Below are 144,179 nucleotides of genomic sequence, written 5' to 3'. Positions count from 1 at the left end.
TGCCCCTGAAGTACGGCAAGGAGATGCGTTACCTTCTCCCCAGACGTCCAGCCATTGTGGTTGGCCACAGCCTCAAACTGCCGATGAAATACTGTCCAAGACGTGGATCCGTCGAACTTAGGCGGTTTCACACGGTCCGTGCCACCCACGAACGTTCCGGCCCCTCCGTGCCTTGTTCGGGCCTCCACCGCCTGCAGCCGTGTCTCGAACTCGCGCCGCGTGGCCTCTAACTTTTGTCCGAGATCGTCGGTGATCCTTTCCTCTAATTCCACCTGACTGCAGCTCAGGGCGCTTATTTCTTCCGAAAAATGTGCGCCTAGATTTTCTTGTAGCTGTTCCTGGCTGACATCCATCTTGTCTTCAAGATTTTCCTGAAGCTGTTGCTGGATGCATGTAAACTGGTCTCGTAGCTGTTTCTGGCTGTCCTGAAGCTGTCTCCGGCATTCATCCAGCTTGTCTTCAAGATTGTCCTGAAGCTGTTGCTGGATGCATGTGAACTGGTCTCGTAGCTGTTTCTGGCTGTCCTGAAGCTGTTTCTGGCTGGCATCCATCTTGTCTTCAAGATTGTCCTGCAGATGTTGCTGGTCGTTGCTCAGACTCTGCAATCTTTCCAGTATTTCTTGCAGTACACAATCCATGGTTGACAATCCCACTTCTGACACCAATGTAGCGTGGGTCGCTATACAACCTTGATTGTCAAGCCTTGATTTCTTGCGGGGATTGTAAGAGACCACAAAGTCTTCCAACAATAATGAATTTAATCAACTAAAACGTCTTTACAGCACAAAATAATCTCGTCTACAACACACTTCTCCTACAAGCGATTCAAACTTCAGCTCTCTTCGCAGTATTTCTTCCACAATCTCACCTACTACACTACTCTCAAAGCCGATTGTCAATCGGCTTTTACACAAATACAACAATGCTAAACGCAACAATTCTAAACGCAATAATGCTAAACGCAACAATGCTAAACGCAACAATGTCAATAAGAATACAACAATGCACGAATACAACAATGTCTATAAACTAACAACAATGCCAACCCCAACACATCACAATACATTGACGTGACTCTGACATGAAGTTGACATATACGTTCCCTCAAAGTGACATAAGTTTTGTCTCTCCGATTTCTACGGATCGGGAGATATTTGCCTTTTCAAAAATTGAATTTCGTATAATCTCGAAAAATTTAAATGTCTCTATCCTCCAAACCCTTGGACATACCTTGACCTGACTCTGACATGAAGTTGACATATACGTTCCCTCAAAGTGACATAAGTTTTGTCTCTCAGATTCATACCGATCGGGAGATATTTGCCTTTTCAAAAATTGACTTTCGAATAATCTCGAAAAATTAAAATTCCTCTATCCTCCAAACACTTGGACATACATTGACGTGACTCTGACATGAAGTTGACATATACGTTCCCTCAAAGTGACATAAGTGTTGTCTCTCAGATTAATACAGATCGGGAGATATTTGCCTTTTCAAAAATTAACTTTCGAATAATCTCGAAAAATTAAAATGTCTCTATCCTCCAAACCCTTTTACATACATTGACATGACTCTGACATGAAGTTGACATATACGTTCCCTCAAAGTGACATAAGTGTTGTCTCTCAGATTCCTACAGATCGGCAGATATTTGCCTTCACAAAAATTTACTGTCGAATAATCTCAAAAAATTAAAATGCCTCTGTCCTCCAAACACATGGACATACATTGACGTGACTCTGACATGAAGTTGACATATACGTTCCCTCAAAGTGACATCAGGTTTAAATTTCAGATTCCTAGAGATCGGGAGATATTTGCTTTTTCAAAAATTGAATTTCGTATAATCTCGAAAAATTAAAATATCTCTATCCTCCAAACCTTTGGACATAAATTGACGTGACTCTGACATCAGTTGACATATATATTCCCTCAAAGTGACATAAGGTTTGTCTCTCAGATTCTTATAGATCGGGAGATATTTGTCTTTTCACAAATTGACTTTATAATAATCTCGAAAAATTTAAATGTCTCTATCCTTCAAACCCTTGGACATACATTGACGTGACTCTGACATGAAGTTGACATATACGTTCCCTCAAAGTGACATATGTGTTGTCTCTCAGATTCATACAGATCGGGAGATATTTGCCTTTTCAAAAATAAACTTTCGAATAATCTCGAAAAATTAAAATGTCTCTATCCTCCAAACCCTTTTACATACATTGACATGGCTCTGACATGAAGTTGACATATACGTTCCCTCAAAGTGACATAAGTGTAGTCTCTTAGATTCCTACTGATCGGGAGATATTTCCCTTTTCAGAAATTGACTTTGGAATAATCTCGAAAAATTTAAATGTCTCTATCCTCCAAACCCTTGGACATACATTGACGTGACTCTGACATGAAATTGACATATACGTTCCCTCATTGTGACATAAGTTTTGTCTCTTAGATTCCTACGGATCGGGAGATATTTGCCTTTTCAGAAATTAACTTTCGAATAATCTCGAAAAATTAAAATGTCTCTATCCTCCAAACCCTTGGACATACATTGACGTGACTCTGACATGAAGTTACATATACTTTCCCTCAAAGTGACATAAGTTTAGTCTCTCAGATTCCTACAGATCGGGAGATATTTGTCTTTTCAAAAATTGACTTTCGAATAATCTCGAATAATTAAAATGTCTCTATCCTCCAAACCCTTGGACATACGTTTACGTGACTCTGACATAAAGTTGACATATACGTTCCCTCAAAGTGACATAAGTGATGTCTCTCAGATTCCTACGGATCGGAAGATATTTGCCTTTTGAGAAATTGACTTTCGAATAATCTCGAAAAATTTAAATGTCTCTATTATGCAAACCCTTGGACATACCTTGACGTGACTCTGACATGAAGTTGACATATACGTTACCTCAAAGTGACATAAGTGTTGTCTCTCAGATTCATACCGATCGGGAGATATTTGCCTTTTCATAAATTGACTTTCGAATAATCTCGCAAAATTAAAATGCCTCTGTCCTCCAATCCCTTGGACATACATTGACGTGACACTGACATGAAGTTGACATATACGTTCCCTCAAAGTGACATAAGTGTTGTCTTTCAAATTCCTACGGATCTTGAGATATTTGCCATTTCAGAAATTGACTTTCGAATAAACTCGAATAATTAAAATATCTCTATCGTCCGAACCCTTGGACATACATTGAAGTGAACCTGACATGAAGTTGACATATACGTTACCTCAAAGTGACATAAGTTTTGTCTCTCAGATTTCTACAGATCGGGAGATATTTTCCTTTTCAAAAATTGACTTTCGAATAATCTCGAAAAATTTAAATGTCTCTATCCTCCAAACCCTTGGACATACATTGACGTGACTCTGACATGACGTTGACATATACGTTCCCTCAAAGTGACATAAGTTTTGTCTCTCAGATTGCTACAGATCGGGAGATATTTGCCTTTTCAAAAATTGACTTTCGAATAATCTCAAAAAATTAAAATGCCTCTGTCCTCCAAACACTTGGACATATATTGACGTGACTCTGACATCAAGTTGACATATACGTTCCCTCAAAGTGACATAAGTGTTGTATCTCAGATTCCTACAGATCGGGAGATATTTGCCTTCTCAAAAATTTACTTTCGAATAATCTCGAAGAATTGAAATGTCTCTATCCTCCAAACCCTTGGACATACATTGACCAGACTCTGACATCAAGTTGACATATACGTTCCCTCAAAGTGACATAAGTTTTGTCTCTCAGATTCCTACAGATCGGCAGATATTTGCCTTTTCAAAAATTGATTTTCGAATAATCTCGAAAAATTTAAATGTCTCCATCCTCCAAACGCTTTGACATACATTGACGTGACTCTGACGTGAAGTTGACATATACGTTCCCTCAAAGTGACATAATTTTTGTCTCTCAGATTCCAACAGATCGGGAGATATTTGCCTTTACATAAAAGGAATTTCGAATAATCTAGAAGAATTAAAATGTCTCTATCATCCAAACCTTTGGAGATACATTGACGTGACTCTGACATGAAGTTGACATATACGTTTCCTCAAAATGACATAAGTTTTGTCTCTCAGATTAAAGCAGATCGGGAGATATTTCCCATTTCAGAAATTGACTTTCGAATAATCTCGAAAAATTAAAATGTCTCTATCCTCCAAACCCTTTGACATACCTTGACGTGACTCTGACATGAAGTTGACATATACGTTTCCTCAAAATGACATAAGGTTTGTCTCTCAGATTCCTACAGATCGGGAGATATTTGCCTTTTCAAAAATTGACTTTCGAATAATCTCGAAGAATTAAAATGTCTCTATCCTCCAAAACCTTGGACATACTTTTACGTGACTCTGACATGAAGTTGACATATACGTTCCCTCAAAATTACATAAGTTTTGTCTCTCAGATTAAAACAGATCGGGAGATATTTTGCCTTTTCAAAAATTGACTTTCGAATAATCTCGAAAAATTTATGTCTTTATCCTCCAAACCCTTGGACATATATTGACGTGACTCTGACATGAAGTTGACATATACGTTCCCTCAAAGTGACATAAGTTTTGTGTCTCAGATTCCTACAGATCAGGAGATATTTGCCTTTTCAAAAATTGACTTTCGAATAATCTCGAAGAATTAAAATGTCTCTATCCTCCAAACCCTTGGACATACTTTTACGTGACTCTGACATGAAGTTGACATATACGTTCCCTCAAAATTACATAAGTTTTGTCTCTCAGATTAAAACAGATCGGGAGATATTTTGCCTTTTCAAAAATTGACTTTCGAATAATCTCGAAAAATTTATGTCTTTATCCTCCAAACCCTTGGACATACTTTTACGTGACTCTGACATGAAGTTGACATATACGTTCCCTCAAAGTAACATAAGTTTTGTCTCTCAGATTCCAACAGATCGGGAGATATTTGCCTTTTCAAAAATTGACTTTCGAATAATCTCGAAAAATTTTATTGTCTCTATCCTCCAAACCGTTGGACACACACTGACGTGACTCTGACATGAAGTTGACATATACGTTCCCTCAAAGTGACATAAGTTTTGTCTCTCAGATTAATACAGATCGGGAGATAATTGCCTTTTCATAAATTGACTTTCGAATTATCTCACAAAATTAAAATGCCTCTATCCTCCAAACTCTTGGACATACTTTTACGTGACTCTGACATGAAGTTGACATATACGTTCCCTCAAAGTGACATAATTTTTGTCTCTCAGATTCCAACAGATCGGGAGTTATTTGCCTTTTCATAAAAGGACTTTCGAATAAACTAGAAGAATTTAAATGTCTCTATCCTCCAAACCCTTGGACATACATTGACGTGACTCTGACATGAAGTTGACATATACGTTTCCTCAAAATGACATAAGTTTTGTCTCTCAGATTCCTACAGATCGGGAGATATTTGTCTTTTCAAAAATTGTCTTTCTAATAATCTCGAAAAATTTAAATGTCTCTATCCTCCAAACCCTTGGACATACATTGACGTGACTCTGACATGAAGTTGACATTTACGTTCCCTCAAAGTGACATAAGATTTGTCTCTTAGATTCCTACTGGTCGGGAGATATTTCCCTTTTCAGAAATTGACTTTCGAAAAATCTCGAAAAATTAAAATGTCTCTATCCTCCAAACCCTTGGACATACATTGACGTGACACTGACATGAAGTTGACATATACGTTTCCTTAATGTGACATAAGTTTTGTCTCTTAGATACCTACGGATCGGGAGATATTTGCCTTCACAAAAATTTACTGTCGAATAATCTAGAAGAATTAAAATGTCTCTATCCTCCAAACCCTTGGACATACATTGACGTGACTCTGACATGAAGTTGACATATACATTCCCTCAAAGTGACATAAGTTTTGTCTCTCACATTCCTACGGTTCGGGAGATATTTGCCTTTTCAGAAATTGACTTTCGAATAATCTCCAAAAATTAAAATGTCTCTATCCTCCAAACCCTTGGACATACATTGACGTGACTCTGACATGAAGTTGACATATACGTTCCCTCAAAGTGACATAAGTTTTGTCTCTCAGATTCCAACAGATCGGGGGAGATTTGATTTTTCAAAAATTGACTTTCGAATAATATCGAATAATTAAAATGTCTCTATAATCCAAACCCTTGGACATACATTGACGTGAATCTGACATGAAGTTGACATATACGTTCCCTCAAAATGACATAAGTTTTGTCTGTCAGATTTCTACAGATCGGGAGATATTTGCCTTTTCAGAAATTGACTTTCGAATAATCTCGAAAAATTAAAATGTCTCTATCCTCCAAACCCTTGGACATACATTGACGTGACTCTGACATGAAGTTGACATATACGTTCCCTCAAAGTGACATACGTTTTGTCTCTCAGATTGCTACAGATCGAGAGATATTTGTCTTTTCAAAAATTGACTTTCGAATAATCTCGAAAAATTAAGATGCCTCTGTCCTCCAAACCCTTGGACATACATTGACGTGGCTCTGACATGAAATTGATATATACGTTCCCTCAAAGTGACATAAGTTTTGTCTCTCAGATTCCTACAGATCGGGAGATATTTGCCTTTTCAAAAATATACTTTCGAATAATCTAGGATAATTAAAATGTCTCTATCCTCTAAAGCCTTGGACATACATTGACGTGACTCTGACATGAAGTTAACGTATACGTTCCCTCAAAGTGATATACGTTTTGTCTCTCACATTCCTTCGGATCGGGAGATATTTGCCTTTTCAAAAATTAACTTTCGAATAATCTCGAAAAATTAAAATGTCTCTATCCTACAAACCCTTTGACATACATTGACATGACTCTGACATGAAGTTGACATATACGTTCCCTCAAAGTGACATAAGTGTTGTCTCTTAGATTCCAACTGATCGTGAGATTTTTCCCTTTTCAGAAACTGACTTTCGAATAATCTCGAAAAATTAAAATGTCTCTATCCTCCAAACCCTTGGACATACATTGACGTGACTCTGACATGAAGTTGACATTTACGTTCCCTCAATGTGACATAAGTTTTGTCTCTTACATTCCTACGGATCGGGAGATATTTGCCTTTACAAATATTGACTTTCGAATAATCTCGATAAATTAAAATGTCTCTATCCTCCAAACCCTTGGACATACATTGACGAGACTCTGCATGAAGTTGACATATACGTTCCCTCAAAGTGACATAAGTTTTGTTTCTCAGATTCCTACATATCGGGAGATATTTGCCTTCTCAAAAATTTACTTTCGAATAATAAAGAAGAATTTAAATGTCTCTATCCTCCAAACCCTTGACATACATTGACGTGACTCTGACATGAAGTTGACATATACGTTCCCTCAAAGTGACATAAGTTTTGTCTCTCACATTCCTACGGATCGGGAGATATTTGCCTTTTCAGAAATTGACTTTCGAATAATCTCGAAAAATTTAAATGTCTCTATCCTCCGAACCCTTGGACATACATTGACGTGAATCTGACATGAAGTTGACATATACGTTCCCTCAAAGTGACATAAGTTTTGTCTCTCAGATTGCTACAGATCGGGAGATATTTGCCTTTTCAAAAATTGACTTTCGAATAATCTCGAAAAATTTAAATGTCTCTATCCTCCAAACTCTTGGACATACATTGACTTGACACTGACATGAAGTTGACATATACGTTCCCTCAAAGTGACATAAGTTTTGTCTCTCAGATTGCTACAGATCGGGAGATATTTGCCTTTTCAAAAATTGACTTTCGAATAATCTCGAATAATTTAAATGTCTCTATCCTCCAAACCCTTGGACATACTTTTGCGTGACTCAGACATGAAGTTGACATATACGTTCCCTCAAAGTGACATAAGTTTTGTCTCTCAGATTCCTACAGATCGGGAGATATTTGCCTTTTCAAAAATTGACTTTCGAATAATCTCGAAAAATTAAAATGTCTCTATCCTCCAAACCTTTTTACATACTTTTACGTGACTCTGACATGAAGTTGACACATACGTTCCCTCAAAATGACATAAGTTTTGTCTCTCAGATTCCTACAGATCGGGAGAAATTTGCCTTTTCAAAAATTGACTTTCGAATAATCTCGAAAAATTTATATGTCTCTATCCTCCAAACCCTTGGACATACATTGACGTGACTCTGACATGAAGTTGACATATCCGTTCCCTCAAAGTGACATAAGTTTTGTCGCTCAGATTAGTACGGATCGGGAGATATTTACATTTTCAGAAATTGACTTTCGAATAATCTCGAAAAATTTAAATGTGTCTATCCTCCAAACCCTTAGACATACATTGACGAGACTCCGACATGAAGTTGACATATACGTTCCCTCAAAGTGACATAAGTTTTGTCTCTCAGATTCCTACAGATCGGGAGATATTTGCCTTTTCAAAAATTTGTTTTCGAATAATCTCGAAAAATTCAAATGAGTCTATTCTCCAAACCCTTGGACTTACATTGACGTGGCTCTGACATGAAGTTGACATATACGTTCCCTCAAAGTGACATAAGTTTTGTCTCTCACATTCCTACGGATCGGGAGATATTTGCCTTTTCAAAAATTGACTTTCGAATAATCTCGAAAAATTAAAATGTCTCTATCCTCCAAACCCTTGGACATACATTGACATGACTCTGACATGAAGTTGACATATACGTTCCCTCAAAGTGACATAAGTTTTGTCTCTCAGATTCATACAGATCGGGAGATATTTGATTTTTCAAAAATTGACTTTCGAATAATCTCGAATAATTAAAATGTCTCTATCCTCCAAACCCTTGGACATACATTGACGTGAATCTGACATGAAGTTGACATATACGTTCCCTCAAAATGACATAAGTTTTGTCTCTCAGATTCCTACAGATCGGCAGATATTTGCCTTTTCAGAAATTGACTTTCGAATAATCTCGAAAAATTAAAATGTCTCTATCCCCCAAACCCTTGGACATACATTGACAAAACTCGGACATGAAGTTGACATATACGTTCTCTCAAAGTGACATACGTTTTGTCACTCAGATTGCTACAGATCGAGAGATATTTGTCTTTTCAGAAATTGACTTTCGAATAATCTCGAAAAATTAAAATGCCTCTGTCCTCCAAACACTTGGACATACATTGACGTGACCCTGACATGAAGTTGACATATACGTTCCCTCAAAGTGACATAAGTTTTGCCTTTCAGATTTCTACAGATCGGGAGATATTTGCCTTTTCATAAATTGAATTTCGAATAATCTCGAAAAATTAAAATATCTTTATCCTCCAAACCTTTGGACATACATTGACGTGGATCTGACATCAAGTTGACATATACGTTCCCTCAAAGAGACATAAGGTTTGTCTCTCAGATTCCAATAGGTCGGGAGAATTTATCTTTTCAAAAATTGACTTTCTAATAATCTCGAAAAATTTAAATGTCTCTATCCTCCAAACCCTTAGACATACATTGACGAGACTCCGACATGAAATTGACATATACGTTCCCTCAAAGTGACATAAGTTTTGTCTCTCAGATTCCTACGGATCGGGAGATATTTGCTTTTTCATAAATTGACTTTCGAATAATCTCGAAAAATTAAAATGTCTCTATCCTCCAAACCCTTAGACATACATTGACGGGACTCCGACATGAAATTGACATATACGTTCCCTCAAAGTGACATAAGTTTTGTCTCTCAGATTCCTACAGATCGGGAGATATTTGCCTTTTCAAAAATATACTTTCGAATAATCTAGGATAATTAAAATGTCTCTATCCTCTAAAGCCTTGGACATACATTGACGTGACTCTGACATGAAGTTAACGTATACGTTCCCTCAAAGTGATATACGTTTTGTCTCTCACATTCCTTCGGATCGGGAGATATTTGCCTTTTCAAAAATTGACTTTCGAATAATCTTGAAAAATTAAAATGTCTCTGTCCTCCAAACCCTTGGACATACATTGACGTGACTCTGACATGAAGTTGACATATACGTTCCCTCAAAAGGACATAAGTTTTGTCTCTCAGATTCCTACAGATCGGGAGATATTTGCCTTTTCAGAAATTGACTTTCGAATAATCTCGAAAAATTAAAATGTCTCTATCCTCCAAACCCTTTGACATACATTGACGTGACTCTGACATGAAGTTGACAAATACGTTCCCTCAAAGTGACATGAATTGTGTCTCTCAGATTCCTACAGATCGGGAGATATATGCCTTTTCAAAAATTGACTTTCGAATAATCTCGAAGAATTAAAATGTCTCTATCCTCCAAACCCTTGACATACATTGACGTGACTCTGACATGAAGTTGACATATACGTTCCCTCAAAGTGACATAAGTTTTGTCTCTCACATTCCTACGGATCGGGAGATATTTGCCTTTTCAGAAATTGACTTTCGAATAATCTCGAAAAATTTAAATGTCTCTATCCTCCGAACCCTTGGACATACATTGACGTGAATCTGACATGAAGTTGACATATACGTTCCCTCAAAGTGACATAAGTTTTGTCTCTCAGATTGCTACAGATCGGGAGATATTTGCCTTTTCAAAAATTGACTTTCGAATAATCTCGAAAAATTTAAATGTCTCTATCCTCCAAACCCTTGGACATACATTGACGTGACACTGACATGAAGTTGACATATACGTTCCCTCAAAGTGACATAAGTTTTGTCTCTCAGATTGCTACAGATCGGGAGATATTTGCCTTTTCAAAAATTGACTTTCGAATAATCTCGAAAAATTTAAATGTCTCTATCCTCCAAACCCTTGGACATACTTTTGCGTGACTCAGACATGAAGTTGACATATACGTTCCTTCAAAGTGACATAAGTTTTGTCTCTCAGATTCCTACAGATCGTGAGATATTTGCCTTTTCAAAAATTGACTTTCGAATAATCTCGAAAAATTTAAATGTCTCTATCCTCCAAACCCTTTTACATACATTGACGTGACTCTGACATGAAGTTGACATATACGTTCCTTCAAAGTGACATAAGTTTTGTCTCTCAGATTGCTACAGATCGGGAGATATTTGCCTTTTCAAAAATTGACTTTCGAATAATCTCGAAAAATTAAAATGTCTCTATCCTCCAAACCTTTTTACATACTTTTACGTGACTCTGACATGAAGTTGACACATACGTTCCCTCAAAATGACATAAGTTTTGTCTCTCAGATTCCTACAGATCGGGAGAAATTTGCCTTTTCAAAAATTGACTTTCGAATAATCTCGAAAAATTTATATGTCTCTATCCTCCAAACCCTTGGACATACATTGACGTGACTCTGACATGAAGTTGACATATCCGTTCCCTCAAAGTGACATAAGTTTTGTCGCTCAGATTAGTACGGATCGGGAGATATTTACATTTTCAGAAATTGACTTTCGAATAATCTCGAAAAATTTAAATGTGTCTATCCTCCAAACCCTTGGACATACATTGACGAGACTCCGACATGAAGTTGACATATACGTTCCCTCAAAGTGACATAAGTTTTGTCTCTCAGATTCCTACAGATCGGGAGATATTTGCCTTTTCAAAAATTTGTTTTCGAATAATCTCGAAAAATTCAAATGAGTCTATTCTCCAAACCCTTGGACTTACATTGACGTGGCTCTGACATGAAGTTGACATATACGTTCCCTCAAAGTGACATAAGTTTTGTCTCTCACATTCCTACGGATCGGGAGATATTTGCCTTTTCAAAAATTGACTTTCGAATAATCTCGAAAAATTAAAATGTCTCTATCCTCCGAACCCTTGGACATACATTGACGTGACTCTGACATGAAGTTGACATATACGTTCCCTCAAAGTGACATAAGTTTTGTCTCTCAGATTCCAACAGATCGGGAGTTATTTGCCTTTTCATAAAAGGACTTTCGAATAAACTAGAAGAATTTAAATGTCTCTATCCTCCAAACCCTTGGACATACATTGACGTGACTCTGACATGAAGTTGACATATACGTTTCCTCAAAATGACATAAGTTTTGTCTCTCAGATTCCTACAGATCGGGAGATATTTGTCTTTTCAAAAATTGTCTTTCTAAAAATCTCGAAAAATTTAAATGTCTCTATCCTCCAAACCCTTGGACATACATTGACGTGACTCTGACATGAAGTTGACATTTACGTTCCCTCAAAGTGACATAAGATTTGTCTCTTAGATTCCTACTGGTCGGGAGATATTTCCCTTTTCAGAAATTGACTTTCGAAAAATCTCGAAAAATTAAAATGTCTCTATCCTCCAAACCCTTGGACATACATTGACGTGACACTGACATGAAGTTGACATATACGTTTCCTTAATGTGACATAAGTTTTGTCTCTTAGATACCTACGTATCGGGAGATATTTGCCTTCACAAAAATTTACTGTCGAATAATCTAGAAGAATTAAAATGTCTCTATCCTCCAAACCCTTGGACATACATTGACGTGACTCTGACATGAAGTTGACATATACATTCCCTCAAAGTGACATAAGTTTTGTCTCTCACATTCCTACGGTTCGGGAGATATTTGCCTTTTCAGAAATTGACTTTCGAATAATCTCCAAAAATTAAAATGTCTCTATCCTCCAAACCCTTGGACATACATTGACGTGACTCTGACATGAAGTTGACATATACGTTCCCTCAAAGTGACATAAGTTTTGTCTCTCAGATTCCAACAGATCGGGGGAGATTTGATTTTTCAAAAATTGACTTTCGAATAATATCGAATAATTAAAATGTCTCTATAATCCAAACCCTTGGACATACATTGACGTGAATCTGACATGAAGTTGACATATACGTTCCCTCAAAATGACATAAGTTTTGTCTGTCAGATTTCTACAGATCGGGAGATATTTGCCTTTTCAGAAATTGACTTTCGAATAATCTCGAAAAATTAAAATGTCTCTATCCTCCAAACCCTTGGACATACATTGACGTGACTCTGACATGAAGTTGACATATACGTTCCCTCAAAGTGACATACGTTTTGTCTCTCAGATTGCTACAGATCGAGAGATATTTGTCTTTTCAAAAATTGACTTTCGAATAATCTCGAAAAATTAAGATGCCTCTGTCCTCCAAACCCTTGGACATACATTGACGTGGCTCTGACATCAAGTTGACATATACGTTCCCTCAAAGTGACATAACGTTTGTCTCTCAGATTCCAATAGGTCGGGTGATATTTGTCTTTTCAAAAATTGACTTTGTAATAATCTCGAAAAATTTAAATGTCTCTATCCTCCAAACCCTTGGACACACATTGACGTGACTCTGACATGAAGTTGACATATACGTTCCCTCAAAGTGACATGAGTTTTGTCTCTCAGATTCCTAAAGATCGGGAGATATTTGCCTTTTCAAAAATTAACTTTCGAATAATCTCGAAAAATTAAAATGTCTCTATCCTACAAACCCTTTGACATACATTGACATGACTCTGACATGAAGTTGACATATACGTTCCCTCAAAGTGACATAAGTGTTGTCTCTTAGATTCCAACTGATCGTGAGATTTTTCCCTTTTCAGAAACTGACTTTCGAATAATCTCGAAAAATTAAAATGTCTCTATCCTCCAAACCCTTGGACATACATTGACGTGACTCTGACATGAAGTTGACATTTACGTTCCCTCAATGTGACATAAGTTTTGTCTCTTACATTCCTACGGATCGGGAGATATTTGCCTTTACAAATATTGACTTTCGAATAATCTCGATAAATTAAAATGTCTCTATCCTCCAAACCCTTGGACATACATTGACGAGACTCTGCATGAAGTTGACATATACGTTCCCTCAAAGTGACATAAGTTTTGTTTCTCAGATTCCTACATATCGGGAGATATTTGCCTTCTCAAAAATTTACTTTCGAATAATAAAGAAGAATTTAAATGTCTCTATCCTCCAAACCCTTGACATACATTGACGTGACTCTGACATGAAGTTGACATATACGTTCCCTCAAAGTGACATAAGTTTTGTCTCTCACATTCCTACGGATCGGGAGATATTTACCTTTTCAGAAATTGACTTTCGAATAATCTCGAAAAATTTAAATGTCTCTATCCTCCGAACCCTTGGACATACATTGACGTGAATCTGACATGAAGTTGACATATACGTTCCCTCAAAGTGACATAAGTTTTGTCTCTCAGATTGCTACAGATCGGGAGATATTTGCCTTTTCAAAAATTGACTTTCGAATAATCTCGAAAAATTTAAATGTCTCTATCCTCCAAACCCTTGGACATACATTGACTTGACACTGACATGAAGTTGACATATACGTTCCCTCAAAGTGACATAAGTTTTGTCTCTCAGATTGCTACAGATCGGGAGATATTTGCCTTTTCAAAAATTGACTTTCGAATAATCTCGAATAATTTAAATGTCTCTATCCTCCAAACCCTTGGACATACTTTTGCGTGACTCAGACATGAAGTTGACATATACGTTCCCTCAAAGTGACATAAGTTTTGTCTCTCAGATTCCTACAGATCGGGAGATATTTGCCTTTTCAAAAATTGACTTTCGAATAATCTCGAAAAATTAAAATGTCTCTATCCTCCAAACCTTTTTACATACTTTTACGTGACTCTGACATGAAGTTGACACATACGTTCCCTCAAAATGACATAAGTTTTGTCTCTCAGATTCCTACAGATCGGGAGAAATTTGCCTTTTCAAAAATTGACTTTCGAATAATCTCGAAAAATTTATATGTCTCTATCCTCCAAACCCTTGGACATACATTGACGTGACTCTGACATGAAGTTGACATATCCGTTCCCTCAAAGTGACATAAGTTTTGTCGCTCAGATTAGTACGGATCGGGAGATATTTACATTTTCAGAAATTGACTTTCGAATAATCTCGAAAAATTTAAATGTGTCTATCCTCCAAACCCTTAGACATACATTGACGAGACTCCGACATGAAGTTGACATATACGTTCCCTCAAAGTGACATAAGTTTTGTCTCTCAGATTCCTACAGATCGGGAGATATTTGCCTTTTCAAAAATTTGTTTTCGAATAATCTCGAAAAATTCAAATGAGTCTATTCTCCAAACCCTTGGACTTACATTGACGTGGCTCTGACATGAAGTTGACATATACGTTCCCTCAAAGTGACATAAGTTTTGTCTCTCACATTCCTACGGATCGGGAGATATTTGCCTTTTCAAAAATTGACTTTCGAATATTCTCGAAAAATTAAAATGTCTCTATCCTCCAAACCCTTGGACATACATTGACGTGACTCTGACATGAAGTTGACATATACGTTCCCTCAAAGTGACATAAGTTTTGTCTCTCAGATTCATACAGATCGGGAGATATTTGATTTTTCAAAAATTGACTTCGAATAATCTCGAATAATTAAAATGTCTCTATCCTCCAAACCCTTGGACATACATTGACGTGAATCTGACATGAAGTTGACATATACGTTCCCTCAAAATGACATAAGTTTTGTCTCTCAGATTCCTACAGATCGGCAGATATTTGCCTTTTCAGAAATTGACTTTCGAATAATCTCGAAAAATTAAAATGTCTCTATCCCCCAAACCCTTGGACATACATTGACAAAACTCGGACATGAAGTTGACATATACGTTCTCTCAAAGTGACATACGTTTTGTCACTCAGATTGCTACAGATCGAGAGATATTTGTCTTTTCAGAAATTGACTTTCGAATAATCTCGAAAAATTAAAATGCCTCTGTCCTCCAAACACTTGGACATACATTGACGTGACCCTGACATGAAGTTGACATATACGTTCCCTCAAAGTGACATAAGTTTTGCCTTTCAGATTTCTACAGATCGGGAGATATTTGCCTTTTCATAAATTGAATTTCGAATAATCTCGAAAAATTAAAATATCTTTATCCTCCAAACCTTTGGACATACATTGACGTGGATCTGACATCAAGTTGACATATACGTTCCCTCAAAGAGACATAAGGTTTGTCTCTCAGATTCCAATAGGTCGGGAGAATTTATCTTTTCAAAAATTGACTTTCTAATAATCTCGAAAAATTTAAATGTCTCTATCCTCCAAACCCTTAGACATACATTGACGAGACTCCGACATGAAATTGACATATACGTTCCCTCAAAGTGACATAAGTTTTGTCTCTCAGATTCCTACGGATCGGGAGATATTTGCTTTTTCATAAATTGACTTTCGAATAATCTCGAAAAATTAAAATGTCTCTATCCTCCAAACCCTTAGACATACATTGACGAGACTCCGACATGAAATTGACATATACGTTCCCTCAAAGTGACATAAGTTTTGTCTCTCAGATTCCTACAGATCGGGAGATATTTGCCTTTTCAAAAATATACTTTCGAATAATCTAGGATAATTAAAATGTCTCTATCCTCTAAAGCCTTGGACATACATTGACGTGACTCTGACATGAAGTTAACGTATACGTTCCCTCAAAGTGATATACGTTTTGTCTCTCACATTCCTTCGGATCGGGAGATATTTGCCTTTTCAAAAATTGACTTTCGAATAATCTTGAAAAATTAAAATGTCTCTGTCCTCCAAACCCTTGGACATACATTGACGTGACTCTGACATGAAGTTGACATATACGTTCCCTCAAAAGGACATAAGTTTTGTCTCTCAGATTCCTACAGATCGGGAGATATTTGCCTTTTCAGAAATTGACTTTCGAATAATCTCGAAAAATTAAAATGTCTCTATCCTCCAAACCCTTTGACATACATTGACGTGACTCTGACATGAAGTTGACAAATACGTTCCCTCAAAGTGACATGAATTGTGTCTCTCAGATTCCTACAGATCGGGAGATATATGCCTTTTCAAAAATTGACTTTCGAATAATCTCGAAGAATTAAAATGTCTCTATCCTCCAAACCCTTGACATACATTGACGTGACTCTGACATGAAGTTGACATATACGTTCCCTCAAAGTGACATAAGTTTTGTCTCTCACATTCCTACGGATCGGGAGATATTTGCCTTTTCAGAAATTGACTTTCGAATAATCTCGAAAAATTTAAATGTCTCTATCCTCCGAACCCTTGGACATACATTGACGTGAATCTGACATGAAGTTCACATATACGTTCCCTCAAAGTGACATAAGTTTTGTCTCTCAGATTGCTACAGATCGGGAGATATTTGCCTTTTCAAAAATTGACTTTCGAATAATCTCGAAAAATTTAAATGTCTCTATCCTCCAAACCCTTGGACATACATTGACGTGACACTGACATGAAGTTGACATATACGTTCCCTCAAAGTGACATAAGTTTTGTCTCTCAGATTGCTACAGATCGGGAGATATTTGCCTTTTCAAAAATTGACTTTCGAATAATCTCGAAAAATTTAAATGTCTCTATCCTCCAAACCCTTGGACATACTTTTGCGTGACTCAGACATGAAGTTGACATATACGTTCCCTCAAAGTGACATAAGTTTTGTCTCTCAGATTCCTACAGATCGTGAGATATTTGCCTTTTCAAAAATTGACTTTCGAATAATCTCGAAGAATTAAAATGTCTCTATCCTCCAAACCCTTGACATACATTGACGTGACTCTGACATGAAGTTGACATATACGTTCCCTCAAAGTGACATAAGTTTTGTCTCTCACATTCCTACGGATCGGGAGATATTTGCCTTTTCAGAAATTGACTTTCGAATAATCTCGAAAAATTTAAATGTCTCTATCCTCCGAACCCTTGGACATACATTGACGTGAATCTGACATGAAGTTGACATATACGTTCCCTCAAAGTGACATAAGTTTTGTCTCTCAGATTGCTACAGATCGGGAGATATTTGCCTTTTCAAAAATTGACTTTCGAATAATCTCGAAAAATTAAAATGTCTCTATCCTCCAAACCTTTTTACATACTTTTACGTGACTCTGACATGAAGTTGACACATACGTTCCCTCAAAATGACATAAGTTTTGTCTCTCAGATTCCTACAGATCGGGAGAAATTTGCCTTTTCAAAAATTGACTTTCGAATAATCTCGAAAAATTTATATGTCTCTATCCTCCAAACCCTTGGACATACATTGACGTGACTCTGACATGAAGTTGACATATCCGTTCCCTCAAAGTGACATAAGTTTTGTCTCTCAGATTAGTACGGATCGGGAGATATTTACATTTTCAGAAATTGACTTTCGAATAATCTCGAAAAATTTAAATGTGTCTATCCTCCAAACCCTTGGACATACATTGACGAGACTCCGACATGAAGTTGACATATACGTTCCCTCAAAGTGACATAAGTTTTGTCTCTCAGATTCCTACAGATCGGGAGATATTTGCCTTTTCAAAAATTTGTTTTCGAATAATCTCGAAAAATTCAAATGAGTCTATTCTCCAAACACTTGGACTTACATTGACGTGGCTCTGACATGAAGTTGACATATACGTTCCCTCAAAGTGACATAAGTTTTGTCTCTCACATTCCTACGGATCGGGAGATATTTGCCTTTTCAAAAATTGACTTTCGAATAATCTCGAAAAATTAAAATGTCTCTATCCTCCGAACCCTTGGACATACATTGACGTGACTCTGACATGAAGTTGACATATACGTTCCCTCAAAGTGACATAAGTTTTGTCTCTCAGATTCCAACAGATCGGGAGTTATTTGCCTTTTCATAAAAGGACTTTCGAATAAACTAGAAGAATTTAAATGTCTCTATCCTCCAAACCCTTGGACATACATTGACGTGACTCTGACATGAAGTTGACATATACGTTTCCTCAAAATGACATAAGTTTTGTCTCTCAGATTCCTACAGATCGGGAGATATTTGTCTTTTCAAAAATTGTCTTTCTAATAATCTCGAAAAATTTAAATGTCTCTATCCTCCAAACCCTTGGACATACATTGACGTGACTCTGACATGAAGTTTACATTTACGTTCCCTCAAAGTGACATAAGATTTGTCTCTTAGATTCCTACTGGTCGGGAGATATTTCCCTTTTCAGAAATTGACTTTCGAAAAATCTCGAAAAATTAAAATGTCTCTATCCTCCAAACCCTTGGACATACATTGACGTGACACTGACATGAAGTTGACATATACGTTTCCTTAATGTGACATAAGTTTTGTCTCTTAGATACCTACGGATCGGGAGATATTTGCCTTCACAAAAATTTACTGTCGAATAATCTAGAAGAATTAAAATGTCTCTATCCTCCAAACCCTTGGACATACATTGACGTGACTCTGACATGAAGTTGACATATACATTCCCTCAAAGTGACATAAGTTTTGTCTCTCACATTCCTACGGTTCGGGAGATATTTGCCTTTTCAGAAATTGACTTTCGAATAATCTCCAAAAATTAAAATGTCTCTATCCTCCAAACCCTTGGACATACATTGACGTGACTCTGACATGAAGTTGACATATACGTTCCCTCAAAGTGACATAAGTTTTGTCTCTCAGATTCCAACAGATCGGGGGAGATTTGATTTTTCAAAAATTGACTTTCGAATAATATCGAATAATTAAAATGTCTCTATAATCCAAACCCTTGGACATACATTGACGTGAATCTGACATGAAGTTGACATATACGTTCCCTCAAAATGACATAAGTTTTGTCTGTCAGATTTCTACAGATCGGGAGATATTTGCCTTTTCAGAAATTGACTTTCGAATAATCTCGAAAAATTAAAATGTCTCTATCCTCCAAACCCTTGGACATACATTGACGTGACTCTGACATGAAGTTGACATATACGTTCCCTCAAAGTGACATACGTTTTGTCTCTCAGATTGCTACAGATCGAGAGATATTTGTCTTTTCAAAAATTGACTTTCGAATAATCTCGAAAAATTAAGATGCCTCTGTCCTCCAAACCCTTGGACATACATTGACGTGGCTCTGACATCAAGTTGACATATACGTTCCCTCAAAGTGACATAACGTTTGTCTCTCAGATTCCAATAGGTCGGGTGATATTTGTCTTTTCAAAAATTGACTTTGTAATAATCTCGAAAAATTTAAATGTCTCTATCCTCCAAACCCTTAGACATACATTGACGAGACTCCGACATGAAATTGACATATACGTTCCCTCAAAGTGACATAAGTTTTGTCTCTCAGATTCCTACGGATCGGGAGATATTTGCTTTTTCATAAATTGACTTTCGAATAATCTCGAAAAATTAAAATGTCTCTATCCTCCAAACCCTTAGACATACATTGACGAGACTCCGACATGAAATTGACATATACGTTCCCTCAAAGTGACATAAGTTTTGTCTCTCAGATTCCTACAGATCGGGAGATATTTGCCTTTTCAAAAATATACTTTCGAATAATCTAGGATAATTAAAATGTCTCTATCCTCTAAAGCCTTGGACATACATTGACGTGACTCTGACATGAAGTTAACGTATACGTTCCCTCAAAGTGATATACGTTTTGTCTCTCACATTCCTTCGGATCGGGAGATATTTGCCTTTTCAAAAATTGACTTTCGAATAATCTTGAAAAATTAAAATGTCTCTGTCCTCCAAACCCTTGGACATACATTGACGTGACTCTGACATGAAGTTGACATATACGTTCCCTCAAAAGGACATAAGTTTTGTCTCTCAGATTCCTACAGATCGGGAGATATTTGCCTTTTCAGAAATTGACTTTCGAATAATCTCGAAAAATTAAAATGTCTCTATCCTCCAAACCCTTTGACATACATTGACGTGACTCTGACATGAAGTTGACAAATACGTTCCCTCAAAGTGACATGAATTGTGTCTCTCAGATTCCTACAGATCGGGAGATATATGCCTTTTCAAAAATTGACTTTCGAATAATCTCGAAGAATTAAAATGTCTCTATCCTCCAAACCCTTGACATACATTGACGTGACTCTGACATGAAGTTGACATATACGTTCCCTCAAAGTGACATAAGTTTTGTCTCTCACATTCCTACGGATCGGGAGATATTTGCCTTTTCAGAAATTGACTTTCGAATAATCTCGAAAAATTTAAATGTCTCTATCCTCCGAACCCTTGGACATACATTGACGTGAATCTGACATGAAGTTGACATATACGTTCCCTCAAAGTGACATAAGTTTTGTCTCTCAGATTGCTACAGATCGGGAGATATTTGCCTTTTCAAAAATTGACTTTCGAATAATCTCGAAAAATTTAAATGTCTCTATCCTCCAAACCCTTGGACATACATTGACGTGACACTGACATGAAGTTGACATATACGTTCCCTCAAAGTGACATAAGTTTTGTCTCTCAGATTGCTACAGATCGGGAGATATTTGCCTTTTCAAAAATTGACTTTCGAATAATCTCGAAAAATTTAAATGTCTCTATCCTCCAAACCCTTGGACATACTTTTGCGTGACTCAGACATGAAGTTGACATATACGTTCCCTCAAAGTGACATAAGTTTTGTCTCTCAGATTCCTACAGATCGTGAGATATTTGCCTTTTCAAAAATTGACTTTCGAATAATCTCGAAAAATTTAAATGTCTCTATCCTCCAAACCCTTTTACATACATTGACGTGACTCTGACATGAAGTTGACATATACGTTCCTTCAAAGTGACATAAGTTTTGTCTCTCAGATTGCTACAGATCGGGAGATATTTGCCTTTTCAAAAATTGACTTTCGAATAATCTCGAAAAATTAAAATGTCTCTATCCTCCAAACCTTTTTACATACTTTTACGTGACTCTGACATGAAGTTGACACATACGTTCCCTCAAAATGACATAAGTTTTGTCTCTCAGATTCCTACAGATCGGGAGAAATTTGCCTTTTCAAAAATTGACTTTCGAATAATCTCGAAAAATTTATATGTCTCTATCCTCCAAACCCTTGGACATACATTGACGTGACTCTGACATGAAGTTGACATATCCGTTCCCTCAAAGTGACATAAGTTTTGTCGCTCAGATTAGTACGGATCGGGAGATATTTACATTTTCAGAAATTGACTTTCGAATAATCTCGAAAAATTTAAATGTGTCTATCCTCCAAACCCTTGGACATACATTGACGAGACTCTGACATGAAGTTGACATATACGTTCCCTCAAAGTGACATAAGTTTTGTCTCTCAGATTCCTACAGATCGGGAGATATTTGCCTTTTCAAAAATTTGTTTTCGAATAATCTCGAAAAATTCAAATGAGTCTATTCTCCAAACCCTTGGACTTACATTGACGTGGCTCTGACATGAAGTTGACATATACGTTCCCTCAAAGTGACATAAGTTTTGTCTCTCACATTCCTACGGATCGGGAGATATTTGCCTTTTCAAAAATTGACTTTCGAATAATCTCGAAAAATTAAAATGTCTCTATCCTCCGAACCCTTGGACATACATTGACGTGACTCTGACATGAAGTTGACATATACGTTCCCTCAAAGTGACATAAGTTTTGTCTCTCAGATTCCAACAGATCGGGAGTTATTTGCCTTTTCATAAAAGGACTTTCGAATAAACTAGAAGAATTTAAATGTCTCTATCCTCCAAACCCTTGGACATACATTGACGTGACTCTGACATGAAGTTGACATATACGTTTCCTCAAAATGACATAAGTTTTGTCTCTCAGATTCCTACAGATCGGGAGATATTTGTCTTTTCAAAAATTGTCTTTCTAATAATCTCGAAAAATTTAAATGTCTCTATCCTCCAAACCCTTGGACATACATTGACGTGACTCTGACATGAAGTTGACATTTACGTTCCCTCAAAGTGACATAAGATTTGTCTCTTAGATTCCTACTGGTCGGGAGATATTTCCCTTTTCAGAAATTGACTTTCGAAAAATCTCGAAAAATTAAAATGTCTCTATCCTCCAAACCCTTGGACATACATTGACGTGACACTGACATGAAGTTGACATATACGTTTCCTTAATGTGACATAAGTTTTGTCTCTTAGATACCTACGGATCGGGAGATATTTGCCTTCACAAAAATTTACTGTCGAATAATCTAGAAGAATTAAAATGTCTCTATCCTCCAAACCCTTGGACATACATTGACGTGACTCTGACATGAAGTTGACATATACATTCCCTCAAAGTGACATAAGTTTTGTCTCTCACATTCCTACGGTTCGGGAGATATTTGCCTTTTCAGAAATTGACTTTCGAATAATCTCCAAAAATTAAAATGTCTCTATCCTCCAAACCCTTGGACATACATTGACGTGACTCTGACATGAAGTTGACATATACGTTCCCTCAAAGTGACATAAGTTTTGTCTCTCAGATTCCAACAGATCGGGGGAGATTTGATTTTTCAAAAATTGACTTTCGAATAATATCGAATAATTAAAATGTCTCTATAATCCAAACCCTTGGACATACATTGACGTGAATCTGACATGAAGTTGACATATACGTTCCCTCAAAATGACATAAGTTTTGTCTGTCAGATTTCTACAGATCGGGAGATATTTGCCTTTTCAGAAATTGACTTTCGAATAATCTCGAAAAATTAAAATGTCTCTATCCTCCAAACCCTTGGACATACATTGACGTGACTCTGACATGAAGTTGACATATACGTTCCCTCAAAGTGACATACGTTTTGTCTCTCAGATTGCTACAGATCGAGAGATATTTGTCTTTTCAAAAATTGACTTTCGAATAATCTCGAAAAATTAAGATGCCTCTGTCCTCCAAACCCTTGGACATACATTGACGTGGCTCTGACATCAAGTTGACATATACGTTCCCTCAAAGTGACATAACGTTTGTCTCTCAGATTCCAATAGGTCGGGTGATATTTGTCTTTTCAAAAATTGACTTTGTAATAATCTCGAAAAATTTAAATGTCTCTATCCTCCAAACCCTTGGACACACATTGACGTGACTCTGACATGAAGTTGACATATACGTTCCCTCAAAGTGACATGAGTTTTGTCTCTCAGATTCCTAAAGATCGGGAGATATTTGCCTTTTCAAAAATTAACTTTCGAATAATCTCGAAAAATTAAAATGTCTCTATCCTACAAACCCTTTGACATACATTGACATGACTCTGACATGAAGTTGACATATACGTTCCCTCAAAGTGACATAAGTGTTGTCTCTTAGATTCCAACTGATCGTGAGATTTTTCCCTTTTCAGAAACTGACTTTCGAATAATCTCGAAAAATTAAAATGTCTCTATCCTCCAAACCCTTGGACATACATTGACGTGACTCTGACATGAAGTTGACATTTACGTTCCCTCAATGTGACATAAGTTTTGTCTCTTACATTCCTACGGATCGGGAGATATTTGCCTTCACAAATATTGACTTTCGAATAATCTCGATAAATTAAAATGTCTCTATCCTCCAAACCCTTGGACATACATTGACGAGACTCTGCATGAAGTTGACATATACGTTCCCTCAAAGTGACATAAGTTTTGTTTCTCAGATTCCTACATATCGGGAGATATTTGCCTTCTCAAAAATTTACTTTCGAATAATAAAGAAGAATTTAAATGTCTCTATCCCCCAAACCCTTGACATACATTGACGTGACTCTGACATGAAGTTGACATATACGTTCCCTCAAAGTGACATAAGTTTTGTCTCTCACATTCCTACGGATCGGGAGATATTTGCCTTTTCAGAAATTGACTTTCGAATAATCTCGAAAAATTTAAATGTCTCTATCCTCCGAACCCTTGGACATACATTGACGTGAATCTGACATGAAGTTGACATATACGTTCCCTCAAAGTGACATAAGTTTTGTCTCTCAGATTGCTACAGATCGGGAGATATTTGCCTTTTCAAAAATTGACTTTCGAATAATCTCGAAAAATTTAAATGTCTCTATCCTCCAAACCCTTGGACATACATTGACTTGACACTGACATGAAGTTGACATATACGTTCCCTCAAAGTGACATAAGTTTTGTCTCTCAGATTGCTACAGATCGGGAGATATTTGCCTTTTCAAAAATTGACTTTCGAATAATCTCGAATAATTTAAATGTCTCTATCCTCCAAACCCTTGGACATACTTTTGCGTGACTCAGACATGAAGTTGACATATACGTTCCCTCAAAGTGACATAAGTTTTGTCTCTCAGATTCCTACAGATCGGGAGATATTTGCCTTTTCAAAAATTGACTTTCGAATAATCTCGAAAAATTAAAATGTCTCTATCCTCCAAACCTTTTTACATACTTTTACGTGACTCTGACATGAAGTTGACACATACGTTCCCTCAAAATGACATAAGTTTTGTCTCTCAGATTCCTACAGATCGGGAGAAATTTGCCTTTTCAAAAATTGACTTTCGAATAATCTCGAAAAATTTATATGTCTCTATCCTCCAAACCCTTGGACATACATTGACGTGACTCTGACATGAAGTTGACATATCCGTTCCCTCAAAGTGACATAAGTTTTGTCGCTCAGATTAGTACAGATCGGGAGATATTTACATTTTCAGAAATTGACTTTCGAATAATCTCGAAAAATTTAAATGTGTCTATCCTCCAAACCCTTAGACATACATTGACGAGACTCCGACATGAAGTTGACATATACGTTCCCTCAAAGTGACATAAGTTTTGTCTCTCAGATTCCTACAGATCGGGAGATATTTGCCTTTTCAAAAATTTGTTTTCGAATAATCTCGAAAAATTCAAATGAGTCTATTCTCCAAACCCTTGGACTTACATTGACGTGGCTCTGACATGAAGTTGACATATACGTTCCCTCAAAGTGACATAAGTTTTGTCTCTCACATTCCTACGGATCGGGAGATATTTGCCTTTTCAAAAATTGACTTTCGAATAATCTCGAAAAATTAAAATGTCTCTATCCTCCAAACCCTTGGACATACATTGACGTGACTCTGACATGAAGTTGACATATACGTTCCCTCAAAGTGACATAAGTTTTGTCTCTCAGATTCATACAGATCGGGAGATATTTGATTTTTCAAAAATTGACTTTCGAATAATCTCGAATAATTAAAATGTCTCTATCCTCCAAACCCTTGGACATACATTGACGTGAATCTGACATGAAGTTGACATATACGTTCCCTCAAAATGACATAAGTTTTGTCTCTCAGATTCCTACAGATCGGCAGATATTTGCCTTTTCAGAAATTGACTTTCGAATAATCTCGAAAAATTAAAATGTCTCTATCCCCCAAACCCTTGGACATACATTGACAAAACTCGGACATGAAGTTGACATATACGTTCTCTCAAAGTGACATACGTTTTGTCACTCAGATTGCTACAGATCGAGAGATATTTGTCTTTTCAGAAATTGACTTTCGAATAATCTCGAAAAATTAAAATGCCTCTGTCCTCCAAACACTTGGACATACATTGACGTGACCCTGACATGAAGTTTACATATACGTTCCCTCAAAGTGACATAAGTTTTGCCTTTCAGATTTCTACAGATCGGGAGATATTTGCCTTTTCATAAATTGAATTTCGAATAATCTCGAAAAATTAAAATATCTTTATCCTCCAAACCTTTGGACATACATTGACGTGGATCTGACATCAAGTTGACATATACGTTCCCTCAAAGAGACATAAGGTTTGTCTCTCAGATTCCAATAGGTCGGGAGAATTTATCTTTTCAAAAATTGACTTTCTAATAATCTCGAAAAATTTAAATGTCTCTATCCTCCAAACCCTTAGACATACATTGACGAGACTCCGACATGAAATTGACATATACGTTCCCTCAAAGTGACATAAGTTTTGTCTCTCAGATTCCTACGGATCGGGAGATATTTGCTTTTTCATAAATTGACTTTCGAATAATCTCGAAAAATTAAAATGTCTCTATCCTCCAAACCCTTAGACATACATTGACGAGACTCCGACATGAAATTGACATATACGTTCCCTCAAAGTGACATAAGTTTTGTCTCTCAGATTCCTACAGATCGGGAGATATTTGCCTTTTCAAAAATATACTTTCGAATAATCTAGGATAATTAAAATGTCTCTATCCTCTAAAGCCTTGGACATACATTGACGTGACTCTGACATGAAGCTAACGTATACGTTCCCTCAAAGTGATATACGTTTTGTCTCTCACATTCCTTCGGATCGGGAGATATTTGCCTTTTCAAAAATTGACTTTCGAATAATCTTGAAAAATTAAAATGTCTCTGTCCTCCAAACCCTTGGACATACATTGACGTGACTCTGACATGAAGTTGACATATACGTTCCCTCAAAAGGACATAAGTTTTGTCTCTCAGATTCCTACAGATCGGGAGATATTTGCCTTTTCAAAAATTGACTTTCGAATAATCTCGAAAAATTAAAATGTCTCTATCCTCCAAACCCTTTGACATACATTGACGTGACTCTGACATGAAGTTGACAAATACGTTCCCTCAAAGTGACATGAATTGTGTCTCTCAGATTCCTACAGATCGGGAGATATATGCCTTTTCAAAAATTGACTTTCGAATAATCTCGAAGAATTAAAATGTCTCTATCCTCCAAACCCTTGACATACATTGACGTGACTCTGACATGAAGTTGACATATACGTTCCCTCAAAGTGACATAAGTTTTGTCTCTCACATTCCTACGGATCGGGAGATATTTGCCTTTTCAGAAATTGACTTTCGAATAATCTCGAAAAATTTAAATGTCTCTATCCTCCGAACCCTTGGACATACATTGACGTGAATCTGACATGAAGTTGACATATACGTTCCCTCAAAGTGACATAAGTTTTGTCTCTCAGATTGCTACAGATCGGGAGATATTTGCCTTTTCAAAAATTGACTTTCGAATAATCTCGAAAAATTTAAATGTCTCTATCCTCCAAACCCTTGGACATACATTGACGTGACACTGACATGAAGTTGACATATACGTTCCCTCAAAGTGACATAAGTTTTGTCTCTCAGATTGCTACAGATCGGGAGATATTTGCCTTTTCAAAAATTGACTTTCGAATAATCTCGAAAAATTTAAATGTCTCTATCCTCCAAACCCTTGGACATACTTTTGCGTGACTCAGACATGAAGTTGACATATACGTTCCCTCAAAGTGACATAAGTTTTGTCTCTCAGATTCCTACAGATCGTGAGATATTTGCCTTTTCAAAAATTGACTTTCGAATAATCTCGAAAAATTCAAATGTCTCTATCCTCCAAACCCTTTTACATACATTGACGTGACTCTGACATGAAGTTGACATATACGTTCCTTCAAAGTGACATAAGTTTTGTCTCTCAGATTGCTACAGATCGGGAGATATTTGCCTTTTCAAAAATTGACTTTCGAATAATCTCGAAAAATTAAAATGTCTCTATCCTCCAAACCTTTTTACATACTTTTACGTGACTCTGACATAAAGTTGACACATACGTTCCCTCAAAATGACATAAGTTTTGTCTCTCAGATTCCTACAGATCGGGAGAAATTTGCCTTTTCAAAAATTGACTTTCGAATAATCTCGAAAAATTTATATGTCTCTATCCTCCAAACCCTTGGACATACATTGACGTGACTCTGACATGAAGTTGACATATCCGTTCCCTCAAAGTGACATAAGTTTTGTCGCTCAGATTAGTACGGATCGGGAGATATTTACATTTTCAGAAATTGACTTTCGAATAATCTCGAAAAATTTAAATGTGTCTATCCTCCAAACCCTTGGACATACATTGACGAGACTCCGACATGAAGTTGACATATACGTTCCCTCAAAGTGACATAAGTTTTGTCTCTCAGATTCCTACAGATCGGGAGATATTTGCCTTTTCAAAAATTTGTTTTCGAATAATCTCGAAAAATTCAAATGAGTCTATTCTCCAAACCCTTGGACTTACATTGACGTGGCTCTGACATGAAGTTGACATATACGTTCCCTCAAAGTGACATAAGTTTTGTCTCTCACATTCCTACGGATCGGGAGATATTTGCCTTTTCAAAAATTGACTTTCGAATAATCTCGAAAAATTAAAATGTCTCTATCCTCCGAACCCTTGGACATACATTGACGTGACTCTGACATGAAGTTGACATATACGTTCCCTCAAAGTGACATAAGTTTTGTCTCTCAGATTCATACAGATCGGGAGATATTTGATTTTTCAAAAATTGACTTTCGAATAATCTCGAATAATTAAAATGTCTCTATCCTCCAAACCCTTGGACATACATTGACGTGAATCTGACATTAAGTTGACATATACGTTCCCTCAAAATGACATAAGTTTTGTCTCTCAGATTCCTACAAATCGGGAGATATTTGCCTTTTCAGAAATTGACTTTCGAATAATCTCGAAAAATTAAAATGTCTCTATCCCCCAAACCCTTGGACATACATTGACAAAACTCGGACATGAAGTTGACATATACGTTCTCTCAAAGTGACATACGTTTTGTCACTCAGATTGCTACAGATCGAGAGATATTTGTCTTTTCAGAAATTGACTTTCGAATAATCTCGAAAAATTAAAATGCCTCTGTCCTCCAAACACTTGGACATACATTGACGTGACCCTGACATGAAGTTGACATATACGTTCCCTCAAAGTGACATAAGTTTTGCCTTTCAGATTTCTACAGATCGGGAGATATTTGCCTTTTCATAAATTGAATTTCGAATAATCTCGAAAAATTAAAATATCTTTATCCTCCAAACCTTTGGACATACATTGACGTGGATCTGACATCAAGTTGACATATACGTTCCCTCAAAGTGACATAAGGTTTGTCTCTCAGATTCCAATAGGTCGGGAGATATTTATCTTTTCAAAAATTGACTTTCTAATAATCTCGAAAAATTTAAATGTCTCTATCCTCCAAACCCTTAGACATACATTGACGAGACTCCGACATGAAATTGACATATACGTTCCCTCAAAGTGACATAAGTTTTGTCTCTCAGATTCCTACGGATCGGGAGATATTTGCTTTTTCATAAATTGACTTTCGAATAATCTCAAAAAATTAAAATGTCTCTATCCTCCAAACCCTTAGACATACATTGACGAGACTCCGACATGAAATTGACATATACGTTCCCTCAAAGTGACATAAGTTTTGTCTCTCAGATTCCTACAGATCGGGAGATATTTGCCTTTTCAAAAATATACTTTCGAATAATCTAGGATAATTAAAATGTCTCTATCCTCTAAAGCCTTGGACATACATTGACGTGACTCTGACATGAAGTTAACGTATACGTTCCCTCAAAGTGATATACGTTTTGTCTCTCACATTCCTTCGGATCGGGAGATATTTGCCTTTTCAAAAATTGACTTTCGAATAATCTTGAAAAATTAAAATGTCTCTGTCCTCCAAACCCTTGGACATACATTGACGTGACTCTGACATGAAGTTGACATATACGTTCCCTCAAAAGGACATAAGTTTTGTCTCTCAGATTCCTACAGATCGGGAGATATTTGCCTTTTCAGAAATTGACTTTCGAATAATCTCGAAAAATTAAAATGTCTCTATCCTCCAAACCCTTTGACATACATTGACGTGACTCTGACATGAAGTTGACAAATACGTTCCCTCAAAGTGACATGAATTGTGTCTCTCAGATTCCTACAGATCGGGAGATATATGCCTTTTCAAAAATTGACTTTCGAATAATCTCGAAGAATTAAAATGTCTCTATCCTCCAAACCCTTGGACATACTTTTACGTGACTCTGACATGAAGTTGACATATACGTTCCCTCAAAATGACATAAGTTTTGTCTCTCAGATTAAAGCAGATCGGGAGATATTTTGCCTTTTCAAAAATTGACTTTCGAATAATCTCGAGAAATTTATGTCTCTATCCTCCAATTCCTTGGACATACATTGACGTGACTCTGACATGAAGTTGACATATACGTTCCCTCAAAGTGACATAAGTTTTGTGTCTCAGATTCCTACAGATCGGGAGATATTTGCCTTTTCAAAAATTGACATTCGAATTATCTCACAAAATTAAAATGCCTCTATCCTCCAAACCCTTGGACATACATTGACGTGAATCTGACATGAAGTTGACATATACGTTCCCTCAAAATGACATAAGTTTTGTCTCTCAGATTTCTACAGATCGGGAGATATTTGCCTTTTCACAAATTGACTTTCGAATAATCTCGAAAAATTAAAATGTCTCTATCCTCCAAACCCTTGGACATACATTGACGTGACTCTGACATGAAGTTGACATATACGTTCCCTCAAAGTGACATACGTTTTGTCTCTCAGATTGCTACAGATCGAGAGATATTTGTCTTTTCAAAAATTGACTTTCGAATAATCTCGAAAAATTAAGATGCCTCTGTCCTCCAAACCCTTGGACATACATTGACGTGGCTCTAACATCAAGTTGACATATACGTTCCCTCAAAGTGACATAACGTTTGTCTCTCAGATTCCAATAGGTCGGGAGATATTTGTCTTTTCAAAAATTGACTTTGTAATAATCTCGAAAAATTTAAATGTCTCTATCCTCCAAACCCTTGGACATACATTGACGTGACTCTGACATGAAGTTGACATATACGTTCCCTCAAAGTGACATAAGTTTTGTCTCTCAGATTCCTAAAGATCGGTAGATATTTGCCTTTTCAAAAATTAACTTTCGAATAATCTCGAAAAATTAAAATGTCTCTATCCTACAAACCCTTTGACATACATTGACATGACTCTGACATGAAGTTGACATATACGTTCCCTCAAAGTGACATAAGTGTTGTCTCTTAGATTCCAACTGATCGTGAGATTTTTCCCTTTTCAGAAACTGACTTTCGAATAATCTCGAAAAATTAAAATGTCTCTATCCTCCAAACCCTTGGACATACATTGACGTGACTCTGACATGAAGTTGACATTTACGTTCCCTCAGTGTGACATAAGTTTTGTCTCTTACATTCCTACGGATCGGGAGATATTTGCCTTTACAAATATTGACTTTCGAATAATCTCGATAAATTAAAATGTCTCTATCCTCCAAACCCTTGGACATACATTGACGAGACTCTGCATGAAGTTGACATATACGTTCCCTCAAAGTGACATAAGTTTTGTATCTCAGATTCCTACAGATCGGGAGATATTTGCCTTCTCAAATATTTACTTTCGAATAATCTAGAAGAATTTAAATGTCTCTATCCTCCAAACCCTTGGACATACATTGACGTGACTCTGACATGAAGTTGACATATACGTTCCCTCAAAGTGACATAAGTTTTGTCTCTCACATTCCTACGGATCGGGAGATATTTGCCTTTTCAAAAATTGACTTTCGAATAATCTCGAATAATTTAAATGTCTCTATCCTCCGAACCCTTGGACATACATTGACGTGAATCTGACATGAAGTTGACATATACGTTCCCTCAAAGTGACATAAGTTTTGTCTCTCAGATTGCTACAGATCGGGAGATATTTGCCTTTTCAAAAATTGACTTTCGAATAATCTCGAAAAATTTAAATGTCTCTATCCTCCAAACCCTTGGACATACATTGACGTGACTCTGACATGAAGTTGACATATACGTTCCGTCAAAGTGACATAAGTTTTGTCTCTCAGATTGCTACAGATCGGGAGATATTTGCCTTTTCAAAAATTAACTTTCGAATAATCTCGAAAAATTAAAATGTCTCTATCCTACAAACCCTTTGACATACATTGACATGACTCTGACATGAAGTTGACATATACGTTCCCTCAAAGTGACATAAGTGTTGTCTCTTAGATTCCAACTGATCGTGAGATTTTTCCCTTTTCAGAAACTGACTTTCGAATAATCTCGAAAAATTAAAATGTCTCTATCCTCCAAACCCTTGGACATACATTGACGTGACTCTGACATGAAGTTGACATTTACGTTCCCTCAGTGTGACATAAGTTTTGTCTCTTACATTCCTACGGATCGGGAGATATTTGCCTTTACAAATATTGACTTTCGAATAATCTCGATAAATTAAAATGTCTCTATCCTCCAAACCCTTGGACATACATTGACGAGACTCTGCATGAAGTTGACATATACGTTCCCTCAAAGTGACATAAGTTTTGTATCTCAGATTCCTACAGATCGGGAGATATTTGCCTTCTCAAATATTTACTTTCGAATAATCTAGAAGAATTTAAATGTCTCTATCCTCCAAACCCTTGGACATACATTGACGTGACTCTGACATGAAGTTGACATATACGTTCCCTCAAAGTGACATAAGTTTTGTCTCTCACATTCCTACGGATCGGGAGATATTTGCCTTTTCAAAAATTGACTTTCGAATAATCTCGAATAATTTAAATGTCTCTATCCTCCGAACCCTTGGACATACATTGACGTGAATCTGACATGAAGTTGACATATACGTTCCCTCAAAGTGACATAAGTTTTGTCTCTCAGATTGCTACAGATCGGGAGATATTTGCCTTTTCAAAAATTGACTTTCGAATAATCTCGAAAAATTTAAATGTCTCTATCCTCCAAACCCTTGGACATACATTGACGTGACTCTGACATGAAGTTGACATATACGTTCCGTCAAAGTGACATAAGTTTTGTCTCTCAGATTGCTACAGATCGGGAGATATTTGCCTTTTCAAAAATTGACTTTCGAATAATCTCGAAAAATTAAAATGTCTCTATCCTCCAAACCCTTGGACATACTTTTACGTGACTCTGACATGAAGTTGACATATACGTTCCCTCAAAGTGACATAAGTTTTGTCTCTCAGATTGCTACAGATCGGGAGATATTTGCCTTTTCAAAAATTGACTTTCGAATAATCTCGAAAAATTAAAATGTCTCTATCCTCCAAACCTTTTTACATACTTTTACGTGACTCTGACATGAAGTTGACACATACGTTCCCTCAAAATGACATAAGTTTTGTCTCTCAGATTCCTACAGATCGGGAGAAATTTGCCTTTTCAAAAATTGACTTTTGAATAATCTCAAAAAATTTATATGTCTCTATCCTCCAAACCCTTGGACATACATTGACGTGACTCTGACATGAAGTTGACATATCCGTTCCCTCAAAGTGACATAAGATTTGTCGCTCAGATTCCTACGGATCGGGAGATATTTACATTTTCAGAAATTGACTTTCGAATAATCTCGAAAAATTTAAATGTGTCTATCCTCCAAACCCTTGGACATACATTGACGAGACTCCGACATGAAGTTGACATATACGTTCCCTCAAAGTGACATAAGTTTTGTCTCTCAGATTCCTACAGATCGGGAGATATTTGCCTTTTCAAAAATTGGTTTTCGAATAATCTCGAAAAATTCAAATGAGTCTATTCTCCAAACCCTTGGACTTACATTGACGTGGCTCTGACATGAAGTTGACATATACGTTCCCTCAAAGTGACATAAGTTTTGTCTCTCACATTCCTACGGATCGGGAGATATTTGCCTTTTCAGAAATTGACTTTCGAATAATCTCGAAAAATTAAAATGTCTCTATCCTCCAAACCCTTGGACATACATTGACGTGACTCTGACACGAAGTTGGCATATACGTTCCCTCAAAGTGACATAAGTTTTGTCTCTCAGATTCATACAGATCGGGAGATATTTGATTTTTCAAAAATTGACTTTCGAATAATCTCGAATAATTAAAATGTCTCTATCCTCCAAACCTTTGGACATACATTGACATGAATCTGACATGAAGTTGACATATACGTTCCCTCAAAATGACATAAGGTTTGTCTCTCAGATTCCTACAGATCGGGAGATATTTGCCTTTTCAGAAATTGACTTTCGAATAATCTCGAAAAATTAAAATGTCTCTATCCCCCAAACCCTTGGACATACATTGACAAAACTCGGACATGAAGTTGACATATTCGTTCCCTCAAAGTGACATACGTTTTGTCTCTCAGATTGCTACAGATCGAGAGATATTTGTCTTTTCAAAAATTGACTTTCGAATAATCTCGAAAAATTAAAATGCCTCTGTCCTCCAAACACTTGGACATACATTGACGTGACCCTGACATGAAGTTGACATATACGTTCCCTCAAAGTGACATAAGGTTTGCCTTTCAGATTTCTACAGATCGGGAGATATTTGCCTTTTCATAAATTGAATTTCGAATAATCTCGAAAAATTAAAATATCTTTATTGTCCAAACCTTTGGACATACATTGACGTGGATCTGACATCAAGTTGACATATACGTTCCCTCAAAGAGACATAAGGTTTGTCTCTCAGATTCAAATAGGTCGGGAGATATTTATCTTTTCAAAAATTGACTTTCTAATAATCTCGAAAAAATTAAATGTCTCTATCCTCCAAACCCTTGTACATACATTGACGTGACTCTGACATGAAGTTGACATATACGTTCCTCAAAGTGACATAAGTTTTGTCTCTCAGATTCCTAAAGATCGGGAGATATTTGCCTTTTCAAAAATTAACTTTCGAATAATCTCGAAAAATTAAAATGTCTCTATCCTACAAACCCTTTGACATACATTGACATGACTCTGACATGGAGTTGACATATACGTTCCCTCAAAGTGACATAAGTGTTGTCTCTTAGATTCCAACTGATCGGCAGATTTTCCCTTTTTAGAAACTGACTTTCGAATAATCTCGAAAAATTAAAATGTCTCTATCCTCCAAAGCCTTGGACATACATTGACGTGACTCTGACATGAAGTTGACATATACATTCCCTCAATGTGACATAAGTTTTGTCTCTTAGATTCCTACGGATCGGGAGATATTTGCCTTTACAAATATTCGCTTTCGAATAATCTCGATAAATTAAAATGACTCTATCCTCCAAACCCTTGGACACACATTGACGAGACTCTGACATGAAGTTGACATATACGTTCCCTCAAAGTGACATAAGTTTTGTCTCTCAGATTCCTACAGATCGGGAGATATTTGCCTTCTCAAAAATTTATTTTCGAATAATCTAGAAGAATTAAAATGTCTCTATCCTCCAAACCCTTGGACATACATTGACGTGTCTCTGACATGAAGTTGACATATACGTTCCCTTAAAGTGACATAAGTTTTGTCTCTCAGATTCCTACGGATCGGAAGATATTTGCCTTTTCAGAAATTGACTTTCGAATAATCTCGAAAAATTAAAATGTCTCTATCCTCCAAACCCTTGGACATACATTGACGTGACTCTGACATGAAGTTGACAAATACGTTCCCTCAAAGTGACATAAGTTTTGTCTATCACATTCCTACGGATCGGGAGATATTTGCCTTTTCAGAAATTGACTTTCGAATAATTTCGAAAAATTTAAATATCTCTATCCTCCGAACCATTGGACATACATTGACGTGAATATGACATGAAGTTGACATATACGTTACCTCAAAGTGACATAAGTTTTGTCTCTCAGATTCCTACAGATCGGTAGATATTTGCCTTTTCAAAAATTGACTTTCGAATAATCTCGAAAAATTTAAATGTCTCTATCCTCCAAACCCTTGGACATACATTGACGTGACTCTAACATGAAGTTGACATATACGTTCCCTCAAAGTGACATAAGTTTTGTCTCTCAGATTCCTACAGATCGGGAGATATTTGCCTTTTCAAAAATTTAATATCGAAAAATCTAGAAGAATTCAAATGTCTCTATCCTCCAAACCCTTGGACATACATTGACGTGACTCTGACATGAAGTTGACATATACGTTCCCTCAAAGTGACATAAGTTTTGTCTCTCACGTTCCTACGGATCGGGAGGTATTTGCCTTTTCATAAATTGACTTTCGAATAATCTCGAAAAATTAAAATGTCTCTATCCTCCAAACCCTTGGACATACATTGACGTGACTCTGACATGAAGTTGACATACACGTTCCCTCAAAGTGACATAAGTTTTGTCTCTCAGATTCCTACAGATCGGGAGATATTTGATTTTTCAAAAATTGACTTTCGAATAATCTCGAATAATTGAAATGTCTCTATCCTCCAAACCCTTGGACATACATTGACGTGACTCTGACAAGAAGTTGACATATACGTTCCCTGAAAGTGACATACGTTTTGTCTCTCAGATTCCTACGGATCGGGAGATATTTGCTTTTTCATAAATTGACTTTCGAATAATCTCGAAAAATTAAAATGTCTCTATCCTCCAAACCCTTAGACATACATTGACGAGACTCTGACATGAAATTGACATATACGTTCCCTCAAAGTGACATAAGTTTTGTCTCTCAGATTCCTACAGATCGGGAGATATTTGCTTTTTCAAAAATATACTTTCGAATAATCTAGGATAATTAAAATGTCTCTATCCTCTAAACCCTTGGACATACATTGACGTGACTCTGACATGAAGTTAACATATACGTTCCCTCAAAGTGATATACGTTTTGTCTCTCACATTCCTTCCGATCGGGAGATATTTGCCTTTTCAAAAATTGACTTTCGAATAATCTTGAAAAATTAAAATGTCTCTATCCTCCAAACCCTTGGACATACATTGACGTGACTCTGACATGAAGTTGACATATACGTTCCCTCAAAAGGACATAAGTTTTGTCTCTCAGATTCCTACAGATCGGGAGATATTTGCCTTTTCAGAAATTGACTTTCGAATAATCTCGAAAAATTAAAATGTCTCTATCCTCCAAACCCTTTGACATACATTGACGTGACTCTGACATGAAGTTGACAAATACGTTCCCTCAAAGTGACATGAATTGTGTCTCTCAGATTGCTACAGATCGGGAGATAAATGCCTTTTCAAAAATTGACTTTCGAATAATCTCGAAGAATTAAAATGTCTCTATCCTCCAAACCCTTGGACATACTTTTACGTGACTCTGACATGAAGTTGACATATACGTTCCCTCAAAATGACATAAGTTTTGTCTCTCAGATTAAAGCAGATCGGGAGATATTTTGCCTTTTCAAAAATTGACTTTCGAATAATCTCGAGAAATTTATGTCTCTATCCTCCAATTCCTTGGACATACATTGACGTGACTCTGACATGAAGTTGACATATACGTTCCCTCAAAGTGACATAAGTTTTGTGTCTCAGATTCCTACAGATCGGGAGATATTTGCCTTTTCAAAAATTGACTTTCGAATTATCTCACAAAATTAAAATGCCTCTATCCTCCAAACCCTTGGACATACTGTTACGTGACTCTGACATGAAGTTGACATATACGATTCCTCAAAATGACATAAGTTTTGTCGCTCAGGATCCTACAGATCGGGAGATATTTGCCTTTTCAAAAATATACTTTCGAATAATCTAGGATAATTAAAATGTCTCTATCCTCTAAACCCTTGGACATAAATTGACGTGACTCTGACATGAAGTTAACATATACGTTCCCTCAAAGTGATATACGTTTTGTCTCTCACATTCCTTCGGATCGGGAGATATTTGTCTTTTCAAAAATTGACTTTCTAATAATCTCGAAAAATTTAAATGTCTCTATCCTCCAAACCCTTGGATATACATTGTCGTGACTCTGACATGAAGTTGACATATAAGTTCCCTCAAAGTGACAAAGTTTTGACTCTCAGATTCCTACAGAGCGGGAGATATTTGCCTTTTCAAAAATTAACTTTCGTATAATCTCGAAAAATTAAAATGTCTCTATCCTCCAAACCCTTGGACATACATTGACATGACTCTGACATGAAGTTGACATATACGTTCCCTCAAAGTGACATAAGTGTTGTCTCTTAGATTCCTACATATCGGGAGATATTTCCCTCTTCAGAAATTGACTTTCGAAAAATCTCGTAAGATTTAAATGTCTCTATCCTCCAAACCCTTGGACATACATTGACGAGACTCTTGACATGAAGTTGACATATACGTTCCCTCAAAGTGACATAAGTTTTGTCTCTCAGATTCCTACAGATCGGGAGATATTTGCCTTCTCAAAAATTTACTTTCGAATAATCTCGAAAAATTGAAATGTCTCTATCCTCCAAACCCTTGGACATACATTGACCAGACTCTGACATCAAGTTGACATATACGTTCCCTCAAAGTGACATAAGTTTTGTCTCTCAGATTCCTACAGATCGGGAGATATTTTCCTCTTCAAAAATTGACTTTCGAATAATCTCGAATAATTAAAATGTCTCTATCCTCCAAACCCTTGGACATACATTGACGTGAATCTGACATGAAGTTGACATATACGTTCCCTCAAAGTGACATACGTTTTGTCTCTCAGATTGCTACAGATCGAGAGATATTTGTCTTTTCAAAAATTGACTTTCGAATAATCTCGAAAAATTAAGATGCCTCTGTCCTCCAAACCCTTGGACATACATTGACGTGGCTCTGACATCAAGTTGACATATACGTTCCCTCAAAGTGACATAACGTTTGTCTCTCAGATTCCAATAGGTCGGGAGATATTTGTCTTTTCAAAAATTGACTTTGTAATAATCTCGAAAAATTTAAATGTCTCTATCCTCCAAACCCTTGGACATACATTGACGTGACTCTGACATGAAGTTGACATATACGTTCCCTCAAAGTGACATAAGTTTTGTCTCTCAGATTCCTAAAGATCGGTAGATATTTGCCTTTTCAAAAATTAACTTTCGAATAATCTCGAAAAATTAAAATGTCTCTATCCTACAAACCCTTTGACATACATTGACATGACTCTGACATGAAGTTGACATATACGTTCCCTCAAAGTGACATAAGTGTTGTCTCTTAGATTCCAACTGATCGTGAGATTTTTCCCTTTTCAGAAACTGACTTTCGAATAATCTCGAAAAATTAAAATGTCTCTATCCTCCAAACCCTTGGACATACATTGACGTGACTCTGACATGAAGTTGACATTTACGTTCCCTCAATGTGACATAAGTTTTGTCTCTTACATTCCTACGGATCGGGAGATATTTGCCTTTACAAATATTGACTTTCGAATAATCTCGATAAATTAAAATGTCTCTATCCTCCAAACCCTTGGACATACATTGACGAGACTCTGCATGAAGTTGACATATACGTTCCCTCAAAGTGACATAAGTTTTGTATCTCAGATTCCTACAGATCGGGAGATATTTGCCTTCTCAAAAATTTACTTTCGAATAATCTAGAAGAATTTAAATGTCTCTATCCTCCAAACCCTTGGACATACATTGACGTGACTCTGACATGAAGTTGACATATACGTTCCCTCAAAGTGACATAAGTTTTGTCTCTCACATTCCTACGGAACGGGAGATATTTGCCTTTTCAGAAATTGACTTTCGAATAATCTCGAAAAATTTAAATGTCTCTATCCTCCGAACCCTTGGACATACATTGACGTGAATCTGACATGAAGTTAACATATACGTTCCCTCAAAGTGACATAAGTTTTGTCTCTCAGATTGCTACAGATCGGGAGATATTTGCCTTTTCAAAAATTGACTTTCGAATAATCTCGAAAAATTAAAATGTCTCTATCCTCCAAACCCTTGGACATACTTTTACGTGACTCTGACATGAAGTTGACATATACGTTCCCTCAAAGTGACATAAGTTTTGTCTCTCAGATTCCTACAGATCGGGAGATATTTGCCTTTTCAAAAATTGACTTTCGAATAATCTCGAAAAATTTAAATGTCTCTATCCTCCAAACCCTTTTACATACATTGACGTGACTCTGACATGAAGTTGACATATACGTTCCTTCAAAGTGACATAAGTTTTGTCTCTCAGATTGCTACAGATCGGGAGATATTTGCCTTTTCAAAAATTGACTTTCGAATAATCTCGAAAAATTAAAATGTCTCTATCCTCCAAAACTTTTTACATACTTTTACGTGACTCTGACATGAAGTTGACACATACGTTCCCTCAAAATGACATAAGTTTTGTCTCTCAGATTCCTACAGATCGGGAGAAATTTGCCTTTTCAAAAATTGACTTTCGAATAATCTCAAAAAATTTATATGTCTCTATCCTCCAAACCCTTGGACATACATTGACGTGACTCTGACATGAAGTTGACATTTCCGTTCCCTTAAAGTGACATAAGTTTTGTCGCTCAGATTCCTACGGATCGGGAGATATTTACATTTTCAGAAATTGACTTTCGAATAATCTCGAAAAATTTAAATGTGTCTATCCTCCAAACCCTTGGACATACATTGACGAGACTCCGACATGAAGTTGACATATACGTTCCCTCAAAGTGACATAAGTTTTGTCTCACAGATTCCTACAGATCGGGAGATATTTGCCTTTTCAAAAATTGGTTTTCGAATAATCTCGAAAAATTCAAATGAGTCTATTCTCCAAACCCTTGGACTTACATTGACGTGGCTCTGACATGAAGTTGACATATACGTTTCCTCAAAGTGACATAAGTTTTGTCTCTCACATTCCTACGGATCGGGAGATATTTGCCTTTTCAGAAATTGACTTTCGAATAATCTCGAAAAATTAAAATGTCTCTATCCTCCAAACCCTTGGACATACATTGACGTGACTCTGACATAAAGTTGGCATATACGTTCCCTCAAAGTGACATAAGTTTTGTCTCTCAGATTCATACAGATCGGGAGATATTTGATTTTTCAAAAATTGACTTTCGAATAATCTCGAATAATTAAAATGTCTCTATCCTCCAAACCCTTGGACATACATTGACGTGAATCTGACATGAAGTTGACATATACGTTCCCTCAAAATGACATAAGTTTTGTCTCTCAGATTCCTACAGATCGGGAGATATTTGCCTTTTCAAAAATTGACTTTCGAATAATCTCGAAAAATTAAAATGTCTCTATCCCCCAAACCCTTGGACATACATAGACAAAACTCGGACATGAAGTTGACATATACGTTCCCTCAAAGTGACATACGTTTTGTCTCTCAGATTGCTACAGATCGAGAGATATTTGTCTTTTCAAAAATTGACTTTCGAATAATCTCGAAAAATTAAAATGCCTCTGTCCTCCAAACACTTGGACATACATTGACATGACTCTGACATGAAGTTGACATATACGTTCCCTCAAAGTGACATAAGTTTTGTCTCTCAGATTCCTAAAGATCGGGAGATATTTGCCTTTTCAAAAATTAACTTTCGAATAATCTCGAAAAATTAAAATGTCTCTATCCTACAAACCCTTTAACATACATTGACATGACTCTGATATGGAGTTGACATATACGTTCCCTCAAAGTGACATAAGTGTTGTCTCTTAGATTCCAACTGATCGGCAGATTTTCCCTTTTCAGAAACTGACTTTCGAATAATCTCGAAAAATTAAAATGTCTCTAACCTCCAAAGCCTTGGACATACATTCACGTGACTCTGACATGAAGTTGACATATACATTCCCTCAATGTGACATAAGTTTTGTCTCTTAGATTCCTACGGATCGGGAGATATTTGCCTTTACATATATTCGCTTTCGAATAATCTCGATAAATTAAAATGACTCTATCCTCCCAACCCTTGGACACACATTGACGAGACTCTGACATGAAGTTGACATATACGTTCCCTCAAAGTGACATAAGTTTTGTCTCTCAGATTCCTACAGATCGGGAGATATTTGCCTTCTCAAAAATTTATTTTCGAATAATCTAGAAGAATTAAAATGTCTCTATCCTCCAAACCCTTGGACATACATTGACGTGTCCCTGACATGAAGTTGACATATACGTTCCCTCAAAGTGACATAAGTTTTGTCTCTCAGATTCCTCGGATCGGAAGATATTTGCCTTTTCAGAAATTGACTTTCGAATAATCAAGAAAAATTAAAATGTCTCTATCCTCCAAACTCTTGGACATACATTGACGTGACTCTAACATGAAGTTGACATATACGTTCCCTCAAAGTGACATAAGTTTTGTCTCTCACATTCCTACGGATCGGGAGATATTTGCCTTTTCAGAAATTGACTTTCGAATAATCTCGAAAAATTAAAATGTCTCTATCCTCCAAACCCTTGGACATACATTGACGTGAATCTGACATGAAGTTGACATATACGTTTCCTCAAAGTGACATAAGTTTTGTCTCAAAGATTCCTACAGATCGGTAGATATTTGCCTTTTCAAAAATTGACTTTCGAATAATCTCGAAAAATTTAAATGTCTCTATCCTCCAAACCCTTGGACATACATTGACGTGACTCTAACATGAAGTTGACATATACGTTCCCTCAAAGTGACATAAGTTTTGTCTCTCAGATTCCTACAGATCGGGAGATATTTGCATTTTCAAAAATTTACTATCGAAAAATCTAGAAGAATTCAAATGTCTCTATCCTCCAAACCCTTGGACATACATTGACGTGACTCTGACATGAAGATGACATATACGTTCCCTCAAAGTGACATAAGTTTTGTCTCTCACGTTCCTACGGATCGGGAGGTATTTGCCTTTTCATAAATTGACTTTCGAATAATCTCGAAAAATTAAAATGTCTCTATCCTCCAAACCCTTGGACATACATTGACGTGACTCTGACATGAAGTTGACATACACGTTCCCTCAAAGTGACATAAGTTTTGTCTCTCAGATTCCTACAGATCGGGAGATATTTGATTTTTCAAAAATTGACTTTCGAATAATCTCGAATAATTGAAATGTCTCTATCCTCCAAACCCTTGGACATACATTGACGTGACTCTGACAAGAAGTTGACATATACGTTCCCTCAAAGTGACATAAGTTTTGTCTCTCAGATTCCTACGGATCGGGAGATATTTGCTTTTTCATAAATTGACTTTCGAATAATCTCGAAAAATTAAAATGTCTCTATCCTCCAAACCCTTAGACATACATTGACGAGACTCTGACATGAAATTGACATATACGTTCCATCAAAGTGACATAAGTTTTGTCTCTCAGATTCCTACAGATCGGGAGATATTTGCCTTTTCAAAAATATACTTTCGAATAATCTAGGATAATTAAAATGTCTCTATCCTCTAAACCCTTGGACATACATTGACGTGACTCTGACATGAAGTTAACATATACGTTCCCTCAAAGTGATATACGTTTTGTCTCTCACATTCCTTCGGATCGGGAGATATTTGCCTTTTCAAAAATTGACTTTCGAATAATCTTGAAAAATTAAAATGTCTCTATCCTCAAAACCCTTGGACATACATTGACGTGTCTCTGACATGAAGTTGACATATACGTTCCCTCAAAAGGACATAAGTTTTGTCTCTCAGATTCCTTCAAATCGGGAGATATTTGCCTTTTCAGAAATGGACTTTCGAATAATCTCGAAAAATTAAAATGTCTCTATCCTCCAAACCCTTTGACATACATTGACGTGACTCTGACATGAAGTTGACAAATACGTTCCCTCAAAGCGACATGAATTGTGTCTCTCAGATTCCTACAGATCGGGAGATATATGCCTTTTCAAAAATTGACTTGCTAATAATCTCGAAAAATTTAAATGTCTCTATCCTCCAAACCCTTGTACATACATTGACGTGACTCTGACATGAAGTTGACATATACGTTCCCTCAAAGTGACATAAGTTTTGTCTCTCAGATTCCTAAAGATCGGGAGATATTTGCCTTTTCAAAAATTAACTTTCGAATAATCTCGAAAAATTAAAATGTCTCTATCCTACAAACCCTTTGACATACATTGACATGACTCTGACATGGAGTTGACATCTACGTTCCCTCAAAGTGACATTAGTGTTGTCTCTTAGATTCCAACTGATCGGCAGATTTTCCCTTTTCAGAAACTGACTTTCGAATAATCTCGAAAAATTAAAATGTCTCTATCCTCCAAAGCCTTGGACATACATTGACGTGACTCTGACATGAAGTTGACATATACATTCCCTCAATGTGACATAAGTTTTGTCTCTTAGATTCCTACGGATCGGGAGATATTTGCCTTTACAAATATTCGCTTTCGAATAATCTCGATAAATTAAAATGACTCTATCCTCCAAACCCTTGGACACACATTGACGAGACTCTGACATGAAGTTGACATATACGTTCCCTCAAAGTGACATAAGTTTTGTCTCTCAGATTCCTACAGATCGGGAGATATTTGCCTTCTCAAAAATTTATTTTCGAATAATCTAGAAGAATTAAAATGTCTCTATCCTCCAAACCCTTGGACATACATTGACGTGTCCCTGACATGAAGTTGACATTTACGTTCCCTCAAAGTGACATAAGTTTTGTCTCTCAGATTCCTACGGATCGGAAGATATTTGCCTTTTCAGAAATTGACTTTCGAATAATCTCGAAAAATTAAAATGTCTCTATCCTCCAAACCCTTGGACATACATTGACGTGACTCTGACATGAAGTTGACATATACGTTCCCTCAAAGTGACATAAGTTTTGTCTATCACATTCCTACGGATCGGGAGATATTTGCCTTTTCAGAAATTGACTTTCGAATAATTTCGAAAAATTTAAATATCTCTATCCTCCGAACCCTTGGACATACATTGACGTGAATCTGACATGAAGTTGACATATACGTTCCTCAAAGTGATATAAGTTTTGTCCCTCAGATTCCTACAGATCGGTAGATATTTGCCTTTTCAAAAATTGACTTTCGAATAATCTCGAAAAATTTAAATGTCTCTATCCTCCAAACCCTTGGACATACATTGACGTGACTCTAACATGAAGTTGACATATACGTTCCCTCAAAGTGACATAAGTTTTGTCTCTCAGATTCCTACAGATCGGGAGATATTTGCCTTTTCAAAAATTTACTATCGAAAAATCTAGAAGAATTCAAATGTCTCTATCCTCCAAACCCTTGGACATACATTGACGTGACTCTGACATGAAGTTGACATATACGTTCCCTCAAAGTGACATAAGTTTTGTCTCTCACGTTCCTACGGATCGGGAGGTATTTGCCTTTTCATAAATTGACTTTCGAATAATCTCGAAAAATTAAAATGTCTCTATCCTCCAAACCCTTGGACATACATTGACGTGACTCTGACATGAAGTTGACATACACGTTCCCTCAAAGTGACATAAGTTTTGTCTCTCAGATTCCTACAGATCGGGAGATATTTGATTTTTCAAAAATTGACTTTCGAATAATCTCGAATAATTGAAATGTCTCTATCCTCCAAACCCTTGGACATACATTGACGTGACTCTGACAAGAAGTTGACATATACGTTCCCTCAAAGTGACATAAATTTTGTCTCTCAGATTCCTACGGATCGGGAGATATTTGCTTTTTCATAAATTGACTTTCGAATAATCTCGAAAAATTAAAATGTCTCTATCCTCCAAACCCTTAGACATACATTGACGAGACTTTGACATGAAATTGACATATACGTTCCCTCAAAGTGACATAAGTTTTGTCTCTCAGATTCCTACAGATCGGGAGATATATGCCTTTTCAAAAATTGACTTTCGAATAATCTCGAAGAATTAAAATGTCTCTATCCTCCAAACCCTTGGACATACTTTTACGTGACTCTGACATGAAGTTGACATATACGTTCCCTCAAAATGACATAAGTTTTGTCTCTCAGATTAAAGCAGATCGGGAGATATTTTGCCTTTTCAAAAATTGACTTTCGAATAATCTCGAGAAATTTATGTCTCTATCCTCCAATTCCTTGGACATACATTGACATGACTCTGACATGAAGTTGACATATACGTTCCCTCAAAGTGACATAAGTTTTGTGTATCACTTTCCTACAGATCGGGAGATATTTGCCTTTTCAAAAATTGACTTTCGAATTATCTCACAAAATTAAAATGCCTCTATCCTCCAAACCCTTGGACATACTTTTACGTGACTCTGACATGAAGTTGACATATACGTTTCCTCAAAATGACATAAGTTTTGTCTCTCAGGATCCTACAGATCGGGAGATATTTGCCATTTCACAAATTGAATTTCGTATAATCTCGAAAATTTAAAATATCTCTATCCTCCAAACCTTTGGACATACATTGACGTGACTCTGACATCAAGTTGACATATACGTTCCCTCAAAGTGACATAAGGATTGTCTCTCAGATTCCTATAGATCGGGAGATATTTGTCTTTTCAAAAATTGACTTTCTAATAATCTCGAAAAATTTAAATGTCTCTATCTTCCAAACCCTTGGATATACATTGACGTGACTCTGACATGAAGTTAACATATAAGTTCCCTCAAAGTGACACAAGTTTTGACTCTCAGATTCCTACAGATCGGGAGATATTTGCCTTTTCAAAAATTAACTTTCGTATAATCTCGAAAAATTAAAATGTCTCTATCCTCCAAACCCTTGGACATACATTGACATGACTCTGACATGAAGTTGACATATACGTTCCCTCAAAGTGACATAAGTGTTGTCTCTCAGATTCCTACATATCGGGAGATATTTCCCTCTTCAGAAATTGACTTTCGAAAAATCTCGAAAGATTTAAATGTCTCTATCCTCCAAACCCTTTGACATACATTGACGAGACTCCGATATGAAGTTGACATACACGTTCCCTCAAAGTGACATAAGTTTTGTCTCTCAGATTCCTACAGATCGGGAGATATTTTCCTCTTCAAAAATTGACTTTCGAATAATCTCGAATAATTAAAATGTCTCTATCCTCCAAACCCTTGGACATACATTGACGTGAATCTGACATGAAGTTGACATATACGTTCTCTCAAAATGACATAAGTTTTGTCTCTCAGATTCCTACAGATCGATAGATATTTGCCTTTTCAGAAATTGACTTTCGAATAATCTCGAAAAATTATAATGTCTTTATCCTCCAAACCCTTGGACATACATTGACGTGACTCTGACATGAAGTTGACATATACGTTCCCTCAAAGTGACATACGTTTTGTTTCTCAGATTGCTACAGATCGAGAGATATTTGTCTTTTCAAAAATTGACTTTTGAATAATCTCGAAAAATTAAAATGCCACTGTCCTCCAAACACTTGGACAGACATTGACGTGACCCTGACATCAAGTTGACATATACGTTCCCTCAAAGTGACATAAGGTTTGTCTCTCAGATTCCTATAGGTCGGGAGATATTTGTCTTTTCAAAAATTGACTTTCTAATAATCTCGAAAAATTTAAATGTCTCTATCCTCCAAACCCTTGGACATACATTGACGTGACTCTGACATGAAGTTGACATATACGTTCCCTCAAAGTGACATAAGTTTTGTCTCTCAGATTCCTAAAGATCGGGAGATATTTGCCTTTTCAAAAATTAACTTTCGAAAAATCTCGAAAAATTAAAATGTCTCTATCCTACAACCCCTTTGACATACATTGACATGACTCTTACATGATGTTGACATAAACGTTCCCTCAAAGTGACATAAGTGTTGTCTCTTAGATTCCTACTGATCGGGAGATTTTTCCCTATTCAGAAACTGACTTTCGAATAATCTCGAAAAATTAAAATGTCTCTATCCTCCAAACCCTTGGACATACATTGACGTGACTCTGACATCAAGGTGACATATACGTTCCCTCAAAGTGACATAAGTTTTGTCTCTCAGATTCCTACAGATCGGGAGATATTTGCCTTTACAGAAATTGACTTCCGAATAATCTCGAAAAATTAAAATTTCTCTATCCTCCAAACCTTTGGACATACTTTTACGTGACTCTGACATGAAGTTGACATATACGTTCCCTCAAAGTGACATAATTTTTGTCTCTCAGATTCCAATAGATCGGGAGATATTTGAATTTTCATAAAAGGACTTTCGAATAATCTAGAAGAATTGAAATGTCTCTATCCTCCAAACCCTTGGAAATACATTGACGTGACTCTGACATGAAGTTGACATATACGTTTCCTCAAAATGACATAAGTTTTGTCTCTCAGGATCCTACAGATCGGGAGATATTTGCCATTTCAAAAATTGAATTTCGTATAATCTCGAAAATTTAAAATATCTCTATCCTCCAAACCTTTGGACATACATTGACGTGACTCTGACATCAAGTTGACATATACGTTCCCTCAAAGTGACATAAGGATTGTCTCTCAGATTCCTATAGATCGGGAGATATTTGTCTTTTCAAAAATTGACTTTATAATAATCTCGAAAAATTTAAATGTCTCTATCCTCCAAACCCTTGGACATACATTGACGTGACTCTGACATGAAGTTGACATATAAGTTCCCTCAAAGTGACACAAGTTTTGACACTCAGATTCCTACAGATCGGGAGATATTTGCCTTTTCAAAAATTAACTTTCGAATAATCTCGAACAATTAAAATGTCTCTATCCTCCAAACCCTTGGACATACATTGACATGACTCTGACATGAAGTTGACATATACGTTCCCTGAAAGTGACATAAGTTTTGTCTCTCAGATTCCTACATATCGGGAGATATTTGCCTTTTCAGAAATTGACTTTCGAATAATCTCGAAAAATTAAAATGTCTCTATCCTCCAAACCCTTTGACATACATTGACGTGACTCTGACATGAAGTTGACAAAAACGTTCCCTCAAAGTGACATGAGTTTTGTCTCTCAGATTCCTACAGATCGGGAGATATTTGCCTTTTCAAGAATTGACTTTCGAATAATCTCGAAGAATTAAAATGTCTCTATCCTCCAAACCCTGTGATATACTTTTACGTGACTCTGACATGAAGTTGACATATACGTTCCCTCAAAATGACATAAGTTTTGTCTCTCAGATTAAAAGAGATCGGGAGATATTTGCCTTTTCAAAAATTGACTTTCGAATAATCTCGAAAAATTTTATTGTCTCTATCCTCCAAACCCTTGGACACACATTGACGTGACTCTGACATGAAATTGACATATACGTTCCCTCAAAGGGACATAAGTTTTGTTTCTCAGATTCCTACGGCTCGGGAGATATTTGCCTTTTCAGAAATTGACTTTCGAATAATCTAGAAGAATTAAAATATCTCTATTGTAAAAACCTTTGGACATACATTGACGTGACTCTGACATCAAGTTGACATTTACGTTCCCTCAAAGTGACATAAGTTTTGTCTCTCAGATTCCTACAGATAGGGAGATATTTTCCTTTTCAAAAATTGACTTTCGTGGAACCTCGAAAAATTTCAATGTCTCTATCCTCCAAACCCTTGGACATACGTTTACGTGACTCACACATGAAGTTGACATATACGTTCCCTCAAAGGGACATAAGTTTTGTTTCTCAGATTCCTACGGCTCGGGAGATATTTGCCTTTTCAGAAATTGACTTTCGAATAATCTAGAAGAATTAAAATATCTCTATTGTAAAAACCTTTGGACATACATTGACGTGACTCTGACATCAAGTTGACATTTACGTTCCCTCAAAGTGACATAAGTTTTGTCTCTCAGATTCTTACAGATCGGGAGATATTTTCCTTTTCAAAAATTGACTTTCGTGGAACCTCGAAAAATTTCAATGTCTCTATCCTCCAAACCCTTGAACATACGTTTACGTGACTCACACATGAAGTTGACATATACGTTCCCTCAAAGGGACATAAGTTTTGTTTCTCAGATTCCTACGGCTCGGGAGATATTTGCCTTTTCAGAAATTGTCTTTCGAATAATCTCGAAAAAATTAAAATGACTCTTTCCTCCAAACCCTTGGACATACATAAACGTGACTCTGACATGTAGTTGACATATACTTTCCCTCAAAGTGACATAAGGTTTGTCAGTCAGATTCATACAGATCGGGAGATATTTGCCTTTTCATATTTATTATTTATTTATTATTTATTTGACTGCAAATGGGTTTTTACCCGGTGGCAGTGGTCCTACAATAAGACACAACAAAACATAAGACAACAAAAACAACAAGAAACAACAGAACAATGAGACAGAACAAAACAATAAGACACAAAAATCATAAGACAACAAAAACAATAAGAAACAAGAGAACAATGAAACAGAACAAAACAATAACACAAAAAACATAAGACAACACAAACAATAACAATAAGAAACAACAGAACAATGAGACACAACAAAACAGTAAGACAAAAAGACATAAGACACAACAAAACAATAAGACAACAAAACAATGAGACACAAAAAACATAAGGCACAACAAGAACAGTAAGACACAACAAAGCAATGAGACACAACAATACAGTAAGACAAAAAGACATGACACAACAAAAACAATGAGACACAAAAAGCATAAGGCACAACAAGAACAATAAGACACAACAAAACAACACACCACACTCAAAATAAAACAGCTCATAATATTACAAAACCGTATAACCTAAAGTACATAACTTAAAAATTAATACCAACTAGACATAAGTCAGTAACAGTAATGAATCACACGTTTCATCAGGACCTTCTCTTCACTTCACTACACTTATGAAACCTTCCCATCCTCACCCCAATTTACCCCCCTTCACTGCACCCACCCATCTATTCCCTTTACTTCACCTCATTTATCACTTTCCTAACCTTCTTCCTAAACGTACTTGGTTTACAGGAGAGAGTCCCTAAAACCTCAGCAGGTAGCTGGTTCCAGAGTTGGATGGTCCTATTTACAAAGGAATATTTTCCGATATCTGTTCTTTGTTTTCTGCTCCTAACTTTCCGAATATGATCGACTCTGCTCAGGTAGTATGGCCTTTGAAATCTGACACCTATAGCTTTCCATGCCCGATCCCCCGTGTACGCCTTGAAGAGAGCACATATTCGTGCTATCTTTCTACGCTGTGCCAGGGTTTCCCAGTTCGAATCGCTCCTGTGATATGCAAATTTACATGCTTTCCTTTGCACCCGTTCTAACGCATTTATCTGCCCCTCCCTGTAAGGATCCCAGCACGCCGCCCCATATTCCAGAATCGGACGCACTAGTGATGTGTAGGCTAGACTTTTAGTGTTACTATTCCCCTTTTTGAGAACACGCATTGTAAAATGAAGTGCCTTCCAGGCTTTTTTCACCGTATAATTTACTTGATCAGCCCAGCTTAAATCGCTGCTTAAGATAATTCCCAAGTATTTACAACTGCTCACTTCCGGAATTATTTGGTCCCGTAACGAATAGTTTAGTGGTGCCTTCACCCGACTTCTCGTGAAACTAACTGCCTTACTTTTACTTGGGTTAATTTTCATATCATTTTCAACCGCCCACTCCCCCAGACTGTTTAGATCCATCTGCATCTTTTCTATATCTTTACTATTTATAATTTTCCTATATATTATACAGTCATCTGCAAAAAGTCTAATAGTCGATTCAATGTTCCTCCAAATATCATTTACGTACGCGAGGAATAGAAGTGGACCCAATACACTCCCTTGCGGTACTCCTGATGTTACTCTGACTTCCTCTGATAAATGCCCTCCTACTCTAACTCTCTGCGTTCGGCCTAAAAGAAATTCTCTTATCCATACGACTATCCTCGAGTCCACGCCCGATGCCGCGATTTTCATAAGCAGCCGATCGTGAGGAACTAAATCGAAGGCCTTCGAAAAATCTATTATAATCGCGTCTAACCTTCCTCCGTTATCCAGTGTGTCTGCAATGTCCTAACAAACCGTGATTACTTGACTTTCACATGAATATCCCGGCCTGAACCCATGTTGACCCTCGAATAACCAATTCTTTTCCTCCCAGTTTTTCCTCAGGTACGATGCTATAACGTGTTCCATTTGTTATAACGTGTTCCATTTGTTATAACGTGTTCCATATATTGACTTTCGAATAATCTCGAAAAATTAAAATGTCTCTATCCTCCAAACCCAATGGACATACATTGACGTGACTCTGACATGAAGTTAACATATACGTTCCCTCAAAGTGACATAAGGTTTTTCTCTCAGATTCCTACTGATCGGGAGATATTTCCCTTTTCGGAAATTGATTTTCGAAAAATCTCGAAAAATTAAAAAGTCTCTATCCTCCAAACCCTTGGACATACATTGACGTGACTCTGACATGAAGTTGACATATACGTTCCCTTAATGTGACATAAGTTTTGTTTCTTAGATTCCTACGGATCGGGAGATATTTGAATTTTCAGAAATTGACTTTCGAATAATCTCGAAAGATTTAAATGTCTCTTTCCTCCAAACCCTTGGACATACATTGACCAGACTCTGACATAAAGTTGACATATACGTTCCCTCAAAGTGACATAAGTTTTGTCGATCAGATTCCTACGGATCGGGAGATATTTACATTTTCACAAATTGACTTATGATAATCTCGAAAAATTGAAATGTGTCTATCCTCCAAACCCTTGGACATACATTGACGAGACTCCGACATGAAGTTGACATATACGTTCCCTCAAAGTGACATAAGTTTTGTCTCTCACATTCCTACAAATCGGGAGATATTTGCCTTTTCAGAAATTGACTTTCGAATAATCTCGAAAAATTCAAATGTTTCTATCCTCCAAACCCTTGGACATACATTGACGTGACTCTGATATGAAGTTGACATATACGGTCCCTCAAAGTGACATAAGTTTTTTCTCTCAGATTCCTACAGATCGGGAGATATTTGAATTTTTAGAAATTGACTTTCGCATAACCTCGAAAATTAGAATGTCTCTATCCTTCAAACCCTTGGACATACATTGACGTGACTCTGACATGAAGTTGACATATACGTTCCCTCAAAGTGACATAAGTTTTGTCTCTCAGATTCCTACAGATTGGGAGATATTTCCTTTTCAAAAATTTACTTTCGAATAATCTGGAAAAATTCAAATGCCTCTATCCTCCAAACCCTTGGACATACATTGACGTGACTCTGACATGAAGTTGACATATACGTTCCCTCAAAGTGACTTAAGTTTTGTCTCTCACATTCCTACGGATCGGGAGATATTTTCCTTTCCAGAAATTGACTTTCGAATAATCTCGGAACATTTAAGTGTCTCTATCCTCCAAACCCTTGGAAATACATTGACGTGACTCTGACATGAAGTTGACATATACGTTCCCTCAAAGTGACATAAGTTTTGTCTCTCAGATTCCTACAGATCGGGAGATATTTGCCTTTTAAAAATTGACTTTCGAATAATCTGGAAAAATTAAAATGTATCTATCCTCCAAACCCTTGGACATACATTGACGAGAACCTGACATGAAGTTGACATATACGTTCCCTCAAAGTATCATAAGTTTTGTCTCTCAGATTCCTACAGATCGGGAGATATTTGCCTTTTCAGAAATTGACTTTCGATTAATTTCGAAAAATTAAAATACCTCTATCCTCCAAACCCTTGGACATACATTGACGTGACTCCGACATGACGTTGACATATATGTTCCCTCAAAGTGACATAAGTTTTGTCTCTCAGAATCCTACAGATCGGGAGATATTTGCCTTTTCATAAATTGACTTTCGCATAATCTCGAAAAATTAAAATGTCTTTATCCTCCAAACCCTTTTACATACATTGACGTGACTCTGTCGTGATGTTGACATATATGTTCCCTCAAAGTGACATAAGTTTTGTCTCTCAGATTCCTACGGATAGAGAGGCATTTGCCTTTTCGTAAATTGACTTTCGAATAATCTCGAAAAACTAAAATGTCTCTATTCTCCAAACCCTTGGACATACATTGACGTGACTCTGACATGAAGTTGACATATACATTCCCTCAAAGTGACATAAGTTTTGTCTCTCAGATTCCTACAGATCGGGAGATATTTGCTTTTTCAAAAATTGACTTTCAAATAATCAAGAATAATTAAAATGTTTCTATTCTCCAAACCCTTGGACATACGTTGACGTGACTCTGACATGAAGTTGACATATACGTTCCCTCAAAGTGACATAAGTTTTGTCTCTCAGATTGCTACAGATCGGGAGATATTTGCCTTTTCAAAAATTGACTTTCGAATAATCTCGAGAAATACAAATGTTTCTATCCTCCAAACCCTTGGACATACATTGACGTGACTCTGACATGAAGTTACATATACGTTCCCTCAAAGTGACATAAGTTTTGTCTCTCACATTCCTACAAATCGGGAGATATTTGCCTTTTAAGAAATTGACTTTCGAGTAATCTCGAAAAATTCAAATGCCTCTATCCTCCAAACCCTTGGACATACATTGACGTGACTCTGACATGAAGTTGACACATACGTTCCCTCAAAGTGACTTAAGTTTTGTCTCTCACATTCCTACGGATCGGGAGATATTTTCCTTTCCAGAAATTGACTTTCGAATAATCTCGAAACATTTAAATGTCTCTATCCTCCAAACCCTTGGAAATACATTGACGTGACTCTGACATGAAGTTGACATATACGTTCCCTCAAAGTGACATAAGTTTTGTCTCTCAGATTCCTATAGATCGGGAGATATTTGCCTTTTCAAAAATTGGCTTTCGAATAATCTGGAAAAATTAAAATGTATCTATCCTCCAAACCCTTGGACATACATTGACGTGACCCTGACATGAAGTTGACATATACGTTCCCTCAAAGTATCATAAGTTTTGTCTCTCAGATTCCTACAGATCGGGAGATATTTGCCTTTTCAGAAATTGCTTTCGAATAATCTCGAAAAATTAAAATGCCTCTTTCCTCCAAACCCTTAGACATACATTGACGTGACTCTGACATGAAGTTACATATACGTTCCCTCAAAGTGACATAAGTTTTGACTCTCAGATTCCTACAGATCCTGAGATATTTGCCTTTTCAAATATTGACTTTCAAATAATCAAGAATAATTAAAATGTTTCTATTCTCCTAACCCTTGGACATACGTTGACGTGACTCTGACATGAAGTTGACATATACGTTCCCTCAAAGTGACATAAGTTTTGTCTCTCAGATTGCTACAGATCGGGAGATATTTGCCTTTTCAAAAATTGACTTTCGAATAATCTCGAGAAATACAAATGTTTCTATCCTCCAAACCCTTGGACATACATTGACGTGACTCTGACGTGAAGTTACATATACGTTCCCTCAAAGTGACATAAGTTTTGTCTCTCAGATTCTTATAGATCGGGAGATATTTGCCTTTTCAAAAATTGACTTTCGAATAATCAAGAATAATTAAAATGTTGCAATCCTCGAAACCCTTGGACATACGTTGACGTGACTCTGACATGAAGTTGACATATACGTTCCCTCAAAGTGACATAAGTTTTGTATCTCAGATTCATACCGATCGGGAGATATTTGCCTTTTCAAAAATTACTTTCGAATAATCTCGAAAAATTAAAATGCCTATATCCTCCAAACCCTTGGACATACATTGACGTGACTCTGACATAAAGTTTACATATACGTTCTCTTAAAGTGACATAAGTTTTGTTTCTCAGATTCCTACGGATCGGGAGATATTTGCCTTTTCAGTAAATGTCTTTCGAATAATCTGGATAAATTTAAATGTCTCTATCCTCCAAACCCTTGGACATACATTGACGAGACTCTGACATGAAGTTGACATGTACGTTCCCTCAAAGTGACATAAGGTTTGTCTCTCAGATTCCTACAGATCGGGAGTTATTTGCCTTTTCAAAAATTTACTTTCGAATAATCTAGAAGAAATTAAATGTCTCTATCCTCCAAACCCTTGGACATACATTGACGTGACTCTGACATGAAGTTGACATATACGTTCCCTCAAAGTAACATAAGTTTTGTCTCTCACATTCCTACAAATCGGGAGATATTTGCCTTTTCAGAAATTGACTTTCGAATAATCTCGAAAAATTCAAATGTTTCTATCCTCCAAACCCTTGGACATACATTGACGTGACTCTGACATTAAGTTGACATTTACGTTCCCTCAAAGTGACAAAAGTTTTGTCACCCAGATTTCTACAGATCGGGAGATATTTGCCTTTTCAAAAATTGACTTTCGAATTATCTCGCAAAATTAAAATTCCTCTATCCTCCAAACACTTGGACATACCTTGACGTGTCTCTGACATGAAGTTGACATATACGTTCCATCAAAATGACATAAGTTTTGTCTCTTTGATTCATACCGATCGGGAGATATTTGCCTTTTCAAAAATTTACTTTCGAATAATCTAGAAGAATTAAAATGTCTCTATCCTCCAAACCCTTTTACATACATTGACGAGACTCTGACATGAAGTTGACATATACGTTTCCTCAAAATGACATAAGTTATGTTTCTCAGATTCCTACAGTTCGGGAGATATTTGCCTTTACAAAAATTGACTTTCGAATAATCTCGAAAAATTTAAATGTCTCTATCCTCCAAACCCTTTGACATACATTGACGTGACTCTGACATTAAGTTGACATATACGTTCCCTCAAAGTGACATAAGTTTTGTCTCCCAGATTTCTACAGATCGGGAGATATTTGCCTTTTCAAAAATTGACTTTCGAATTATCTGGCAAAATTAAAATTCCTCTATCCTCCAAACCCTTGGATATACATTGACGTGACTCTGACATGAAGTTGACATATGCGTTCCCTCAAAGTGACATAAGTTTTGTCTCTCAGATTCCTACAGATCGGGAGATATTTGCCTTTTCAAAAATTGACTTTCGTATAATCTAGAAGAATTAAAATGTCTCTATCCTCCAAACCCTTGGACATACATTGACGTGACTCTGACATGAAGTTGACATATACGTTCCCTCAAAGTGACATAAGTTTTGTCTCTCAGATTCCTACGGATCGGGAGATATTTTCCTTTTTAGAAATTGACTTTTGAATAATCTCGAAAAATTTAAATGTCTCTATCCTCCAAACCCTTGGACATACATTGACGTGACTCTGACATGAAGTTGACATATGCGTTCCCTCAAAGTGACATTAGTTTTGTCTCTCAGATTCCAACAGATCGGGAGATATTTGCCTTTTCAAAAATTGACTTTCGAATAATCTAGAAGAATTAAAATATCTCTATCCTCCAAACCCCCTGGACATACATTGAAGTAACTTCGACGTGAATTTGACATGTACGTTCCCTCAGGGTGACATAAGGTTTGTCTCTCAGATTCCTACAGATCGGGAGATATTAGCCTTTTAAGAATTGTCTTTCGAATAATCTCGTAAAATTTATGTCTCTATCCTCCAAACCCTTGGACATACATTGACGTGACTCTGACATGAAGTTGACATATGCGTTCCTTCAAAGTGACATAAGTTTTGTCTCTCAGATTCCTACAGATCGGGAGATATTTGCCTTTTCAAAAATTGACTTTCGAATAATCTCGAAAAATTAAAATGTCTCTATCCTCCAAACCCTTGGACATACTTTAGCGTGGGTCTGTATACAACTTTGATTGTCAACCCTTGATTTCTTGCGGGGATTGTAAGAGACCACAAAGTCTTCCAACAATAATGAATTTAATCAACTAAAACTTCTTTACAGCACAAAATAATCTCGTCTACAACACACTTCACCTTCAAGCGATTCACACTTCAGCTCTCTTCGCAGTATTTCTTCCACAATCTCACCTACTACACTACCCTACAAGATTTTGGATGCCTCTGATCTCCAAGATGACTTCTATCTCTATCTTATTGACTGGTCTTCAGATAATGTGTTAAACGTGGGATTAGGAACTTGCGTATATCTTTTTTGTGCAAGCACAAATCAGGCTGGAAGGCTGTGTGATTTATCTGGAGATGACACCTCTGTAACTTCAGTTGCATGGAATGAACACATGAGTATTGACCAGACTGTTTTTACTGAGATAGTTGAAAAATATTTCTGTTAAATTTGAATTTGGTTGTAAGATTTGAGGTTTTCACAGCGGTGAGTATGAAGATTTCCGTTTTCTGGGTTGTTGCGCTGTGTAGTATTCATTTGCCCTGTTAATGGAGGCAGCTCGTCCTCAGAAACGTTGGTAAACTATCGACCATACTACATGGCGCATCAACCCAGAAGACAGAAATCTTGAATTTGGTTTTTGCTGTGTTTGTTGTTAAACTTGAAGTATGTGTTGTGCATAAATACATTATTAATTGTATAGGAAAATTATCACGCAGTGCATAAAGTTGATGCAGGCTTTGGTCACCTGTCACCAGAATACTATGTGACATGATTGTTGGTTTACAGTTGACACATTTGTTTATTGGAGAGCAGGTCCTGATATTAGGTGGCCAATATTTCATAAGCTTTGCATAGCTTCTTCCCCATTAACACTCTACTACTGTGCTTTTTTATACCATATTATTGGAGTTTGTTTTCAACTGTAGCTGACATATGACTTGTAGAATTTGTGTTTGAAGTTATAGCAAAAGAAGGTCCCTTTCTTATAGAGCGACACCAGATCAGGAAGGGCTATTATGTGTCGGACTTGACTTTTCATTGCCTGTCATAAAGTAACTTTCCTCAGGCTTGTCTCATGCCCTGTAAGTCTGTGGACTTGTGTTCTGAATTCTGAAAGTTGCCAAGTTCCCCATTTTGGCATCTTGTTGTTGCTGCAATTCTGCTTCTACTCATCTTCCTTGTACCCATCTCAAATCAGTGTCAACTGCTAGCCCCATTTCTGTGGGTGCTTTCTGGTTTTCATTTTATGTTTTGTGTCCATGACAAAGGAAACACCTTGTTATTTCTGAAGTTCACTGTTGTGTGCATTAGAAGAAATCTGAAGAATTTGGATTTCTTGTTGCAAACTTCCTGGAGGAAGGTGGAGAATAATTGTGTCCTCCACCTGCCTAGTGAGGGAGACCAAGCCCAAAATTTTAGTGGTTTGTCTGTTAGAGATTGTTGTCCTGAGGTAGCCATATTTATTTCAAGATACATGCATTTGTCTGTATAACTTTGGCTTGTGGGTGAGAGCCATGTCAGTTGTTTAGTATTAACAATAATTTTTGGAAACATTGCAGTACACACATTCAAGGTGGGTATGAGATGGGGCTAGTTATGAGGGCGTTATTTACTCTCAAAGCCGATTGTCAATCGGCTTTTATACAAATACAACAATGTCTATGCAACAATGCTAAACGCAACAATGCTAAACGCAACAATGTCAATAATAATACAACAATGCATGAATACAACAATGTCTATAAACTAACAACAATGCCAACCCCAACACATCACACTACCCCCTCCTTAAAGCTGCTCGTCCCGAGCAGCACCCAAATACGGCGCCAACCTGTCCAGGTGGACTACCATCATCCGGGTCCGGGTATGCCGCTGAATCCGATAAACCACGTCGTTGATTCTGGTTACCACCCTGTAGGGGCCCTCCCAAGATGTTTGTAGCTTGGGAGACTTCCCTTTTGTCCGGGTAGGATGATACAACCACACGCGATCTCCCTCCTGGAAGCCAGCCGAGTTTGCCAGGCGATCATAGCGTGCCTTCATCCGGTCGCTGGCCATCTTCAGATGCTGGCGGGCATGGTTATGCGCGTCATGAATTCGTTCCTCGAGATCCGCCGCATAATCGGTTGTCGACTTCTCCCTATCTGGTGGAGACCCGAACATAAGGTCGCACGGCAGGCGTAGCTCCCTCCCAAACACTAGGCTGGCCGGTGTTACCCCCGTAGTCTCGTGGGTCGAGGCTCGGTACGCCAGGAGGAAGAGAGGCAGTCTGGTGTCCCAGTCCCGCTGATGTGATGAGACGACCTTCTGTAGATGTTCTTCGACCGTTTTCACATAGCGCTCTACCATGCCGTCCGACTGTGGGTGCAGAGGAGTGGTGCGAGTCTTGGCCACCCCCAGACGCTGCAACACTTCTTGGAGCAGTCGGGATTCAAAGTTCCGGCCCTGGTCGCTGTGCAGCTCCCTCGGAACTCCGAAGCGGCAGAAGAAATTGCTTATGAGTACATCTGCCACTGTTGATGCCTCCTGATTGGGTATGGCATAGACCTCTGGCCATTTCGTAAAATAATCCATTGCGATCAGGAGATAGCGGTTTCCTGCGTCGCTCCTCGGGAAGGGTCCCGCGATGTCTATGGCGATCCTCTCAAATGGAGCGCCCACGTTGTATTGGCGCATGAGGCCGCGACTTCTGGTCCTGGGGCCCCGGCTGGCGGCACATGTGTCACATTGCCGACACCATTGCTCCACGTCGCTCCTAGAGTGTAGCCAGTAGTAACGCCGCCTGACTTTGTCCAGGGTTTTGTTAATTCCCAGGTGTCCCCCAGAAGACCCTCCATGAACCTCGGCCAGAACCACCTTTATCTTATTTCGTGGCAGGACCAATTGAGCCGTCTTCGCTTTACCATCCGCCGACTCCCAGTCTAGGACATTTCTCACTGCAGTCCTCGTCCCATTTCTCACTGCAGTCCTCGTCCCATTTCTCACTGCAGTCCTCGTAATATTTCTCACTGCAGTCCTCGTAACATTTCTCACTGCAGTCCTCGTAACATTTCTCACTGCAGTCCTCGTCCCAGACCCCACTGCAGTGAGAACTGGAACGAGGACTGCAGTGAAAAATATTATGAGGACTGCAGTGATAAATATTACGAGGACTGCAGTGAGAAATGTTACGAGGACTGCAGTGAGAAATGTCCTAGATATTTCGCTTCCTTCTGGAACATCCGACACTTTCCGGAGTTCAGCTTAAGTCCGGCTTCCCTGAGCCTCTGGAGCACTTCCCTCAGATTATTCAAGTGCTCTCGGAATGTCCGACCAATGACGATGACATCATCCAGGTAGACCAAGCAGGATTTGTGCGTCAGGCCCCGCAGGACGGACTCCATCAGCCGCTCGAACGTTGCCGGAGCGTTGCAAAGGCCGAATGGCATTACCGTGAATTGCCACAGCCCCTGTCCAGTAGAGAATGCAGTCTTCTCTTTATCCTCGGGATGCAGGGCCACCTGCCAGTAGCCACTCTTTAGGTCTAATGTCGAGAACCATTTGGCCCCTGCCAGTGTGTCTAGGGTGTCGTCGATCCTGGGCAGTGGGAAGCAATCCTTCTTGGTGACGTTATTCAGCTTCCTGTAGTCAACGCAGAACCGCAGTTCCCCGTTCTTCTTTCGCACAAGCACGACGGGTGACGACCACGGGCTGTCTGATGCCTCGATCATACCTTGTTCCCCCATGTCACTTAGCATACCGTCCACCTCTTCTTGTTTTGCTAAAGGAAGCCTCCGAGGAGGCTGACGGATCGGACGAGCATCGCCTGTGCTGATGCGGTAGAGCACTCTGTCCGTCCGCCCATAACCATTGTTTTCTGTTACGAAGACATCCTGAAAGTCGAGGACCAATGACTTCAACTCCCTGGCTTCCATTGTCGTCAGGTTCAGGATAGCATCGGCGACCATGCCCTGCAGCGGCTTGCACAGTTCTCTATTCTGCGACGGAGGTTCTGTATTGCCAGCCGGGCCCGCCCACGTGACCGGTTCACACAGGCCCAGGGTTGTGCCTTCCGCCAGCACTTGGTCGCCGTCCCCGACATTCACAATTCTCACAGGCACGCTGCGCTGGGTGCGGACTAGCGCCCTGGCTACGTATAGTCCTTCTCGTGGTAAAGGGTCCACACCAGGTTCTATTATTCCGCTCGCCGTTCCCACGGGGTCGTTCATCCGTGCCATCACCACCCTCTCGCACCGCGCCGGTATTATCTCCTCGCTGGCTAATGTCAGGCGTGTGGATCGGGGTCTGCTCCGAGGGCCCCACAGAGATATCTCTTCTTGGCCCAGTCGCAACACTTGGCGTCCTAGGTCCACCGTCGCATCGTAAGCTCGCAGGACGTCCAGCCCCAGGATGATCTCGTCCGTGACGTCGGCTACAAAAATCCATGTGCGGATGACACTTTGCCCCAGCGTTAGCTCAACTAACACCTCTTTCAAAACGGGGATGGTTTCACCGGACGCTGTCTGCAGCACGTACGGTCTGCTCGGCTCCCTCTCTGATTCTCCCGCTCGACGTCGGGCCTGGCGATGGTCACTGCAGCTCCGGTGTCGATGGTCACATTACAGCGTCTTCCCCGAATTCAGCCTTCGGTGATCAGACCGTCGTCACTCCTCTTGGTGACCACGCTCAGTGTAAAGCGAGGGGAAGGGGGTGGTGGGGCCGACGGTTCCCTCCATACGCCGGCCATTACTCGTTTCCCGAGACCTGGTTGGTCCTTGCGGAGACCTGCGGACACCATCTCATCAGGTGGCCGGGGGCGCCGCACTGCCAGCACACCGGTCGCCCCCATCCAGAACGTCTATCCTGGGGCGATCGCTCCTCCGTCGGGTCCTTTGACTGTATTTGACGCACCGTTAGTGTTGATCCTGCGGCTGCCTTTGCTGCCTGTAGCTTCAGGGCCTGTCCGAGTGCTTCATTGAGGGATCGGTCCCCGCCCATTAGTAGGTGTTGCTTAATCTCTCGGTCTCCCAGGCCGTCGATGAAAGCGTGAGCGGCCTCCCTCTGCAAGAAATCTGCGGGAAGCCCTACGAACGCTCGATGGGCCTGCTTATCTATTACCGCTGCGAATTCCTGCAGAGTTTCGCCCCTCCCCTGCGTCCTTGATTTCAACTGAGATCGGTAGACCGCCGCCAGCTGATGGTCCCCGTAACGGCCCTCTAATGCGTTGAGGATGTCGTCGTAGGCCGCCCCAACAGGAAGGCCATGCAGGATGTCAGCAGCCTGCCCCTGAAGTACGGCAAGGAGATGCGTTACCTTCTCCCCAGACGTCCAGCCATTGTGGTTGGCCACAGCCTCAAACTGCCGATGAAATACTGTCCAACACGTGGATCCGTCGAACTTAGGCGGTTTCACACGGTTCGTGCCACCCACGAACGTTCCGGCCAATCCGTGCCTTGTTCGGGCCTCCACCGCCTGCAGCCGTGTCTCGAACTCGCGCCGCGTGGCCTCTAACTTTTGTCCGAGATTGTCGGTGATCCTTTCCTCTAATTCCACCTGACTGCAGCTCAGGGCGCTTATTTCTTCCGAAAAATGTGCGCCTAGATTTTCTTGTAGCTGTTCCTGGCTGACATCCATCTTGTCTTCAAGATTTTCCTGAAGCTGTTGCTGGATGCATGTAAACTGGTCTCGTAGCTGTTTCTGGCTGTCCTGAAGCTGTCTCCGGCATTCATCCAGCTTGTCTTCAAGATTGTCCTGAAGCTGTTGCTGGATGCATGTGAACTGGTCTCGTAGCTGTTTCTGGCTGTCCTGAAGCTGTTTCTGGCTGGCATCCATCTTGTCTTCAAGATTGTCCTGCAGATGTTGCTGGTCGTTGCTCAGACTCTGCAATCTTTCCAGTATTTTTTGCAGTACACAATCCATGGTTGACAATCCCACTTCTGACACCAATGTAGCGTGGGTCGCTATACAACCTTGATTGTCAACCCTTGATTTCTTGCGGGGATTGTAAGAGACCACAAAGTCTTCCAACAATAATGAATTTAATCAACTAAAACGTCTTTACAGCACAAAATAATCTCGTCTACAACACACTTCTCCTACAAGCGATTCAAACTTCAGCTCTCTTCGCAGTATTTCTTCCACAATCTCAACTACTACACTACTCTCAAAGCCGATTGTCAATCGGCTTTTACACAAATACAACAATGCTAAACGCAACAATTCTAAACGCAATAATGTTAAACGCAACAATGCTAAACGCAACAATGTCAATAAGAATACAACAATGCACGAATACAACAATGTCTATAAACTAACAACAATGCCAACCCCAACACATCACAATACATTGAAGTGACTCTGACATGAAGTTGACATATACGTTCCCTCAAAGTGACATAAGTTTTGTCTCTCAGATTCCTACGGATCGGGAGATATTTGCCTTTTCAAAAATTGAATTTCGTATAATCTCGAAAAATTTAAATGTCTCTATCCTCCAAACCCTTGGACATACCTTGACCTGACTCTGACATGAAGTTGACATATACGTTCCCTCAAAGTGACATAAGTTTTGTCTCTCAGATTCATACCGATCGGGAGATATTTGCCTTTTCAAAAATTGACTTTCGAATAATCTCGAAAAATTAAAATTCCTATATCCTCCAAACACTTGGACATACATTGACGTGACTCTGACATGAAGTTGACATATACGTTCCCTCAAAGTGACATAAGTGTTGTCTCTCAGATTCCTACAGATCGGGAGATATTTGCCTTTTCAAAAATTAACTTTCGAATAATCTCGAAAAATTAAAATGTCTCTATCCTCCAAACCCTTGTACATACATTGACGTGACTCTGACATGACGTTGACATATACGTTCCCTCAAAGTGACATAAGTTTTGTCTCTCAGATTGCAACAGATCGGGAGATATTTGCCTTTTCAAAAATTGACTTTCGAATAATCTCAAAAAATTAAAATGCCTCTGTCCTCCAAACACTTGGACATATATTGACGTGACTCTGACATCAAGTTGACATATACATTCCCTCAAAGTGACATAAGGTTTGTCTCTAAGATTCCTATAGATCGGGAGGTATTTGTCTTTTCAAAAATTGACTTTCGAATAATCTCGAAAAATTAAAATGTCTCTATCCTCCAAACCCTTGGACATACATTGACCAGACTCTGACATCAAGTTGACATATACGTTCCCTCAAAGTGACATAATTTTTGTCTCTCAGATTCCTACAGATCGGCAGATATTTGCCTTCACAAAAATTTACTGACGAATAATCTAGAAGAATTAAAATGTCTCTATCCTCCAAACCCCTGGACATACATTGACGTGACTCTGACATGAAGTTGACATATACGTTCCCTCAAAGTGACATAAGTTTTGTCTCTCAGATTGCTACAGATCGGGAGATATTTGCCTTCTCAAAAATTTACTTTCGAATAATCTCGAAAAATTAAAATGTCTCTATCCTCCAAACCCTTGGACATACATTGACTACACTCTGACATGAAGTTGACACATACGTTCCCTCAAAGTGACATAAGTTTTGTCTCTCAGATTCCTACAGATCGGCAGATATTTGCCTACGCAAAAATTTACTGTCGAATAATCTAGAAGAATTTAAATGTCTCTATCCTTCAAACCCTTGGACATACATTGACGTGACTCTGACATGAAGTTGACATATACGTTCCCTCAAAGTGACATAAGTTTTGTCTCTCAGATTCCTACGGATCGGAAGATATTTGCCTTTTGAGAAATTGACTTTCGAATCATCTCGAAAAATTTAAATGTCTCTATCCTCCAAACCCTTGGACATACCTTGACGTGACTCTGACATGAAGTTGACATATACGTTACCTCAAAGTGACATAAGTGTTGTCTCTCAGATTCATACCGATCGGGAGATATTTGCCTTTTCATAAATTGACTTTCGAATAATCTAGCAAAATTAAAATGCCTCTGTCCTCCAATCCCTTGGACATACATTGACGTGACACTGACATGAAGTTGACATATACGTTCCCTCAAAGTGACATAAGTGTTGTCTTTCAAATTCCTACGGATCGGGAGATATTTGCCATTTCAGAAATTGACTTTCGAATAAACTCGAAAAATTAAAATATCTCTATCGTCCGAACCCTTGGACATACATTGAAGTGAATCTGACATGAAGTTGACATATACGTTCGCTCAAAGTGACATAAGGTTTGTCTCTCAGATTCCAATAGATCGGGAGATATTTCCCTTTTCAGAAATTGACTTTCGAATAATCTCGAAAAATTTAAATGTCTCTATCCTCCAAACCCTTGGACATACATTGACGTGACTCTGACATGACGTTGACATATACGTTCCCTCAAAGTGACATAAGTTTTGTCTCTCAGATTGCTACAGATCGGGAGATATTTGCCTTTTCAAAAATTGACTTTCGAATAATCTCAAAAAATTAAAATGCCTCCGTCCTCCAAACACTTGGACATATATTGACGTGACTCTGACATCAAGTTGACATATACGTTCCCTCAAAGTGACATAAGGTTTGTCTCTCAGATTCCTATAGATCGGGAGGTATTTGTCTTTTCAAAAATTGACTTTCGAATAATCTCGAAAAATTAAAATGTCTCTATCCTCCAAACCCTTGGACATACATTGACTAGACTCTGACATGAAGTTGACATATACGTTCCCTCAAAGTGACATAAGTTTTGTCTCTCAGATTCCTACAGATCGGCAGATATTTGCCTTCTCAAAAATTTACTGTCGAATAATCTAGAAGAATTTAAATGTCTCTATCCTTCAAACCCTTGGACATACTTTGACGTGACTCTGACATGAAGTTGACATATACGTTCCCTCAAAGTGACATAAGTTTTGTCTCTCAGATTCCTACGGATCGGGAGATATTTGCTTTTTCAGAAATTGACTTTCGAATAATCTCGAAAAATTAAAATGTCTCTATCCTCCAAACCCTTAGACATACATTGACGAGACTCTGACATCAAGTTGACATATAAGTTCCCTCAAAGTGACATAAGGTTTGTCTCTCAGATTCCAATAGATCGGGAGATATTTCCCTTTTCAGAAATTGACTTTCGAAAAATCTCGAAAAATTAAAATGTCTCTATCCTCCAAACCCTTGGACATACATTGACGTGACTCTGACATGAAGTTGGCATATACGTTCCCTTAATGTGACATAAGTTTTGTCTCTTAGATTCCTACAGATCGGGAGATATTTGCCTTCTCAAAAATTTACTTTCGAATAATCTCTAAAAATTTAAATGTCTCTATCCTCCAATTCCTTAGACATACATTGACGTGCCTCTGACAGCAAGTTGACATATGCGTTCCCTCAAAGTGACATAAGTTTTGTCTCTCAGATCCCTACAGATCGGAAGATATTTGCCTTTTAAAAATTGACTTTCGAATAATCTCAAAAAATTTAAATGTCTCTATCCTCCAAACCCTTGGACATACATTGACGTGACTCTGACAGGAAGTTGACATATACGTTCCCTCAATGTGACATAAGTTTTGTCTCTCAGATTAATACAGATCGGGAGATATTTGCCTTTTCAAAATTTGACTTTCGAATAATCTCGAAAAATTAAAATGTCTCTATCCTCCAAACCCTTTGACATGCATTGACGAGACTCTGACATGAAGTTGACATATGCGTTCCCTCAAGGTGACATAAGGTTTGTCTCTCAGATGCCTATAGATCGGGAGATATTTGCCTTTTAAAAATTGACTTTCGAATAATCTCGAAAAATTAAAATGTCTCTATCGTCCAAAACCTTGGACATGCATTGACGAGACTCTGACATGAAGTTGACATATGCGTTCCCTCAAAGTGACATAAGGTTTGTCTCTCAGATTCCTACAGATCGGGAGATATTTGCCTTTTAAAAATTGACTTTCAAATAATCTCTAAAAATTTAAATGTCTCTATCCTCCAAACCCTTGGACATACATTGACGTGACTATGACATGAAGTTGACATATACGTTCCCTCAAAGTGATATAAGTTTTGTTTCTCAGATTAATACAGATCGGGAGATATTTGTCTTTTAAAAATTGACTTTCGAAAAATCTCGAAAAATGTAAATGTCTCTATCCTCCAAACCGTTGGACATACATTGACGTGACTCTGACAGGATATTTACATATACGTTCCCTCAAAGTGACTTAAGTTTTGTCTCTCAGATTCCTACAGATCGGGAGATATTTGCCTTTTAAAAATTGACTTTCGAATAATCTCTAGAAATTTAAATGTCTCTATCCTCCAAACCCTTGGACATACATTGACGTGACTCTGACAGGAAGTTGACATATATGTTCCCTCAAAGTGACATAAGGTTTGTCTCTCAGATACCTAAAGATCGGGAGGTATTTGCCTTTTAAAAATTGACTTTCGAATAATCTCGAAAAATTTAAATGTCTCTATCGTCCAAAACCCTGGACATACATTGACGAGACTCTGACATGAAGTTGACATATGCGTTCCCTCAACGTGACATAAGTTTTGACTCTCAGATTCCTACAGATCGGGAGATATTTGCCTTTTAAAAATTGACTTTCGAATAATCTCGAAAAATTAAAATGTCTCTTTCCTCCAAACCCTTTGACATACATTGACGTGACTATGACAAGAAGTTGACATATACGTTCCCTCAAAGTGACATTAGTTTTGTCTCTCAGATTAATACAGATCGGGAGATATTTGCCTTTTCAATAATTGACTTTCGAATAATCTCGAAAAATTAAAGTGTCTCTATCCTCCAAACCCTTGGACATGCATTGACGAGACTCTGACATGAAGTTGACATATGCGTTCCCTCAAGGTGACATAAGGTTTGTCTCTCAGATGCCTACAGATCGGGAGATAATTGCCTTTTAAAAATTGACTTTCAAATAATCTCTAAAAATTTAAATGTCTCTATCCTCCAAACCCTTGGACATATATTGACGTGACTATGACATGAAGTTGACATATACGTTCCCTCAACGTGACATAAGTTTTGTCTCTCAGATTAATACAGATCGGGAGATATTTGTCTTTTAAAAATTGACTTTCGAAAAATCACGAAAAATGAAAATGTCTCGATCCTCCAAACCCTTGGACATACATTGACGTGACTCTGACAGGACATTTACATATACGTTCCCTCAAAGTGACATAAATTTCGTCTCTCAGATTCCTACAGATCGGGTGATATTTGCCTTTTAAAAATTGACTTTCGAATAATCTCTAAAAATTTAAATGTCTCTATCCTCCAAACCCTTGGACATACTTTGACGTGACTCTGACAGGACATTTACATATATGTTCCCTCAAAGTGACATAAGTTTTGTCTCTCAGATTCCTACAGATCGGGAGATATTTGCCTCTTAAAAATTGAATTTCGAATAATCTCGAAAAATTTAAATGTCTCTATCGTCCAAAACCTTGGACATACATTGACGAGACTGTGACATGAAGTTGACATATGCGTTCCCTCAAAGTGACATAAGTTTTGTCTCTCAGATTAATACAGATCGGGAGATATTTGCCTTTTAAAAATTGACTTTCGAATAATCTCGAAAAATTAAAATGTCTCTTTCCTCCAAACCCTTCGACATACATTGACGTGACTATGACAAGAAGTTGACATATACGTTCCTTCAAAGTGACATTAGTTTTCTCTCAGATTAATACAGATCGGGAGATATTTGCCTTTTCAAAAATTGACTTTCGAATAATCTCGAAAAATTAAAATGTCTCTATCCTCCAAACCCTTGGACATGCATTGACAGGACTCTGACATGAAGTTGACATATGCGTTCGCTCAAAGTGACATAAGGTTTGTCTCTCAGATGCCAATAGATCGGGAGATATTTGCCTTTTAAAAATTGACTTTCGAATAATCTCGAAAAATTAAAAAGTCTCTATCGTCAAAAACCTTGTACATTCATTGGTGTGCCTCTGACAGCAAGTTGACATATACGTTCCCTCAAAGTGACATAAGTTTTGTCTCTCAGATTCCTACAGATCGGGAGATATTTGCTTTTTAAAAATTGACTTTCGAATAATCTCGAAAAATTAAAATGTCTCTATCCTCCAAACCCTTGAACATACATTGACGAGACTCTGACATTAAGTTGACATATGCGTTCCCTCAAAGTGACATAAGGTTTGTCTCTCAGATGCCTACAGATCGGGAGATATTTTCCTTTTAAAAATTGACTTTCGAATAATCTCGAAAAATTAAAATATCTCTATCGTCCAAACCCTTTTACATACATTGACGAGATTCTGACATGTAGTTGACATATACGTTCCCTCAAAGTGACATAAGTTTTGTCTCTCAGATGCCTACAGATCGGGAGATATTTGCCTTTTAAAAATTGACTTTCAAATAATCTCTAAAAATTTAAATGTCTCTATCCTCCAAACCCTTGGACATACATTGACGAGACTCTGACATGAAGTTGACATATGCGTTCCCACAAAGTGGCATAAGGTTTTTCTCTCAGATGCCTACAGATCGGGAGATATTTGCCTTTTAAAAATTGACTTTCAAATAATCTCGAAAAATTAAAATGTCTCTATCGTCCAAACCCTTGGACATACATTGACGAGACTCTGACATGAAGTTGACATATGCGTTCCCTCAAAGTGACATAAGGTTTCTCTCAGATGCCTACAGATCGGGAGATATTTGCCTTTTAAAAATTGACTTTCGAATAATCTCTAAAAATTAAAATGTCTCTATCGTTTAAACCCTTGGACATACATTGACGAGATTCTGACATGAAGTTGACATTTACGTTCCCTCAAAGTGACATAAGTTTTGTCTCTCAGATTATTGCAGATCGGGAGATATTTGCCTTTTAATAATTGACTTTAGAATAATCTCTAAAAATTTAAATGTCTGTATCCTCCAAACCCTTGGACATACATTGACGTGACTCTGACAGGAAGTTGACATTTACGTTCCCTCAAAGTGACATAAGGTTTGTCTCTCAGATTCCTACAGATCGGGAGATATTTGCCTTTTAAAAATTGACTTTCGAATAATCTCGAAAAATTAAAATGTCTCTTTCCTCCAAACCCTTGGACATACATTGACGTGACTCTGACAGGAAGTTGACATTTACGTTCCCTCAAAGTGACATAAGTTTTGTCTCTCAGATTAATACAGATCGGGAGATATTTGCCTTTTCAAAAATTGACTTTCGAATAATCTCGAAAAATTAAAATGTCTCTATCCTCCAAACCCTTGGACATGCATTGACGAGACTCTGACATGAAGTTGACATATGCGTTCCCTCAAAGTGACATAAGGTTTGTCTCTCAGATACCTATAAATCGGGAGATATTTGCCTTTTAATAATTGACTTTCGAATAATCTCGAAAAATTTAAATGTCTCTATCGTCCAAAACCTTGGACATACATTGACGAGACTCTGACATGAAGTTGACATATGCGTTCCCTCAAAGTGACATATGTTTTGTCTCTCAGATTCCTACAGATCGGGAGATATTTGCCTTTTAAAAATTGACTTTCGAATAATCTCGAAAAATTGAAATGTCTCTTTCCTCCAAACCCTTCGACATACATTGACGTGACTATGACAAGAATTTGACATATACGTTCCCTCAAAGTGACATTAGTTTTGTCTCTCAGATTAATACAGATCGGGAGATATTTGCCTTTTCAAAAATTGACTTTCGAATAATCTCGAAAAATTAAAATGTCTCTATCCTCCAAACCCTTGGACATGCATTGACGAGACTCTGACATGAAGTTGACATATGCGTTCCCTCACGGTGACATAAGGTTTGTCTCTCAGATGCCTATAGATCGGGAGATATTTGCCTTTTAAAAATTGACTTTTGAATAATCTCGAAAAATTAAAATGTCTCTATCGTCCAAAACCTTGGACATACTTTGACGAGACTCTGACATGAAGTTGACATACGCGTTCCCTCAAAGTGACATAAGGTTTGTATCTCAGATGCCTACAGATTGGGAGATATTTGCCTTTTAAAAATTGACTTTCAAATAATTTCTAAAAATTTAAATGTCTCTATCCTCCAAACCCTTGGACATACATTGACGTGACTATGACATGAAGTTGACATATACGTTCCCTCAAAGTGACATAAGTTTTGTCTCTCAGATTAATACAGATCGGGAGATATTTGTCTTTTAAAAATTGACTTTCGAAAAATCTCGAAAAATGAAAATGTCTCTATCCTCCAAACCCTTGGACATACATTGACGTGACTCTGACAAGACATTTACATATACGTTCCCTTAAAGTGACATAAGTTTCGTCTCTCAGATTCCTACAGATCGGGAGATATTTGCCTTTTAAAAATTGACTTTCGAATAATCTCTAAAAATTTAAATGTCTCTATCCTCCAAACCCTTGGACATACTTTGGCGTAACTCTGACATGAAGTTGACATATGCGTTCCCTCAAAGTGACATAAGGTTTGTCTCTCAGATGCCTACAGATCGGGAGATCTTTGCCTTTTAAAAATTGACTTTCGAATAATCTCGAAAAATTAAAATATCTCTATCGTCCAAACCCTTCGACATACATTGACGAGATTCTGACATGTAGTTGACATATACGTTCCCTCAAAGTGACATAAGTGTTTTCTCTCAGATTCCTACAGATCGGGAGATATTTGCCTTTTAAAAATTGACTTTCGAATAATCTCTAAAAATTTAAATGTCTCTATCCTCCAAACCCTTGGACATACATTGACGTGACTCTGACAGGAAGTTGACATATATGTTCCCTCAAAGTGACATAAGGTTTGTCTCTCAGATACCTATAGATCGGGAGGTATTTGCCTTTAAAAAATTGACTTTCGAATAATCTCGAAAAATTTAAATGTCTCTATCGTCCAAAACCCTGGACATACATTGACGAGACTCTGACATGAAGTTGACATAAGCGTTCCCTCAACGTGACATAAGTTTTGACTCTCAGATTCCTACAGATCGGGAGATATTTGCCTTTTAAAAATTGACTTTCGAATAATCTCGAAAAATTAAAATGTCTCTTTCCTCCAAACCCTTTGACATACATTGACGTGACTATGACAAGAAGTTGACATCTACGTTCCCTCAAAGTGACATTAGTTTTGTCTCTCAGATTAATACAGATCGGGAGATATTTGCCTTTTCAATAATTGACTTTCGAATAATCTCGAAAAATTAAAATGTCTCTATCCTCCAAACCCTTGGACATGCATTGACGAGACTCTGACATGAAGTTGACATATGCGTTCCCTCAAGGTGACATAAGGTTTGTCTCTCAGATGACTATAGATCGGGAGATATTTGACTTTTAAAAATTGACTTTCGAATAATCTCGAAAAATTAAAATGTCTCTATCGTCCAAAACCTCGGACATACATTGACGAGACTCTGACATGAAGTTGACATACGCGTTCCCTCAAAGTGACATAAGGTTTGTCTCTCAGATGCCTACAGATCGGGAGATAATTGCCTTTTAAAAATTGACTTTCAAATAATCTCTAAAAATTTAAATGTCTCTATCCTCCAAACCCTTGGACATATATTGACGTGACTATGACATGAAGTTGACATATACGTTCCCTCAACGTGACATAAGTTTTGTCTCTCAGATTAATACAGATCGGGAGATATTTGTCTTTTAAAAATTGACTTTCGAAAAATCTCGAAAAATGAAAATGTCTCTATCCTCCAAACCCTTGGACATACATTGACGTGACTCTGACAGGACATTTACATATACGTTCCCTCAAAGTGACATAAATTTCGTCTCTCAGATTCCTACAGATCGGGTGATATTTGCCTTTTAAAAATTGACTTTCGAATAATCTCTAAAAATTTAAATGTCTCTATCCTCCAAACCCTTGGACATACTTTGACGTGACTCTGACAGGACATTTACATATATGTTCCCTCAAAGTGACATAAGTTTTGTCTCTCAGATTCCTACAGATCGGGAGATATTTGCCTCTTAAAAATTGACTTTCGAATAATCTCGAAAAATTTAAATGTCTCTATCGTCCAAAACCTTGGACATACATTGACGAGACTGTGACATGAAGTTGACATATGCGTTCCCTCAAAGTGACATAAGTTTTGTCTCTCAGATTAATACAGATCGGGAGATATTTGCCTTTTAAAAATTGACTTTCGAATAATCTCGAAAAATTAAAATGTCTCTTTCCTCCAAACCCTTCGACATACATTGACGTGACTATGACAAGAAGTTGACATATACGTTCCTTCAAAGTGACATTAGTTTTCTCTCAGATTAATACAGATCGGGAGATATTTGCCTTTTCAAAAATTGACTTTCGAATAATCTCGAAAAATTAAAATGTCTCTATCCTCCAAACCCTTGGACATGCATTGACAGGACTCTGACATGAAGTTGACATATGCGTTCGCTCAAAGTGACATAAGGTTTGTCTCTCAGATGCCAATAGATCGGGAGATTTAAAAATTGACTTTCGAATAATCTCGAAAAATTAAAAAGTCTCTATCGTCAAAAACCTTGTACATTCATTGGTGTGCCTCTGACAGCAAGTTGACATATACGTTCCCTCAAAGTGACATAAGTTTTGTCTCTCAGATTCCTACAGATCGGGAGATATTTGCTTTTTAAAAATTGACTTTCGAATAATCTCGAAAAATTAAAATGTCTCTATCCTCCAAACCCTTGAACATACATTGACGAGACTCTGACATTAAGTTGACATATGCGTTCCCTCAAAGTGACATAAGGTTTGTCTCTCAGATGCCTACAGATCGGGAGATATTTTCCTTTTAAAAATTGACTTTCGAATAATCTCGAAAAATTAAAATATCTCTATCGTCCAAACCCTTTTACATACATTGACGAGATTCTGACATGTAGTTGACATATACGTTCCCTCAAAGTGACATAAGTTTTGTCTCTCAGATGCCTACAGATCGGGAGATATTTGCCTTTTAAAAATTGACTTTCAAATAATCTCTAAAAATTTAAATGTCTCTATCCTCCAAACCCTTGGACATACATTGACGAGACTCTGACATGAAGTTGACATATGCGTTCCCACAAAGTGGCATAAGGTTTTTCTCTCAGATGCCTACAGATCGGGAGATATTTGCCTTTTAAAAATTGACTTTCAAATAATCTCGAAAAATTAAAATGTCTCTATCGTCCAAACCCTTGGACATACATTGACGAGACTCTGACATGAAGTTGACATATGCGTTCCCTCAAAGTGACATAAGGTTTCTCTCAGATGCCTACAGATCGGGAGATATTTGCCTTTTAAAAATTGACTTTCGAATAATCTCTAAAAATTAAAATGTCTCTATCGTTTAAACCCTTGGACATACATTGACGAGATTCTGACATGAAGTTGACATTTACGTTCCCTCAAAGTGACATAAGTTTTGTCTCTCAGATTATTGCAGATCGGGAGATATTTGCCTTTTAATAATTGACTTTAGAATAATCTCTAAAAATTTAAATGTCTGTATCCTCCAAACCCTTGGACACACATTGACGTGACTCTGACAGGAAGTTGACATTTACGTTCCCTCAAAGTGACATAAGGTTTGTCTCTCAGATTCCTACAGATCGGGAGATATTTGCCTTTTAAAAATTGACTTTCGAATAATCTCTAAAAATTTAAATGTCTGTATCCTCCAAACCCTTGGACATACATTGACGTGACTCTGACAGGAAGTTGACATTTACGTTCCCTCAAAGTGACATAAGTTTTGTCTCTCAGATTAATACAGATCGGGAGATATTTGCCTTTTCAAAAATTGACTTTCGAATAATCTCGAAAAATTAAAATGTCTCTATCCTCCAAACCCTTCGACATGCATTGACGAGACTCTGACATGAAGTTGACATATGCGTTCCCTCAAAGTGACATAAGGTTTGTCTCTCAGATACCTATAAATCGGGAGATATTTGCCTTTTAATAATTGACTTTCGAATAATCTCGAAAAATTTAAATGTCTCTATCGTCCAAAACCTTGGACATACATTGACGAGACTCTGACATGAAGTTGACATATGCGTTCCCTCAAAGTGACATATGTTTTGTCTCTCAGATTCCTACAGATCGGGAGATATTTGCCTTTTAAAAATTGACTTTCGAATAATCTCGAAAAATTGAAATGTCTCTTTCCTCCAAACCCTTCGACATACATTGACGTGACTATGACAAGAATTTGACATATACGTTCCCTCAAAGTGACATTAGTTTTGTCTCTCAGATTAATACAGATCGGGAGATATTTGCCTTTTAAAAAATGACTTTCAAATAATCTCTAAAAATTTAAATGTCTCTATCCTCCAAACCCTTGGACATACATTGACGAGACTCTGACATGAAGTTGACATATGTATTCCCACAAAGTGGCATAAGGTTTTTCTCTCAGATGCCTACAGATCGGGAGATATTTGCCTTTTAAAAATTGACTTTCAAATAATCTCGAAAAATTAAAATGTCTCTATCGTCCAAACCCTTGGACATACATTGACGAGATTCTGACATGAAGTTGACATTTACGTTCCCTCAAAGTGACATAAGATTTGTCGCTCAGATTCCTACGGATCGGGAGATATTTACATTTTCAGAAATTGACTTTAGAATAATCTCTAAAAATTTAAATGTCTGTATCCTCCAAACCCTTGGACATACATTGACGTGACTCTGACAGGAAGTTGACATTTACGTTCCCTCAAAGTGACATAAGGTTTGTCTCTCAGATTCCTACAGATCGGGAGATATTTGCCTTTTAAAAATTGACTTTCGAATAATCTCGAAAAATTAAAATGTCTCTTTCCTCCAAATTCTTCGACATACATTGACGTGACTATGACATGATGTTGACATATACGTTCCCTCAAGGTGACATAAGTTTTGTCTCTCAGATTAATACAGATCGGGAGATATTTGCCTTTTCAAAAATTGACTTTCGAATAATCTCGAAAAATTAAAATGTCTCTATCCTCCAAACCTTTGGACATGCATTGACGAGACTCTGACATGAAGTTGACATATGCGTTCCCTCAAAGTGACATAAGGTTTGTCTCTCAGATACCTATAAATCGGGAGATATTTGCCTTTTAATAATTGACTTTCGAATAATCTCGAAAAATTTAAATGTCTCTATCGTCCAAAACCTTGGACATACATTGATGAGACTCTGACATGAAGTTGACATATGCGTTCCCTCAAAGTGACATATGTTTTGTCTCTCAGATTCCTACAGATCGGGAGATATTTGCCTTTTAAAAATTGACTTTCGTATAATCTCGAAAAATTGAAATGTCTCTTTCCTCCAAACCCTTCGACATACATTGACGTGACTATGACAAGAAGTTGACATATACGTTCCCTCAAAGTGACATTAGTTTTGTCTCTCAGATTAATACAGATCGGGAGATATTTGCCTTTTCAAAAATTGACTTTCGAATAATCTCGAAATATTAAAATGTCTCTATCCTCCAAACCCTTGGACATGCATTGACGAGACTCTGACATGAAGTTGACATATGCGTTCCCTCAAGGTGACATAAGGTTTGTCTCTCAGATGCCTATAGATCGGGAGATATTTGCCTTTTAAAAATTGACTTTTGAATAATCTCGAAAAATTAAAATGTCTCTATCGTCCAAAACCTTGGACATACTTTGACGAGACTCTGACATGAGGTTGACATACGCGTTCCCTCAAAGTGACATAAGGTTTGTCTCTCAGATGCCTACAGATTGGGAGATATTTGCCTTTTAAAAATTGACTTTCAAATAATCTCTAAAAATTTAAATGTCTCTATCCTCCAAAGCCTTGGACATACATTGACGTGACTATGACATGAAGTTGACATATACGTTCCCTCAAAGTGACATTAGTTTTGTCTCTCAGATTAATACAGATCGGGAGATATTTGTCTTTTAAAAATTGACTTTCGAAAAATCTCGAAAAATGAAAATGTCTCTATCCTCCAAACCCTTGGACATACATTGACGTGACTCTGACATGAAGTTGACATATGCGTTCCCTCAAAGTGACATAAGGTTTGTCTCTCAGATGCCTACAGATCGGGAGATCTTTGCCTTTTAAAAATTGACTTTCGAATAATCTCGAAAAATTTAAGTGTCTCTATCCTCCAAACCCTTGGACATACATTGACGTGACTCTGACAGGAAGTTGACATATACGTTCCCTCAATGTGACATAAGGTTTGTCTCTCAGATGCCTATAGATCGGTAGATATTTGACATTTAAAAATTGACTTTCGAATAATCTCGAAAAATTAAAATGTCTCTATCCTCCAAACCCTTGGACATACTTTGACGTGACTCTGATATGAAGTTGACATATGCGTTCCCTCAAAGTGACATAAGGTTTGTCTCTCAGATGCCTACAGATCGGGAGATCTTTGCCTTTTAAAAATTGACTTTCGAATAATCTCGAAAAATTTAAATGTCTCTATCCTCCAAACCCTTGGACATACTTTGACGTGACTCTGACATGAAGTTGACATATGCGTTCCCTCAAAGTGACATAAGGTTTGTCTCTCAGATGCCTACAGATCGGGAGATCTTTGCCTTTTAAAAATTGACTTTCGAATAATCTCGAAAAATTATAATATCTCTATCGTCCAAACCCTTCGACATACATTGACGAGATTCTGACATGTAGTTGACATATACGTTCCCTCAAAGTGACATAAGTGTTTTCTCTCAGATTCCTACAGATCGGGAGATATTTGCCTTTTAAAAATTGACTTTCGAATAATCTCTAAAAATTTAAATGTCTCTATCCTCCAAACCCTTGGACATACATTGACGTGACTCTGACAGGAAGTTGACATATACGTTCCCTCAATGTGACATAAGGTTTGTCTCTCAGATGCCTATAGATCGGGAGATATTTGCCATTTAAAAATTGACTTTCGAATAATCTCGAAAAATTAAAATGTCTCTATCGTCCAAAACCTTGGACATACATTGACGAGACTCTTACATGAAGTTGACATATGCGTTCCCTCAAAGTGACATAAGGTTTGTCTCTCAGATGCCAACAGATCGGGAGATATTTGCCTTTTAAAAATTGACTTTCAAATAATCCCTAAAAATTTAAATGTCTCTATCCTCCAAACCCTTGGACATACATTGACGTGACTCTGACAGGAAGTTGACATATATGTTCCCTCCAAGTGACATTAGTTTTGTCTCTCAGATTCCTACAGATCAGGAGATATTTGCCTTTAAATAATTCACTTTCGAATAATCTCGAAAAATTAAAAAGTCTCTATTCTCCAAACCCTTTGACATACATTGACGAGACTCTGACATGAAGTTGACATATGCGTTCCCACAAAGTGGCATAAGGTTTGTCTCTCAGATGCCTACAGATCGGGAGATATTTGCATTTTAAAAATTGACTTTCAAATAATCTCGAAAAATTTAAATGTCTCTATCGTCCAAACCCTTATACATACACTGACGAGACTCTGACACGAAGTTGACATATCCGTTCCCTCAAAGTGACATAAGGTTTGTCTCTCAGATGCCTACAGATCGGGAGATATTTGCATTTTAAAAATTGACTTTCAAATAATCTCGAAAAATTTAAATGTGTCTATCGTCCAAACCCTTGGACATTCATTGACGAGATTCTGACATGAAGTTGACATATATGTTCCCTCAAAGTGACATAAGGTTTGTCTCTCAGATGCCTACAGATCGGGAGATATTTGCCTTCTAAAAATTGACTTTCAAATAATCTCTAAAAATTTAAATGTCTCTATCCTCCAAACCCTTGAACATACATTGACGAGACTCTGACATGAAGTTGACATATGCGTTCTCTCAAAGTGACATTAGGCTTGTCTCTCAGATGCCTACAGATCGGGAGATATTTTCCTTTTAAAAAATGACTTTCGAAAAATCTCGAAAAATTTAAATATCTCTATCGTCCAAACCCTTGGACAGACATTGACGAGATCCTGACATGTAGTTGACATATACGTTCCCTCAAAGTGACATAAGGTTTGTCTCTCAGATGCCTACAGATCGGGAGATATTTGCCTTTTAAAAATTGACTTTCAAATAATCTCTAAAAATTTAAATGTCTCTATCCTCCAAACCCTTGGACATACATTGACGTGACTCTGACAGGAAGTTGACATTTACGTTCCCTCAAAGTGACATAAGGTTTGTCTCTCATATTCCTACAGATCGGGAGATATTTGCCTTTTAAAAATTGACTTTCGAATAATCTCGAAAAATTAAAATGTCTCTTTCCTCCAAATTCTTCGACATACATTGACGTGACTATGACATGATGTTGACATATACGTTCCCTCAAAGTGACATAAGTTTTGTCTCTCAGATTAATACAGATCGGGAGATATTTGCCTTTTCAATAATTGACTTTCGAATAATCTCGAAAAATTAAAATGTCTCTATCCTCCAAACCCTTGGACATGCATTGACGAGACTCTGACATGAAGTTGACATATGCGTTCCCTCAAGGTGACATAAGGTTTGTCTCTCAGATGACTATAGATCGGGAGATATTTGACTTTTAAAAATTGACTTTCGAATAATCTCGAAAAATTAAAATGTCTCTATCGTCCAAAACCTCGGACATACATTGACGAGACTCTGACATGAAGTTGACATACGCGTTCCCTCAAAGTGACATAAGGTTTGTCTCTCAGATGCCTACAGATCGGGAGATAATTGCCTTTTAATAATTGACTTTCAAATAATCTCTAAAAATTTAAATGTCTCTATCCTCCAAACCCTTGGACATATATTGACGTGACTATGACATGAAGTTGACATATACGTTCCCTCAACGTGACATAAGTTTTGTCTCTCATATTAATACAGATCGGGAGATATTTGTCTTTTAAAAATTGACTTTCGAAAAATCTCGAAAAATGAAAATGTCTCTATCCTCCAAACCCTTGGACATACATTGACGTGACTCTGACAGGACATTTACATATACGTTCCCTCAAAGTGACATAAATTTCGTCTCTCAGATTCCTACAGATCGGGTGATATTTGCCTTTTAAAAATTGACTTTCGAATAATCTCTAAAAATTTAAATGTCTCTATCCTCCAAACCTTTGGACATACTTTGACGTGACTCTGACAAGAATTTGACATATACGTTCCCTCAAAGTGACATTAGTTTTGTCTCTCAGATTAATACAGATCGGGAGATATTTGCCTTTTCAAAAATTGACTTTCGAATAATCTCGAAAAATTAAAATGTCTCTATCCTCCAAACCCTTGGACATGCATTGACGAGACTCTGACATGAAGTTGACATATGCGTTCCCTCAAGGTGACATAAGGTTTGTCTCTCAGATGCCTATAGATCGGGAGATATTTGCCTTTTAAAAATTGACTTTTGAATAATCTCGAAAAATTAAAATGTCTCTATCGTCCAAAACCTTGGACATAATTTGACGAGACTCTGACATGAAGTTGACATACGCGTTCCCTCAAAGTGACATAAGGTTTGTCTCTCAGATGCCTACAGATTGGGAGATATTTGCCTTTTAAAAATTGACTTTCAAATAATCTCTAAAAATTTAAATGTCTCTATCCTCCAAACCCTTGGACATACATTGACGTGACTATGACATGAAGTTGACATATACGTTCCCTCAAAGTGACATAAGTTTTGTCTCTCAGATTAATACAGATCGGGAGATATTTGTCTTTTAAAAATTGACTTTCGAATAAACTCGAAAAATTAAAATGTCTCTTTCCTCCAAATTCTTCGACATACATTGACGTGACTATGACATGATGTTGACATATACGTTCCCTCAAGGTGACATAAGTTTTGTCTCTCAGATTAATACAGATCGGGAGATATTTGCCTTTTCAAAAATTGACTTTCGAATAATCTCGAAAAATTAAAATGTCTCTATCCTCCAAACCTTTGGACATGCATTGACGAGACTCTGACATGAAGTTGACATATGCGTTCCCTCAAAGTGACATAAGGTTTGTCTCTCAGATACCTATAAATCGGGAGATATTTGCCTTTTAATAATTGACTTTCGAATAATCTCGAAAAATTTAAATGTCTCTATCGTCCAAAACCTTGGACATACATTGACGAGACTCTGACATGAAGTTGACATATGCGTTCCCTCAAAGTGACATATGTTTTGTCTCTCAGATTCCTACAGATCGGGAGATATTTGCCTTTTAAAAATTGACTTTCGAATAATCTCGAAAAATTGAAATGTCTCTTTCCTCCAAACCCTTCGACATACATTGACGTGACTATGACAAGAAGTTGACATATACGTTCCCTCAAAGTGACATTAGTTCTGTCTCTCAGATTAATACAGATCGGGAGATATTTGCCTTTTCAAAAATTGACTTTCGAATAATCTCGAAAAATTTAAATGTCTCTATCCTCCAAACCCTTGGACATGCATTGACGAGACTCTGACATGAAGTTGACATATGCGTTCCCTCAAGGTGACATAAGGTTTGACTCTCAGATGCCTATAGATCGGGAGATCTTTGCCTTTTAAAAATTGACTTTCGAATAATCTCGAAAAATTAAAATATCTCTATCGTCCAAACCCTTCGACATACATTGACGAGATTCTGACATGTAGTTGACATATACGTTCCCTCAAAGTTACATAAGTGTTTTCTCTCAGATTCCTACAGATCGGGAGATATTTGCCTTTTAAAAATTGACTTTCGAATAATCTCTAAAAATTTAAATGTCTCTATCCTCCAAACCCTTGGACATACATTGACGTGACTCTGACAGGAAGTTGACATATATGTTCCCTCAAAGTGACATAAGGTTTGTCACTCAGATACCTATAGATCGGGCGGTATTTGCCTTTAAAAAATTGACTTTCGAATAATCTCGAAAAATTTAAATGTCTCTATCGTCTAAAACCCTGGACATACATTGACGAGACTCTGACATGAAGTTGATATAAGCGTTCCCTCAACGTGACATAAGTTTTGACTCTCAGATTCCTACAGATCGGGAGATATTTGCCTTTTAAAAATTGACTTTCGAATATTCTCGAAAAATTAAAATGTCTCTTTCCTCCAAACCCTTTGACATACATTGACGTGACTATGACAAGAAGTTGACATCTACGTTCCCTCAAAGTGACATTAGTTTTGTCTCTCAGATTAATACAGATCGGGAGATATTTGCCTTTTCAAAAATTGACTTTCGAATAATCTCGAAAAATTAAAATGTCTCTATCCTCCAAACCCTTGGACATGCATTGACGAGATTCTGACATGAAGTTGACATATGCGTTCCCTCAAGGTGACATAAGGTTTGTCTCTCAGATGCCTATAGATCGGGAGATATTTGCCTTTTAAAAATTGACTTTTGAATAATCTCGAAAAATTAAAATGTCTCTATCGTCCAAAACCTCGGACATACATTGACGAGACTCTGACATGAAGTTGACATACGCGTTCCCTCAAAGTGACATAAGGTTTGTCTCTCAGATGCCTACAGATCGGGAGATAATTGCCTTTTAATAATTGACTTTCAAATAATCTCTAAAAATTTAAATGTCTCTATCCTCCAAACCCTTGGACATATATTGACGTGACTATGACATGAAGTTGACATATACGTTCCCTCAACGTGACATAAGTTTTGTCTCTCATATTAATACAGATCGGGAGATATTTGTCTTTTAAAAATTGACTTTCGAAAAATCTCGAAAAATGAAAATGTCTCTATCCTCCAAACCCTTGGACATACATTGACGTGACTCTGACAGGACATTTACATATACGTTCCCTCAAAGTGACATAAATTTCGTCTCTCAGATTCCTACAGATCGGGTTATATTTGCCTTTTAAAAATTGACTTTCGAATAATCTCTAAAAATTTAAATGTCTCTATCCTCCAAACCTTTGGACATACTTTGACGTGACTCTGACAAGAATTTGACATATACGTTCCCTCAAAGTGACATTAGTTTTGTCTCTCAGATTAATACAGATCGGGAGATATTTGCCTTTTCAAAAATTGACTTTCGAATAATCTCGAAAAATTAAAATGTCTCTATCCTCCAAACCCTTGGACATGCATTGACGAGACTCTGACATGAAGTTGACATATGCGTTCCCTCAAGGTGACATAAGGTTTGTCTCTCAGATGCCTATAGATCGGGAGATATTTGCCTTTTAAAAATTGACTTTTGAATAATCTCGAAAAATTAAAATGTCTCTATCGTCCAAAACCTCGGACATACATTGACGAGACTCTGACATGAAGTTGACATACGCGTTCCCTCAAAGTGACATAAGGTTTGTCTCTCAGATGCCTACAGATCGGGAGATAATTGCCTTTTAATAATTGACTTTCAAATAATCTCTAAAAATTTAAATGTCTCTATCCTCCAAACCCTTGGACATATATTGACGTGACTATGACATGAAGTTGACATATACGTTCCCTCAACGTGACATAAGTTTTGTCTCTCATATTAATACAGATCGGGAGATATTTGTCTTTTAAAAATTGACTTTCGAAAAATCTCGAAAAATGAAAATGTCTCTATCCTCCAAACCCTTGGACATACATTGACGTGACTCTGACAGGACATTTACATATACGTTCCCTCAAAGTGACATAAATTTCGTCTCTCAGATTCCTACAGATCGGGTTATATTTGCCTTTTAAAAATTGACTTTCGAATAATCTCTAAGAATTTAAATGTCTCTATCCTCCAAACCTTTGGACATACTTTGACGTGACTCTGACAAGAATTTGACATATACGTTCCCTCAAAGTGACATTAGTTTTGTCTCTCAGATTAATACAGATCGGGAGATATTTGCCTTTTCAAAAATTGACTTTCGAATAATCTCGAAAAATTAAAATGTCTCTATCCTCCAAACCCTTGGACATGCATTGACGAGACTCTGACATGAAGTTGACATATGCGTTCCCTCAAGGTGACATAAGGTTTGTCTCTCAGATGCCTATAGATCGGGAGATATTTGCCTTTTAAAAATTGACTTTTGAATAATCTCGAAAAATTAAAATGTCTCTATCGTCCAAAACCTTGGACATACTTTGACGAGACTCTGACATGAAGTTGACATACGCGTTCCTTCAAAGTGACATAAGGTTTGTCTCTCAGATGCCTACAGATTGGGAGATATTTGCCTTTTAAAAATTGACTTTCAAATAATATCTAAAAATTTAAATGTCTCTATCCTCCAAACCCTTGGACATACATTGACGTGACTATGACATGAAGTTGACATATACGTTCCCTCAAAGTGACATAAGTTTTGTCTCTCAGATTAATACAGATCGGGAGATATTTGTCTTTTAAAAATTGACTTTCGAATAATCTCGAAAAATTAAAATGTCTCTTTCCTCCAAATTCTTCGACATACATTGACGTGACTATGACATGATGTTGACATATACGTTCCCTCAAGGTGACATAAGTTTTGTCTCTCAGATTAATACAGATCGGGAGATATTTGCCTTTTCAAAAATTGACTTTCGAATAATCTCGAAAAATTAAAATGTCTCTATCCTCCAAACCTTTGGACATGCATTGACGAGACTCTGACATGAAGTTGACATATGCGTTCCCTCAAAGTGACATAAGGTTTGTCTCTCAGATACCTATAAATCGGGAGATATTTGCCTTTTAATAATTGACTTTCGAATAATCTCGAAAAATTTAAATGTCTCTATCGTCCAAAACCTTGGACATACATTGACGAGACTCTGACATGAAGTTGACATATGCGTTCCCTCAAAGTGACATATGTTTTGTCTCTCAGATTCCTATAGATCGGGAGATATTTGTCTTTTAAAAATTGACTTTCGAATAATCTCGAAAAATTGAAATGTCTCTTTCCTCCAAACCCTTCGACATACATTGACGTGACTATGACAAGAAGTTGACATATACGTTCCCTCAAAGTGACATTAGTTTTGTCTCTCAGATTAATACAGATCGGGAGATATTTGCCTTTTCAAAAATTGACTTTCGAATAATCTCGAAAAATTAAAATGTCTCTATCCTCCAAACCCTTGGACATGCATTGACGAGACTCTGACATGAAGTTGACATATGCGTTCCCTCAAGGTGACATAAGGTTTGTCTCTCAGATGCCTATAGATCGGGAGATATTTGCCTTTTAAAAATTGACTTTTGAATAATCTCGAAAAATTAAAATGTCTCTATCGTCCAAAACCTTGGACATACTTTGACGAGACTCTGACATGAGGTTGACATACGCGTTCCCTCAAGGTGACATAAGGTTTGTCTCTCAGATGACTATAGATCGGGAGATATTTGACTTTTAAAAATTGACTTTCGAATAATCTCGAAAAATTAAAATGTCTCTATCGTCCAAAACCTCGGACATACATTGACGAGACTCTGACATGAAGTTGACATACGCGTTCCCTCAAAGTGACATAAGGTTTGTCTCTCAGATGCCTACAGATCGGGAGATATTTGCCTTTTAAAAATTGACTTTCGAATAATCTCTAAAAATTAAAATATCTCTATCGTCCAAACCCTTCGACATACATTGACGAGATTCTGACATGTAGTTGACATATACGTTCCCTCAAAGTGACATAAGTGTTTTCTCTCAGATTAATACAGATCGGGAGATATTTGCATTTTAAAAATTGACTTTCGAATAATCTCTAAAAATTTAAATGTCTCTATCCTCCAAACCCTTGGACATACATTGACGTGACTCTGACAGGAAGTTGACATATATGTTCCCTCAAAGTGACATAAGGTTTGTCTCTCAGATACCTATAGATCGGGCGGTATTTGCCTTTAAATAATTGACTTTCGAATAATCTCGAAAAATTTAAATGTCTCTATCGTCTAAAACCCTGGACATACATTGACGAGACTCTGACATGAAGTTGATATAAGCGTTCCCTTAACGTGACATAAGTTTTGACTCTCAGATTCCTACAGATCGGGAGATATTTGCCTTTTAAAAATTGACTTTCGAATAATCTCGAAAAATTAAAATGTCTCTTTCCTCCAAACCCTTTGACATACATTGACGTGACTATGACAAGAAGTTGACATCTACGTTCCCTCAAAGTGACATTAGTTTTGTCTCTCAGATTAATACAGATCGGGAGATATTTGCCTTTTCAATAATTGACTTTTTTAATAATCTCGAAAAATTAAAATGTCTCTATCCTCCAAACCCTTGGACATGCATTGACGAGACTCTGACATGAAGTTGACATATGCGTTCCCTCAAGGTGACATAAGGTTTGTCTCTCAGATGACTATAGATCGGGAGATATTTGACTTTTAAAAATTGACTTTCGAATAATCTCGAAAAATTAAAATGTCTCTATCGTCCAAAACCTCGGACATACATTGACGAGACTCTGACATGAAGTTGACATACGCGTTCCCTCAAAGTGACATAAGGTTTGTCTCTCAGATGCCTACAGATCGGGAGATAATTGCCTTTTAATAATTGACTTTCAAATAATCTCTAAAAATTTAAATGTCTCTATCCTCCAAACCCTTGGACATATATTGACGTGACTATGACATGAAGTTGACATATACGTTCCCTCAACGTGACATAAGTTTTGTCTCTCATATTAATACAGATCGGGAGATATTTGTCTTTTAAAAATTGACTTTCGAAAAATCTCGAAAAATGAAAATGTCTCTATCCTCCAAACCCTTGGACATACATTGACGTGACTCTGACAGGACATTTACATATACGTTCCCTCAAAGTGACATAAATTTCGTCTCTCAGATTCCTACAGATCGGGTGATATTTGCCTTTTAAAAATTGACTTTCGAATAATCTCTAAAAATTTAAATGTCTCTATCCTCCAAACCTTTGGACATACTTTGACGTGACTGTGACAAGGATTTGACATATACGTTCCCTCAAAGTGACATTAGTTTTGTCTCTCAGATTAATACAGATCGGGAGATATTTGCCTTTTCAAAAATTGACTTTCGAATAATCTCGAAAAATTAAAATGTCTCTATCCTCCAAACCCTTGGACATGCATTGACGAGACTCTGACATGAAGTTGACATATGCGTTCCCTCAAGGTGACATAAGGTTTGTCTCTCAGATGACTATAGATCGGGAGATATTTGCCTTTTAAAAATTGACTTTTGAATAATCTCGAAAAATTTAAATGTCTCTATCGTCCAAAACCTTGGACATACTTTGACGAGACTCTGACATGAAGTTGACATACGCGTTCCCTCAAAGTGACATAAGGTTTGTCTCTCAGATGCCTACAGATTGGGAGATATTTGCCTTTTAAAAATTGACTTTCAAATAATCTCTAAAAATTTAAATGTCTCTATCCTCCAAACCCTTGGACATACATTGACGTGACTATGACATGAAGTTGACATATACGTTCCCTCAAAGTGACATAAGTTTTGTCTCTCAGATTAATACAGATCGGGAGATATTTGTCTTTTAAAAATTGACTTTCGAATAATCTCGAAAAATTAAAATGTCTCTTTCCTCCAAATTCTTCGACATACATTGACGTGACTATGACATGATGTTGACATATACGTTCCCTCAAGGTGACATAAGTTTTGTCTCTCAGATTAATACAGATCGGGAGATATTTGCCTTTTCAAAAATTGACTTTCGAATAATCTCGAAAAATTAAAATGTCTCTATCCTCCAATCCTTTGGACATGCATTGACGAGACTCTGACATGAAGTTGACATATGCGTTCCCTCAAAGTGACATAAGGTTTGTCTCTCAGATACCTATAAATCGGGAGATATTTGCCTTTTAATAATTGACTTTCGAATAATCTCGAAAAATTTAAATGTCTCTATCGTCCAAAACCTTGGACATACATTGACGAGACTCTGACATGAAGTTGACATATGCGTTCCCTCAAAGTGACATATGTTTTGTCTCTCAGATTCCTACAGATCGGGAGATATTTGCCTTTTAAAAATTGACTTTCGAATAATCTCGAAAAATTGAAATGTCTCTTTCCTCCAAACCCTTCGACATACATTGACGTGACTATGACAAGAAGTTGACATATACGTTCCCTCAAAGTGACATTAGTTTTGTCTCTCAGATTAATACAGATCGGGAGATATTTGCCTTTTCAAAAATTGACTTTCGAATAATCTCGAAAAATTAAAATGTCTCTATCCTCCAAACCCTTGGACATGCATTGACGAGACTCTGACATGAAGTTGACATATGCGTTCCCTCAAGGTGACATAAGGTTTGTCTCTCAGATGCCTATAGATCGGGAGATATTTGCCTTTTAAAAATTGACTTTTGAATAATCTCGAAAAATTAAAATGTCTCTATCGTCCAAAACCTTGGACATACTTTGACGAGACTCTGACATGAGGTTGACATACGCGTTCCCTCAAAGTGACATAAGGTTTGTCTCTCAGATGCCTACAGATTGGGAGATATTTGCCTTTTAAAAATTGACTTTCAAATAATCTCTAAAAATTTAAATGTCTCTATCCTCCAAACCCTTGGACATACATTGACGTGACTATGACATGAAGTTCACATATACGTTCCCTCAAAGTGACATAAGTTTTGTCTCTCAGATTAATACAGATCGGGAGATATTTGTCTTTTAAAAATTGACTTTCGAAAAATCTCGAAAAATGAAAATGTCTCTATCCTCCAAACCCTTGGACATACATTGACGTGACTCTGACAAGACATTTACATATACGTTCCCTCAAAGTGACATAAGTTTCGTCTCTCAGATTCCTACAGATCGGGAGATATTTGCCTTTTAAAAATTGACTTTCGAATAATCTCAAAAAATTTAAATGTCTCTATCCTCCAAACCCTTGGACATACTTTGACGTGACTCTGACATGAAGTTGACATACGCGTTCCCTCAAAGTGACATAAGGTTTGTCTCTCAGATGCCTACAGATCGGGAGATCTTTGCCTTTTAAAAATTGACTTTCGAATAATCTCGAAAAATTAAAATATCTCTATCGTCCAAACCCTTCGACATACATTGACGAGATTCTGACATGTAGTTGACATATACGTTCCCTCAAAGTGACATAAGTGTTTTCTCTCAGATTCCTACAGATCGGGAGATATTTGCCTTTTAAAAATTGACTTTCGAATAATCTCTAAAAATTTAAATGTCTCTATCCTCCAAACCCTTGGACATACATTGACGTGACTCTGACAGGAAGTTGACATTTACGTTCCCTCAAAGTGACATAAGGTTTGTCTCTCAGATTTATACAGATCGGGAGATATTTGCCTTTTAAAAATTGACTTTCGAATAATCTCGAAAAATTAAAATGTCTCTTTCCTCCAAATTCTTCGACATACCTTGACGTGACTATGACATGATGTTGACATATACGTTCCCTCAAGGTGACATAAGTTTTGTCTCTCAGATTAATACAGATCGGGAGATATTTGCCTTTTCAAAAATTGACTTTCGAATAATCTCGAAAAATTAAAATGTCTCTATCCTCCAAACCTTTTGACATGCATTGACGAGACCCTGACATGAAGTTGACATATGCGTTCCCTCAAAGTGACATAAGGTTTGTCTCTCAGATACCTATAAATCGGGAGATATTTGCCTTTTAATAATTGACTTTCGAATAATCTCGAAAAATTTAAATGTCTCTATCGTCCAAAACCTTGGACATACATTGACGAGACTCTGACATGAAGTTGACATATGCGTTCCCTCAAAGTGACATATGTTTTGTCTCTCAGATTCCTACAGATCGGGAGATATTTGAATTTTAAAAATTGACTTTCGAATAATCTCGAAAAATTGAAATGTCTCTTTCCTCCAAACCCTTCGACATACATTGACGTGACTATGACAAGAAGTTGACATATACGTTCCCTCAAAGTGACATTAGTTTTGTCTCTCAGATTAATACAGATCGGGAGATATTTGCCTTTTCAAAAATTGACTTTCGAATAATCTCGAAATATTAAAATGTCTCTATCCTCCAAACCCTTGGACATGCATTGACGAGACTCTGACATGAAGTTGACATATGCGTTCCCTCAAGGTGACATAAGGTTTGTCTCTCAGATGCCTATAGATCGGGAGATATTTGCCTTTTAAAAATTGACTTTTGAATAATCTCGAAAAATTAAAATGTCTCTATCGTCCAAAACCTTGGACATACTTTGACGAGACTCTGACATGAGGTTGACATACGCGTTCCCTCAAAGTGACATAAGGTTTGTCTCTCAGATGCCTACAGATTGGGAGATATTTGCTTTTAAAAATTGACTTTCAAATAATCTCTAAAAATTTAAATGTCTCTATCCTCCAAACCCTTGGACATACATTGACGTGACTATGACATGAAGTTGACATATACGTTCCCTCAAAGTGACATAAGTTTTGTCTCTCAGATTAATACAGATCGGGAGATATTTGTCTTTTAAAAATTGACTTTCGAAAAATCTCGAAAAATGAAAATGTCTCTATCCTCCAAACCCTTGGACATACATTGACGTGACTCTGACATGAAGTTGACATATGCGTTCCCTCAAAGTGACATAAGGTTTGTCTCTCAGATGCCTACAGATCGGGAGATCTTTGCCTTTTAAAAATTGACTTTCGAATAATCTCGAAAAATTTAAATGTCTCTATCCTCCAAACCCTTGGACATACATTGACGTGACTCTGACAGGAAGTTGACATTTACGTTCCCTCAAAGTGACATAAGGTTTGTCTCTCATATTCCTACAGATCGTGAGATATTTGCCTTTTAAAAATTGACTTTCGAATAATCTCGAAAAATTAAAATGTCTCTTTCCTCCAAATTCTTCGACATACATTGACGTGACTATGACATGATGTTGACATATACGTTCCCTCAAAGTGACATAAGTTTTGTCTCTCAGATTAATACAGATCGGGAGATATTTGCCTTTTCAAAAATTGACTTTCGAATAATCTCGAAAAATTAAAATGTCTCTATCCTCCAAACCCTTGGACATGCATTGACGATACTCTGACATGAAGTTGACATATGCGTTCCCTCAAAGTGACATAAGGTTTGTCTCTCAGATACCTATAAATCGGGAGATATTTGCCTTTTAATAATTGACTTTCGAATAATCTCGAAAAATTTAAATATCTCTATCGTCCAAAACCTTGGACATACATTGACGAGACTCTGACATGAAGTTGACATATGCGTTCCCTCAAAGTGACATATGTTTTGTCTCTCAGATTCCTACAGATCGGGAGATATTTGCCTTTTAAAAATTGACTTTCGAATAATCTCGAAAAATTGAAATGTCTCTTTCCTCCAAACCCTTCGACATACATTGACGTGACTATGACAAGAATTTGACATATACGTTCCCTCAAAGTGACATTAGTTTTGTCTCTCAGATTAATACAGATCGGGAGATATTTGCCTTTTCAAAAATTGACTTTCGAATAATCTCGAAAAATTAAAATGTCTCTATCCTCCAAACCCTTGGACATGCATTGACGAGACTCTGACATGAAGTTGACATATGCGTTCCCTCAAGGTGACATAAGGTTTGTCTCTCAGATGCCTATAGATCGGGAGATATTTGCCTTTTAAAAATTGACTTTTGAATAATCTCGAAAAATTAAAATGTCTCTATCGTCCAAAACCTTGGACATACTTTGACGAGACTCTGACATGAGGTTGACATACGCGTTCCCTCAAAGTGACATAAGGTTTGTCTCTCAGATGCCTACAGATTGGGAGATATTTGCCTTTTAAAAATTGACTTTCAAATAATCTCTAAAAATTTAAATGTCTCTATCCTCCAAACCCTTGGACATACATTGACGTGACTATGACATGAAGTTGACATATACGTTCCCTCAAAGTGACATAAGTTTTGTCTCTCAGATTAATACAGATCGGGAGATATTTGTCTTTTAAAAATTGACTTTCGAAAAATCTCGAAAAATGAAAATGTCTCTATCCTCCAAACCCTTGGACATACATTGACGTGACTCTGACATGAAGTTGACATATGCGTTCCCTCAAAGTGACATAAGGTTTGTCTCTCAGATGCCTACAGATCGGGAGATCTTTGCCTTTTAAAAATTGACTTTCGAATAATCTCGAAAAATTTAAATGTCTTTATCCTCCAAACCCTTGGACATACATTGACGTGACTCTGACAGGAAGTTGACATTTACGTTCCCTCAAAGTGACATAAGGTTTGTCTCTCATATTCCTACAGATCGGGAGATATTTGCCTTTTAAAAATTGACTTTCGAATAATCTCGAAAAATTAAAATGTCTCTTTCCTCCAAATTCTTCGACATACATTGACGTGACTATGACATGATGTTGACATATACGTTCCCTCAAAGTGACATAAGTTTTGTCTCTCAGATTAATACAGATCGGGAGATATTTGCCTTTTCAAAAATTGACTTTCGAATAATCTCGAAAAATTAAAATGTCTCTATCCTCCAAACCCTTGGACATGCATTGACGAGACTCTGACATGAAGTTGACATATGCGTTCCCTCAAAGTGACATAAGGTTTGTCTCTCAGATACCTATAAATCGGGAGATATTTGCCTTTTAATAATTGACTTTCGAATAATCTCGAAAAATTTAAATATCTCTATCGTCCAAAACCTTGGACATACATTGACGAGACTCTGACATGAAGTTGACATATGCGTTCCCTCAAAGTGACATATGTTTTGTCTCTCAGATTCCTACAGATCGGGAGATATTTGCCTTTTAAAAATTGACTTTCGAATAATCTCGAAAAATTAAAATGTCTCTATCGTCCAAAACCTTGGACATACTTTGACGAGACTCTGAAATGAGGTTGACATACGCGTTCCCTCAAAGTGACATAAGGTTTGTCTCTCAGATGCCTACAGATTGGGAGATATTTGCCTTTTAAAAATTGACTTTCAAATAATCTCTAAAAATTTAAATGTCTCTATCCTCCAAACCCTTGGACATACATTGACGTGACTATGACATGAAGTTGACATATACGTTCCCTCAAAGTGACATAAGTTTTGTCTCTCAGACTAATACAGATCGGGAGATATTTGTCTTTTAAAAATTGACTTTCGAAAAATCTCGAAAAATGAAAATGTCTCTATCCTCCAAACCCTTGGACATACATTGACGTGACTCTGACATGAAGTTGACATATGCGTTCCCTCAAAGTGACATAAGGTTTGTCTCTCAGATGCCTACAGATCGGGAGATCTTTGCCATTTAAAAATTGACTTTCGAATAATCTCGAAAAATTTAAATGTCTCTATCCTCCAAACCCTTGGACATACATTGACGTGACTCTGACAGGAAGTTGACATTTACGTTCCCTCAAAGTGACATAAGGTTTGTCTCTCATATTCCTACAGATCGGGAGATATTTGCCTTTTAAAAATTGACTTTCGAATAATCTCGAAAAATTAAAATGTCTCTTTCCTCCAAATTCTTCGACATACATTGACGTGACTATGACATGATGTTGACATATACGTTCCCTCAAAGTGACATAAGTTTTGTCTCTCAGATTAATACAGATCGGGAGATATTTGCTTTTTCAAAAATTGACTTTCGAATAATCTCGAAAAATTAAAATGTCTCTATCCTCCAAACCCTTGGACATGCATTGACGAGACTCTGACATGAAGTTGACATATGCGTTCCCTCAAAGTGACATAAGGTTTGTCTCTCAGATACCTATAAATCGGGAGATATTTGCCTTTTAATAATTGACTTTCGAATAATCTCGAAAAATTTAAATATCTCTATCGTCCAAAACCTTGGACATACATTGACGAGACTCTGACATGAAGTTGACATATGCGTTCCCTCAAAGTGACATATGTTTTGTCTCTCAGATTCCTACAGATCGGGAGATATTTGCCTTTCTAAAAATTGACTTTCGAATAATCTCGAAAAATTGAAATGTCTCTTTCCTCCAAACCCTTCGACATACATTGACGTGACTATGACAAGAATTTGACATATACGTTCCCTCAAAGTGACATTAGTTTTGTCTCTCAGATTAATACAGATCGGGAGATATTTGCCTTTTCAAAAATTGACTTTCGAATAATCTCGAAAAATTAAAATGTCTCTATCCTCCAAACCCTTGGACATGCATTGACGAGACTCTGACATGAAGTTGACATATGCGTTCCCTCAAGGTGACATAAGGTTTGTCTCTCAGATGCCTATAGATCGGGAGATATTTGCCTTTTAAAAATTGACTTTTGAATAATCTCGAAAAATTAAAATGTCTCTATCGTCCAAAACCTTGGACATACTTTGACGAGACTCTGACATGAGGTTGACATACGCGTTCCCTCAAAGTGACATAAGGTTTGTCTCTCAGATGCCTACAGATTGGGAGATATTTGCCTTTTAAAAATTGACTTTCAAATAATCTCTAAAAATTTAAATGTCTCTATCCTCCAAACCCTTGGACATACATTGACGTGACTATGACATGAAGTTGACATATACGTTCCCTCAAAGTGACATAAGTTTTGTCTCTCAGATTAATACAGATCGGGAGATATTTGTCTTTTAAAAATTGACTTTCGAAAAATCTCGAAAAATGAAAATGTCTCTATCCTCCAAACCCTTGGACATACATTGACGTGACTCTGACATGAAGTTGACATATGCGTTCCCTCAAAGTGACATAAGGTTTGTCTCTCAGATGCCTACAGATCGGGAGATCTTTGCCTTTTAAAAATTGACTTTCGAATAATCTCGAAAAATTTAAATGTCTTTATCCTCCAAACCCTTGGACATACATTGACGTGACTCTGACAGGAAGTTGACATTTACGTTCCCTCAAAGTGACATAAGGTTTGTCTCTCATATTCCTACAGATCGGGAGATATTTGCCTTTTAAAAATTGACTTTCGAATAATCTCGAAAAATTAAAATGTCTCTTTCCTCCAAATTCTTCGACATACATTGACGTGACTATGACATGATGTTGACATATACGTTCCCTCAAAGTGACATAAGTTTTGTCTCTCAGATTAATACAGATCGGGAGATATTTGCCTTTTCAAAAATTGACTTTCGAATAATCTCGAAAAATTAAAATGTCTCTATCCTCCAAACCCTTGGACATGCATTGACGAGACTCTGACATGAAGTTGACATATGCGTTCCCTCAAAGTGACATAAGGTTTGTCTCTCAGATACCTATAAATCGGGAGATATTTGCCTTTTAATAATTGACTTTCGAATAATCTCGAAAAATTTAAATATCTCTATCGTCCAAAACCTTGGACATACATTGACGAGACTCTGACATGAAGTTGACATATGCGTTCCCTCAAAGTGACATATGTTTTGTCTCTCAGATTCCTACAGATCGGGAGATATTTGCCTTTTAAAAATTGACTTTCGAATAATCTCGAAAAATTAAAATGTCTCTATCGTCCAAAACCTTGGACATACTTTGACGAGACTCTGAAATGAGGTTGACATACGCGTTCCCTCAAAGTGACATAAGGTTTGTCTCTCAGATGCCTACAGATTGGGAGATATTTGCCTTTTAAAAATTGACTTTCAAATAATCTCTAAAAATTTAAATGTCTCTATCCTCCAAACCCTTGGACATACATTGACGTGACTATGACATGAAGTTGACATATACGTTCCCTCAAAGTGACATAAGTTTTGTCTCTCAGACTAATACAGATCGGGAGATATTTGTCTTTTAAAAATTGACTTTCGAAAAATCTCGAAAAATGAAAATGTCTCTATCCTCCAAACCCTTGGACATACATTGACGTGACTCTGACATGAAGTTGACATATGCGTTCCCTCAAAGTGACATAAGGTTTGTCTCTCAGATGCCTACAGATCGGGAGATCTTTGCCATTTAAAAATTGACTTTCGAATAATCTCGAAAAATTTAAATGTCTCTATCCTCCAAACCCTTGGACATACATTGACGTGACTCTGACAGGAAGTTGACATTTACGTTCCCTCAAAGTGACATAAGGTTTGTCTCTCATATTCCTACAGATCGGGAGATATTTGCCTTTTAAAAATTGACTTTCGAATAATCTCGAAAAATTAAAATGTCTCTTTCCTCCAAATTCTTCGACATACATTGACGTGACTATGACATGATGTTGACATATACGTTCCCTCAAAGTGACATAAGTTTTGTCTCTCAGATTAATACAGATCGGGAGATATTTGCTTTTTCAAAAATTGACTTTCGAATAATCTCGAAAAATTAAAATGTCTCTATCCTCCAAACCCTTGGACATGCATTGACGAGACTCTGACATGAAGTTGACATATGCGTTCCCTCAAAGTGACATAAGGTTTGTCTCTCAGATACCTATAAATCGGGAGATATTTGCCTTTTAATAATTGACTTTCGAATAATCTCGAAAAATTTAAATATCTCTATCGTCCAAAACCTTGGACATACATTGACGAGACTCTGACATGAAGTTGACATATGCGTTCCCTCAAAGTGACATATGTTTTGTCTCTCAGATTCCTACAGATCGGGAGATATTTGCCTTTCTAAAAATTGACTTTCGAATAATCTCGAAAAATTGAAATGTCTCTTTCCTCCAAACCCTTCGACATACATTGACGTGACTATGACAAGAATTTGACATATACGTTCCCTCAAAGTGACATTAGTTTTGTCTCTCAGATTAATACAGATCGGGAGATATTTGCCTTTTCAAAAATTGACTTTCGAATAATCTCGAAAAATTAAAATTTCTCTATCCTCCAAACCCTTGGACATGCATTGACGAGACTCTGACATGAAGTTGACATATGCGTTCCCTCAAGGTGACATAAGGTTTGTCTCTCAGATGCCTATAGAACGGGAGATATTTGCCTTTTAAAAATTGACTTTTGAATAATCTCGAAAAATTAAAATGTCTCTATCGTCCAAAACCTTGGACATACTTTGACGAGACTCTGACATGAGGTTGACATACGCGTTCCCTCAAAGTGACATAAGGTTTGTCTCTCAGATGCCTACAGATTGGGAGATATTTGCCTTTTAAAAATTGACTTTCAAATAATCTCTAAAAATTTAAATGTCTCTATCCTCCAAACCCTTGGACATACATTGACGTGACTATGACATGAAGTTGACATATACGTTCCCTCAAAGTGACATAAGTTTTGTCTCTCAGATTAATACAGATCGGGAGATATTTGTCTTTTAAAAATTGACTTTCGAAAAATCTCGAAAAATGAAAATGTCTCTATCCTCCAAACCCTTGGACATACATTGACGTGACTCTGACATGAAGTTGACATATGCGTTCCCTCAAAGTGACATAAGGTTTGTCTCTCAGATGCCTACAGATCGGGAGATCTTTGCCTTTTAAAAATTGACTTTCGAATAATCTCGAAAAATTTAAATGTCTCTATCCTCCAAACCCTTGGACATACATTGACGTGACTCTGACAGGAAGTTGACATTTACGTTCCCTCAAAGTGACATAAGGTTTGTCTCTCATATTCCTACAGATCGGGAGATATTTGCCTTTTAAAAATTGACTTTCGAATAATCTCGAAAAATTAAAATGTCTCTTTCCTCCAAATTCTTCGACATACATTGACGTGACTATGACAAGACATTTACATATACGTTCCCTCAAAGTGACATAAGTTTTGTCTCTCAGATTAATACAGATCGGGAGATATTTGCCTTTTAAAAATTGACTTTCGAATAATCTCAAAAAATTTAAATGTCTCTATCCTCCAAACCCTTGGACATACTTTGACGTGACTCTGACATGAAGTTGACATATGCGTTCCCTCAAAGTGACATAAGGTTTGTCTCTCAGATGCCTACAGATCGGGAGATCTTTGCCTTTTAAAAATTGACTTTCGAATAATCTCGAAAAATTTAAATATCTCTATCGTCCAAACCCTTCGACATACATTGACGAGATTCTGACATGTAGTTGACATATACGTTCCCTCAAAGTGACATAAGTGTTTTCTCTCAGATTCCTACAGATCGGGAGATATTTGCCTTTTAAAAATTGACTTTCGAATAATTTCTAAAAATTTAAATGTCTCTATCCTCCAAACCCTTGGACATACATTGACGTGACTCTGACAGGAAGTTGACATATACGTTCCCTCAATGTGACATAAGGTTTGTCTCTCAGATGCCTATAGATCGGGAGATATTTGCCATTTAAAAATTGACTTTCGAATAATCTCGAAAAATTAAAATGTCTCTATCGTCCAAAACCTTGGACATACATTGACGAGACTCTGACATGAAGTTGACATATGCGTTCCCTCAAAGTGACATAAGGTTTGTCTTTCAGATGCCAACAGATCGGGAGATATTTGCCTTTTAAAAATTGACTTTCAAATAATCCCTAAAAATTTAAATGTCTCTATCCTCCAAACCCTTGGACATACATTGACGTGACTCTGACAGGAAGTTGACATATATGTTCCCTCCAAGTGACATTAGTTTTGTCTCTCAGATTCCTACAGATCAGGAGATATTTGCCTTTAAATAATTCACTTTCGAATAATCTCGAAAAATTAAAAAGTCCCTATTCTCCAAACCCTTTGACATACATTGACGAGACTCTGACATGAAGTTGACATATGCGTTCCCACAAAGTGGCATAAGGTTTGTCTCTCAGATGCCTACAGATCGGGAGATATTTGCATTTTAAAAATTGACTTTCAAATAATCTCGAAAAATTTAAATGTCTCTATCGTCCAAACCCTTATACATACACTGACGAGACTCTGACACGAAGTTGACATATACGTTCCCTCAAAGTGACATAAGTTTTGTCTCTCAGATTAATACAGATCGGGAGATATTTGTCTTTTCAAAATTGACTTTCGAAAAATCTCGAAAAATGAAAATGTCTCTATCCTCCAAACCCTTGGACATACATTGACGTGACTCTGACATGAAGTTGACATATGCGTTCCCTCAAAGTGACATAAGGTTTGTCTCTCAGATGCCTACAGATCGGGAGATCTTTGCCTTTTAAAAATTGACTTTCGAATAATCTCGAAAAATTTAAATGTCTCTATCCTCCAAACCCTTGGACATACATTGACGTGACTCTGACAGGAAGTTGACATTTACGTTCCCTCAAAGTGACATAAGGTTTGTCTCTCATATTCCTACAGATCGGGAGATATTTGCCTTTTAAAAATTGACTTTCGAATAATCTCGAAAAATTAAAATGTCTCTTTCCTCCAAATTCTTCGACATACATTGACGTGACTATGACATGATGTTGACATATACGTTCCCTCAAAGTGACATAAGTTTTGTCTCTCAGATTAATACAGATCGGGAGATATTTGCCTTTTCAAAAATTGACTTTCGAATAATCTCGAAAAATTAAAATGTCTCTATCCTCCAAACCCTTGGACATGCATTGACGAGACTCTGACATGAAGTTGACATATGCGTTCCCTCAAAGTGACATAAGGTTTGTCTCTCAGATACCTATAAATCGGGAGATATTTGCCTTTTAATAATTGACTTTCGAATAATCTCGAAAAATTTAAATATCTCTATCGTCCAAAACCTTGGACATACATTGACGAGACTCTGACATGAAGTTGACATATGCGTTCCCTCAAAGTGACATATGTTTTGTCTCTCAGATTCCTACAGATCGGGAGATATTTGCCTTTTAAAAATTGACTTTCGAATAATCTCGAAAAATTAAAATGTCTCTATCGTCCAAAACCTTGGACATACTTTGACGAGACTCTGAAATGAGGTTGACATACGCGTTCCCTCAAAGTGACATAAGGTTTGTCTCTCAGATGCCTACAGATTGGGAGATATTTGCCTTTTAAAAATTGACTTTCAAATAATCTCTAAAAATTTAAATGTCTCTATCCTCCAAACCCTTGGACATACATTGACGTGACTATGACATGAAGTTGACATATACGTTCCCTCAAAGTGACATAAGTTTTGTCTCTCAGATTAATACAGATCGGGAGATATTTGTCTTTTAAAAATTGACTTTCGAAAAATCTCGAAAAATGAAAATGTCTCTATCCTCCAAACCCTTGGACATACATTGACGTGACTCTGACATGAAGTTGACATATGCGTTCCCTCAAAGTGACATAAGGTTTGTCTCTCAGATGCCTACAGATCGGGAGATCTTTGCCTTTTAAAAATTGACTTTCGAATAATCTCGAAAAATTTAAATGTCTCTATCCTCCAAACCCTTGGACATACATTGACGTGACTCTGACAGGAAGTTGACATTTACGTTCCCTCAAAGTGACATAAGGTTTGTCTCTCATATTCCTACAGATCGGGAGATATTTGCCTTTTAAAAATTGACTTTCGAATAATCTCGAAAAATTAAAATGTCTCTTTCCTCCAAATTCTTCGACATACATTGACGTGACTATGACATGATGTTGACATATACGTTCCCTCAAAGTGACATAAGTTTTGTCTCTCAGATTAATACAGATCGGGAGATATTTGCTTTTTCAAAAATTGACTTTCGAATAATCTCGAAAAATTAAAATGTCTCTATCCTCCAAACCCTTGGACATGCATTGACGAGACTCTGACATGAAGTTGACATATGCGTTCCCTCAAAGTGACATAAGGTTTGTCTCTCAGATACCTATAAATCGGGAGATATTTGCCTTTTAATAATTGACTTTCGAATAATCTCGAAAAATTTAAATATCTCTATCGTCCAAAACCTTGGACATACATTGACGAGACTCTGACATGAAGTTGACATATGCGTTCCCTCAAAGTGACATATGTTTTGTCTCTCAGATTCCTACAGATCGGGAGATATTTGCCTTTTAAAAATTGACTTTCGAATAATCTCGAAAAATTGAAATGTCTCTTTCCTCCAAACCCTTCGACATACATTGACGTGACTATGACAAGAATTTGACATATACGTTCCCTCAAAGTGACATTAGTTTTGTCTCTCAGATTAATACAGATCGGGAGATATTTGCCTTTTCAAAAATTGACTTTCGAATAATCTCGAAAAATTAAAATTTCTCTATCCTCCAAACCCTTGGACATGCATTGACGAGACTCTGACATGAAGTTGACATATGCGTTCCCTCAAGGTGACATAAGGTTTGTCTCTCAGATGCCTATAGAACGGGAGATATTTGCCTGTTAAAAATTGACTTTTGAATAATCTCGAAAAATTAAAATGTCTCTATCGTCCAAAACCTTGGACATACTTTGACGAGACTCTGACATGAGGTTGACATACGCGTTCCCTCAAAGTGACATAAGGTTTGTCTCTCAGATGCCTACAGATTGGGAGATATTTGCCTTTTAAAAATTGACTTTCAAATAATCTCTAAAAATTTAAATGTCTCTATCCTCCAAACCCTTGGACATACATTGACGTGACTATGACATGAAGTTGACATATACGTTCCCTCAAAGTGACATAAGTTTTGTCTCTCAGATTAATACAGATCGGGAGATATTTGTCTTTTAAAAATTGACTTTCGAAAAATCTCGAAAAATGAAAATGTCTCTATCCTCCAAACCCTTGGACATACATTGACGTGACTCTGACATGAAGTTGACATATGCGTTCCCTCAAAGTGACATAAGGTTTGTCTCTCAGATGCCTACAGATCGGGAGATCTTTGCCTTTTAAAAATTGACTTTCGAATAATCTCGAAAAATTTAAATGTCTCTATCCTCCAAACCCTTGGACATACATTGACGTGACTCTGACAGGAAGTTGACATTTACGTTCCCTCAAAGTGACATAAGGTTTGTCTCTCATATTCCTACAGATCGGGAGATATTTGCCTTTTAAAAATTGACTTTCGAATAATCTCGAAAAATTAAAATGTCTCTTTCCTCCAAATTCTTCGACATACATTGACGTGACTATGACAAGACATTTACATATACGTTCCCTCAAAGTGACATAAGTTTTGTCTCTCAGATTAATACAGATCGGGAGATATTTGCCTTTTAAAAATTGACTTTCGAATAATCTCAAAAAATTTAAATGTCTCTATCCTCCAAACCCTTGGACATACTTTGACGTGACTCTGACATGAAGTTTACATATGCGTTCCCTCAAAGTGACATAAGGTTTGTCTCTCAGATGCCAATAGATCGGGAGATATTTGCCTTTTAAAAATTGACTTTCGAATAATCTCGAAAAATTTAAATATCTCTATCGTCCAAACCCTTCGACATACATTGACGAGATTCTGACATGTAGTTGACATATACGTTCCCTCAAAGTGACATAAGTGTTTTCTCTCAGATTCCTACAGATCGGGAGATATTTGCCTTTTAAAAATTGACTTTCGAATAATTTCTAAAAATTTAAATGTCTCTATCCTCCAAACCCTTGGACATACATTGACGTGACTCTGACATGAAGTTGACATATGCGTTCCCTCAAAGTGACATAAGGTTTGTCTTTCAGATGCCAACAGATCGGGAGATATTTGCCTTTTAAAAATTGACTTTCAAATAATCCCTAAAAATTTAAATGTCTCTATCCTCCAAACCCTTGGACATACATTGACGTGACTCTGACAGGAAGTTGACATATATGTTCCCTCCAAGTGACATTAGTTTTGTCTCTCAGATTCCTACAGATCAGGAGATATTTGCCTTTAAATAATTCACTTTCGAATAATCTCGAAAAATTAAAAAGTCTCTATTCTCCAAACCCTTTGACATACATTGACGAGACTCTGACATGAAGTTGACATATGCGTTCCCACAAAGTGACATTAGTTTTGTCTCTCAGATTAATACAGATCGGGAGATATTTGCCTTTTCAAAAATTGACTTTCGAATAATCTCGAAAAATTAAAATTTCTCTATCCTCCAAACCCTTGGACATGCATTGACGAGACTCTGACATGAAGTTGACATATGCGTTCCCTCAAGGTGACATAAGGTTTGTCTCTCAGATGCCTATAGAACGGGAGATATTTGCCTTTTAAAAATTGACTTTTGAATAATCTCGAAAAATTAAAATGTCTCTATCGTCCAAAACCTTGGACATACTTTGACGAGACTCTGACATGAGGTTGACATATGCGTTCCCTCAAAGTGACATAAGGTTTGTCTCTCAGATGCCTACAGATTGGGAGATATTTGCCTTTTAAAAATTGACTTTCAAATAATCTCTAAAAATTTAAATGTCTCTATCCTCCAAACCCTTGGACATACATTGACGTGACTATGACATGAAGTTGACATATACGTTCCCTCAAAGTGACATAAGTTTTGTCTCTCAGATTAATACAGATCGGGAGATATTTGTCTCTTAAAAATTGACTTTCGAAAAATCTCGAAAAATGAAAATGTCTCTATCCTCCAAACCCTTGGACATACTTTGACGTGACTCTGACATGAAGTTTACATATGCGTTCCCTCAAAGTGACATAAGGTTTGTCTCTCAGATGCCAATAGATCGGGAGATATTTGCCTTTTAAAAATTGACTTTCGAATAATCTCGAAAAATTTAAATATCTCTATCGTCCAAACCCTTCGACATACATTGACGAGATTCTGACATGTAGTTGACATATACGTTCCCTCAAAGTGACATAAGTGTTTTCTCTCAGATTCCTACAGATCGGGAGATATTTGCCTTTTAAAAATTGACTTTCGAATAATTTCTAAAAATTTAAATGTCTCTATCCTCCAAACCCTTGGACATACATTGACGTGACTCTGACAGGAAGTTGACATATACGTTCCCTCAATGTGACATAAGGTTTGTCTCTCAGATGCCTATAGATCGGGAGATATTTGCCATTTAAAAATTGACTTTCGAATAATCTCGAAAAATTAAAATGTCTCTATCGTCCAAAACCTTGGACATACATTGACGAGACTCTGACATGAAGTTGACATATGCGTTCCCTCAAAGTGACATAAGGTTTGTCTTTCAGATGCCAACAGATCGGGAGATATTTGCCTTTTAAAAATTGACTTTCAAATAATCCCTAAAAATTTAAATGTCTCTATCCTCCAAACCCTTGGACATACATTGACGTGACTCTGACAGGAAGTTGACATATATGTTCCCTCCAAGTGACATTAGTTTTGTCTCTCAGATTCCTACAGATCAGGAGATATTTGCCTTTAAATAATTCACTTTCGAATAATCTCGAAAAATTAAAAAGTCTCTATTCTCCAAACCCTTTGACATACATTGACGAGACTCTGACATGAAGTTGACATATGCGTTCCCACAAAGTGACATTAGTTTTGTCTCTCAGATTAATACAGATCGGGAGATATTTGCCTTTTCAAAAATTGACTTTCGAATAATCTCGAAAAATTAAAATTTCTCTATCCTCCAAACCCTTGGACATGCATTGACGAGACTCTGACATGAAGTTGACATATGCGTTCCCTCAAGGTGACATAAGGTTTGTCTCTCAGATGCCTATAGAACGGGAGATATTTTCCTTTTAAAAATTGACTTTTGAATAATCTCGAAAAATTAAAATGTCTCTATCGTCCAAAACCTTGGACATACTTTGACGAGACTCTGACATGAGGTTGACATACGCGTTCCCTCAAAGTGACATAAGGTTTGTCTCTCAGATGCCTACAGATTGGGAGATATTTGCCTTTTAAAAATTGACTTTCAAATAATCTCTAAAAATTTAAATGTCTCTATCCTCCAAACCCTTGGACATACATTGACGTGACTATGACATGAAGTTGACATATACGTTCCCTCAAAGTGACATAAGTTTTGTCTCTCAGATTAATACAGATCGGGAGATATTTGTCTTTTAAAAATTGACTTTCGAAAAATCTCGAAAAATGAAAATGTCTCTATCCTCCAAACCCTTGGACATACATTGACGTGACTCTGACATGAAGTTGACATATGCGTTCCCTCAAAGTGACATAAGGTTTGTCTCTCAGATGCCTACAGATCGGGAGATCTTTGCCTTTTAAAAATTGACTTTCGAATAATCTCGAAAAATTTAAATGTCTCTATCCTCCAAACCCTTGGACATACATTGACGTGACTCTGACAGGAAGTTGACATTTACGTTCCCTCAAAGTGACATAAGGTTTGTCTCTCATATTCCTACAGATCGGGAGATATTTGCCTTTTAAAAATTGACTTTCGAATAATCTCGAAAAATTAAAATGTCTCTTTCCTCCAAATTCTTCGACATACATTGACGTGACTATGACAAGACATTTACATATACGTTCCCTCAAAGTGACATAAGTTTTGTCTCTCAGATTAATACAGATCGGGAGATATTTGCCTTTTAAAAATTGACTTTCGAATAATCTCAAAAAATTTAAATGTCTCTATCCTCTAAACCCTTGGACATACTTTGACGTGACTCTGACATGAAGTTTACATATGCGTTCCCTCAAAGTGACATAAGGTTTGTCTCTCAGATGCCAATAGATCGGGAGATATTTGCCTTTTAAAAATTGACTTTCGAATAATCTCGAAAAATTTAAATATCTCTATCGTCCAAACCCTTCGACATACATTGACGAGATTCTGACATGTAGTTGACATATACGTTCCCTCAAAGTGACATAAGTGTTTTCTCTCAGATTCCTACAGATCGGGAGATATTTGCCTTTTAAAAATTGACTTTCGAATAATTTCTAAAAATTTAAATGTCTCTATCCTCCAAACCCTTGGACATACATTGACGTGACTCTGACAGGAAGTTGACATATACGTTCCCTCAATGTGACATAAGGTTTGTCTCTCAGATGCCTATAGATCGGGAGATATTTGCCATTTAAAAATTGACTTTCGAATAATCTCGAAAAATTAAAATGTCTCTATCGTCCAAAACCTTGGACATACATTGACGAGACTCTGACATGAAGTTGACATATGCGTTCCCTCAAAGTGACATAAGGTTTGTCTTTCAGATGCCAACAGATCGGGAGATATTTGCCTTTTAAAAATTGACTTTCAAATAATCCCTAAAAATTTAAATGTCTCTATCCTCCAAACCCTTGGACATACATTGACGTGACTCTGACAGGAAGTTGACATATATGTTCCCTCCAAGTGACATTAGTTTTGTCTCTCAGATTCCTACAGATCAGGAGATATTTGCCTTTAAATAATTCACTTTCGAATAATCTCGAAAAATTAAAAAGTCTCTATTCTCCAAACCCTTTGACATACATTGACGAGACTCTGACATGAAGTTGACATATGCGTTCCCACAAAGTGGCATAAGGTTTGTCTCTCAGATGCCTACAGATCGGGAGATATTTGCATTTTAAAAATTGACTTTCAAATAATCTCGAAAAATTTAAATGTCTCTATCGTCCAAACCCTTATACATACACTGACGAGACTCTGACACGAAGTTGACATATCCGTTCCCTCAAAGTGACATAAGGTTTGTCTCTCAGATGCCTACAGATCGGGAGATATTTGCATTTTAAAAATTGACTTTCAAATAATCTCGAAAAATTTAAATGTGTCTATCGTCCAAACCCTTGGACATTCATTGACGAGATTCTGACATGAAGTTGACATATATGTTCCCTCAAAGTGACATAAGGTTTGTCTCTCAGATGCCTACAGATCGGGAGATATTTGCCTTTTAAAAATTGACTTTCAAATAATCTCTAAAAATTTAAATGTCTCTATCCTCCAAACCCTTGAACATACATTGACGAGACTCTGACAAGAAGTTGACATATGCGTTCTCTCAAAGTGACATTAGGCTTGTCTCTCAGTTGCCTACAGATCGGGAGATATTTTCCTTTTAAAAAATGACTTTCGAAAAATCTCGAAAAATTTAAATATCTCTATCGTCCAAACCCTTGGACAGACATTGACGAGATCCTGACATGTAGTTGACATATACGTTCCCTCAAAGTGACATAAGGTTTGTCTCTCAGATGCATACAAATCGGGAGATATTTGCCTTTTAAAAATTGACTTTCAAATAATCTCTAAAAATTTAAATGTCTCTATCCTCCAAACCCTTGGACATACATTGACGTGACTCTGACAGGAAGTTGACATTTACGTTCCCTCAAAGTGACATAAGGTTTGTCTCTCATATTCCTACAGATCGGGAGATATTTGCCTTTTAAAAATTGACTTTCGAATAATCTCGAAAAATTAAAATGTCTCTTTCCTCCAAATTCTTCGACATACATTGACGTGACTATGACATGATGTTGACATATACGTTCCCTCAAAGTGACATAAGTTTTGTCTCTCAGATTAATACAGATCGGGAGATATTTGCCTTTTCAAAAATTGACTTTCGAATAATCTCGAAAAATTAAAATGTCTCTATCCTCCAAACCCTTGGACATGCATTGACGAGACTCTGACATGAAGTTGACATATGCGTTCCCTCAAAGTGACATAAGGTTTGTCTCTCAGATACCTATAAATCGGGAGATATTTGCCTTTTAATAATTGACTTTCGAATAATCTCGAAAAATTTAAATATCTCTATCGTCCAAAACCTTGGACATACATTGACGAGACTCTGACATGAAGTTGACATATGCGTTCCCTCAAAGTGACATATGTTTTGTCTCTCAGATTCCTACAGATCGGGAGATATTTGCCTTTTAAAAATTGACTTTCGAATAATCTCGAAAAATTGAAATGTCTCTTTCCTCCAAACCCTTCGACATACATTGACGTGACTATGACAAGAATTTGACATATACGTTCCCTCAAAGTGACATTAGTTTTGTCTCTCAGATTAATACAGATCGGGAGATATTTGCCTTTTCAAAAATTGACTTTCGAATAATCTCGAAAAATTAAAATTTCTCTATCCTCCAAACCCTTGGACATGCATTGACGAGACTCTGACATGAAGTTGACATATGCGTTCCCTCAAGGTGACATAAGGTTTGTCTCTCAGATGCCTATAGATCGGGAGATATTTGCCTTTTAAAAATTGACTTTTGAATAATCTCGAAAAATTAAAATGTCTCTATCGTCCAAAACCTTGGACATTCTTTGACGAGACTCTGACATGAAGTTGACATACGCGTTCCCTCAAAGTGACATAAGGTTTGTCTCTCAGATGCCTACAGATTGGGAGATATTTGCCTTTTAAAAATTGACTTTCAAATAATCTCTAAAAATTTAAATGTCTCTATCCTCCAAACCCTTGGACATACATTGACGTGACTATGACATGAAGTTGACATATACGTTCCCTCAAAGTGACATAAGTTTTGTCTCTCAGATTAATACAGATCGGGAGATATTTGTCTTTTAAAAATTGACTTTCGAAAAATCTCGAAAAATGAAAATGTCTCTATCCTCCAAACCCTTGGACATACATTGACGTGACTCTGACAAGACATTTACATATACGTTCCCTCAAAGTGACATAAGTTTCGTCTCTCAGATTCCTACAGATCGGGAGATATTTGCCTTTTAAAAATTGACTTTCCAATAATCTCTAAAAATTTAAATGTCTCTATCCTCCAAACCCTTGGACATACTTTGACGTGACTCTGACATGAAGTTGACATATGCGTTCCCTCAAAGTGACATAAGGTTTGTCTCTCAGATGCCTACAGATCGGGAGATCTTTGCCTTTTAAAAATTGACTTTCGAATAATCTCGAAAAATTAAAATATCTCTATCGTCCAAACCCTTCGACATACATTGACGAGATTCTGACATGTAGTTGACATATACGTTCCCTCAAAGTGACATAAGTGTTTTCTCTCAGATTCCTACAGATCGGGAGATATTTGCCTTTTAAAAATTGACTTTCGAATAATCTCTAAAAATTTAAATGTCTCTATCCTCCAAACCCTTGGACATACATTGACGTGACTCTGACAGGAAGTTGACATATATGTTCCCTCAAAGTGACATAAGGTTTGTCTCTCAGATACCTATAGATCGGGCGGTATTTGCCTTTAAAAAATTGACTTTCGAATAATCTCGAAAAATTTAAATGTCTCTATCGTCTAAAACCCTGGACATACATTGACGAGACTCTGACATGAAGTTGATATAAGCGTTCCCTCAACGTGACATAAGTTTTGACTCTCAGATTCCTACAGATCGGGAGATATTTGCCTTTTAAAAATTGACTTTCGAATAATCTCGAAAAATTAAAATGTCTCTTTCCTCCAAACCCTTTGACATACATTGACGTGACTATGACAAGAAGTTGACATCTACGTTCCCTCAAAGTGACATTAGTTTTGTCTCTCAGATTAATACAGATCGGGAGATATTTGCCTTTTCAATAATTGACTTTCGAATAATCTCGAAAAATTAAAATGTCTCTATCCTCCAAACCCTTGGACATGCATTGACGAGACTCTGACATGAAGTTGACATATGCGTTCCCTCAAGGTGACATAAGGTTTGTCTCTCAGATGACTATAGATCGGGAGATATTTGACTTTTAAAAATTGACTTTCGAATAATCTCGAAAAATTAAAATGTCTCTATCGTCCAAAACCTCGGACATACATTGACGAGACTCTGACATGAAGTTGACATACGCGTTCCCTCAAAGTGACATAAGGTTTGTCTCTCAGATGCCTACAGATCGGGAGATAATTGCCTTTTAATAATTGACTTTCAAATAATCTCTAAAAATTTAAATGTCTCTATCCTCCAAACCCTTGGACATATATTGACGTGACTATGACATGAAGTTGACATATACGTTCCCTCAACGTGACATAAGTTTTGTCTCTCATATTAATACAGATCGGGAGATATTTGTCTTTTAAAAATTGACTTTCGAAAAATCTCGAAAAATGAAAATGTCTCTATCCTCCAAACCCTTGGACATACATTGACGTGACTCTGACAGGATATTTACATATACGTTCCCTCAAAGTGACATAAATTTCGTCTCTCAGATTCCTACAGATCGGGTGATATTTGCCTTTTAAAAATTGACTTTCGAATAATCTCTAAAAATTTAAATGTCTCTATCCTCCAAACCTTTGGACATACTTTGACGTGACTCTGACAGGACATTTACATATATGTTCCCTCAAAGTGACATAAGTTTTGTCTCTCAGATTCCTACAGATCGGGAGATATTTGCCTCTTAAAAATTGACTTTCGAATAATCTCGAAAAATTTAAATGTCTCTATCGTCCAAAACCTTGGACATACATTGACGAGACTGTGACATGAAGTTGACATATGCGTTCCCTCAAAGTGACATAAGTTTTGTCTCTCAGATTAATACAGATCGGGAGATATTTGCCTTTTAAAAATTGACTTTCGAATAATCTCGAAAAATTAAAATGTCTCTTTCCTCCAAACCCTTCGACATACATTGACGTGACTATGACAAGAAGTTGACATATACGTTCCTTCAAAGTGACATTAGTTTTCTCTCAGATTAATACAGATCGGGAGATATTTGCCTTTTCAAAAATTGACTTTCGAATAATCTCGAAAAATTAAAATGTCTTTATCCTCCAAACCCTTGGACATGCATTGACAGGACTCTGACATGAAGTTGACATATGCGTTCCCTCAAAGTGACATAAGGTTTGTCTCTCAGATGCCAATAGATCGGGAGATATTTGCCTTTTAAAAATTGACTTTCGAATAATCTCGAAAAATTAAAAAGTCTCTATCTTCAAAAACCTTGTACATTCATTGGTGTGCCTCTGACAGCAAGTTGACATATACGTTCCCTCAAAGTGACATAAGTTTTGTCTCTCAGATTCCTACAGATCGGGAGATATTTGCTTTTTAAAAATTGACTTTCGAATAATCTCGAAAAATTAAAATGTCTCTATCCTCCAAACCCTTGAACATACATTGACGAGACTCTGACATTAAGTTGACATATGCGTTCCCTCAAAGTGACATAAGGTTTGTCTCTCAGATGCCTACAGATCGGGAGATATTTTCCTTTTAAAAATTGACTTTCGAATAATCTCGAAAAATTAAAATATCTCTATCGTCCAAACCCTTTTACATACATTGACGAGATTCTGACATGTAGTTGACATATACGTTCCCTCAAAGTGACATAAGGTTTGTCTCTCAGATGCCTACAGATCGGGAGATATTTGCCTTTTAAAAAATGACTTTCAAATAATCTCTAAAAATTTAAATGTCTCTATCCTCCAAACCCTTGGACATACATTGACGAGACTCTGACATGAAGTTGACATATGCGTTCCCACAAAGTGGCATAAGGTTTTTCTCTCAGATGCCTACAGATCGGGAGATATTTGCCTTTTAATAATTGACTTTCAAATAATCTCGAAAAATTAAAATGTCTCTATCGTCCAAACCCTTGGACATACATTGACGAGACTCTGACATGAAGTTGACATATGCGTTCCCTCTAAGTGACATAAGGTTTGTCTCTCAGATTAATACAGATCGGGAGATATTTGTCTTTTAAAAATTGACTTTCGAAAAATCTCGAAAAATGAAAATGTCTCTATCCTCCAAACCCTTGGACATACATTGACGTGACTCTGACAAGACATTTACATATACGTTCCCTCAAAGTGACATAACTTTGTCTCTCAGATTATTGCAGATCGGGAGATATTTGCCTTTTAAATATTGACTTTATAATAATCTCTAAAAATTTAAATGTCTGTATCCTCCAAACCCTTGGACATACATTGACGTGACTCTGACAGGAAGTTGACATACGCGTTCCCTCAAAGTGACATAAGGTTTGTCTCTCAGATTCCTACAGATCGGGAGATATTTGCCTTTTCAAAAATTGACTTTCGAATAATCTCGAAAAATTAAAATGTCTCTATCCTCCAAACCCTTGGACATGCATTGACGAGACTCTGACATGAAGTTGACATATGCGTTCCCTCAAAGTGACATAAGGTTTGTCTCTCAGATACCTATAAATCGGGAGATATTTGCCTTTTAATAATTGACTTTCGAATAATCTCGAAAAATTTAAATGTCTCTATCGTCCAAAACCTTGGACATACATTGACGAGACTCTGACATGAAGTTGACATATGCGTTCCCTCAAAGTGACATATGTTTTGTCTCTCAGATTCCTACAGATCGGGAGATATTTGCCTTTTAAAAATTGACTTTCGAATAATCTCGAAAAATTGAAATGTCTCTTTCCTCCAAACCCTTCGACATACATTGAAGTGACTATGACAAGAAGTTGACATATACGTTCCCTCAAAGTGACATTAGTTTTGTCTCTCAGATTAATACAGATCGGGAGATATTTGCCTTTTCAAAAATTGACTTTCGAATAATCTCGAAAAATTAAAATGTCTCTATCCTCCAAACCCTTGGACATGCATTGACGAGACTCTGACATGAAGTTGACATATGCGTTCCCTCAAGGTGACATAAGGTTTGTCTCTCAGATTAATACAGATCGGGAGATATTTGCCTTTTAAAAATTGACTTTTGAATAATCTCGAAAAATTAAAATGTCTCTATCGTCCAAAACCTTGGACATACTTTGACGAGACTCTGACATGAAGTTGACATACGCGTTCCCTCAAAGTGACATAAGGTTTGTCTCTCAGATGCCTACAGATTGGGAGATATTTGCCTTTTAAAAATCGACTTTCAAATAATCTCTAAAAATTTAAATGTCTCTATCCTCCAAACCCTTGGACATACATTGACGTGACTATGACATGAAGTTGACATATACGTTCCCTCAAAGTGACATAAGTTTTGTCTCTCAGATTAATACAGATCGGGAGATATTTGTCTTTTAAAAATTGACTTTCGAAAAATCTCGAAAAATGAAAATGTCTCTATCCTCCAAACCCTTGGACATACATTGACGTGACTCTGACAAGACATTTACATATACGTTCCCTCAAAGTGACATAAGTTTCGTCTCTCAGATTCCTACAGATCGGGAGATATTTGCCTTTTAAAAATTGACTTTCGAATAATCTCAAAAAATTTAAATGTCTCTATCCTCCAAACCCTTGGACATACTTTGACGTGACTCTGACATGAAGTTGACATATGCGTTCCCTCAAAGTGACATAAGGTTTGTCTCTCAGATGCCTACAGATCGGGAGATATTTGCCTTTTAAAAATTGACTTTCAAATAATCTCGAAAAATTAAAATGTCTCTATCGTCCAAACCCTTGGACATGCATTCACGAGACTCTGACATGAAGTTGACATATGCGTTCCCTCAAAGTGACATAATGTTTGTCTCTCAGATGCCTACAGATCGGGAGATATTTGCCTTTTAAAAATTGACTTTCGAATAATCTCTAAAAATTAAAATGTCTCTATCGTCCAAACCCTTGGACATACATTGACGAGATTCTGACATGAAGTTGACATATACGTTCCCTCTAAGTAACATATGGTTCGTCTGTCAGATTCCTACAGATCGGGAGATATTTGCCTTTTAAAAATTGACTTTCGAATAATCTCTAAAAATTTAAATGTCTCTATCCTCCAAACCCTTGGACATACATTGACGTGACTCTGACAGGAAGTTGACATATACGTTCCCTCAAGGTGACATAAGTTTTGTCTCTCAGATTCCTACAGATCGGGAGATATTTGCCTTTTAAAAATTTACTTTCGATTAATCTCTAAACATTTAAATATCTCTATCCTCCAAACCCTTAGACATACATTGACGTGACTCTGACAGCAAGTTGACATATGCTTTCCCTCAAAGTGACAAAAGGTTTGTCTCTCAGATGCCCACAGATCGGGAGATATTTGCCTTTTAAAAATTGACTTTCGAATAATCTCTAAAAATTAAAATTTCTCTATCGTCCAAACCCTTGGACATACATTAACGAGATTCTGACATGTAGTTGGAATATACGTTCCCTCAAAGTGATATAAGTTTTGTCTCACAGATTCCTACAGATCGGGAGATATTTGCCTTTTAAAAATTGACTTTCGAATAATCTCGTAAAATTAAAATATCTCTATCCTCCAAACCCTTGGACATACATTGACGTGACTCTGACAGGACGTTTACATATACATTCCCTCAAAGTGACATAAGTTCTGTCTCTCAGATTCCTACAGATCGGGAGATATTTGCCTTTTAAAAATTGACTTTCGAATAATCTCTAAAAATTTAAATGTCTCTATCCTCCAAACCCTTGGACATACATTGACGTGACTCTGACAGGAAGTTGACATATATGTTCCCTCAAAGTGACATTAGGTTTGTCTCTCAGATTCCTACAGATCGGGAGATATTTGCCTTTAAAAAATTGACTTTCGAATAATCTCGAGAAATTAAAATGTCTCTATCGTCCAAACCGTTGGACATACATTGACGAGATTCTGACATGAAGTTGACATATGCGTTCCCTCAAAGTGACATAAGGTTTCTCTCAGATGCCTACAGATCGGGAGATATTTGCCTTTTAAAAATTGACTTTCGAATAATCTCTAAAAATTAAAATGTCTCTATCGTCCAAACCCTTGGACATACATTGACGAGATTCTGACATGAAGTTGACATTTACTTTCCCTCAAAGTGACATAAGTTTTGTCTCTCAGATTATTGCAGATCGGGAGATATTTGCCTTTTAAAAATTGACTTTAGAATAATCTCTAAAAATTTAAATGTCTCTTTCCTCCAAATTCTTCGACATACATTGACGTGACTATGACATGATGTTGACGTATACGTTCCCTCAAAGTGACATAAGTTTTGTCTCTCAGATTAATACAGATCGGGAGATATTTGCCTTTTCAAAAATTGACTTTCGAATAATCTCGAAAAATTTAAATTTTCTCTATCCTCCAAACCCTTGGACATGCATTGACGAGACTCTGACATGAAGTTGACATATGCGTTCCCTCAAAGTGACATAAGGTTTGTCTCTCAGATTCCTACAGATCGGGAGATATTTGCCTTCTAAAAATTGACTTTCGAATAATCTCTAATAATTTAAATGTCTCTATCCTCCAAACCCTTGGACATACACTGACGTGACTCTGACAGGAAGTTGACATATACGTTCCCTCAATGTGACATAAGGTTTGTCTCTCAGATTCCTACAGATCGGGAGATATTTGCCTTTTAAAAATTGACTTTCGAATAATCTCGAAAAATTAAAATGTCTCTTTCCTCCAAACACTTCGACATACATTGACGTGACTATTACAAAAAGTTGACATATACGTTCCCTCAAAGTGACATAAGTTTTGTCTCTCAGATTAATACAGATCGGGAGATATTTGCCTTTTCAAAAATTGACTTTCGAATAATCTCGAAAAATTAAAATGTCTCTATCCTCCAAACCCTTGGACATGCATTGACGAGACTCTGACATGAAGTTGACATATGCGTGCCCTCAATTTGACATAAGGTTTGTCTCTCAGATGCCTATAGATCGGGAGATATTTGCCTTTTAAAAATTGACTTTCGAATAATCTTGAAAAATTTAAATGTCTCTATCGTCCAAAACCTTGGACATACATTGACGAGACTCTGACATGAAGTTGACATATGCGTTCCCTCTAAGTGACATGAGTTTTGTCTCTCAGATTCCTACAGATCGGGAGATATTTGCCTTTTAATAATTCACTTCGAATAATCTCGAAAAATTAAAATGTCTCTATCCTCCAAACCCTTGGACATACATTGACGAGACTCTGACATGAAGTTGACATATGCGTTCCCACAAAGTGGCATAAGGTTTATCTCTCAGATGCCTACAGATCGGGAGATATTTTCCTTTTAAAAATTGACTTTCGAATAATCTCGAAAAATTAAAATATCTCTATCGTCGAAACTCTTGGACATGCATTGACGACACTCTGACATGATGTTGACATATGCGTTCCCTCAAGGTGACATAAGGTTTGTCTCTCAGATGCCTATAGATCGGGAGATATTTGCCTTTTAAAAATTGACTTTCGAATAATCTCGAAAAATTAAAATGTCTCTATCGTCCAAAACCTTGGACATACATTGACGAGACTGTGACATGAAGTTGACAGATGCGTTCCCTCAAAGTGACATAAGGTTTTGTCTCTCAGATGCCTACTGTTCGGGAGATATTTGCCTTTTAAAAATTGACTTTCAAATAATCTCTAAAAATTTAAATGTATCTATTCTCCAAACCCTTGGATATACATTGACGAGATTCTGACATGAAGTTGACATATACGTTCCCTCTAAGTGACATAAGTTTCGTCTCTCAGATTCCTACAGATCGGGAGATATTTGCCTTTTAAAAATTGACTTTCGAATAATCTCTAAAAATTTAAATGTCTCTATCCTCCAAACCCTTGGACATTCATTGACGTGACTCTGACAGGAAGTTGACATATATGTTCCCTCAATGTGACATTAGTTTTGTCTCTCAGATTCCAACAGATCGGGAGATATTTGCCTTTTAATAATTCACTTTCGAATAATCTGGAAAAATTAAAATGTCTCTATCCTCCAAACCCTTGGACATACATTGACGAGACTCTGACATGAAGTTGACATATGCGTTCCCACAAAGTGGCATAAGGTTTGTCTCTCAGATGCCTACAGATCGGGAGATATTTGCCTTTTAAAAATTGACTTTCAAATAATCTCGAAAAATTAAAATGTCTCTATCGTCCAAACCCTTGGACATACATTGACGAGACTCTGACATGATGTTGACATATGCGTTCCCTCAAAGTGACATAATGTTTGTCTCTCAGATGCCTACAGATCGGGAGATATTTGCCTTTTAAAAATTGACTTTCGAATAATCTCTAAAAATTAAAATGTCTCTATCGTCCAAACCCTTGGACATACATTGACGAAATTCTGACATGAAGTTGACATATACGTTCCCTCTAAGTAACATATGTTTCGTCTCTCAGATTCCTACAGATCGGGAGATATTTGCCTTTGAAAAATTGACTTTCGAATAATCTCTAAAAATTTAAATGTCTCTATCCTCCAAACCCTTGGACATACATTGACGTGACTCTGACAGGAAGTTGACATATACGTTCCCTCAAGGTGACATAAGTTTTGTCTCTCAGATTCCTACAGATCGGGAGATATTTGCCTTTTAAAAATTTACTTTCGATTAATCTCTAAACATTTAAATGTCTCTATCCTCCAAACCCTTGGACATACATTGACGTGACTCTGACAGGAAGTTGACATATACGTTCCCTCAAGGTGACATAAGTTTTGTCTCTTAGATTCCTACAGATCGGGAGATATTTGCCTTTTAAAAATTTACTTTCGATTAATCTCTAAACATTTAAATGTCTCTATCCTCCAAACCCTTGGACATACCTTGACGTGACTATGACATGAAGTTGACATATACGTTCCCTCAAAGTGACATAAGTTTTGTCTCTCAGATTAATACAGATCGGGAGATATTTGCCTTTTCAAAAATTGACTTTCGAATAATCTCGAAAAATTAAAATGTCTCTATCCTCCAAACCCTTGGACATACATTGACGAGACTGTGACAGCAAGTTGACATATAAATTCCCTCAAAGTGACATAAGGTTTGTCTCTCAGATGCCTAAAGATCGGGAGATATTTGCCTTTTAAAAATTGACTTTCGAATAATCTCGAAAAATTAAAATGTCTCTATCCTCCAAACCCTTAGACATACATTGACGTGACTCTGACAGCAAGTTGACATATAAATTCCCTCAAAGTGACATAAGGTTTGTCTCTCAGATGCCTAAAGATCGGGAGTTATTTGCCTTTTAAAAATTGACTTTCGAATAATCTCGAAAAATTAAAATGTCTCTATCCTCCAAACCCTTGAACATACATTGACGAGACTCTGACATGAAGTTGACATATGCTTTCCCTCAAAGTGACAAAAGGTTTGTCTCTCAGATGCAAACAGATCGGGAGATATTGGCCTTTTAAAAATTGACTTTCGAATAATCTCGAAAAATTAAAATTTCTCTATCGTCCAAACCCTTGGACATACATTGACGAGATTCTGACATGTAGTTGGCATATACGTTCCCTCAAATTGATATAAGTTTTGTCTCTCAGATTCCTACAGTTCGGGAGATATTTGCCTTTTAAAAATTGACTTTCGAATAATCTCGTAAAATTAAAATATCTCTATCCTCCAAACCCTTGGACATACATTGACGTGACTCAGACAGGACGTTTACATATACGTTCCCTCAAAGTGACATAAGTTCTGTCTCTCAGATTCCTACAGATCGGGAGATATTTGCATTTTAAAAATTGACTTTCGAATAATCTCTAAAAATTTAAATGTCTCTATCCTCCAAACCCTTGGACATACATTGACGTGACTCTGACAGGAAGTTGACATATATGTTCCATCAATGTGACATTAGGTTTGTCTCTCAGATTCCTACAGATCGGGAGATATTTGCCTTTAAAAAATTGACTTTCGAATAATCTCGAGAAATTAAAATGTCTCTATCGTCCAAACCGTTGGACATACATTGACGAGACTCTGACATGAAGTTGACATATGCGTTCCCTCAAAATGACATAAGGTTTGTCTCTCAGATGCCTGCAGATCGGGAGATATTTGCCTTTTACATATTGACTTTCAAATAATCTCGAAGAATTTAAATGTGTCTATCGTCCAAACCGTTGGACATACATTGACGAGAATCTGACATGAAGTTGACATATACGTTCCCTCAAAGTGACATTAGTTTTGTCTCTCAGATTTATACAGATCGGGAGATATTTGCCTTTTAAAAATTGAATTTCGAATAATCTTGTAAAATTAAAATGTCTCTATCCTCCAAACCCTTGGACATACATTGACGTGACTCTGACAGGACATTTACATATACGTTCCCTCAAAGTGACATAAGGTTTGTCTCTCAGATTCCTACAGATCGGGAGATATTTGCCTTTTAAAAATTTACTTTCGAATAATCTCGTAAAATTAAAATGTCTCTATCCTCCAAACCCTTGGACATACATTGACGAGATTCTGACATGAAGTTGACATATATGTTCCCTCAAAGTGACATAAGTTTTGTCTCTCAGATGACTACAGATCGGGAGATATTGCCTTTTAAATATTGACTTTCGAATAATCTCTAAAAATTTAAATGTCTCTATCGTCCAACCCCTTGGACATACATTGACGAGATTCTGACATGAAGTTGACATATATGTTCCCTCAAAGTGACATAAGTTTTGTCTCTCAGATGCCTACAGATCGGGAGATATTTGCCTTTTAATAATTGACTTTCGAATAATCTCTAAAAATTTAAATGTCTCCATCCTCCAAACCCTTCGACATACATTGACGTGACTATTACATGAAGTTCACATATACGTTCCCTCAAAGTGACATAAGTTTTGTCTCTCAGATTAATACAGATCGGGATATATTTGCCTATTCAATAATTGACTTTCGAATAATCTCGAGAAATTTAAATGTCTCTATCCTGCAAACGCTTGGACATACATTGACGAGACTCTGACATGAAGTTGACATATGCGTTCCCTCAAAGTGACATAAGGTTTGTCTCTCAGATGCCTACAGATCGGGAGATATTTGCCTTTTAAAAATTGACTTTCGAATAATCTCGAAAAATTTAAATGTCTCTATCGTCCAAAACCTTGGACATACATTGACGAGACTCTGACATGAAGTTGACATTTGCGTTCCCTCAAAGTGATATTAGGTTTGTCTCTCAGATGCCTACAGATCGGGAGATATTTGCCTTTTAAATATTGACTTTCGAATAATCTCTAAAAATTTAAATGTCTCTATCCTCCAAACCCTTGGACATACATTGACGTGACTCTGACAGGAAGTTGACATATATGTTCCCTCAAAGTGACATTAGTTTTGTCTCTCAGACTCCTACAGATCGGGAGATATTTGCCTTTTAATAATTCACTTTCGAATAATCTCGAAAAATTAAAATGACTCTATCCTCCAAACCCTTGGACATACATTGACGAGACTCTGACATGAAGTTGACATATGCGTTCCCACAAAGTGGCATAAGGTTTGTCTCTCAGATGCCTACAGATCGGGAGATATTTGCCTTTTAAAAATTGACTTTCAAATAATCTCGAAAAATTAAAATGTCTCTATCGTCCAAACCCTTGGACATACATTGGCGAGACTCTGACATGAAGTTGACATATGCGTTCCCTCAAAGTGACATAATGTTTGTCTCTCAGATGCCTACAGATCGGGAGATATTTGCCTTTTAAAAATTGACTTTCGAATAATCTCTAAAAATTAAAATGTCTCTATCGTCCAAACCCTTGGACATACATTGACGAGATTCTGACATGAAGTTAACATATACGTTCCCTCTAAGTAACATATGTTTCGTCTCTCAGGTTCCTACAGATCGGGAGATATTTGCCTTTTAAAAATTGACTTTCGAATAATCTCTAAAAATTAAAATGTCTCTATCCTCCAAACCCTTGGACATACATTGACGTGACTCTGACAGGAAGTTGACATATACGTTCCCTCAAGGTGACATAAGTTTTGTCTCTCAGATTCCTACAGATCGGGAGATATTTGCCTTTTAAAAATTTACTTTCGATTAATCTCTAAACATTTAAATGTCTCTATCCTCCAAACCCTTGGACATACCTTGACGTGACTATGACATGAAGTTGACATATACGTTCCCTCAAAGTGACATAAGTTTTGTCTCTCAGATTAATACAGATCGGGAGATATTTGCCTTTAAAAATAGACTTTCAAATAATCTCGAAAAATTAAAATGTCTCTATCCTCCAAACCCTTGGACATACATTGACGAGACTCTGACATGAAGTTGACATACGCGTTCCCTCAATGTGACATAAGGTTTGTCTCTTAGATTCCTATTGATCGGGAGATATTTGCCTTTTCAAAAATGGACTTTCGAATAATCTCTAAAAATTTAAATGTCTCTATCCTCCAAACCCCTAGACATACATTGACGTGACTCTGACAGCAAGTTGACATATAAATTCCCTCAAAGTGACATAAGGTTTGTCTCTCAGATTCCTACAGATCGGGAGATATTTGCCTTTTAATAATTCACTTTCGAATAATCTCGACATATTAAAATGACTCTATCCTCCAAACCCTTGGACATACATTGACGAGACTCTGACATGAAGTTGACATATGCGTTCCCACAAAGTGGCATAAGGTTTATCTCTCAGATGCCTACAGATCGGGAGATATTTGCCTTTTAAAAATTGACTTTCAAATAATCTCGAAAAATTAAAATGTCTCTATCGTCCAACCCCTTGGACATACATTGACGAGATTCTGACATGAAGTTGACATATATGTTCCCTCAAAGTGACATAAGTTTTGTCTCTCAGATACCTACAGATCGGGAGATATTTGCCTTTTAATAATTGACTTTCGAATAATCTCTAAAAATTTAAATGTCTCCATCCTCCAAACCCTTGGACATACCTTGACGTGACTATGACATGAAGTTGACATATACGTTCCCTCAAAGTGACATAAGTTTTGTCTCTCAGATTAATACAGATCGGGAGATATTTGCCTTTAAAAATAGACTTTCAAATAATCTCGAAAAATTAAAATGTCTCTATCCTCCAAACCCTTGGACATACATTGACGAGACTCTGACATGAAGTTGACATACGCGTTCCCTCAAAGTGACATAAGTTTTGTCTCTCAGATACCTACAGATCGGGAGATATTTGCCTTTTAATAATTGACTTTCGAATAATCTCGAAAAATTTAAATGTCTCTATCCTGCAAACGCTTTTACATACATTGACGAGACTCTGACATGAAGTTGACATATGCGTTCCCTCAAAGTGACATAAGGTTTGTCTCTCAGATGCCTACAGATCGGGAGATATTTGCCTTTTCATAAATTGACTTTCGAATAATCTCTAAAAATTTAAATGTCTCTATCCTCCAAACCCTTCTACATACATTGACGTGACTCTGACAGGAAGTTGACATATACGTTCCCTCAAGGTGACATAAGTTTTGTCTCTCAGATGCCTACAGATCGGGAGATATTTGCCTTTTAAAAATTTACTTTCGATTAATCTCTAAACATTTAAATGTCTCTATCCTCCAAACCCTTGGACATACCTTGACGTGACTATGACATGAAGTTGACATATACGTTCCCTCAAAGTGACATAAGTTTTGTCTCTCAGATTAATACAGATCGGGAGATATTTGCCTTTTCAAAAATTGACTTTCGAATAATCTCGAAAAATTAAAATGTCTCTATCCTCCAAACCCTTGGACATACATTGACGAGAATCTGACATGAAGTTGACATACGCGTTCCCTCAAAGTGACATAAGGTTTGTCTCTTAGATTCCTATTGATCGGGAGATATTTGCCTTTTCAAAAATTGACTTTCGAATAATCTCTAAAAATTTAAATGTCTCTATCCTCCAAACCCTTAGACATACATTGACGTGACTCTGACAGCAAGTTGACATATAAATTCCCTCAAAGTGACATAAGGTTTGTCTCTCAGATGCCTAAAGATCGGGAGATATTTGCCTTTTAAAAATTGACTTTCGAATAATCTCGAAAAATTAAAATGTCTCTATCCTCCAAACCCTTGAACATACATTGACGAGACTCTGACATGAAGTTGACATATGCTTTCCCTCAAAGTGACAAAAGGTTTGTCTCTCAGATGCAAACAGATCGGGAGATATTGGCCTTTTAAAAATTGACTTTCGAATAATCTCGAAAAATTAAAATTTCTCTATCGTCCAAACCCTTGGACATACATTGACGAGATTCTGACATGTAGTTGGCATATACGTTCCCTCAAATTGATATAAGTTTTGTCTCTCAGATTCCTACAGATCGGGAGATATTTGCCTTTTAAAAATTTACTTTCGAATAATCTCGTAAAATTAAAATATCTCTATCCTCCAAACCCTTGGACATACATTGACGTGACTCTCACAGGACGTTTACATATACGTTCCCTCAAAGTGACATAAGTTCTGTCTCTCAGATTCCTACAGATCGGGAGATATTTGCCTTTTAAAAATTGACTTTCGAATAATCTCTAAAAATTTAAATGTCTCTATCCTCCAAACCCTTGGACATACATTGACGTGACTCTGACAGGAAGTTGACATATATGTTCCCTCAAAGTGACATTAGGTTTGTCTCTCAGATTCCTACAGATCGGGAGATATTTGCCTTTAAAAAATTGACTTTCGAATAATCTCGAGAAATTAAAATGTCTCTATCGTCCAAACCGTTGGACATACATTGACGAGACTCTGACATGAAGTTGACATATGCGTTCCCTCAAAATGACATAAGGTTTGTCTCTCAGATGCCTGCAGATCGGAAGATATTTGCCTTTTACATATTGACTTTCAAATAATCTCGAAGAATTTAAATGTGTCTATCGTCCAAACCCTTGGACATACATTGACGAGAATCTGACACGAAGTTGACATATACGTTCCCTCAAAGTGACATAAGTTTTGTCTCTCAGATTAATACAGATCGGGAGATATTTGCCTTTTAAAAATTGAATTTCGAATAGTCTTGTAAAATTAAAATGTCTCTATCCTCCAAACCCTTGGACATACATTGACGTGACTCTGACAGGACATTTACATATACGTTCCCTCAAAGTAAAATAAGTTTTGTCTCTCAGATTCCTACAGATCGGGAGATATTTGCCTTTTAAAAATTTACTTTCGAATAATCTCGTAAAATTAAAATGTCTCTATCCTCCAAACCCTTGGACATACATTGACGAGACTCTGTCATGAAGTTGACAAATCCGTTCCCTCAAAGTGACATAAGTTTTGTCTCTCAGATGCCTACAGATCGGGAGATATTTGCCTTTTAATAATTGACTTTCGAATAATCTCTAAAAATTTAAATGTCTCCATCCTCCAAACCCTTCGACATACATTGACGTGACTATGAGATGAAGTTCACATATACGTTCCCTCAAAGTGACATAAGTTTTGTCTCTCAGATTAATACAGATCGGGATATATTTGCCTATTCAATAATTGACTTTCGAATAATCTCGAGAAATTTAAATGTCTCTATCCTGCAAACGCTTGGACATACATTGACGAGACTCTGACATGAAGTTGACATATGCGTTCCCTCAAAGTGACATAATTTTTGTCTCTCAGATGCCTACAGATCGGGAGATATTTGCCTTTTAAAAATTGACTTTCGAATAATCTCGAAAAATTTAAATGTCTCTATCGTCCAAAACCTTGGACATACATTGACGAGACTCTGACATGAAGTTGACATTTGCGTTCCCTCAAAGTGATATCAGGTTTGTCTCTCAGATGCCTACAGATCGGGAGATATTTGCCTTTTAAATATTGACTTTCGAATAATCTCTAAAAATTTAAATGTCTCTATCCTCCAAACCCTTGGACATACATTGACGTGACTATGACAGGAAGTTGACATATACGTTTCCTCAAAAAACATAAGTTTTGTCTTTCAGATTCCTACAGATCGGGAGATATTTGCCTTTTAAAAATTGACTTTCGAATAATCTCGAAAAATTAAAATGTCTCTATCCTCCAAACCCTTGGACATACTTTTACGTGACTTTGACAAAAAGTTGACATATGCGTTCCCTCAAAGTGACATAAGGTTTGTCTCTCAGATGATTACAGATCGTTAGATATTTGTTTTTTAAAAATTGACTTTCGAATAATCTCGAAAAATTTAAATGTCTCTATCCTCCAAACCCTTGGGATATACATTGACGTGTCTATGACATGAAGTTGACATATACGTTCCCTCAAAGTGGCATAAGTTTTGTCTCTCAGATTCCTACAGATCGGGAGATATTTGCCTTTTAAAAATTGACTTTCGAATAATCTCTAAAAATTTAAATGTCTCTATCCTCCAAACCCTTGGACATACATTGACGTGACTATGACATGAAGTTGACATATACGTTCCCTCAAAGTGACATAAGTTTTGTGTATCAGATTCCTACAGATCGGGAGATATTTGCCTTTTAAAATTTGACTTTCGAATAATCTCGAAAAATTTAAATGTCTCTATCCTCCAAACCCTTGGACATACATTATCGTGACTCTGACATGTAGTTGACATATGCGTTTCCTCAAAGTGACATAAGGTTTGTCTCTCAGATTCCTACAGATCGGGAGATATTTGACTTTCACAAATTGACTTTCGAATTATCTCGAAAAATTAAAATGTCTCTATCCTCCAAACCCTTGAACATACATTGACGTGACTCTGACAGGAAGTTGACATATAGTTTCCCTCAAAGTGACATAAGGTTTGTCTCTCAGATTCCTACAGATCGGGAGATATTTGCCTTTTGAAAATTGACTTTCGAATAATTTCTAAAAATTTAACCCATTGACAGGGGCTTGCTCTGTTGTGGTAATTGTGTTGCAAGTGTGATAGCAACTTAGATATGAATTATGTGAACGTGTAAGGTGTGGATGTCTAGTTATGTGTGTGGGGTGTTCTACGGAGTGTAGTAAAATAGTAGAAATGTCGGCCGCAATCACATTGCGTTGATAAGAGTCTGCTTCCTGGAAAGAATATGTTATTTCCTTTTATCTGCTTCATCCCATTTCACATTCTCAGTTCAAGCTAATACCACAGAAAGATCTTCAAAACGTCAGTCATTGTGAATATGTTCGGAAGCAGATGGGGGGGGGGGCTCTGCAGTTTCACTCGTTTAGGAAGTGCGGTGATGAAGATCTCTGGCATAGCTATACCGGACAGTCTTGATAATAGTGGGTGTCCGTTCTCTGACCCAGGAGGGCTTTAAAAGTGTGCTGACCACGCATTACTTAGTTTGTATTTTCTTCATGTAAATCTGTAAAGTGATGTCAAAGCGGGAGGTAACGGGAATACTTGGTGATCATCACCGAGAGGGAGTTTCCAAACAGTCTTTAACGGGAGATGCGCAATAGCAGTTGTCCTATGATCGAAAAGTTTGACTTGCCAGTGATGAGATTGCTTTTTGTAAGTCAGGTAAGTGCAATGAGTTTTATGGATTGTGTGTGTTTTTCTGCAAGTGGTTTTCAGCGAATATTGCCGGCATTAATTTTGTTGGTAGTGTATTAAGTGTTGATTGCTGCATGTGCCAAAATGAAGTCTGACGAAGTGAAGTTGGTGTTGTTGAAGTACGGTCACCAGTGGGCTGGGTCGTTGGGTGTGTTATAGATGCTCGTGAAGTACAACCTGGTGGCAGAGGGGCTGTGTAGTGGCGACATATGCAATAATCGTTAATAGTGCTTCGTTCATTGAGCTGTAGTTTACGAAATCCCACCTGTTTTCATAAATGATGGAAGATATTTAGGTTATGGAAATGTTTATTAGTTGGTGTCTTATAGGTGATGTTGGTCGTATTTTTCAAATGACTCAGCTCGCGAGACATTTTCGCCCTTCTGCAAAATTACTTGTGAGAAATTATCGCGCAGGGAGAATGTCTGTGCTGAATTTGCGTGATGTCTTGAGTGCCAACATGAAATGTGACGAGGATAAGTTCGTGTTGGAAAGGACGTGGACGATTTCACTGGGTGATTTATAGGTAGACGTGCAGGTATTCAAGAGTTGTGTCTGGTATCAATCTGAGCAGTAACATAACGGCGACCGACAGGTTATGTGACAAATGTGCCCTAGGATGTAGGCGATGTAGATGCAAATTGTGGGCTACTTGTTTCATAGTGCTTCGTGCTAAGTTGATTGAGCTGTAGTTTATTGGGTGTGGTTGGATCCATAAATTATTTTATGATTTTTGAGGTGATGGAAGTGATTGGTAGTTGGTTTCTTATAGGCGAAGTTGGTAGCTCGTTTCGCCTTAATTTTTTTCTTTACTTCCTGTCGTTTTTAAAGGAGAAGATGTGTCACTAATGGTATTCACGGAATAAAGTTTGAGGTCTTCATAATTTTACAGTCTTTGGAGTGGTATTTCAGTCAGCATTTGGTTCGTCAGTGCCGTGTAGTGTTCGCGGACGGGCATGTACCTCAGGTGTATTGTCGGTAGATGACAGGACAGTTCGTCAGGGTGCGCACATATTGATCATTGAATATCCCTCATGCTCCGCCGGTGGCGGGATGTGTTCGCTGTTTTTCAGACGTTGCCGTCCCTGCGTGCGAGAAAATGGCGCAGCTCCTCTGCTGTTATTGTTTACTTCGGACGGCGTGATGGTAGGATGCATGGCCAGTCGAGTGCAGCTTTACTCTCTTATATTTCCAATGCTTGCAAGTTTATTTGAACTGATGTTTGTCATCTTTCTCCTGTGTGAAGTACGTAAAGTGGGAAATATTTTGGTTGCACGAAAGGCCGGATTAGTTGCCAGTAGGTTATTAATGTGGTGTAGAGTGCCTTCGTAGTAAGAATTAATACTGGTCTCTCAATGCGGATGTTTATTTCTGTACATGGTTTTGTTTCAGGTAGGCGTGAATGCAAGCATATGGGATACTTCAGCCGTTATGCAGTTTCGAGTCCATCATTACTACGGAGGTAGCAAGACTTTGCTCCGGTAGCTGACATGACCACTGTGCATGATGGACACAATTCATCAGTCGATGCGGTTGGGATGACCCACAGACTCGTGGTGGCAGCCTCTGTTTTTGTGACTTGCATGTGGAAATTCAGTAGCTGTTGATTTAACTTTGTGCAAGAGCTTATCGCAGTGAAGAAGGTAGAAGTAAGCAGCTAGGGTTACAGGTTGTAATGTTGGTTATGTGGCCACCACACCACACCACACCACAGTTGCCCACTTTTGATTCCTAGTGACCAAGTATGGGGTGTTCGTAGCATGCCTCACAATGCCACAAGGAAGACCTCAGGCCCTCGTGCGATTATATACCTTGCTTTCCGAGGAGGTGTACTGTTATAGATTTAGTGGGAGTGCCTAGTCTGTCTCAAAGAGGAGTTTGAGATCAGGGGATGTGCTGAGTAGCAACTTTCATGTGAACTGTAGCTGTAGTGTGTGTTTACTGGCATCAACGAAGACATGGAGGACCAATTTGTCTGAATATCAGTGTTTCAGAAGATCAGTTGTGTGCGTGATGGGGAAGCAGCTTATTTGGAGTTGGAGTTGTGAAGAACCAGACAGAACGAAGCACCTGGAGTGTTTGTGACTTGGATAAGGAATTGCATTATTCAGGTATGTTAGAGAGTAGAGTTTCTTTGCATTCCATAGATCTTTCTTAGGACTAAACCATGGGATGCAGAGCAAGTCATTTCATACAGTAAACATAAACTTCAGGACTTCATTCAATATACTTTTGACACAATTACAAGAACGTGTTTCACATATGAATGTACATAACCTTCAGATTTTGCAATTCAAGTATGAAAGCTAATTTCAGTGCAGGCTTGAATACATTTATATCACAATTTAGAGTTTTAATTGTTGGTTGGTGATTATTAAATAACTTGACACGTGTAAAGTACACTCCTCTTTGACATTTAGCAGGGTTTACATCTTGTAATTCAATTATGTACATCTGTATTTCTTTTAAAATTATCCAACTTTTCCACCACAAATGATAGCAAGCAGAATATAAATTCACTTGCAAGTGGAAGTATATTAAATTTACGAAATTATTCTCTATAAGGTAAGCAGCTTTTGACACCTGCCATTGTTGTGATTATTTTCTTTTGCATGTAAAAAGCCTTATTAGTGTGTGTGATAAGGAATTGCATTATTCAGGTATGTTAGAGAGTAGAGTTTCTTTGCATTCCATAGATCCTTCTTAGGAGTAATCCAAAGGATGCAGTACAAGTCATTTCATACAATAAACATAAACTTCAGGACTTCATTCAATATATGTAAACCTCAGTACTTTTGACACAATGCAAGGACGTGTTTCATATGTGAATGTACATAACCTTCAGATTCTGCAATACAGGTATTAAAAAAAATTACAAATTAATATACATAAACCTCAGAATTTTAAATAGAAATGCAAAACCACTTTAAATATAGATTATAGATATACATAAAACTGAAGAAATTTCAGCAGAGGTGAAATAAACTGCAGAATGGAAAGTGTGAGTGATGAGGTGACCTCTCAATGCACGCTTGAACACCTTTAAATCATTTAGAGTTTAAATTGTTGGTGGAAGATTATTAAATAACTTGGTACGCGTATAGTACGTTCCTTTTTGACGTTTATTAGGGTTAGCATAGACTATACAAAAATTATATGCTTGTAGTTAATTTTTATTTCAGTGTTGTTGAGATTTGTCAAAATTGTTTCCACTTGCAAAATAAAAGTCTAGGTGTCCATGAAACCCAAAGTTTCTGGAAATAAATATGACATGCGCCCTGATGTGGAGAAAAGGTGTTTAGAGTATTACAGTAAGTGCAGTACGTGAAAGTATTATAACAATGCCGCATGGAAGTTACTGTAACTAAAACATTTCACTTTCCTTAGTCGTTATAACTTGAAACTGTTGCTTGTGTTTTCTAGGTCGTGGAGACAGCATCTAGTGCTCAGAAGTCAAGCACGACGGATCCGTTCTACCGTCGTCAGTGCTGGGAAATAATTTGCTGTTTCTTGGTGGCATCCCTGAATTTTAATGATGATGAGAATAGAGTGCAGCAGCTTTTCTCCTGTCCAAGGTATATAAGAGCAGTTGGAGGCAGAAGAATATTGTCAAACTAACCTCATTCTTGATATTAAAATAGTGTACAAAATAAAAGATGTTTTTCCAGCCTGATGGTACTAACATGACATAACAGATTGTTAATCACTGGCTTTTCTTCGCAGAATTGTAAGCGAGTCCCAAGGCAGTCTATGAGGCACTGATATAGATTTTTCTCTGAGCACCCAGAACTCATTATTTACTGGTACAGTGAGCCCGTTAGAGGCTGTATCACAATTAGTTTGGGTTTAGTATCCTGCCAGTACCAGGAGGCTTCTACAAGTAATGTATTTCTTTGTCATATCATAAACCCAGATTTCCCATTTACTCTGTCCCTCATACATCAGTTGCTGATTTAGGAAGCAGCTACTGCATTGGCCACTGCTGTGACCATTGAACATTAGGATGTGAGTGTAATTATCTGTACTTATTGTGATTCGCTGTTGCAGTTTTGATGATCCACATGTGGAGATCTCCGCAGTCCATGGGATTCCGTTCAGATTGCAGGACAAGCAAGACAGAGCCACTCACCAGATGGCAGTCACAGGTAAGTTTATCCATTTGAGTAAATTGTTTAATAAAATTCTTTTCTGAATTACAATGCCATTATTGAAGGAAGAAGACCATTTGTCCTGAAAAGTAGTAAATGGTTTTAATGAAATAAAGAACTTGTCTATTTCTTCTATTGAGACTACAAAGAAACAATGAAGAACGTGATTTTTCTTTGCCAGTTTAAGGAACCACATTTTGAGGCTGACCTCCACATAGTTCTATAATTGAGAATGCATGGAGTTTACCTCCATGCTCCCACTGCCTCATGGCATTGCGCTTAGTCACAAGGATAACTTCAGCTGATATAGCGAACCATTAAATGTTTAAAAACCATAATCGGTGTTGGTTTTCTGTAAGTCCAAGTGGTGTTAAAACCCAAAGACCACTGTGAGAACCTGAAATCTCTCTTAAAACCACATTTAGTACGTGAACTTGTTGAAAGCGTCTGCTTCATATCTGGAACAGCCAGTAAGGCCTGTTGTGTAAGTTGGTAGGAGTGTTTGTTGCTGCAGCCATGAAAGAGTTACGACGGTGTTCCTTGTGTGTCACTACACAATGGTGGCGATATCACAGGCAGCTGGTGAGTTCAGTTTTATAAATTTAGATTGTTCAACATTGAAACAATTTATATTACTGTTGGTGAAGTTTCCACCTTTGCTTCCAGAAGGCATTATAAAGTGGCATTACTGATGGTGATATGGAAAATAAATCTAATTGATACGGCTACCTCTTGCCCCTTGTCGGTTGAATTCACCTTAGTAGTAGAAGTGCTACAGATGTTGGCTGTATTGTAGTGGCTTGCCATTTCTTAATCTTTCATTTACGTCCTTTCTTTATGACATCAAAACAGGCGAACCTGAAGGGCATGGACCGACTGGTGTTTATAGACTCCCTTGCTGTCATAATGGGGCACGAGGAGAGGGAGCCGTGTAAGCCGGGACACCTCGGCTCCAAACAGACGGCAAGCGAACTGTTCGTTAAATATCCACTGAATCAGTGGCAAGGGAAGTTGCGTGGGTCTGACGTGAAGTGTGTGAGTTGTAGAGTTTGTAGTTGCAGTATTATGACGTGTGGAATAATGGCCCACTTGGCGAATGTTTTAAATTTGCTGGGGAGGAGGAAAGAAAGGCTCCAGTATGAATCTGTGAGCGAGGGAGTTAAGAATTTGTCAGGTCGCTGGTTGTGACCCGTATTTAAAGTTAACTTGTGAATGGGTTTGTAATGAACTTGACAGAATTTGTCTTCTGAAAATGGAAGGTCCTTGTTCATTGGCTAAGGTGGGAGTGTTAACTGCTTGGTGAAGTAAAACTGTGTGTTCTTAGAAGAGTGTGATGTCTTGATTTCTTGAATGTGAATGTATTTTCTCTTTCTGGGAGTAGCAGATTACGAGAAACAGAATGATCCTTCAGATTCAACTGAGCACCACGTGACCCGCGTACTGCCAGCCAGAGAGGCGTTGAAGTACGTGCGGCAACAGTTGGCAGACCGACTTGATGTCAGAAGATTAAACCTGCTGGGACAAAGAAGGAACCTCGTATCCGCAAGAGACTGATATCGGTCTGAACCAGGCATTCGTTGTGTGAGTACATGAGCATTAGAATGTATTTGATGTGGTTGTCGTGTGAGAGAGATGAGTCTGTCCAATTTTATTAGGTACTTTAGATGTTGTGAACTTAAATGTGAGATTTGATATGTTGAAAGACGTAAATGTGGTGAGGGATTGGCATTATTGCAGTATCTGTGGTACGCTGGAGGCATTCATGATATTGTTCATAGGATATCAGAATGTGAGGTTTATTTATCCTTTTTAGACGAGGGTGGTGACTATTTGTGATAAGGTTTTGTTACATGTGAGATGTGTGCAGTGCTGAGGAGCCTTTAATGTGGTCTGTTTACTAATTAATAAGTGAGCATTTGCCAGTGTAAGTAATTTAGTTTTGTGCACAGTGAGCGGAGCTGCCGGGATATTTTCTGTGCTTTTGGTTAATTTTGAGAGTTTGCTGTGTTGAGCAAGGGGATCGGTTACAAAACTTGTAAGTTTGTGGTGTGGTGTTCGTTATGAATTTGGATTTGCTTGCAAAAATGGAGATGACTGTCAGAGGTTCCATTTATTTAAGACTTAACCATAAGTTGAGAGTTGTCAGGTGTCAGTCTCATGGACATGTGATGAGGCTCAGTATTACTTCTGGTATATTCCGTGGTTGCGGGTGGGGTAAGGGGATTTGCATTAGGATTGAGGAGTGGTTTGGTTGGTTGGAACCAAGTATAGAAAGGCAGTGCCACTTATGTGGGTCACAATGTACCAGTGCTGGTGTTGTCAGGATTGTTATTTTATGTCTGTAAAATGGTTGTGAAGAGTTCTTGGCTTACGAAAGACTAATTTGTTAGTGTTGTCAGTCAGATTGTTTATAGGAAGAATGTAGAGATTGTGTTTTTGTGTGTGTGAGAGAGAGACAGGCCGAAGTTATTGACCATTTAGCTTGGTTAAAGATTGTTGACCTGGAAATGAAATGATATATGATGTCTGTTTGGTGTTCGTTGACCACCTTAGCTGCTCCCTCATAAATATATTTTTACATAACCCCTCCTTCCTCTCATCTTGGGCTCCCATATCGCACCCACTAAAACCCTCAGTTATTTTTTTAGAGGGCAGAAATCAGGAAGGAAATGCATACAATACGAAACCCGTGTCTCCCCTCCTTTCATTTCTAGAACTACTACTGTAAGAATCCGCGCTGAAATGGAAGGGAGAGGACTTTAAGTGGTACAGCTCTTTTGCAGGATTTTTGTTAAAATATTAGAGTGTTTGAGCTGTCTGTGAGTGAAGATTCCTTTGCGTATGATTCTTGGAGGTAGAACGTAGCTTTGTTTGTTGCACGTTTTATTGATCTTGTTATTGGGTAGTCAATCAACATACGATCACGATGTTGAAGGGGTCCCGGGATATTAATAAACATTGTGACCACAATCAGAAATTCTCGTGTAGACATGCTGGCAATTCAGTAATCAGCGTGCACTAAAACTCATCTCGTAAAACTGTTTATTGACGTAATGTCAGATACAAAATATTGTTTTGTAGAATTGCTTTCTTTATTTTGTTGTGTTTCTACTTGTTAAAGTTGTTACATTGAGAGTGCTGCTGCTGGTGTCATGGAGAGATGTTTCCTCAAAGTAAGAAATTTTTGGTGGCTCTCCTTTACTTAGTGGGGAATCCCCACGTCCACAGTACAGAATGTCTAAGTATTTGCGACCGGGTTGGTGGCCCCAGCACCCTGCCAGTTTCTTTGGCACTTACAGTCATCCTTCCATCATGTTATGTGAATTGGGTGTGGAGCGAGGGAGAGAAGGCAGGCAGTTGTCTTCTGGCAAACTGCTGCTTCTGTAATTGCTGGAAATGTGACCATACGAGTAACCAAGACTTTGAATAAAAATCTGAACCAAGATGTGGGCGTAGGTTTGCGGATTGTTTTAAAAAGGGTAGCAGAAAAATTGAACGTAGTTTAGCGTAATGAATGGCGCGTTGCTTTGGTTAACAAGGAAATGATCATTTTTTTACCGTAGCCGAAACAAATTATTTACGAACATACAGTCACGAAGGTCATATTGAACGGCTTTTCGCGTTTGCTTTACTTCATCGTTTTGTCGTCTGATTTGACTTCGTTTGTCCCCACCATCTTCCTACGTGATACGACCATAATTCGTTGCGTTGGATACATTACTGGGCGGGGGAAAAGGGTCCCTTTGTAATTTATGAAAGTGACATTTGACAACTTCCTGAAGCGTAGCCTAGAACGTTTGTACATTGGCCGACAGAATTCGTGTATTTCTACATTGTTTTGAGGTCTTGTTCGTCCTCGTAATCGTTAGAAAACAACTCGGCTCAATTTGAATACTAAGAAAAGTGTTAAAACTAGCTACTACGTGTTTGTCCAGGAAGGCACTGATGTTTTGTAGTTGGTAATATTACCAGTTTGTTACGATTCTAGTGAGGCAGTCAGAAAGGGAAAGAATGAGCACGGAAGTTGCATATGGCAGATTAGATGTTTGGAAGAAGATGGCAATAATGATGATGACAGTAATTGCAGTAAACTTGTCTTCGCGATGTGTGTGTTACTTTTTCTTCAGAATCGTCACCTTTACTCGGAACACCTGATGTGATCTGGATATGCCATTCTGGTCGCTGTGGTGTGACAGCAGATAGGTTGCGGTGTTTAAATATCAGTGTTGTAATGCAGTTTGGAATAAGCAGGGTTCCTAATGACGTAGGATGTGGAAAGAGGCAACTCCATTCTGAATGAATCTGGTTTCATGTGGAATGTCACGGCCATTGCACTTTGGAATTTCCTGGAAACTCGGCTATGCTGTCAGAGGAATTTTGCACTTATCTTCATCCAAGATTGTTTCCTTCCACACAAAAGTCTGAGCTACGCCGCAGTTTAAAATATAAGGTGACATTTCCATTGATCTGTCTTTTACACGAACATTTGTCATTTCAGAGTTCGTGACCGTGAAATAATGACTTTCTGTACAGACTGGATGCAGCGGCTTGTTATCGTTTAGGTTCAGCTGTAACAAGGTAAATGTTAGGTGGAAGGAATATGTTGTTTGTGGCATTTCTTACTAATATAGAATATCACAATTTCTTATCTTATATAAGAATTATTAAGAAATCTGTGAAACCGCCCTCCACTCTCTCCATTTTAGTTTTGATTAGATCGATCATTGCTGGTGGACGTCGTGGTCTCATACAATTGAACAAAGTTTGAGGTAAGGGATTCCTATTTATTATTATTGTTCATCACATTTATTGTTTTCATCTGCATTTTTGAACTCGTGTACGAGAATTAGACTTGTCTTCTTTTTAAAACAATTTCAATTAACATTAGATTGACTTGTGTGTGTTCACGGCAACATTGATAATAAAAGAATATTCCAGTAGGCAATTAACTTTTTACAATTTTAAAGGAATTAAACGTGTTTCGTATCCCAGAATCTAAATAAAAATATGTCGATGCTAAGAAGTGGGGTTTATATTCTCAACAATAATTCTAACGCTTTTCATCTCTTGATACATCGACATTATTAAAGCGTTTTAGGGAACTGAGAAGAAATTTTATTCCGGTTTCACAAGCCTTAATTATCGACAAATCTCCCTCTCATTATCTCCCTACATCAGCAGATTAAATCCGGGGAATGTTTGCTATTATTGAGTGCAAAGAATTTATGGGTGCAAAACGTGGTCTCTCTCTTTCAGGGAGGAACATAGACTGTGGGGCTCTGAGAACAGAGTGTCGAGGAAGATGTCTGGACCCAAAACGGGAGTGGGACGGATAACAGAGAAAAATGCATGACGAGCTCCTCAGCCGATGTTTTTAGGGCGAGTTGAAAGTTTACAAGGCCTGAAGGGAACACCTCGGCGTAGGTGGGAAGATAACATTAAGACGAATCTTACGAAGATGGGTCTCAATGGAGTGAACTGGATGCAACTGACTCAGGATAGACCCCGGTGGTGGGCTTTTGTGAACACGATGATGTACCCGACAGACATTAAGGTGGCTCATAAATCCTTTGAAAGTGTGACAAAGTTCAAATACTTGGGAACAACAAAAACGATTCAAAATGATGCTCACGTCGAAGTTAGGAGGAGACTAAATTCCGGAAATGCTCGCTACATCTCAGTTCAAAATATTTTGTCTTCCCGTCTGATTTCTAAGAACCTGAAGATTAAAATATACAAAACAATAATCTTGCCTGTTGTGTGGTATGGGTGCGAAACATGGTCTCTCACTCAGAGGGAGGAACACAGATTGCAGGTGTTTGAGAATCGGGTGTTTAGGAGGATATTTGGGCCTAGGAGAGAAGATGATGGGGCATGGAGAAAACTGCACAATGACGAGCTTAAAAATCTGTACTCCTCCCCCAATATTGTCAGGGTGATTAAGTCGAGAAGAATGAGATGGTCTGGGCATGTAGCGTGCATGGATGGGACAAGAGGTTTGCACCGGGAAGCCTGAGGGGAAGAGACCTCTGGGGAGACCTAGACGTAGATGGGAGGATAATCTCAGGCGGGATCTATGGGAGATAGGAGTTGAAGGAGACTGGATTTTGTTGGCCCAGGACAGGGTCCGGTGGAGGGCTTTGGTTAGTTCGGTGATGAACCTTCTGGTTCGGTAAGCCATCTAGTTAGTTAATCGGTCAACGACATGACCAGCTTTCTTATTAATTATGATTGTCCCAGTTGGCGCTGCTCGCAACAGTTACCTTCGTTGCAACTAAAGGTACGACATTTTATTTTACATCCATTGTCCTAGCACTGTGCGAGATTATGTCAAGAACTTCTTTACAGTTCGTGTACTGATTAAGTTACAAGTTCACGCTGCAACCTGTAGCAACTAGATATCGTGTCAGTGTTAACTGATTTTCCGTTTATTCATGCAAGTGGAATGGGACATAATGGCCACCCGATATGTAGGACTGTTTGTAGTGGCAGCTTGCTGCAATGGAGTGCGATACTGACCGGGTTAATACGACCCACACAATCGTATGTCCCAGTGACGCATTAAACCACGGAAGACATTGTACACAACCTTGACTTAATCACATTAACGTATAGATGCTTCTGGAGTGTGTGCCCATAAGAATAGCAGTAACTTGGGTGTGCTGTTTGAATGGATTTATCTGAAATGACATATGGGAATACCTCCCCCTACAAGCTTTGATGGGTACCTCATTCAGGCGTAAGCTCCCAGTCTATTTGCGCAAACGCAATTATGACAGAAACAATATCTGCTGTGGAAACCTCAAATCTTACAATATAGTTCTGGTTTGAGGGGGTAAGTAGAGGATTACATGACCTACCAAGCTAAGATGCTAGATGTGGGAATTCCTTTTCGAAATTTTTTGCTCAGAATATAAATTTTGGGCCAAGCTGGTGCGGCATTACTTTTCTCTCTTTAACTCCCTCTGCATTTATGACCTCCTCCCCCCCCCCATCTGGACACATCACATCAACTGGATGCTGTATGGACGTAGAATACCACGCGGCAAACACATACGTACTGTGGCAAAGTCCGTCATAAATAAATATGAATCTGCCTTCAATGTGTGGATAATGGCAACCCATATCAACATGAGTACCATCAGACATACATGAATGTACAAAAGAAATGTATTTAATCTCGATCTTATGTATACATGGGATATACGGATATCCGCACGTAGGAACGTTGAAACTTCGATATCAGCAGACGTGCGTGATTACACCAAACGCACTGATGATAATGTTTGGCATGTATTGCCTTACGTCAGTGGTCCCCAACCTTTTTTTCCTTTCTCTGGACAAATAAGATACGGACACCAAATAATACACAAAACAACACGACGTTTATTGATACAAGAAACCACGCAATCAAAAATACGTAATTTTATAAGTACAATTATTATTACTCAAGTGGGAAGTTAGTGTGATGTTTGGCACTGCATTTCAGCGGCCAGTTTTACAAATTTGGGAGAGTAGGATGATGTTGCTGCTCGCAATCGTCAAGATGGGCATTAGTACGTAGAGAACTGTGCTTTGATTTTATAATGTTCATGGTTGAACGGCATTTATTATTCAGTATAACCTCTTTCCTTATCAACGCGGGCACCGCGTTGGGGACCACTGTTGTACATTATTTCGCCCTCACATCTTCATCAGTTATCAGAGTGATTATTCTCTTGTAACATTGATGTCACTGTTACGTCAAGGTCATGACAAAGTCAAGACAAGTTCGCCCCAATAGTTTGCCAGATAGAGGTCTTTAAAATTCTCAAGGTCATACGTATTTATGCCAAACGGCAAATACCTGATTGACCATACTCATGTCAAAATGAGGTCACGTATAGGTCAAGGAAGCCACGACAAATTCGGCCCAATAGTTTCGTAGATACTGGTCTTAAAAAATCTCAAGGTTATATCTTCTCACCAATATTTCTGCTAGCCAGCCACCCTAGGGCCACACCCTTTACCCCAGGGCCACTACCCCAGTCGCACCCCTTCCCAGGGCTATCCCCTTCTTTGGGCCAACCCTCATGATCACCCCTACCCAAGATCGCCCCCCCGGGACCATCCCCTCAGGATCCCTGCAGCATCACCATATCCCAGGAACCACAGGATCCCCTAGGACCCCAGGATTCCCTGGACACTGCCCTCTAGGATCACGGCAGGATCCCCGAAGACAATCACCTCTAGGATCCCCTATAACCCCCTCCAGGATTCCTCGGATTTACCAGGACTCCCCATGACCATCCTAGTATTCCCCACAGATTTCCTAGGATCCCCACCAAGAATTCCCTACCCAGATCTAGCAAAATCTGCCACCAAACATTTCCAACAGAATTTCCCACGATCGCAACCCATGATTCCCAGGATATTCCCCTGGATTCACCACATAATATTACCCACGATCCTGCAGGATTCCTCACCAAAAATCCCCATATTATCCCACATAGGATCCACAACCAGAATTCAAAACGCGCCCTAACCCCCGCGCTCTAACCCCCGCGCCCTAACCCCCGCGCCCTAACCACCCCGCGCCCTAACCACCCCGCGCCCCACGAAGGGAGGTGGAGGCCCAGGCCGTTTCTTGAGCGAGCAGAGGCGCGGACCTGGCTCCGGACAATGGCCCGGGCGCCGGGTTCCAACGAACCGCCCGAGTCGGACGAGTCCAACTCGTTGGCTTTGCGCTCGCACGCTACAGGAAACAGGACCTCGTGGGCGAGGCAAGTCGTCCAACTCTTTCGACTAACCGACCTGGCAACAGATCTTGTCTAGGGGCTGAGGCTCACCCTCCGTCCCGCGATTTGGTTTCATTCGATTAAATCATTGAGTTTTCGCTGCTCGTAGTATTTGCGCTTCGAGTGTTTTATTACTGGACGTATAATTTTATCTGCCCCTTATTCATCTCTGCCGACACGCGGTGGATGAGTTTTTCATCTTTGCCTTTCCCAGCATGCTCCGCGAAACTTGTTTTCTCCGAACAAGTTGAGTTTTTCCCGGTTGTCTGTCTCCTGCTTCGGTACAGCGCGGATGTACGCAGTCTTTACGTAAGTTGGGGCTTCAGTCGGCCATTTTGATATTACGTCTCAGCTTGTGTTTGGTTTAATTCTCGATTTATTCGACAGCCAAAGAGTTGTTGAAGCTTTCGTGGTGGTAGTACGAGGCTCTAGATAACGACCCTGACTTATATGCATTTGTGTCTGGCGTGATATAAGATCGTCTATATATTTTTCTCTAGGACTGTGACAACGCACATGCGAGAGTACATGTGTCCTGTTGTGTGTCCTCGGGTGCTACGTCCTGTACAACGAGAGCCTACTTAAGTCATTCAAGGTGAGTTGCATGAAATATTCCGTCCTCTGAAGTAGAGAGTTCTTAAAGTACGTTGAGGATAAAACGTGACTTGGCCTAGGTCGCACAAGACAAGATGGCTGAAATGACTTTGCAACACTGAACTAAGTATTCTGAGATATTATTTTATTTTACGTTTTGATTGTTCTGTGATTCTGCCCACGCATTCCGTCTCCTTCTAGGTCAGTGGTAACAACCACGTGACACTCGTTCAAGACTTGAGGTTCACGGAGCGGTGAGGATGACGGCCGCTTACATCGTGAGGTCGCTAACACGACAACCCGAAAATTATATTACAGCAGCAGCGAACTAAGGACTCCGCTGAGTACAATGAGAAATTGTCAGATAATGCCCACTGATCGAGTTTCAGAGCGTACGTACAGAAGCGACGTAATTATAAATTCTTGTCATTATGTCTGCTTTGAGGTGATTGGCGGAGCCCTCTTCACATTCACGGTGATTATGATATCATCATTCTTCATCGCCGTCGTGAACCTCTGAACCAGAAGATTTTTCCACGTCTCGCTCCTGGACGCTGCTCTGTGACGTCGTCTGGCTCGAGACGTCTGAAACGATGAGGCACCAGTGAGCGATGGACTCGGGTGAGTACGGTGATGTATTATTTCGAGGTTGATTAAAAATTATAATGACTTTCGTAGATAGTGTTCTGTGGGAAATTAAAAATTAGTATGTCTCGACGGTAATGTAGTGTCTGAGTAAAGCCTGGTCTACGTGGATGGGGTTTCGCGAAGGTACCGATATCGCCAAAATCAAAGAATGTTTGAAACCCCCTACGTACGGTAAGGAATCGAGTTCTTTTATGAGTTTGAAACAGAAAGGAAAAGTTACAGATCATTTGAGAATTGTTGATGGGAAAGATTGGAAAAGGAGAAAATACAGACAAATGGACACGCACACTTGCGGTATGAGACCAGTTTCTTGCGTCTGTCTTGTTGTAAACATTTACGGCAGTCATCGTGTAGCTGACAGTCGTTTAACTGGTCAAAGCCTTTCTCTTCGTGTACAGACACAGAAATTTTAAAAACTGACTGGTCGTCCTTACTTCATTTCTGTTGGATAAATTTCGTAAGGAAATGCTGTTGGTGTTAGGTGGACCGAGTATTGCGTACGGAGTCTGTATTGATTTGGATTAGCCGTCTGCCATGGACGCGACTGAGTAGGCGTTCTTTACGCGGTGATGGAATTAGACAGAGATGCTAGAATGTAGTGCTGTATAGAGCAGAGGTTCCCAAAATATGGAGAAACATTTTCAACATCCTTTGCTTGATTGAGGCAGTCATCAGAACGAAGTATCGTTCTGCGTTGTATCCCGAAGGATGGTGATGGGATACAGGAGCGTAGACCAAGAGGAAGTGCGTTGATATTCAAGTCCACTTGTAGCAACACAGTAGAGATATATATTGAATTAAAGCTGCACCAGTTTACAGTATCTCGAGTCAGAAAGCTATGAAGGCGTAATTTATAACAGTTATAATTACTCTTCGCTAATAAAAATTGCAGTTTTGTGGACTTTCAGTTTATTCTGTGTAAAGTAATATAAAATATCGTCAAATTGAGTACCTGATGTATTTTCCTAATCAATGAAATTCCTCTGTTATGGAAACTGAAGTGTTACAACTAAAAGGAAACCGAAATTTGAGTCTATCGTGAGTCACTGCAGTCTGATTCACATCTCTAGATACTCTTTATACAAAAACACAGTTTAATATTAAGTCTCACCGCTACTAAATCTTCCGAAATAATTCATTCCCTTCCTAAGAGGATTCATAAATTAACTTTTTGTGTGCTCTTTGAAATGAAAAAATAAGCATCATTAACCCCATGAAGCCGTAGGTCGTCTGAATTATATTTAAGAATTCAGTCCGTACCGCGAAGAGAAAACACTCTTCAACATTACGAAGATCAACTGGTTAACGCTGTTTAAGGAAATGATCGCTGTTTATTCCGAGAATCATAAAAAAAAAAAGAGAGAGAGAGAAGAGAGAAAGTGGGGGGAGTAGCGATAGGCACTACTGCAATAAATGGGGGAGGGGTATAAAGTTGGTTGTGGGCTACGAAGGTTCCCAGGCAGTGCCCGCTCGTCCTTCTGGTATGAATAAGTTTAGTGAGGACAAGGGATTTAGGAGACAGGATGGGGTAAGAAATAGGGTAGGGGGGAGTTGATTCGGGTCTTTGCGTTAATTTTGAATTTTGATATTGGCCTTGGGGGTGGCGTTAGGAATAATTTACGTTAATTTTGGGGGGGGGGGCTACTATAGAGCGGAATTTTGATATTACTCTGAGAGGGCTGCATGGGAGGCATGCAGAGCAACGTGGAGTTTGGGTACCAACTCAGCATTTGCTCTAGTACCGAGGAAAACCACGGAAAACCTTGGTCGAGTTGGCCGGTCGCAGGACCTTCCGGATGCGTGCTGCTGACTTCTAGCCAGCAGTCCGGCATTTAAAATCGCGAGCCCTAACGGTAGCCTCTGTCCGTGCGCTTCCTTTATTAAAAACTGATACATTTTTTTTTTTCTTTTCATTTTTACAAAGATATGTTTTGGATAAGAAACGACCAACTTGGCTCGTTGCTTATCCAATTACAAAAGTTTCAATCCATATTCCATAAATCATTTTTCCATTTTCTTGCCGTGGTCGTCTTGTGTTTGTTGGTTCGCGGTCGGTCCAGCGTAGGGGAGTGGTCGATGTGACCGCCTATGGACTGGACCCTCCGGGGTACCTATAACGGGCTGGTGGTGCACTGTAGTGGGGGCTACAAAAGAAAAGCCGAGGTTTAGCTGCGTTTATGCAGGAGGTGAAGGAATTTTAAGGTGTGCTGTTGGGCTAATGTTACAGAACAATGTACTACAGAGGCAATCCTCTGACCGTTTATTGAGCAAAAGGATTGGAGGATTTCGCGGGTTGGGTCACTTCGCAAGAAGGGCTCGGGGGCGGAGGTATTTGTCAATGCTGGGATCGTACTGTCCTAGCTCTTGAATTTGACTGTTGTAGCTGATGGCCGATTTCAAGTATAGCCTATTCGCTAATCCTTTAATGTAATTCTTGATCAACGGCATTCCGGTCTGTTCGTGTAGGGTACTGATTGGAGTAACCCTTGGCAATTTGGTTATTATTCTGAGGACTTTGTTCTGAAATGTCTGAAGTTTTTGTAAATGAGTGTTAGCAGCGTAGCCCCAGGCGGGGGAGGCATATGTCAGTATGGACCGGAGGAGTGATTTATAGATCATTAACGATAAATTAACATCCATTCTGGAGGATTTATTGAGTAAAGGAAATAGTTGCCTCAGTCT

General features: G+C 37.7%; 1 protein-coding gene across 1 annotated transcript; it reads left to right on the top strand.

Moving 5' to 3' along the window:
- The first annotated feature begins 62,872 nt into the window (after positions 1-62,872).
- Positions 62,873-136,126, top strand: LOC147870813 (uncharacterized). The gene is made up of 5 exons (XM_087341885.1): positions 62,873-63,160; positions 130,754-130,905; positions 131,378-131,475; positions 131,975-132,060; positions 132,331-136,126. Exons 1-5 carry the CDS (start codon positions 62,873-62,875, stop codon positions 132,664-132,666), a joined length of 960 nt encoding a protein of 319 aa, XP_087198011.1. The 3' UTR covers positions 132,667-136,126.
- The last annotated feature ends 8,053 nt before the right edge of the window (positions 136,127-144,179 follow it).

This window comes from Zootermopsis nevadensis, unplaced genomic scaffold, assembly GCF_977971745.1.
Source record: "Zootermopsis nevadensis isolate Lab colony 2312 unplaced genomic scaffold, Znev_1.0 Znev_ptg000194l, whole genome shotgun sequence".
NCBI classification, from domain to species: Eukaryota; Metazoa; Arthropoda; class Insecta; order Blattodea; family Termopsidae; genus Zootermopsis; species Zootermopsis nevadensis.
The sequence above is the reverse complement of the archived record's forward strand: the minus strand, read 5'-3'. Positions and strand labels throughout refer to the sequence as shown.

Excerpts from the sequence above, each read along its gene's own strand:
- LOC147870813 (XM_087341885.1), top strand. The coding sequence starts at position 62,873 with ATGGTCACATTACAGCGTCTTCCCCGAATTCAGCCTTCGGTGATCAGA. Across the intron at positions 130,906-131,377 it reads CAGCTTTTCTCCTGTCCAAG|TTTTGATGATCCACATGTGG; the intron begins GTATATAAGAGC and ends TCGCTGTTGCAG. Across the intron at positions 132,061-132,330 it reads GGCGATATCACAGGCAGCTG|GCGAACCTGAAGGGCATGGA; the intron begins GTGAGTTCAGTT and ends ACATCAAAACAG.